We start from the raw sequence: 144,179 nt of genomic DNA, 5'->3' as shown, positions 1-144,179 counted from the left end.
CAATAGTAACATTTTATTAAAAGCCTGAAATATTTCTTCTTAGTATTGTGTATTAGTCCTTTAATGCCACATACCTTATTTACACTGACTATGTTGCGAAGTTAACAGTCGTGTGTTCAAAACATTTACAAAGGATGAATACAAGTCATGGACACCAGTAGGAAAACGACTATGCCCTGAAAGAGTGCCATCAATCTTTGATTGGAACAGTGAAAAAATACCAATGAGACCCTTAAAAAAGAAAGGTACTTCTGAAGAACCACTTGCAATTTCTAGAAGGTAATTAAGATTATTTTTTGTAAAATGAGAGGGAAATAACAAGAAAATATTTGTTAAGTCATTGATACAATAATACAAAAAAGTTGATTGCAACATTTAAATGAAATAGTTCTTTAAAAACCACATTGTAGCCAGGTAATTTAAAAGAGGCATTAGTACATCATAAGTAATTGTAGATACAGCAGATTCCCAAAAAACGGGTGAAATATGTTAGTGTTTGGCTAACATTACAATGATATAAAATTGTTGGGTTGTACAAGGATGCTTATTTTCATTTAGCAGAATAGATAATGATGTAACTGGGACAGATCTGTTTGCTGACACAGAAGCCAAACCCAGTAATGACGATCAAGGACAATCCTTAAATCTGCGAAGGATAAAAGAGTTGGAGGAGAAACTTCGGCATAAATCGGAAGAATGCGAAAGACTGAAAAACCAGTTGCAAATAGAACGTTTTGGCTTAAATAGGTTTTCAATTGACAACTCTCATATATTTTTCTATACAAGGGTTTCCTCTTATGACACCTTTACTACTTTGTTTATTTGTATTCAGCCATCAGCTCAAACCATGCAGAATAACTACTATAAAAGTAGTGAAAATTTTAGTCTGGCAGGTAGAAAACGTTGTATGCTCATTATAGATGACTTTGTTCATGTTTCTTTGTCGTGTGAAAGCTGGTCTTCTTGAGAAGGATCTCAGTGTTAGATTCAACTGTTCTTTGGCAACCGTAAGCCGTAAAATAGTCACTTGAGATAACTTTATATAATGTGTTCTTGGTGTCATTCCTATTTGGTTACCAAAAGAGATTGTTCTAACATTAATGCCTGAAAGTTTCAGAGCTTTGTATCCATCCACCTGAGTCATAATTGATTCATACCGAGATAAGAACTCGAGAACCTTTGTCCCTTGTACTTAACTCACAATCATTTTCGAATTACAAAAAATACCAACACATTTAAATGTCGTTTGGGTATTGCACCTCATGGAGCAATAACTTTCATATCTTCACTTTATACCGGTTGCATGTCTGATGTGGAATTTGCAAAATTTTCTGGTTTACTTGATTATCTAGAGACAGGGGATGATGTCATGGCAGACAAATGTTTCACTCTGCGTAAATGTCTGGCTGAAAAGGATATTACACTGAATATACCTGATTTGATTTTCTAAGCAGTAAAAGGCAGCTCAGTATCGGCGAAATTGAGAAAACAGAGCAAATTGCGAAATTTAGGATTCACATTGAACGTACAAACAGATGCATTAAAAAAATTATTTATTTGATTCTCCTTGTCCCCTTTCACCAACTGGTTCAATAAATCAACTATGGTATGAGGCCTGTTTGCTTGCAAATGTTAGAGGTCCCATTGTGCAATCATAGTCTAATGTTGGATCTTAAAGATCATTGTTACAGATAGTAGTTGAAATAAAAGTCATCTACTTTGTTTTTTACTTGCTGCCAGACAGCTTAGTTGAAATATATGGTTTTTAAATGCTGATCTTTTTTACACCAAATCAAAAGATCACGCCACTGTAATCCGGTAACTGCAAGCTGTATCAAAATGTGATAATTGTACTTGTTATTTTTGTCAGCTTCAAAACTCAATTTTGTTTTTTAGCCAGATATTTGACCTCTATGACACTCCCTACTTGAGGACACTTAATTTCTAATCATCAAAGGATATAGGTTAAATTGGTTTTCTTTGTGTATTGTACTGGCTATTGCTGCTTCAGGTTCTGTTGTCAACCCTTGGCGTATAGCTGCAGTTGTAATATCTCTTGCTGAATTTGACCTTCTCACCAAGATGGTGGGAACCTTGCGGTGTCTGTAAATCTCTCCAACATTGGATGCAGTAATTATATTTCTTCTGATCCTGTGCCATAATGAAGTCTGGTTTTGGAGCCTTGTTTGCTTTTCAAATTTCTTGATTTCACCCATGGTCATTTTTAAACCTTCTTATTTTATACTTTGCGGATTTGTTAGTGCTATCTGAAGATGTTTCATCATATAATTAGGGCAGAGCAGGTCTGGAAATGATGTATCCTCATACATATGTATAATACAGTGACTCTCTAGCTTTTGTTGGTAGCTGAGGACAGAACCACGCGGTACCAAACCAAATATTGTTTGAGCCAATGTGGCTGAAGGTAATTGCAAAACAGGTAAGATTAACATGGAACTGTCAGACTTTTGTAGGATGGACATATTGTGTTCCCAGTCCACATTATCCCCGCGAATAGGGTTGTAGAGTGTAGATTTTATCCCATGCGGTGACGTATCACCGCTGACTAAGTCCGTTGTATTAGCATATCCTCTAATTTCAATATTTGGCACTGCTTTCCCTTTTTGAAGTTTTTCCCCTCTTGGAGCATGCCAGGTTTGAGGCTGGGATGTTTTTGCTATATCTTCTGGAAGTGCCCTTTGTCCCAGCATTTTGCATTTGGCATGCTGATAAAGTAGACCAACAATATGTCCACATGATCCTGCTAGTCACATAGGGCAAGTGCAGAATGCAGATGTTGATGTAGCCTCCGATATTTCTTTAAATGTGACCTGCAACGATTAAAATGCAATTTTATCAAAGGTCCAATTTTAGTTCTTTTTTTTTCTTTCTGTTAAATATTAGCTTGTAAATTGTATGCTTCAAATAACATGCATAATCAGACAACCTTCGTGCTTAAACATTAAAATAAATTACTTTAATTTTATGTGGTGTTTCATTTTTCCTCTGAGATCAATAACACCTGCCCGTCACCTCAGATCCATTATCAACAGGTCTTACTAAAATAATAATAATAATAATAATAATAATAATAGCTACTCTACACTCATTTTGCCTACAAATCTTTGATTTGAACTATTTTATTATGGTAAATTGGGTATCACAAAACAGAGCAGTTCAACATGTTGAGCAGTTCAACATGTTGAAGTCATCAATGTCACACATATTCTAGCCTTGAGTTTGCTTGGAGATCTGAAACTTATCAAGTTACATGGATTATATTAAACTGCTAATTATCTTTGTGGAAAATTATACCCTATGGAGAGATATAATCTGGTACAGATTGGTCAGGATATAAACTAATGTAGGAAATCTCTCATCTCATCACATTTTGTTTAGGGAGGAGTGCTAATAGCTTTAACAGAGGGAAAGAGAATGAGTGTAAACCAAACGTGCCAATGAAACAATTATTTCCAACATAGTGTAGATGATAAGGAAAACAACACTTACCTCTTAGATCTTGGATGTATCCTTTACTAAAATAATTGACTTCTTATTTAACTTGACATAATCTTCAACAAATGAAAAGGTAAGTGGCGGCACTAAATTTAAATCCTTGTCACTGTAGGAAGTATCCATTATATCACTATAGACGCTTTAGAGGCTAAGGCAGCTATGCGCAGTAAGCCTCGTTTTGAATTAGGCATTAATATTCATGAGATAATATTAAGAGGGGTCTGTAAACCATTCTTAGAATGCATTCATATATTCATGTGACCCTCGGTCAACGAATCCAAAATGAGGTTAAGCTAGGCACCAGCTTCATTTTACCTCGCAACCATTGCTGCTACATTTGATGTTGGCAAGGAGAAAAATCGTGACGAATATTGTTCTTTTCCTTTGCGCAGTGGCAATGCTAGAGTTCACATAGATTTAAGCTTCCACCATGTTCTATCAGTGAAGAAGATGGAGCTTCGTAGAAAATGGATTGTTACAATACGTCGTGATGAGGGGCTGAATTTTAAGGTAAGAAACTGGATGATTGTTGGTGTATTTGTTCTTTCTTACAACTGAATGATGTAATAAAAAGAAATTCAAACTCAAAATAGGTTTTGTCCATGAAGCAAATGAGTGTATGTATGTGTGTTTTATAATGGTAGTACTCTAAAAATGTTATTCCTAGTCCCATTCAACAAAACGGGGTCATCGAAAATTCGGCGTACCTCCACCCAGAGATTATGAATTGATGTATGTATATTAATTATAATCAATGAAGAAGTTCACATAAATAAGGGACCAATTTGTGTGTATGGGGACAGGGTGCTTTGAATATATATTGTGAAGTGGCAAATTTTATGTCGATCTAACAAGAATACATTAGTTGAGACCAGACAACCATTAATTGGATTTACTGAGACAGGCGCGTATCATATCGCCATACTACCGTGTACGGTAATGTCCTTTAGAGGGAGAATTCTGTTCCTAATTAAACATTTGTTTATACAGCAGCCAGGCGGACAATTTAGGACAAGGAAAACTTCATTTTCATGGTAAAGTTGTCACAATTGAGAGAACGCAGAAACTCCGTTACTCAAACTACTAGGGTCAAGTTGACCCTGACTTTGGCGCCTCTGGAAAAAGGCGGCAGAGATATTTGATTCTGATTGGTACGTTAACTGAGAGGGCGTGTTCCAACACAAAATTTCATAGGTTTTAATATCGCCCGCATCGAATTTTAATCAGTCTAAGCTTTTCCTACAAGGGAAGACCCAAAGGTTACGACTCCGAGAATTTGCAAGAAATTCTCGTTAAAAGGAACTGTTGTCCAAAAAGGGGACGATTGTCGAAAGGAACCGACGAACTAATTTACCGATTAGAGGGAGGAACGCTGAAAGCAAAGGTAGTGTGACAATTCCATGTAATTTGTTGATGCCATATATAATGCTTTGCTGAAGTTATTTATTTGTATCTGCATGAATCTTTTTTCTACATTCGTGTAATAATTTGCTTTATGAAGTATAACTGTGTTGAGTTTATGCATAGGAAGTTGTACATTAATCTTCTTTAGATAAGTTTGACGAATTGTTCGAATTTGTCGTCTTGTTTGCATAAGAATTATGTACTAAGAATTTAATGCATTACATTAGTTAATATGATTACAAGAATCCGTGTGAATTCGCCGAATTTAGAAGATTTCACGTATGATTAAGAATAAGTGTGTATTGACGGAAATGATCTAGTAATTGATTGACGTGATGTATCCTATTTATTCACTGTGTAAATTGAAGCTGGCTCAGAACCCCAGGCCTCGCGTATGTGTTAATGTGTAAGGTCAAGGCGTAACGAATTAGCCATTTGACTAACTAGGGTCATTATAGGACATGTGGAGTCGATTGATAGCCTTAGCGTCTATTTAGCACTGATAGTGAAATCTGATAACGAGGGAGATTAATGAAGAATTAACCGTTTCATAAATAACGGGAAATTTAGGTTGTCTCTATTTATATTTATCTAAAAGGGAGAAAACAGCTCCAGAGACGTATGGAACGAATGAGGTTGTGTTATTCTGAGACCTATACGGAGAAGTATAGAGAAGAGTGCAGTGAGACGTATAATCCTGTGACGCAACCCTGCGACGTATTAATTTCTGAAGAAGTATTTTGAGAATATCCTGAGACGGGTGGTAGAAAGTATCATCCTGAGATCCAAGGGTCGGAACAGCGACAGAGGAAGCAAAAACAGACTGAGGACGAGCAGGTTATGAAATCGTACAAGACGTTGACTTCGATTGTCCACTCGATCCTATGATGAACTAAATCTATCAGTAACAGATCGGCTATCTTATTTAGATCTATTTGCGTTTTCTTTGTATTTCGGTGAAAGTTAAATTTCTAAAAGCAGAGTACATTCCTGATGTAATGAATTTTCACAGTGTTTGTATGTAATTGATTAAATTGTTTGTTTACATGTACGGTGGCTCGTGTTGGTTTGTTCTATATACCTGCTCAGATCTCTATCTATTCCACCTATAAGTTTCACCACTTATATTTATATTTACTCGAACCGGGCAATAACATCGAGGGCGGTCAACCCCTAGATAACGAAAACCAAATACGGAGGGACATTCACTCCCCCCCCCCCCCGTGTAACATATATATATATATATATATATATATATATATATATATATATATATATATATATATATATATATATATATATATATATATATGAATGGCTTTCAAACAGCTTTGAACAAATAATCCTACTGTTTTGTGGGTAAATATATAACAGCCAGTCTGTTAATGAAACAAAAATATGTGTTCGTATGAATAAAATCGTATATCCATATTGTCAGTTGACTAATGATATTGTATTGATTTCAGAAAAGAAAAAATATGTCATTTAAATGGAAAATCCCAGAGTCTCCCAATCAAAGGCACTAAAAGCAGCAAGCACCATAACAACAACCAGGTTGTGCACTTCTGATACAAATTGAAATGGAAGCATACCGACATGTACCCAAAACTATTTAAAGCACACCACAAAGTCTCTACTGGTTTGGGGCATGGTTGGTTAAAAGGGCAGTTTGTTTCACTATGCACATTTTGTAAATGTTTTATTCTGACCGCGTGTTTTGACTACAGTATCGAATGATCATAGCTGTATATTTAAATCATACCTATTCAGAAACAAGATTCATGCTTTAAGTAGTTTCATTTCTCTATCGTTAACTTGTATATTGTGTGTTGTAGAGAAAAAGGACACTCAAGATACAACGTAAATCAACTTAAGCTTAAGAGAATGGACATATTCACTGTAATACTTGAATCCTTTTGTCATCTGTGCCTTCCCTGAACTGCTGTATACAGCCGTAGTGAAATTCTCAGCGAATGCAAAATAAATATGTGACTAACAGCTCAGATGGTTACTCGATGTACAGTAGGACACCATATTGTTTCTCGATCTGCCAAGCGTATCCTCGTTTTAGCAACACATTAATATTCATGGGGATCTCATTAAGACTTGTCAATGAATACAAAAATATCACATTTCTTCTCATGACTTCATTCCTTCGAACCAGCAAGCCGTGATTATAAATAATTAATTATGAATAAGTTTTTATTATCAAGCTTTAGTTATCGTGTGCCTTTGTTATGCGCTTGTTGTTTAACGGTAATGAATGAAATATAATTACCATGTCTTTATTATCTTTACCCTTGTTTATTTAAACACCTGCCATTGTCTACCTGACTTTCCTGACGACTATATATGACGTCACGCACGGGGGTGGGTCAGATTTGTGTTATAATGGGGAGTGGGGGTGTTGGAAAAATGTGACGTTATTAAAACAACACCAGCGCCATGGGAGAAAGAAAAAATAGAGAAATAAATTCATGAGATGATATGTCTGAAAATTTATTCATTGGATTTTAAGTCTTGTAATAACAATTACTTTTCTCTTTATGCTGCCAGATGACTAATCCAGATTGATCAAGATATCTTTTAAGTATTAAATAATGTTAAACACTGTTTTTTCTATCACAATGTCATTTCAAATCAAATTTATTTTAGAAATTTTTATTTGAGTGTTCTAAGGTTTGTGACATCATATTTGACGGGGTCTGAGATTATGTGATGAGGGGGAAAGGGGGTATACAAAATCTACTAAAAATTGTTTGACTTCATATATGAATGGTCCCTTTGGTTTATCCGGTAAAACAAACACGTTATAAACGGAGCTCATTATCTCTAATGTATAAAATAAATCAAAACGCTGTAACCAATTAAACAGTGTAAGAAAGGAATGTTATAACACAGCCTATGCAATATACGGTGACATTTTAATAGAGATAACGTTTTGACCAAGAATAAACAGGCTTTACTTCTATATAACTTTGTAGTGACGCTAAATGAACAATAGGAATACTATTTTTAACTTTTTGCAGTTATGACATTTCTCAACCACTGTTGCACATAGATCCATATGGCTTATGTAAATGCTTTCACAAACATCATCAAAACTAGATTACTGTGATCTGTATTTAATGGTTTGCAATCTGACCATATCGATAGTTATGGTTTATTTATTTTCCTCTTGAAAAAAAGGTAAATGATCTCGACTATATGAACTTTTGTTTTGAAAGCCGCAGTTACTGCTGAAGATTTTGTAGCAATTTCTGTTTGGTCACTGTTTAAATATTTCGTACAAACGAATTATATGAATCCAAGTGTTTCATGAAGAAGTGATGGATTTATGTCCTGGAAATTAATTTGTTTGGAAATGTGAATAAAATAAACAGTTATAACTTGTTGTTTCTTCCAGACTTCATTTGCATTTGTTTGCATAAATTCATAATGCCCATAATTTAATAAAATAATGTTCGTGCATTGCATATTTGTGTATAATTTTATTCACGTGGTTGTCTATAAGATAACGATTTCTTCATTCTTTGTCAATAATTGTTTATGACGTGTGCACTGCTTACACCAATGGTTGACATTTACAGCAGATCACTGTTTGATAATAACAAACTAGCCATGCATATAATTGAAACTTGCAATGTATTCTCTGCATTTCGTTTACAGATGTTTTGAAACTATATTAGTACCGAGGAATCAATAGTGTTTTTACTCTGTGTGTGTGTGTGTGTGAATATGCATGTTTATATATGTCTCAGCTAATTAAGGTCTATTCAAATATTTACGTGATTTCACATTACACTTGTATTGAAAGTCTTGTTAAAATATTAAATTATCAACGATCAGATTAAATTTTATTAATAAATATAAGGGTTCTGTACAGTTGTAGCTTAAAAGCGAGATATCGTTACATTGGGTTAAATAAAAATATGCATCCATGTTTACAAGAAACACGGTTCAGCTGATATTGAAAAATATTGAGAGGTAAAATGAGATTTTGAGTGTTTTGTAGTAATAAGTCTAGTAATAGTGTCGATATTGCCATTTTTATTTTTTTAAATAATTTAGCATTTTTTCATTAAAAGAATAGATATGCTGTTAGATATACTTTATTAGAAATATCGAATGATGGTGATATAAAAAAAATTGGTCAATCATTATAGCGATGATGATGACTCTCCTGACTTTTTAAGAATCTGAAACAAGAAATTGGAAGTTTTCAGAATTAAGCTATTATCATTGCAAGTGACTAGGATGTTGTTTAGGACATGGAACTTCATACATATAACATTATTCATTTTATAAATTCTGAATAAATGTTTTAGGTCAATCAATCCAACTGCTAGATTATTTGCTTGGAGGCGGCCCAGTCCTATAAAATAAAACAGATTATAGTATTTCTTTATCTCTGAGTATATGTTTTCATTTTTATGAATTGACAGTAAGCTATTGTTCAGGTTTACAAAACATATCAATCTGCTGTAACTTTAACTGATCATTATCTGCACTACCTAGAGGTTATGGTTATTGGAAATTCAATATAAAAACGTCAAGGGAAAAGGAAAACACTGATTCAGTTTAAAAATGCATCGCAATCATAGTTCAAGAACCTTGTCTTCAGGATGGTAAAAATGATTCAATACAAGTAAATCTAACATCTAATATCAGCTCTTTTTTTTGAAATTCTTAAAATGAAAATTAGAAGTGAAACAACTGAACATTCACTGGCAATGGAAAAACAAGAAAAACACAATAGTAAATGAAATGAAGCTGAAATTTTAAGCTTAAACGAATAACTTAATACAAAATTATAGAAAAGAAACTGCAGCACAAATCACTAAAAAAACACGAGAATTAGAAGAAGAAAACAAAAATGGGAAATAGGAGGAGTAATATTAACATGGAAAAGAAAAATTATACTAACAAAGTAATAAAAGAATTAATTTTGGATGAATGGAAAGAGATTACAGTTCAAAATAAGATACTGATTTTTTTTTAAAAAAAAAACACTTTATCAAAGCAAAACTAATAGCAATCAACAAACGAATAAACACTTCATACACGATATAATAAAGCAACTTTCAGTTGCTGAGAAAGCATGTGTAGGGTTAAGCTGACCTTCCATATGTGTGGTGATGCACTTAATACAGGAAAAAAGTGAATTTTATAAGTTGCTTAGAAACTATTTGGGTTGATTTTTGTATAGATTACTCAATTTTGGATATGAAAGCAAACTTTTTTCCTAATATGTTTCCGAAAAATCGTCACGTGTTATCCAACAAAATATAAAGACAGATGTATATAAAAAAAATACAATTGAGAGGAATTTCATTGCGATATATGGACTATACAAAAGCATCAGATTCGATAGCAAACAGGTTAAAGAGGGCACTTCCCTCTAATTGTAAGTGATGCTCAAGAATGTTTTATGAAAGGGTATTCTATTATGGTGACTTTGGGATTTTATGGGATTTAATGAACAGCCTCGGTGAAACAGATCAATCAGCCCTTCTTTTATTAATTGATTATCTAAAAATATTTGAATGTCCAATGGGACGTTGTGAAGAATGCTAAGAAATATTTTAATTTTTGGTAATTCTGTTTGTCAGCGGCAATAAATCTAAAAGAACTGACATCAACAATGGTTATCTCCCTTGTTTCATTAACCGAGAGGGTGTCCTCAAGAACACTCATCAAGTCCGTAAAGATTGTGGACCAGTCTCTGTTTACTTTGCAATGTATCAAAATCTAAAGCTATCTGGATAGGACGAAAAAAAATTTCAGGAGAAAAAGAAATGTCAAGATACTGAAATAAATTGGTCTGCGTTGTACTTTCGATTTTAAAGAATGTAGTTTCATTTGATCTGTGATGATAAGTTATATGCAAAGAAGTTAAAAAAAGCAACAAAAAGCATGGGCTGTTTCATGAGAAAATTGTCCCCTATTGTAAAAATAACTTTGATCAAATCATTAGTTTTGTCAAAATGTATTCTCAGCATTGCCTAATCCTACATCATACAAACAAAATGAATTGAACGCACCATATTTGACTTTATTTGGAGCGGTAAAACCGAAAGGGTAAAACGAGATATGCTATATTCCCATTTTATATTATTTCATTTTATCAATACACGAGCATCACTTGGAATTTAACACCTGATTGCAAATGAAAGACTTTGGCAGAATATGGTTACAGAATTAAACATATGTGAATTTGGAGCGTTCAGATATTGAAATTGAGGAAGAGAAAATGAACATAAACTGGTACATGTATTTGTAATACATTTCGGCAAGATGTTATCCATCGTTTATATATATATATATATATATATATATATATATATATATATATATATATATATATATATATATATATATATATATATATATATATATATATATATATATATATATATATATATATATATATATATATATATATATATATATATATATATATATATATATATATATGTAAGCAATCTCACCTATGACCGCGTGGTAATTTAGATTTTCATATTTTCATTCATTGTTGATGTACTAGACTGCATGGCAAATGCGATCAATTTTCGATGACAGCATCTGATGTTATTAATCTGTACCGCACATAGTAACGCCCATCCGTGGAATACCAGTTAAACGTAGAGAAGGCCCAGACATAATTTATAACACAATAAAAATCATACTAGGAAGCCACCGTCATAAAATAAACTTGGAAAAATATTTTATTATTTAAGAAACCGGCGCCACCTTTTCATAAAGGCAGGCTTGCCCATCGTTGAATTCCACTGAACTGAGAAAGAAAGCAATGGAAATGAATAACCGTGGGTTTTCATTGATGCGACTTGCCATACATTGTGGAACTGTGAAAAGTATTGCATAAGGGTGATTGCATCATAAACTACCAAACAGATTATCGCACGGCTTTTCGTCATTTTGTAAAATAAACCTCAAGTGTAATTTGAAAGCCCTTCATTATTTTTTTAAGTTTTTCTTCATTTGGCACAATATGACTGCTTAAGGAGACGAAAATTACAATTGAAACAACACGTGGTCCAGTCAGCCAGAAAAGGATCGCCCAAACCCCATCAAATTTATATAGTTCTCAACAAAGTTTTCTTTTAACAGAACATTCTGTATGTATTAGGAATTTAAACCGTCAATACAATTTGGACTTTTCCTGTCTTAGGCCGATAAATCAACCCCCTCACCTATAATACTAATGACTGGTGGTTTAGGAGTTGATACCAACTATTCATTAAAATCTGCACAAATCTGTTGCCACTTTTGTATGCACACATCGGTGTATATTTTATAAATTTACCGGTATTCCTTGCAGGTGTTGAACTACCGTCGACTGAAGGGTTCTTTTGGCGATATGTACATACTATTTCTGGATCAAATCCTGTGAATCCACGTGGAATAACACAACCCTGTGTTCTGTGTCCATTTTGAATTTCGCACTAGATACGGCTGTTACCAAATACCGGTAAGAGCCTAAACTATAAGCAGGAGTGTTCCAGAAAGATTCTGCATGCAGCAAAATTTAATAAACAGGTGACATCAGATCCAGATATCGTCCACCAGTATCAACACAGGGACTGATTTATCGGACTAATCCTGTCTTATCCCTTAAGGCCATTTTGAGGATTTCTTCAAATGCTATATGTTTTATTTTGCTTAGCACTTTCATAATATTGGTTTACCCTCCCGTTTGTTTGCACCCCGACCCACCACCGATTTTAAAAAGCTACAAGCACCAAGGATATAAAACGTGAACAGAACTTGGTCATTTCATTCGTCAATGCATAATTTCTAACCGACTGTCGCGAGGTGATCCCTAGCACTGTCAACTGCGTCGATCAGTCTAATTTTTCAGACAACATATGTATAATTCACCGTCTTCGATAACCTTGGAATAATCTCGTATTTTTTTTTTTTTTTTTACAGATTTGCGTCGCTTAAACGCATGCATCCAAGAGCTGTACGTTTCTATTTGTTAATTCGTGTAAGAAATATTAAAACTAGAAATTCCAAGAAATTGGATGCAGACGACACAGTTGTACTGAAAATGAACTGTTCTAAAAACCGGAAAAGGACAACGAGACCCGTCTTGTAGCTGACATCAGCAGCGTCCGTTTCTTTTTGTTTGTTGTTGTTGTTTTGGGTTTTTTGGGGGGGTGGGGGTATTTTTTTTGTAATGTGAACAATATGACAATGTAAGCGACCCACTGACAACTATCAGGTTATAAATTATCAATTTAAAACTTCGACGGAGGGGTAAAAGCAGAGTGGCGTTGAGTAATCGCGAATGCTGTAATATTATTTGCTATATCAAGCTGAGGAAATAGAAACAATTGTAATATTTTTGTATGTCGTGCTTCGAGTTTGAGGTCAAATTTGTGTTGAGTGCTGCTAATATAATGTCATGGACCGTGACTCCAAAACGCTCAAACTCATTCTAGACTCAAAAGTATAATGCGTGATTAATTAGGTAACTGGAATGATGACTAACCTGACATCAGAATTATTCGTTGAATCCAAGTTCGTAAAAAAAAAAAAACAAGCAAAATTCTGCATTGTCTGAATCTGAAATATTTGTAATCTTGGCGGCGCGTGTGATGCTACCATCAGCTCTGACGATTTGACAGACTGGCTCCCTCTTATTTATTCTGCCAAAGCTATGCATGGGCCGTGGTGTAGGCTAACAATGTATTCACTTATTTGGTATAACTATTACATGCATTATTTTAGAGAGTTAAGAACGAAAACCTTTTAATTGTAAAGACGAGTGTGTAGAAACCATTCGGTAGGTCGATCACTTTATAACCATAAAAATATTGCTTATTCAAAGAGTGCACGATTATGGTCGCAGTATAATTTCTGAACAATAGGTCCAAGTGCAAAATACCCTGCTTAACCGTCCTCATCACAAAAACAACATGGACAAATAAAATTGTCTATTACAGACAGAATATTTTATTTTTTTGTAATATCGTCGTTAAAAGTACTGGCAAATATATATAACATTGGTACATACTGATCAACATGCAGCTGAATCAAATTAATAAATACCAAGAATGAATAAACACAACACTTATTTTCCATATATATATATATATATATATATATATATATATATATATATATATATATATATATATATATATATATATATATATATATATATAGTGTAACTTTCAAATACAGAAAACGAAACCTCCTAATTCGTAATGCCATTCATTCCCAAATTATATTTGAAGTTAAACCTCTGACTACAGAAATCATTCAAAAACTGAGCATTGCAATGGGTGTATGTTTTCCTGAAGTTCCAATGAATATCTACCATTTCTTTCTCTCTACATGTATCTGAAAAATCAATTAGTAATGTAGTAAACAGAATCGATACAGTAGTACAATACTATTAATGAACAAATACACTGAGAACTGAGGTAGCATTTTATAATAAAAAAAAGGTTCCTAAAACCAATGTGCTCATGCACACAACATTACACTCTCGAGCTGTTAAAGTAATAAAATATAAATTCGGTTCTTAAGATTAAGATATGTGGAAAATACTACTAAGAAAAAAAGAAGACCAAGAAAAAAAACATTCACTAACATTGTAATGGTTTCATGGTCGAGAACTGATTTTTTGTATAGAATCAATTTTCTTGACCTTGACCTTTAACCTCTGTATCCCAAAGTCTACAGGCTCCTGTCTTACTTCAAGTGCAAGCCATCCACAAAGTTTGGTCCAGGTATATGATGCAGAGTTAACGATATTACAGAACAAACTTCTTATTTAAGTAATAATGACCTTGCCTTTTGACATCTGGGCACAACAGCTGTATACGTCTTCCTTACGTTAAGTGCAACTTCTTTCTCATCCGAAGTATGATCCAAAAAATGAAATATTTGTATTTATACCATTTTCATTTTTTAGTGCCCTTGAGCTCTAGCCTCCAAATCAAAGGGTTTCTTTCTCACTACAAGTGCAAGCCATCCTGAAAGTTCATCCAGGTGATACCAAATTGAAGTTACTGTATGGGAACCATGTTTCTTTTTTTCTTTTTCTTTTTCCTGAGTCACACTGACCTTTCAAACACAACTCTGATAGGTTTCTCCCATACCTGTTATGTAGAACAAATGCTATGTGTGCACATATTTTGTTCCTGTTCAGTCAGTGACCTTAATCTTTGACCTTTAGTCATTCGACCCCAAGATCGATTAGCTTCTTTCTTACCCCATGAGCAATGCAAAAACAAACTTTGAAATAAGTACAAGGTGTAACACTTATTTTACTAAACGGAAATGAAAAAGATGATGGTCTGATTGATGGATACATAAATTTTAAAACAGTTGATAAAATGTTATGTAACATGCCTGAGAGTTATTAAAAACTGCAACTGCTATTTAACTGTGATAAAACGTTTTGTTTTCTCATCAAAACGTTCATGCATATTTTAGATTAATTATTCTAAGAAAGCTTTTTGCTTATATGTCAAAAGAAATAATTTATAGAATAAGGTGATAGGTTATTGAGGAAGTTATATTACCTTTTAACTAGAGTAGCTTGATAAACGTAGTAAATGTACACATTTGGCACAAACATCTCAAGTTTGCAACATCCGAGTGACAATTTATGCTATTCTGGTCTGTTACTCTTCTCAAAAACATCTTTTGTTCTCTATAATCTGATCAAAACCAATATCTAGCTATAAACTACACCCGTACGGTCCACGCTATTGTGTCTATATTTCTCCAAAGTCTATATGACCTGTTTGTTTGGCGTGTGATTGTGCCTGGATATGTCCTTTAAGAAATATATGACAGATATTACATCTAAGACTGAAGTTTGCAGTATCAGTATACTGTCTAGTGGCCTTAGCTTCAGATGCAATTTCCATCGCTTGCATTAATATATTTTCATCTTTTGTCGAGAAAATAGTCTGCACGGGTTCTCCTGGTATCAGTGGTTCCATTATTAGAGGGTCGTAATGGACGCCATCATATATTAGCAATACCCGTTTGCTATAGTTCATATCTTCCCCAAATCTATCTATGCGTCCCGACTGTGTATCTACCACGTCGATTTCTACTTCATAATACTTAGAAAGAATGGATATTTCAATGCCACCTCCCCAGCTATCCTCTTTCATTATCCAGGAACAATAGTCCGAGTTCGACTTCTCTAAGAAGGCTGAACTGAACTGCTCAGGGTCACTAAGGACAATCCCAGCAATCAACTGACGCATTTGCTGGGCACTTGACAGGTCTACATCACCTTTGGTCATTACGGCATTGATGCTTGTGAAGAGGCATGAATTATTGGCGGGAACCGTTTTCCGCATGAGTACACCACGCACAAATAGTTCTTGAATCTGAACTTGGAGATCAGTGTCCAAGCGTTCCTTCTGACGCTGTCTTAAAGATGGATCTTCATCCACGTAAAGCGTGTCCCCTGATTGGAAGGGGAGGGAAGACATAGTTTTGGTATTATCAGTGAGATCTATCTCTTTTGGGGGATAACCCTGCCGAACCCTGATATATGCCATTGGAATCTTGGTCACCTCCGATATCACTTCCTTGAGTTGCCCAACGCTTGAGTCCGAGCTGAGCTGCGACAGGTAGTGCTGACCCGCCTTGGACTGGCAACGAAGACGCAGAACAGACGAATTCATCTTGTAAGAGATACCTTAAAGAAGAAATGACATGATGATGTAAAGTTTAATTAAAACACCTTGAAAACTGTCAGCATAAAATATAATGTATGCTATTTCTGTGTTTACAAAGTTTAATTAAAACACCTTGAAAACTGTCAGCATAAAATATAATGTATGCTATTTCTGTGTTTACACAGACATAAGGGGTCAAATGTTTAGATATAAAGATGTAATAAGTTTATCCTTTCATCTGCACGTTTGTACACCTACTCTGTGCTTAAGTAAATTTGTCTTGTACATCATCTAACTGTACACATGTACAAATAATTGTTCCCTTTTTTTTTGTTGATAGTTTGCAAATCCAGCTTGTATTTATGACTAATTCTACAAGCCAAGAACTATAATTAAATTGTCTATGCACATGTCTACCAAATGTTATTCTTACCGTTGTTGTTAATGATCATGAAACTTAACCTTTTTCATAAAACATAATGAAAATAAACACGCGTAAACAAACACACACACACACACACACACACGGATAACCATCATTAGATAGTAGTGAAAGGGGTGAGATTAGCGTCAATGGGAATTAGCATTACAAACACCCCCTGGGCGAGATTAGCGTCAATGGAAATTTAACATTAACCACCCTGGGCGAGATTAGCGTCAATGGAAATTTAACATGGACAAAAAACCCTGGGTAAGATTAGCGTCAATGGAATTTAACATTGGAGAAAGGAAAAAAAAAGGAAATATTGAGATTAGCGTCAAAGGCATTCGAACAATGGAAAAAAAAATATCGATTCTAGGGACAAAGGCAATTGAACATGGGGAATAGAAATTGGGTCTGTCTAGGGACAAGGGGAATTGAACATGGGAATAAAGTGTGGGTTTGTCTAGGGACAAAGGGGAATTGAACATGTTAGAAAAAAAAACTACTTTAGGGACAAGGGGAATTGAACATGGGATTTTTTTTTTTAAAAAAAAATTTTTATAAAGGGGTAGGCAATTGAAAAGTCATTCTCTTTTCGAGAAATATGGCTGGCCCTGAAAAGGGCCTTTGGGTTTATGTTAATATTAATATTCACATAGACGGCATCTGTCACATCTTCTTCTTCTTAAACTCCTTCTAACTTCAGGTCCATACACAAGTACCCTCTTGAGGCATCCTTGTCTTTCTATGTAAACTCTTCTCATCCATAGACTAGTATCTGTCCTATCAACAACAGTCCACTTGGACCGGACATACATGAGCATGTCCGTCCTAAACATCATGGAAGACACAAGGGTGGATGATTCAACTGTGGTCCACATCGTGAGGCGACGAGAACAGGTGAATCAATGCAGTGAACTGCGCTTATTTATAGGTAGAGGAAGGATTGAAACGGATTGAGTCCATTCACCAATCCGAACACGCGTTACAAAATTCAGTCAGTCCGCATCCAATCCGAAGAGAGCAGTCTGTGAAGTCATGTGGTCTATATAGATTCGCTAGCGCCTGTGTGCTGTCAATCTATGCGACAGTGATTCAACATGACGGAAACTCAGAAAACGATCCATTGGGGTGCAACAGCAGTGGAGACCGCCCAAGGGAACCCGGACTTACTTTCAGAAGAGGTACATTGGGATTTTGTGGATTTTCTTACCTCGCAAGAATTTGTTCCGGAACCTTAGTCTCATTCTTCATTACAGCAAGTGGAGAATTTTAGACAGAGACAGAAAGAAAAATTGGAGAAATTTATGCAACGACAAAAGGAAGCGGAACAAGCTTTTCTCCTACAGCAACAGCAACAGCAACAAGAAGAGGTAAGAAAAAACATCAAGAAGAAGTAACAGCAAAGAAACAAGAGGGTGAAAATCAAACGGCTACGGTACTGTTGGACATTTTAGCGGAGTTAAGAAGTCTGAAACAAATGTATCAGACTTCTTTATCACGACCGAAGAGAATTCGACCTTCCCGAACTAAACACGCCAACCCTGTGACTAAGCCTATCGTACCACCCTTAGTGATTTCAACCCAATCATCATCATCAGAAGTAGGCCTCGGCCGTGGCAAAGGCTTAAGGCAGTTAAAGTTGATTGCTTAAACTCACCCCTACACCAAAAAAAGGCCCTTTTCAGGGCCACCCACTTCTCTCGAAAAGAGATAGCCTTTCAATTTGCCAATAACTTAAAAATCAACAAAAAAAAAAAACATTTTACCCTTATAGTACATGTCTGTGTATGAGTGCGTGAGTGTAGCTTCTTATTTTAAAATCAAAACTCAAAGACACTTACCTTATATAATTAATTGATTCTTTTCTCCATAGTTACAATCCAATTCACAATTCACAACAGAACGCTTTATAAATTACATTCACTTCTTCTGTTTCTTCTTTTACTCTCTCTTTTTTTCAATTTCTTCACCGTCACAGTCTTTTCCTCCTCTTCCTCCTCACTTTCTTCCCTTCTTCTTTTCTTCTCCTGTTTCTTTTTCTTCACCTGGCTGCTTTCTTCCTCTGAAGAATCTCTCTCTTCTTCTGAAGAATCCCTCTTTTCTTCCGACTCCTCTTGTTTCTTTTTTGGGCAATCTGGAGACCAATGTCCTTTTTCTTGACAATAATAACAGGTATCTTGACTTTTGTCTTTTCTAGCCCCGGTTTTTGTTCTTTTTTGACGGTCTGGACACTCTGAAGACCAATGCCCTTTCTTCTGACAGATATAGCAAGTATCTTGACTTTTATCTCGAAAGGAAGGAGAGTAGTCCGTCGGCTGGTCTGAAGAGAATTTTCTAATGACCCCTCGCAAAGCTCTGATGAAACGTTCCATCTGGGTAGTCTCTTCCATCGTTGTGCTCGGTTTGAGAGTGAAATGAATAGTGAAAGGACAAGACACACACCCTTTTTATATACGCTGGTTTGTCATGACTATAAATTAGTCTGTGGTGTTTAAACTTGAGTCATTTGACGTTTTGCACTCAAGATGAAACGATCCTATTCATTCATGAAGAAAGAAGAAGAAGAAAGTAAGAGGCAGAAACGTGATCTATCGCCTCGTACCAGAGCTGAAGTCTTGGCACAAATTCATGCCAGTGATTTTGAAGAGGACATGAGTGAACCAGAATCCGAACCCTCTAAACAAAGTTCACCACCCTTAGTTAACCCTGAAAAGTACTATTCCATTCGAGAGACCGAAAAGCGCTCCTCTAGAAAATTTAGAACCACGGCTTACACCTACACAGTGATGTTTAAAGATTTCAAGTCCGACGTACCACTGGAGGAAGCAGAAGGGTTTATCACCGAGATGTGGGATTCTTTGCTCACCGCACTCAAGCGACAATGTCAACCCAAAGAAGACGATCGCTTGACACTATCCATAGATCACGACAGCTTGAAATCCCTTGTTTGGATCGAGTTTAGCAGACCCGCAGAACTAACTCCTTCCAAAGTCATGGACAAGATTCAACACGTACAACAATCTAATGACCAGTTTGACATCACCGATGGTAAAGCCACACTGAAAATGGCCCACGTCTCTCCTCCTCAAGGGACCGGACAACGCAATAAGGTGTTATTGGTGAACGACCTTCGCAGCACCAAAAAGAGTCTCGACCAAATTAACAACCCTCAAGACCAGATGTGCTTAGCCCGAGCCATCGTGGTGGGACGAACCTATGCCAACAAGAACGACACGGCACAATGGAAAAGAACCTGGAAAACTATTCAACAATCGGACCGAGCCAAACAACGAAACGAAGCAGAACTCCTGTTGAAACAAGCTGGCCTGTCCAAAGACACACCCTGTGGCATTCCTGAAATGCAAAAATTGCAAGATGTCCTAGCTCCACGCTACACCTTGAAAGTGCACCCTCAAGAAGTGCGTGGGCCTCTGTTGTTTCGAGGGAAAGACTTTAAGGACGGAAAATACATTCATGTCTATTATCACGATGACCATTTCGACACCATTACCACTATCACTGGATTCCTGGGATACAGTTATTACTGTGAGAAATGTGACTATGGCTATAACAATCGAGAGCAACACAAACATTGTGGATCGAAATGCCCAGGATGTTTGGCCTCTCCACCCTGTCTGAGCGAAGGACAAGAAAGAGTACATTGTCCTGCTTGTCTGCGCACGTTTGTCAGGCCTGCCTGTTACCAACAACATCTGAAGACGCAAGGTTCACAGCAGAAATGTGCTTGTCAACTGCTGAGACTGTGCCCTACGTGTCGACAAGGCATACGTACCAATAATGCCAAGGCACACGTATGTTCAGGAAAGAAAAAATGTCACATTTGTCACCACATCGTGGACTTGAAACACGAATGCTACGTGCAAAATACCATCCCCCATCCAGAGAAATAAAACGGTCACAAGAAGAAAGGCAATTTCATCTTTTTCGATTTCGAATGCATGCAAGAGACTGGCATTCACATTCCTAATTTCTGCGTGGCTCATCGAGCGTGCGAGAAGTGCATTCAAGAACCTATCTTCAGTCATTGCCCTCACTGCAGCAAGATTCTCGGAGGGCGTGAAAAAATCTTTCGAGGACCGAACACGTTAGCCGATTTTGCCCAATGGGTTTTAGATCCCATCGACAAGACGTGGAGCCAAGAGGACATCGAACGTTACGGAGATTGTCATCGTCATGCCACAGTGATGGCTCACAATTTCTCCGGATACGATGGATAGTTTCTTCTCAGATACTATACGGAACAAGGCACCGAACGTCCTAAAGTCACTTTGAACGGAGCCAAAATCATTTTCATGCAAGTGGGACAAGTGCAGTTTAAAGATTCGATGAGCTATTTGGCCATGCCTTCGAGTCGAATGCCTAAAACGTTTGGAATGACAGAAATGGCTAAAGGGTACTTTCCACACTTTTTCAATACGGAAGCCAATCAACACGCCGTTCTACCCCATTTACCTGAGGCTCACTATTACGACCCCGACAACATGCGTACCGAACAACAAGAAGCTTTCTACGCTTGGTACCAGACTCACGCCTCCGACCCTTTCGACTTTCAGGAAGAAATGCTAAAGTATTGTCGTTCCGACGTGGACATTTTACGAAGTTGCTGTGGAAAATTTCGAGAACTGTTCATGGAACACGGAGGGGTCGATCCTTTGAAAGAAGCTTGCACCATTGCCAAAGCGTGTTCCTTAGTGTATCGACAACGATTCATGCCTGAAAACACCGTGGCTGTCATCAGTCCTCAAACGACCCACTATGTCAAACGTCAATACTCGGTCAAAGCCCTACGTTGGTTACATTACTTGTGCGACAAGGAAGACAAATGGATTCAGCATGCCCGCAACGGAGGAGGCGAAAAGACCATCGGAACGTATTCGGTCGATGGCTGGGACTTAGAAAACCCCAAGATCGTGTACGAGTTTAACGGTTGCTTATTTCACGGATGTCCCGTCTGTTACCCTGATCGTAGCACTAAAAATCAGTTTTTACAACGAACCATGGAAGACTTGTACCAGGACACTTGTCAGCGACGCCTAAGGTTAGAACAGCAAGGATACCAAGTGGTGGAAATGTGGGAACACGAGTACGATCACCGTATGAAAACCGATCCCGAGTTTAAACGTGCCGTGGAAAGTTACAAGCTGATGGACCCCCTAAACCCGAGGGATAGTTTGTACGGAGGAAGGACCAATGCCACCTCTTTGCTGTACCAAGCCGACGAAGAGAAAGGAGAAGAAATCAAATACTTGGACGTGTGTTCGTTGTATCCTTACGTGTGCAAATATTGTCCCTTTCCTGCAGGGCACCCACAATTGTTCACGGAACACATCGACCTGAAAAACATTCGACAATACGAAGGCTTGATCAAGTGTAAAGTTTTGCCTCCCACGAACCTATACCATCCCGTCTTACCTCACCATTGTCAAGGCAAACTAATGTTTCCATTGTGTCGTACTTGTGCCGAAACGTGCAACCAAGACCAACCTTGTCAGCACACCCAGGAAGAACGGGCCTTGACGGGAACCTGGGTCAGCGTAGAATTGTTCAAAGCTCTGGACATGGGATACCAACTGTTAGAAGTGTACGAAATTTGCCACTTTCCCAAGACACAACAATACCACAAGGGTGACCCCAGTCAGAAAGGCATTTTCGCCGACTACGTGGATGCCTTTTTGAAACTGAAGCAAGAAGCCAGCGGCTATCCTTCCTGGTGTCACACTTCCGAAGACGAAAAGACATTCAAAGAGAAATACTATGAACAAGAAGGCATCTCTTTAGACCACATCGAGAAAAACGAAGGCAGGCGGTCGTTTGCCAAAGTGATGTTAAATTGCTTTTGGGGTAAAATGGCACAACGACCGTGTTTACCCAAGACGGAATATTTGACAGAACCTTCCCGCTACTTTCAGATGATTCACGACAAAACCAAATACATGAAACACGTGGACGTCGTTCGCGAGGATTTGATCTTGGTCAATTACGAAGAAGATCTGGACTTTGTACAAGACGACCCCTTTGGAAATGTCATCATTGCGGCTTACGTGACAGCTCATGCTCGCTTAAAATTGTACGAAGCTTTAGAACTGTTAGGGGAACGTGTCCTGTACTTTGACACGGACAGTTGCATTTACATCCATCACCCGAGTCAACAGCACCCTGACATCGAAGGAGACCGTTTAGGAGCCTGGACAGACGAACATCCCGACTACAAGATTCTAAGTTTCGTCAGTGGTGGTCCCAAAAATTACGGCTACGAATACCGGGACCCACAAGGAGAATTGCACACGACGTGTAAAGTGAAAGGATTGACTCTGAATTATCGTACCAGTCGTGTGGTGAACTTTGGGGTATTGAAAGAAGCCTTGCAATCGGGAGAGGATGCAAACTTTAAAGTGACCACCTATCAACCGAACAAAATTGTACGTTTACCCACTCACCACATCGTCAGTCGACCCTTGCAAAAAGTCTATCAAATCGTGTACCAGAAGCGAGTGCGACTTCCCAATCATTTCACCTTACCGTATGGACACGTCGGTATTGGTCTGTATATAAAAAGGAACCCTAGGCAAGATCGATAGTTCATTGTGACTACCAAGACCGAGCGAACAAGATGAATACTTTCAGAGAGACACAAAACAAGTTTAAACAGGCACAATTCAAGTGTGGGGCTTCTGAAGTGGAATGCGATTGTGAGCCTTGCGACTTTTCAACCTGTGTTAGTGACGGTGCCAGAAGAACCCGTCACCCAGGACGGGACTGTCGTGGACAGGCCTCAAAGACCCTTTCGGGAGGACACTTGTGTGACCTTACCCCCTACTACAGAACTGGTTAGAACATTACCCAAAACATGTTGTACAGACACTTGTGTTTATTCCACGTTAATGGTTATCATGTGCCTTTTACCCTTATCCTTAAGCCTTTGGCTTTTATGTATTTTTGTCTTTCGTATTCATGTTTGAAACATTCAATAAACGTGTTCTGAAAAAAAGTATATAAACTCTTGTCTTGTTTGTTTTCGTGCCACAAGTGACATTTCTCACACTATGGCTACCTCTGCTGTCTCTGCTCCCTCTTCCTCCACTGTCAAAGTCATCGACGAACACTTAGATCGTGCCAGTTGGGAGGCTTTGTATCTTCGCCATCCCTTTAACATGCTCAATGCTGGACCTAGCGGTTCAGGCAAAACCGAATTTGTCAAACGTTTGATCGAACATAAACATCATTTGATCGATCGACCACCTCAGCGGATCGTGTGGTGTTACAAAGAGTGGCAATCGGCGTACAGCCTCTTGCGAGAAAGTCAAGGCGATTCCATCGTGTTTGTGGAAGGCATTCCTAAAGAAGACAACGGCATCGTCTCTGACTCCCGTCAAACCCATTTGGTCATTTTCGACGACATGTTAGGAGAAGACGAAGAAGAAATTAAACTGTGATTTACGCGCAAAGGGCATCAACGTAATGCCAGTGTCGTTTACATCACCCAAAATTTGTTTCAACAAAATAAACCCCATCGCACCATCAGTCTCAATGCGCATTACGTGGTCTTGTTTAAAAGCCCTCGAGATAAATCGCAAGTGCAAGTCTTAGCCAAACAGTTAGGAACGCCTTGGCTGACTCAGGCGTACGACGATGCCACTCAAACTCCACACGCCTATTTACTCGTCGATTTGAAACCTACGACCCCCGAGGATTTGCGATTTCGTACCCACTTGTTTCACCACTGGTGCCAAGACGGAGGGCCTGTCCTGTACACGTCTCCGTCCTCGACTTCATTTCACTCCACATAAAAAAATCTATAAAAACCTCAGACCCTTTTTCGTCTGTCTCACTCACAGTGCGAACATGACGTCCCTTCAGTCGCATCTTCCCGTCAAATTGATTCGTGCCTTGTATGGCATCAGTCGAGAAAAAAATCCACAAATACGAGCTCGTGTCTTAGAAGCTAGTCTCAAAGAAGTCTTACGATGTTTCACGGTGACGGCACGTCAAATACTCCAAGGAATCATTCAGATTCCTCATCAAACCAAACGCTTTTTCGATCGAAACAAAGTCGCTTTGGTCCAACTGGCCGATCCCCGCATCGACACTCAAACCAAAAAACAAATCATTTTGAAACCTGGAGGGAGTGGTACTCTAGGAGGGGTCATCATTCGCTCACTCTTAAGATGGGATCCTAATGCCCCCAAAGTTATCCCCAAGAAAAAAGTCCAACGAAGCCCCAAGAAGAAAAAGAAAAAAACCAGGTCCCCAAGAAGAACTTCTCCAGTGGCGGGACCCTCCTCTGACCAGACACCACCCCGGGAAAAGAAAAGAAGCCTCCAGAAAAATAAAAGTCCACAGAAGAAAACTAGTCGCAAGAGAGGCACTTCGGCCAGGACGCAACCTTACACCCGCAAACCACGACCTGACACGGCGGTGACCGCATCTCCGGCAGCCTCACGTTCATCCACTTCTTAATTGATGACACCAAGAACTGAAGAGTACTTGGAGACGTTGATCACACCAAGAACTTCTCCGTTGATGACCCCAAAAAGAACTTCCCCAGTGGCAGGACCCTCCAATTTAGTGGCAGTGGCTGCTGCTCACAAAGTACCTTCTCCCAAAATCAAAGTCCATGAAAGACCGGGTATGTTACAAAGTTTACTGGATTTGTCCAAGCAAGAACTGGCTCGATTTAGTCCGTTGCGTACCCCTCCACGACGTGTCATGCCTGTCCTCAAACTGATACGCCGTAAAGACAATCAGTGGCGACGCGTTCCAGTATAAAAAAGACCTGTGACCAAGTCGGGGGTATCAGTGTTTTTTTGGTGCTCCTGAAGACTCAAAGATGTCACCCTCCAGAAAACCCCAAGGAAAGAAAAGAAAAGGACTACCACCACGTTTAGTCAAACATGGGGACATGTTATCTGTCCTGTCCAAAGCTTCTTCACCTCTACGAAAAAAACTCATTCAATCGGCCTCCAAAGAGGTCATCGATACCGTGTGCGAATGTTGTTTGAACGATTTGAAAGGCACGATCCCTTTGTCCAAACACCAGAAACAATGCTTAAGCAAACATCGTCACGTTCTTCGCCAAATGGTTCGAAAGAAAATTCCCATTCGTCAAAAGAAGAAGATGTTGGTCCAACGTGGAGGCATTTTGCCTCTCTTGTTAGGCCCCATACTGAAAGGAGTCTTGGGAACCATGTTGGGAGGACTGGTGGGAGCAAGATAAAAAGGCCCTCGGAAGTCCCAAGATCTCAGAATTGACCCCTGACAACCCTATGGAAGGACGAAAACTAGCTTTAGTGCCTTACAAACGATGGATGGAATACCATCGGTGGCAAGAACAACGCACCCCGCATTTACCTCCCAATCCCCATTTGAGCGAGATGTCCCAGTTACAACATGAATTGAAGTCCTTAATGGATCGCCAAGATTTGTCCGAAACAGAAAAATCGCAAAAGTACGGTCAACTCTTGCAACGACTGCAACTCTTTCACCAGAAAGCTTTAGACGAAACAGCTCTACCCACTCTGAAAGATTTTAAGACCTTGATGAAAAGTCCAGCACCATCACCAGTACCAGTACCAGTACCAGTACCACCACTACCAGTGACCAAGACAGAAAAAGGAGAAGAAGAAGAAGAAGAAGGGTTTCAAACTCCACCAGAAAAAGGACGCAAGTTAACAACACCAACTACCTCCAGAATTGGATGGATTAAAAAGATGATGGCCACCCCTTCTTCATCACAAGAGAAAAAGAAAGTGAAGACAGAAGTGAAACAAGAACCGATATCCCCCGCTCAGATATCCTCCTCTTCAACACCTATTGCTGGTCGCACACGCAAAGCATTGCAATCCAAGAAAGTACCCCAAGAGAAAAAGAGTAGCATCTTCCAAGAGTGGGTGCCTTATTAACACACCAACCAACACAAAAAATGGAAAAAGTCTTAGCCAGCATTTACTACGATCCCTCGCATCCTGCAGGTTACGCAGGAGTTCAAAAATTGTATCGTGTTGCCAAAACGCGACTGAAAAGTCTCCGTTTACCTCAAGTGCAACGATGGTTACAAGAACAAGCTACCTACACTTTACACAAACCCATTCGACGCAAGTTTGCCAGAAGTCGCACCCGAGTGGAAGGCATCGATCATCAATGGCAAGCCGATTTAGCCGATGTCTCTCATTTGGCCAGCTACAATCGTGGCTACAAATATTTGTTTTGTGTCATCGACGTCTTTTCCAAATTTGCCTGGGTCGTGCCCTTGACTTCCAAATCGAGCAGCGAGTTAGTGCGAGCCCTGCAACGGGTGTTGAAACAAAGCGGTCGTCACCCTCTTCGATGGCAAACGGACAAAGGCACCGAATTTCTGAACCAAGCTTTCCAAAAAGAATTAAAGAAACGTGACATTCATTTTTTTACCACCGAGAATCCCGAAACCAAAGCCAGCATCGTGGAACGTTTTCAACGCACTTTGAAAGAACGCATGTGGAAATATTTTACGCATCACCACACTCTGAAGTACATCGACATCTTACCGCACCTGGTGCAAGCGTACAACCAATCTTACCATCGAAGCATCGGACGTGCCCCGCAAGACGTGACTCCCGACAACGAAGTGTTGGTGTTTGAGCGTGTGTTTGGTACGTCCCCGACGAGGGTTGTCCCCAAGAAAAGTGGAGAGTTGGCCGTAGGAGATTGGGTGCGCATTGGCAAAACCAAACGCACTTTCGACAAAGGTTACTTACCTAACTGGACGACCGAATTGTTTCGCGTCACTGGACGAGTGCATGGCCGTCAACCTGCCGTCTATAAATTGGAAGACATGAACGGAGAAGTGCTCAAAGGAACGTTTTATTTGCCCGAGTTACAACGTGTGACCAAAAAAGAAGACGACGTGTACGACATCGAAAGCATTCTCGAACGCAGAACCCGTAAAGTGGGCAAACGACGTGTCAAAGAAGTCAAAGTACGTTGGAAAGGATATCCGCCCAGTTTTGATTCTTGGATCGACGCTTCGCAAGTCATCGACTATAAAAAGAAGTGACCATCATGCCCTTTCACACAGACGCAGCTACGTCGACCAATCCTCCTTCACCTAGTTCTTCTGTGCAAGATTTACAAAAACAACCCTTGTGGGTGTGGTGTGGAGAACGTGTGCCTAACACGCAAATCGTCTTTTTCTGCCAAATCTTCGTGGTGTATTGTGTCATCAGGGCAGCCATTGCCAATTTGAGTTTGCAACAAGGAGACAAACAATTGTGGACCATTTTATTGAGCAGTTGCATCGGTTACCTGCTTCCCAATCCCTCCCTGAAATTCTCCTCGAACGGGAACCACGGGAACCTTGTGTCCAGTGCCAGTGTCAGTCACCACTCCAACAACAACCACAACCAGAACCCCATTTTGGGCGGAGACACGCCTCTGACATCCACTAACCCCTCGGACAGCCACAGAACTCTGGAATTATGAGTCACGAAAACCAATTTTACTTAACCTTACCCAGTGACAGTTCCATGGAGGTGTTTCCCAACAACACGTTGTGCTGTTACACGGCTAAATTACCTCAAGCCATCCCGTTAGATCACGAAGCCCATTGGGAAGTGGCTTTAGTAGAAATGATTCACCCTACACAAATCCAAAACATCACCGAAAAGCAAAACACTTTTGAGGTCGAAATCATGAACCAACAATTACAAGAAGCCATGAATGACATCGGATTTTCAGGGGACACAAGACCATCCAACAATTCACCCTTCAATATCTACACCTTGAAAATTCCGGCAGGGTTTTATTTTAGTGGCCAACATTTGGTAGACACCATTACTTCCAGGTTCGAGTTCGCCTTTGGCAAAGCGCTGAACAGAGTCAAAAAAAGTGTCACCCTGGAGTACCATAAAGTGGCTCGTCGCTTACTGATGAAATTTCAGGATACCCAAACGTTGTCCATCAGTTTTAATCGTGACTTGTTTGATATTTTAGGTGGAGACACAAAAATGGCTCCAAATTTTAAACCGAAGATCAACAGCAATACGGAATTTTACAAGTTTTTTCGATTCCCTGTAGAACTGAACCAAGGACTGAATTTGATGTTCGTGTACTCCGATGTGGTGGAGTATAACGTGGTGGGACACACCTCTGTACCGTTACTGCATGTCATTCCTTTTAAAGTGGATAGTACCACGACCAGTGACCAGGAAGGTGGAAACACCTATCACGTTCACCGGGAATTTGTGCATCCTCATTATTTGCCTGTCAGCAAGTCGTATTTGGACACGGTCAACATTGCTATAAAAGGAGATTTGGGACAAAATATTCCATTCACCAAAGGAAAAGTCACGGTGAAACTCCATTTTCGAAAACGGTTCTCTCACGACTCGTAAGTCATGTATCCAGTGTATCTAGGGGTTGCACGACAGCGAGGACACGGTTTAGGAGATATGTTAAAATCGGCCTTTCGTTCGGTGGCCCCGGTGTTGAAACCGATGGTGACACGCGGATTGCACGCCTTGAAAGATGCGGTACTGACACAACGCAAAGAATTTCTCCAAAATGTCATCATCGGCAACCAAAACCCTAAAGAAGCCTTCATGAGGGCAGGCAAAAATGTCTTGCTGCAAACGGGCAAAGACCTTTTGGGCCGACAAGACACACCTATAAATGCCCTGCACGCTACCGAGTCAAGCATTCAGCAAGGACAAGGCAGAAAGAGACGACGAAGAAAACACCCTTTCACCAGACTTCAAGCTAGAAAGGCCAAGAAAAGAAGAACCGTTCGAGACTTAGACGTTTTCGATTATTGAGACACTGCAACAAAAAAATGATGCACCGAGAGTCTTGCGCCTGTTCCAAGACGGAACTGGATCTGTTTGCCATGCCCCCCACCATGATGACCATGCAAGAATCCCAATGGGTGGAATTTCATCCCGTCTCCTCATTGACCGATTCCGCTCCCATCGAGTTTGAAATCAAGGGACAGCCCGAAGATTACATCGATCTGAATAGCAGTTACTTGTACCTGAAAGTCAAAGTTCTAGATAAGGATGGAAATGCTATAGACACCGAGCCAGTAGCTCCCGTCAACAATTTCATGCATTGCTTGTTCAGCTCAGTGGACTTGTACTTGAACAACAAACTGGTTAGCAGCAGCATGGATACTTACCCTTACCGTGTCTACCTGGAAAATCTCTTGACGTACGGAATAGACGCCAAGAACACTCATCTCAATGCCTGCGTGCTATGGGAACCTGACGAAGCGGGCGAATTTGATAAAACAGGTCTTGAAGCTGACCCCAAATCAAAAACAACCACCAATGAGGGATTTGTAGAACGAAGAAAGAGAATCATAGGACCCAACCAAAGTTTAGAACTGATGGATCGTTTGCATTTGGACATGTGGTTGCAAGAAAAATATTTGCTGAACGGGGTGGATGTCCGCCTGAGACTGAATCGGAGCAGTACCGCTTTCCATTTATTGGCTGATGCTGGCGAGTACAAAACCAAAATCCAAGAAGCCAGAGTCTACGTACGTCGTGTGGAAGTGTTACCTAAAGTAGGTAACGACATCAGTCAGACGTTGAGCAGAACGACCGCCAAGTATCCGATCCGACGCGTAGAAGTGAAAACTTTCACCATTCCTAGGGGACAACGATCCATGAACGAAGATCATCTGTTCCAAGGACAGCTACCCAAACGTTTGATCCTTGGTATGGTCTCGAATGAAGCCTTCAACGGAGCTATCACTAAAAATCCTTTCAACTTTCATCACTTCAACGTGTCCAAGATTGAAGTCAGTCGCGATGGCAAGACCTTGTGTACCCGACCTTTCGAACCTGACTTTGAGAAGAAGAATTACTTGAGATCGTACTTGTCCTTGTACGAAGCCACGGGACAGTTAGGAACCAACACCAGTCACGGCATTACGTACGACGATTATGACGGAGGCTATGCTTTGTGGGCTTTTGATTTCACTCCAGACCATGGCAGCGAAGAGGGACATTTCCACCCTATAAAATCCGGCCAGATTCGTGTGGAAATTCAGTTCGGAAACAGAATCGGTGATGATGATGTAACGTTGAACGTCATCCTGTATGCAGAATTCGATAATACCATAGAAATCAATAGTTTGAGAGAAGTCATTCTAGATTACTAGAAGCCATGGAAGACTGTTATCCCTCTTTACCTAGTGGAGAAGCTTTGAAGATGGAATGTGAGGAGACCGTGGAAGGAGAATCCCAACACAAAGACGAAAAGGACATCGTGATCAAGTCGAGATGGCCAGAACAAGAACAGCAATTGGTCTCCTACTGTGCTACATACCTGGCAGACACAATTACGACATGGATGAAGCATGATTACTATGGATGTCAAAACATCAGTCAAGAAGAAAAATTCAACGAATATCTGGACGAAGCTTGGAGTCTGTTTAAAAAAGACGTGTTACGTTGGTGGTATAAAGACTTGCGTGAACATTTCTGTCCTCCATTAACGACTCGAGACATCCATTACATCAAAACCCTCTTTGACAAATTCAAAGAGAAAGTCGAGATCGAAATTGATCACTTATTATCAGCAAAAGAACATTTAGTGACTTATTTTGATCGTGATTTTTCTAGAAACGATGAGAAAGTAAATCGTTGACTTTTTGACTAGTATGCTTATTTTGTTGTCTTAAGCTAGGAAACGTAGTGTCCATCCATGACTCAATGACTTGCAACAGTGGAAATCACAATTTCATTCACAACTTTGCCAACCCTGTTTAAAGTAGAGTGTAAATTGAAACAAATGTTTGATGTTATATTGTTGGATTATTGTTAAAAAATGTTAGAGTTGTTGGTCAGTGTTAAGTGATTTTTGAATAAAAAATGATGTGTTTTGAAAAAAATGCCTTTGTGATTTGTTTGGCTATAATAATGTTTTCCTTCACGTCCGCGCTTTGACTTTAAGAACCGGGTTGTTTCCAGTCTAACCATCCATTGTCGACTCATCCTCCTACGAAGATGTGCTCCAAACTAGCTAAGCTAAACGAAGCCTACGTGAATTTGCATAGGGTCAGACACAGTCTGATACCGAAGCCAGAAGAGATAGAGAATGTGAGAATGCTAAAAGTCACTGAAGACTTGATAGAAGAACTCTTCAGAGAAGAAGTGAACAGGGAGAAAGAAGAATGGACAGAGAAGTACAGACTTCAGAGACAGCAGCAACAACAGCAGCAGGAACCTGAACCTGAGAGAGGCTTTGTCGATTGTCGTATCGACACCAAAGAGTTCTTCTTCTCTTTCCGAAGAAGCAGACCTATCGCCAGAAAGTCTATCCTCAGAGGACATCGCATTCTTAGAAACTAAAAGATTGCCATAGCAAACAAAAAAAAAAAAAAACAGCCTTTTTCAGGGCTACCCCAATACTCTAGAAAAGAAATAACAATCAATTTGCCAATGTGTGTAGGTAGAGTAGTGTGAATATAAACACTAACTCTTTTTTATAGTGTGAGGGTATGTGTTTGTGTGTTTGTGTTTGTAACATCTCACGTACGTTGGTGTGGATAGTAGATTAAGATCATGGTTTTTTTGGCTGTTTGAGGTGTGGGGAGAGTAGATTTGGGGGGTTTGACTGAATTGCTTTGCGTATGTGAATAGTATATTGGAATGATTAATGAAAAAAATTTTTAGAATAGGAATGGGTAGTATAAAAAAGTGAGTGAGTGTTTCTTTTAGGTCCGCGCGTTGTTGTTTGGTCATGATCTAGGTAAGATCAATTTTATGTTTTTTGGGGGATGTTTTCCTTCACGTCCGCAGTTTTAGTATAAATTGAAACTCGTTCGGCAGTCCAGCTACCCTTGTTGATTGATCAACACCAGAATGAACACGAGACTGGCGAAACTGTTGGAACTTCATGTTCATCTGGAATATGCCAGGCGCCTGTTGAACGAACTGGCCGCGGAGGCCATTGTGGAAGAAGGAAGGATGAGAGAGGAGGAGGAAAGAAGAAATAAAAAAGAGGAGGAGAGAAGATACAAAGAAGAGGAGGAAAGAAGATACAAAGAAGAGGAGAGAAGATACAAAGAAGAGGAGGAGGAAAAGGAGAAAAGAAGAAGAAATTTCAGAATCCCAGAAACCGAAAATTGGGATTCTGAAGCCACATATCCTGCCTCTGCTCTCTCCCCCCAAAAAGTAAAAAGCAACTGGGGAACAAGATGTGTATGTGGCGCCAGGCCTGGAAGGTGCCACCATTAACCAGGTGTCCATGAAGTTAAAAAAAACCCAGCCCTTTTCAGGGCTACCCAATACTCTAGAAAAGAAATAACCATCAATTTGCCAATGTGTGTGTGTGTGTGTGTGTGTGTGTGTAGGTAGAGTAGTGTGAATATAAACACTAACTCTTTTTTCATAGTGCGAGTGTATGTGTTTGTGTGTTTGTGTTTGTAACTGCTCACGTAAGTTTGTGTGAATGGTAGATTATGGGTTTCTTTATTGTTTCTTAGCGTATGTGAAGAGTATCGTTTGGGTTTTGTAACCGCTCACGTACGATTGTGTGGATAGTAGATTATGGATTTTGTTTATTGTTTCTTAGCGTATGTGGAGAGTATAGTTTGGGTTTTGTAACCGCTCACGTACGATTGTGTGGATAGTAGATTATGGATTTTGTTTATTGTTTCTTAGCGTATGTGGAGAGTATAGTTTGGGTTTTGTAACCGCTCACGTACGATTGTGTGGATAGTAGATTATGGATTTTGTTTATTGTTTCTTAGCGTATGTGGAGAGTATAGTTTGGGTTTTGTAACCGCTCACGTACGATTGTGTGGATAGTAGATTATGGATTTTGTTTTAATGATTTGCGTGTGTAAATAGTAGATTTGGGGTTTCTTTATTGTTGCTTCACTTATGTGGATAGGATATTATATGAAATGAGAAAAGTAGGGGATGTTTTCTTTCACGTCCGCACGATGTTAGGTCATGATCTAGGTAATATCAATTTTATGTTTTAGGGGGATGTTTTCCTTCACGTCCACGCTTTTCGTATAAGAACCCACAGTATTCGTCGTTCAAACCATTCTACAGAGAAGATGGTTTCGAACCACCTCGATAAATTTCAAACATTGCAAGACGTCCTTGACAATTTGGGCATGATAGAACAAATGCTAGTACGACTCAATGAAGACCACTATTCTTATAGTCCGCATAGAGTAAAAATGGAGATTAACGACTTAAGAAAAGCAAAGGACATGATAAGTGGTGTGATGAAGGAAATAAAGGAGGAGAAGGAGGATGAAGAGGAAAGGATAAGAATAAGAAAATGGAATGAAAAAATTGAAAAAGAAGAAAATGAGAAGAGGAAGAAAGAAGAGGAGAAGGAAGAGAAGAAAGAAGAGGAGGAGAAAAAAAAGAAGAAAAAGAGTGTAGGTGAGAAAATAAGAAGTTGGTGGAGAAAAAGAAGAAATTAGAAACAGAAGAAGAAGAAACCAAAGGCCCTTTTCTGGGCCAGTCATATTTCTCGAAAAGAGAATGACTTTTCAATTGCCTACCCCTTTATAAAAAATTTTAAAGAAAAAAAAAATCCCATGTTCAATTCCCCTTGTCCCTAAAGTAGTTTTTTTTTTCTAACATGTTCAATTCCCCTTTGTCCCTAGACAAACCCACACTTTATTCCCATGTTCAATTCCCCTTGTCCCTAGACAGACCCAAACTCTATTCCCCATGTTCAATTGCCTTTGTCCCTAGAATCGATATTTTTTTTTTCCATTGTTCGAATGCCTTTGACGCTAATCTCAATATTTCCTTTTTTCTCCTTTCTCCAATGTTAAATTCCATTGACGCTATTCTTATCCGGGGTTTTTTGCCCATGTTAAATTTCCATTGACGCTAATCTCGCCCAGGGTGGTTAATGTTAAATTTCCATTGACGCTAATCTCGCCCAGGGGGTGTTTGTAATGCTAATTCCCATTGACGCTAATCTCACCCCTTTCACTACTTTAGATATAAGGTGCTGATGAACTTCGCTTCTTTATATTTATGTAATGGACATAATAATCGGATTTACTCTGTCTAGATTAGTCTTCTAGTAAATTTGGCTATGTGCACTCAAACTTGAGAAATTATGTGCGCTAACCTGGCAACATGTGCTGCACAAGATCTGAATATTTTATACTTGTTAAAATGTACCAAAATAATATAAGCTTGTCATTTGTCCTCAGTCTGAATGTAACAGTAAACAGACTTACCTATGCTAAAGTGTTCTTTAATTTAATGAAATACGAAAAGATCTAGCGCAAATCGAAAGAAATTCGTCGGCAAAAATTAAGTGACGATCGGGCTTAGTGATCTAAAGCTTTTTATACCTTACCAGAAATCATATATTTTTCATAACACCCCCAGTCCACACACACACACACACACACCCCACCGAACAACTTTGTAACAAGAGATCCAACTGTGTCTGCTCACCTCGCTTACAAAACGTAACTGCTGACCATTTCACTAAGGAGGCATGTACTATTTTTATCGTAAGGAAACATCTTAATAAAGCATATCTCAAACTTTATAACATATTGATCTGACCTATTTTACGATATACTCCTAAAAAATTTTCCTAAAGATAATGGCATAATTAATATGCACAGTCTCTTGCTCACAATCAAAGGCATACAAATCAGCTAATAATAAACCCAACCGATAAAGATATGTATTCAAAAGTCGTAACAAGCCCGTACAATTAGATGAAAGATCACCTAATTAACATGCATGGACTTTGATTAATTTCCAAATTGCTTAAAATCATGATGATAAATGCTAATATTCCAATTTTGAACAACATCAGATCAGAATTATGGCTTCAGTCATGGTATAACAACAGAAACGTATCATATGCAAGATAACCTCAAAAATATGCATGGATCTAGCTCATTGATGAGAAAGAGTTGATGATATAATCATGTATTCCAGTCCTGATGAAAAATCGGATCTAAATAAAGGGCTATTTAGGCTGGGAACACGTTCAGACACTCGAATGCAAAATTACATCATTAATATGCGTGGATATCGCTCATTATCGAAATCATCCAAGACCCCGATGATATATACCCATATGTCATGCTCTGTCAAAATCAGATTAGAAATATGCCTTAAAAAGTGGCAGCATGCTCAGTAGTAGTGAATAGGGATAGTATAGCGTCAATGGGACTTATCATTAAAAAGACCCTTGGGAACATATAGCGTCAAGGGAAATTTAACATGGAGAAAAATCGTGGGAACATATAGCGTCAAGGGAAATTAACATGGAGAAAAATCGTGGGACTGTTGAGCGTCAAGGGGAATTTAAACAGGGTGGGACTGTATAGCGTCAAGGGAAATGGAACATGGGATTTTTTTTTTTAAATTTTTTTTAAAAAGGGGTAGGCAATGGAAAGGCTATCTCTTTTCGAGAAATATGACTGGCCCTGAAAAGGGCCTTTGGGTTTTTTCTTCTTCTTCTTTTAACTTCTTAACTTCTTCCACCATCCTCTTATTTTGTCCATCATTCCTTTCTTCTTTTTCTTTTCTGTTTCCGGCAACCAGTCCGGGTGGCCCATGGCCCGGAACTTCTCTTGGATTTTCATCCAGTTTGTGTTCAGTTTTTCGAATTCATCCCTTTTTTTTCTATTTTCTTCTTCTTTTCTTTCCTTGGACCACTTTTCTTTGATCTTCTTGACCTCTTTGGTCAGCACATTCCTCATTAGTTCTTCAGCTTTCTTAAGTTTTTCTAACCCCCATTTCGCGAAACACCAATCTGTCCATTCTACAATGTCTTCTAGAAAGCACCTTGCACTCGTCACATGATCTATCGCTTCTTTTAACTTACCCACTTTGACATACGGTGGGTTAATTAAACCTCTGATTCTCTTCTCCTCAACCTCTATCATTTCTTTTACAATATTTACGGATAAGTGGAGGCTGGTTACTTGTCTTGAGACGAAGTCTTTTGTCACTGCATACCTCCATTCCTGTTCAACCCTTTCTACTACACTCAATCCATCCACCATCCAATACCAACTTCCCATAAGATCATTGTATAAAGCTGAAGCTGCTGGCATCTTCTTGTTTACTTATTCCGTAGAATGGGTTCCAATGGCCAACACTGTTAGTTTTATACTGAAAGCGCGTACGTGAAGGAAAACATCCCCTAAAAACATAAAATTGATCTTACCTAGATCATAACCAAAGAAACAACAACGCGCGGACGTGAAGGAAAACATCCCCCTACTTTTCTCGTTTCATATAATATAACCCTAACTATACTCTTCACATACGCTAAGAAACCCATAATCTACTATTCACACAAACATACCTGAGCTCTTACAAACACAAACACACAAACACACAAACGCATACCCTCACACTATCTTAAAAAAGAGTTAGTGTTTATATACACACTACTCTACCTACACACACATTGGCAAATTGATCGTTATTTCTTTTCTAGAGTATTGGGTAGCCCTGAAAAGGGCTGTTTTTTGAACTCCTGATGCACCTATCTAATGGTTGCACCGTCCTGGCCTGGCGCCACACACGCATCTTCTTCCCCAGTCTTCTTTCACCTTTCTTCTGGGGAGCGCAGAGGGAGGATGATTCGCTTCAACACCCCAATCCTCTGTCTCGGGAATATTGAACGACATCCTCTCTTCTCTTTTCTTTTCCTCTTCTTCCCTCCTCCTCTTCCTTCTTTACTCTTGCTTCTTCTACTATAGCCTCCGCTGATAGTTCGTTTACTATGCGCCTGGCATATTCCAGGTGCATCTGGAGTTCTAACAGTTTCACTATTCTGCTAGTCATTCTTCTGGCTGTGTTGATCAATCAACAAGGGTAGCTAGACTGCCCAGCGAGTTTCAATTTATAGTGAAAGCGCGGACGTGATGGAAAACATCCCCTAATAACATAAAATTGATCTTACCTAGATCGTGACCCCAAAAAAAAACAGCAACGCGCGGACCTAAAAGAAACACTCACTCACTTTTTATGCTACCCATCACTATTTTAAAATTTTTTATAAATCACTCCAATAGACTATCCACATACGCAAAGCAATCCAATCTAACTCCAAATATACACCTCTAACAGCCAAAAAAACAAACATCATTTTAATCTACTATCCACACCAACCTACTTGATCACTTACAAACACACAAACACACAATCCTATACACAAACACATACCCTCACATTTTTTTGAAAAAGAGTTAGTGTTTATTTTCACACTACTCTACCTACACACATTGGCAAATTGATGGTTATTTCTTTTCTAGAGTATTGGGTAGCCCTGAAAAGGGCTGTTTTTTTGTTTTGCTATGGCATTCTTTTTAGTTTCTAAGAATGCGATGTCCTCTGAGGATAGACTTTCTGGCGATAGGTCTGCTTCTTCGAAAAGAGAAGAAGAACTCTTTCGTGTCGATACGGCAATCAACAAAGCCTCTGTCAGCTTCAGGTTGTTGCTGCTGTTGCTGTTGCTGCTGCTGTTGCTGCTGTCTCTGAAGTCTGTACTTCTCTGTCCATTCTTCTTTTTCCCTGTTCATTTCTTCTCTGAAGAGCTCTTCTATCAGGTCTTCAGTGATTTTTAACATTCTCACATTCTCTATTTCTTCTGGCTTCGGTATCAGACTGTGTCTGACCCTATGCAAATTCACGTAGGCTTCGTTGAGCTTAGCTAGTTTGGAGCACATCTTCGTAGGAGGATGAGTCGACAATGGATGGTTAGACTGGAAACAACCCCGGTTCTTAAAGTCAAAGCGCGGACGTGAAGGAAAACATCCCCCACACGGTTTTCGAGCCGCAACGTTCATGAAAGGGATAGTAAGAAATGAAAGAGCATCAATCCAACATTCTTATAGCTAAACAAAAGATAAAGGCATTTTTTTCTAAACACAACATTTTTTATTCAAAAATCACTTAACACTAAACAACAACAACAACAACTCTAACATTTTTTAACAATAATATAACACTATAACATCAAACATTTTTTCTAATCACAAACATTTTTTTCTCAATTCACAATCTACTTAGAACAGGGCTGACAACGTTGTGAATGAAATTGTGATTTCCACTGTTGGAAATCATTAGGCCATTGATGGACACTACGTTTCCTAGCTTGAGACAAAAGATAAGCATAATGGTCACAAACCATCGATCTACTTTCACATCATTTCTAGCAGAAGAACGAGGATCGAAATGAGTCACTAAATGTTCTAAGGAATAGCCCAGGCTGCGATGATGCAGAAAATACACACAGTACTGTCCACACACCAAGGAATCTGTGCCTTGTAATTTCACGTTATTGAATCGGGTGGTTTGAGCATTTCTTCTCATAAAGTCGATGATATCGTCTTCCAAAGGGGGCAATCCGTACGAATCGAAATATTCCACACATCCTTCTTGAGGAAAGTAGACGGCTACCCAGTGGGTTCCTGGGAGATGACTGTCGTCCGTGTTGATCACGTAAGCTTGATGGTCTTTAGGTTCGCGATGAGGGAGTTCATCTTTAGCACAGACGACAGGATTCCAAGAAGCCGTATACGAACTGTGGTTCAAAAGGTAATAAAGTTCCCAGGTATCCATTTGTGTTTGTTTTCTTCTTCTTCTTCTTCTTCACAGGCAATAATAAGTCGTCAATTCGATCCTGACTTTTTGCTTGAAAATGTCTGACGAATAAACGGTTATTCGTTCTGTTTCCTCACTCTGATTCAGGAGAGCTTCGATACGATGGATCTCTTGAGTGGTTAATGGTGGACAAGAATGTTCACGCAAGTCTTTATACCACTGGTGCAACACGTCTTTGTTCGAGATGAGACTCTAAGCTTCGTCCAGATACTCGTCCAATTTTTCTTCTTGACTTAACATCAGGCATTTATCGTGTTGAATTTGACTGGGATGATCGTTTTGACATCCATAGCAGTTTTTCTTGATCAATTCTGTTATTTTGTCGACCAAGTGTTTGGTAAAACAGGAGACTAAATGGGCTTCTTGTTCTGGCCATCTCGATTTCATCATGATCACTTCTTCTTCCACAGTCTCCTCACATTTCATGTCCAAAGTTTCTTCACTAGGTAAAGAGGGATAACAGTCTTCCATGACTTCTAATAATCTAGAATGACTTCTCTCAAACTGTTGATTTCTATGGTATTATCGAATTCTGCATACAGGATGACGTTCACTGTCTGTTTCAGTGCTTCTGCAAACTGAAGTTCCACACGAATCTGGCCAGATTTTATAGGGTGGAAATGTCCCTCGTCGCTGCCTTGGTCTGGAGTGAAATCGAAAGCCCACAAAGCATAGCCTCCTGCATAATCGTCGTACTCAATGCCGTGACTGGTGTTGGTTCCTAACTGACCGGTGGCTTCGTACAGGGACAAGTACGATCTCAAGTAATTCATCTTTGTGGGATCAAATTTAGGTTCGAAAGGTCGGGTACACAAGGTCTTGCCATCGCGACTGACTTCGACTTTCTTCACTAAAAAGTGTTGAAAGTTGAAAGGATTTTCTTTGAAGGCTCCGTTGAAGGCTGAATTCAGGACCATACCAAGGATTAAACGCTTGGGTAGCTGTCCTTGAAACAGATGATCTTCGATCATAGAATGCTGTCCAGCAGGAATGCTGAACGTTTTCACTTCCACACGTCGTATGGGATACTTGGCGGTCGTTCTGCTCAACGTTTGACTGATGTCGTTACCCACTTTGGGTAACACTTCCACGCGTCGTACGTAGAGTTTGGCCTCCTGGATTATGCTTTTAGGAGCCTTAGCAGGATCAGCAGCTATCAAATGGAAAGCGGCACTGCTGCGATTCAGTCTCAAGCGGACATTCACCCCGTTCAGCAAATATTTCTCTTGCAACCACATGTCCAAATGCAAACGATCCATCAGTTCTAAACTCTTTTTACCTAGGATTTTCTCTTCTCTTGCCTCAAAGCCGGAATTGCTTCCATCTGTTTTGTCGAACTTGTTCGCTTCGTCAGCTACCCACAGCACGCAGGCATTGAGATGACTATCCTTGGCATCTATTCCGTACGTCAAGAGATTTTCCAAGTAGGCACGGTAAGGGTATGTATCCATGCTGCTGCTGACTAGTTTGTTATTCAAGTACAAATCCACTGAGCTGAACAAGGAATGCATGAAATTGTTGACGGGAGCTATTTCGTCAGTGTCATCTACTCCACTATCATCTTTTTCTAGAACTTGGACTTTCAAGTACAAGTAACTGCTATTCAGATCGATGTAATCTTCGGGCTGTCCCTTGATTTCAAACTCGATGGGAGCGGAATCGGTCAGTGAGGAGACGGGATGAAATTCCACCCACTGAGATTCTTGCATCGTCATCATGGTGGGGGGCATGGCAAACAGATCCAGTTCCGTCTTGGAACAAGCGCAAGACTCTCGGTGCATCATTTTGTTCTGTGTTTCAATAATCGAAAACGTCTAAGTCTCGAACGGTTCTTCTTTTCTTGGCCTTTCTAGCTTGAAGTCTGGTGAAAGGGTGTTTTCTTCGTCGTCTCTTTCTGCCTTGTCCTTGCTGAATGCTTGACTCGGTAGCGTGCAGGGCATTTATAGGTGTGTCTCGTCGGCCTAAAATGTCTTTACCCGTTTGCAGCATGACATTTTTGCCTGCCCTCATGAAGGCTTCTTTAGGGTTTTGTTTGTCGATGATGACATTTTGGAGAAATTCTTTGCCTTGCGTCAGTGCCGCATCTTTCAAGGCGTGCAATCCGCGTGTCACCATCGGTTTCAACACCGGAACCACCGAACGAAAGGCCGATTTTAACATGTCTCCTAAACCGTGTCCTCGCTGTCGAACCACCCCTCGGTACACTGGATACATGACTTACTTACGAGTCGTGAGAGAACCGTTTTCGAAAATGGAGTTTCACCGTGACTTTTCCTTTGGTGAATGGAATATTTTGTCCCAAATCTCCTTTTATAGTAATGTTGACCGTGTCCAAATACGACTTGCTGACAGGTAAATAGTGAGGATGGACAAATTCGCGGTGGACGTGATAAGTGTTTCCACCTTCCTCGTCAGCGTTCGTGGCAGAATTCACTTTGAAAGGAATGACACGCAGTAACGGCACGGAGGTGTGTCCCACCACGTTGTATTCCACCACATCGGAGTACACGAAGATCAAATTCAGTCCTTGGTTCAGTTCTACCGGGAAACGAAAATACTTGGCAAAAGAGTCGTTGTCATAAATGACTGGTAATTCGGGGTTTTTTTTTTTGTTCTCCTATCTTCCTCATCTCCGTGTCACCGCCCAATATGTCAAACAATTCAGGACAAAATAAGAAAGACATGAATTTTTTGGACCCCTCAGAAAATTTCATCAGAAAGCGACGAGCTATTTTGTGGTATTCCAGGGTGACACTTTTTTGGACATTCCCCAAAGCTTTATGGAACACGCCATTAAACTTGGAGGCTATGGCGCTGACCAAATGATGACCACTGAAATAATAGCCTGGGAGAATGGACAAGTTGTAGGTCCACGTTTTAGTTTTGTCATCATAGGTTCTATTGCTATATGTGCCAATCTTATCCAACTCATCTTGCAATTGTTTGTCATGAACTTCTACCTTAAAATAATTTTGATTGGGAAGGACATTGTGGACTTGGGTTGGGTGAATCATTTCCACTAAAGCCACTTCCCAATGGGCTTCGTGATCTAAGGGGATGGCTTGAGGTAATTTGGCCGTGTAACAGCACAACGTGTTGTTGGGAAACACCTCCATGGAACTGTCACTGGGTAAGGTTAAGTAAAATTGGTTTTGGTGACTCATACTTCCAGAGTTCTGTGGCTGTCCGAGGGAATATTAGTGGATGTCAGAGGTGTGTCTCCGCCCAAAATGGGGTTCTGGTTGTGGTTGTTGTTGGAGTGGTGACTGGCACTGGCACTGGACACAACGTTCCCGTTCGAGGAGAATTTCAGGGAGGGATTGGGAAGCAGGTAACCGATGCAACTGCTCAATAAAATGATCCACAATTGTTTGTCTCCTTGTTGCAAACTCAAATTGGCAATGGCTGCCCCGATGACACAATACACCACGAAGATTTGGCAGAAAAAGACGATTTGCGTTTTAGGCACACGTTCTCCGCACCACACCCACAAGGGTTGTTTTTGTAAATCTTGCACAGAAGAACTAGGGGAAGAAGGAGTGGTCGACGTAGCTGCGTCTGATGTGTGAAAGGGCATGATGGTCACTTCTTCTTTTTATAGTCGATGACTTGCGAAGCGTCGATCCAAGAATCGAAACTGGGTGGATATCCTTTCCAACGTACTTTGACTTCTTTGACACGTCGTTTGCCCACTTTACGGGTTCTGCGTTCGAGAATGCTTTCGATGTCGTACACGTCGTCTTCTTTTTTGGTGACACGTTGTAACTCGGGCAAATAAAACGTTCCTTTGAGCACTTCTCCGTTCATGTCTTCCAATTTATAGACGGCAGGATGACGGCCATGCACTCGTCCAGTGACGCGAAACAATTCGGTCGTCCAGTTAGGTAAGTAACCTTTGTCGAAAGTGCGTTTGGTTTTGCCAATGCGCACCCAATCTCCTACGGCCAACTCTCCACTTTTCTTGGGGACAGCCCTCGTCGGGGACGTACCGAACAGGCGCTCAAACACCAGCACTTCGTTGTCGGGAGTCACGTCTTGCGGGGCACGTCCGATGCTTCGATGGTAAGATTGGTTGTACGCTTGCACCAGGTGCGGTAAGATGTCGATGTACTTCAGAGTGTGGTGATGCGTAAAATATTTCCACATGCGTTCTTTCAAAGTGCGTTGAAAACGTTCCACGATGCTGGCTTTGGTTTCGGGATTCTCGGTGGTAAAAAAATGAATGTCACGTTTCTTTAATTCTTTTTGGAAAGCTTGGTTCAGAAATTCGGTGCCTTTGTCCGTTTGCCATCGAAGAGGGTGACGACCGCTTTGTTTCAACACCCGTTGCAGGGCTCGCACTAACTCGCTGCTCGATTTGGAAGTCAAGGGCACGACCCAGGCAAATTTGGAAAAGACGTCGATGACACAAAACAAATATTTGTAGCCACGATTGTAGCTGGCCAAATGAGAGACATCGGCTAAATCGGCTTGCCATTGATGATCGATGCCTTCCACTCGGGTGCGACTTCTGGCAAACTTGAACTCCTGCGTAACCTGCAGGATGCGAGGGATCGTAGTAAATGCTGGCTAAGACTTTTTCCATTTTTTTTGTGTTGGTTGGTGTGTTAATAAGGCATCCACTCTTGGAAGAGGCTACTCTTTTTCTCTTGGGGTATTTTCTTGGATTGCAAGGCTTTGCGTGTGCGGCCAGCAATAGGTGTCGAAGAGGACAAGGATGTTTGAGCGGGGGATATCGGTTCTTGTTTCACTTCTGTCTTCACTTCTGTCTTCACTTTCTTTTTCTCTTGTGATGAAGAAGGGGTGGCCATCATCTTTTTAATCCATCCAATTCTGGAGGTAGGTGGTGTTGTTAACTTGCGTACTTTTTCTGGTGGAGTTTGAAACCCTTCTTCTTCTTCTTCTTTTCCTTTTTCTGTCTTGACCACTGGTACCGGTACTGGTACTGGTGATGGTGTTGGACTTTTCATCAAGGTCTTAAAATCTTTCAAAGTGGGTAGAGCTGTTTCGTCTAAAGCTTTCTGGTGAAAGAGTTGCAGTCGTTGCAAGAGTTGACCGTACTTTTGCGATTTTTCTGTTTCGGACAAATCTTGGCGATCCATCAAGGACTGCAATTCGTGTTGTAACTGGGACATCTCGCTCAAATTGGGATTGGGAGGTAAATGCGGGGTGCGTTGTTCTTGCCACCGATGGTATTCCATCCATCGTTTGTAAGGCACTAAAGCTAGTTTTCGTCCTTCCATGGGGTTGTCAGGGGTCGATTCTGAGATCTTGGGACTTCCGAAGGCCTTTTTATCTTGCTCCCACCAGTCCTCCCAACATGGTTCCCAAGACTCCTTTCAGTATGGGGCCTAACAAGAGAGGTAAAATGCCTCCACGTTGGACCAACATCTTCTTTTTTTGACGAATGGGAATTTTCTTTTGAACCATTTTCCGAAGAACGTGACGATGTTTGCCTAAGCATTGTTTCTGATGTTTGGACAAAGGGATCGTGCCTTTCAAAACGTTCAAACAACATTCGCACACGGTATCGATGACCTCTTTGGAGGCCGTTTGAATGAGTTTTTTTCGTAGGGGTGGAGAAGCTTTGGACAGGACAGATAACATGTCCCCATGTTTGGCTAAACGTGGTGGCAGTCCTTTCCTTTTCTTTCCTTGGGGTTTTCTGGAGGGTGACATCTTTGAGTCTTTAGGAGCACCTAAAAACACTGATACCCTACTCGGTCACAGGCCTTTTTTATACTGGAACACGTCGCCACTGATTGTCTTTACGGCGTATCAGTTTGAGGACAGGCATGACACGTCGTGCAGGGGTACGTAACGGACTAAATCGAGCCAGTTCTTGCTTGGACAAATCCAGTAAACTTTGCAACATGCCCGATCTTTCATGGACTTTGATTTTGGGAGAAGGTACTTTGTGAGCAGCAGCCACTGCCGCTAAATTGGAAGGTCCTGCCACTGGGGAAGTTCTTTTGGGGGTCATCAACGGAGAAGTTCTTGGTGTGATCAACGTCTCCAAGTACTCTTCAGTTCCTGGTGACATCAACGGAGAAGTGGACAAACGTGAGGCTGCCGGAGACGCAGTCACCGCTGTGGGCGGTCGTGGTTTGCGAGTGTAAGGTTGCGTCCTGGCCGAAGTGCCTCTCTTGCGACTAGTTTTCTTCTGTGGACTTTTCTTTTTCTGAGGACTTTTTCTCTGTTTCTTTTTTTGGGGACTTTTTTTCTTTTTCCGGGGTGATGTTTGGTAAGAGGAGGGTCCTGCCACTGGAGAAGTTATTCTTCTTGGGGACCTGGTCTTTTTCTTTTTCTTCTTGGGGCTTCGTTGGACTTTTGTCTTGGGGATAACTTTGGGGGCATTAGGATCCCATCTTAAGAGTGAGCGAATAATGACCCCTCCTAGAGTACCGCTCCCTCCAGGTTTCAAAATGATTTGTTTTTTGGTTTGAGTGTCGATGCGGGGATCGGCCAGTTGGACCAAAGCGACTTTGTTTCGATCGAAAAAGCGTTTGGTTTGATGAGGAATCTGAATGATTCCTTGGAGTAATTGACGTGCCGTCACCGTGAACCATCGTAAGACTTCTTTGAGACTAGCTTCTAAGACACGAGCTCGTGTTTGTGGATCTTTTTCTCGACTGATGCCATACAAGGCACGAATCAATTTGACGGGAAGATGCGACTGAAGGGACGTCATGTTCACACTGTGTGAGACAGACGAAAAAGGGTCTGAGGTTTTTATAGATTTTTTTCATGGGGAGTGAAATGAAGTCGAGGACGGAGACGTGTACAGGACAGGTCCTCCGTCTTGGCACCAGTGGTGAAACAAGTGGGTACGAAATCGCAAATCCTCGGGAGTCGTAGGTTTCAAATCGACGAGTAAATAGGCGTGTGGCGTTTGAGTGGCATCGTCGTACGCCTGAGTCAGCCAAGGCGTTCCTAACTGTTTGGCTAAGACTTGCACTTGCGATTTATCTCGAGGGCTTTTAAACAAGACCACGTAATGTGCATTGAGACTGATGGTGCGATGGGCTTTACTTTGTTGAAACAAATTTTGGGTGATGTAAACGACACTGGCATTACGGTGATGCCCTTTGCGCGTGAACCACAATTTAATTTCTTCTTCGTCTTCTCCTAACATGTCGTCGAAAATGACCAAATGGGTTTGACGGGAGTCAGAGACGATGCCGTCGTCTTCTTTAGGAATGCCTTCCACAAACACGATGGAATCGCCTTGACTTTCTCGCAAAAGGCTGTACGCCGATTGCCACTCTTTGTAACACCACACGATCCGTTGAGGTGGCCGATCGATCAAATGATGTTTATGTTCGATCAAACGTTTGACGAATTCGGTTTTGCCTGAACCGCTAGGTCCAGCAATGAGCATGTTAAAGGGATGGCGAAGATACAAAGCCTCCCAACTGGCACGATCTAAGTGTTCGTCGATGACTTTGACAGTAGAGGAAGAGGGAGCAGAGACAGCAGAGGTAGCCATGGTGTGAGAAATGTCACTTGTGACACGAAAAACAAACAAGACAAGAGTTTATATACTTTTTTCAGAACACGTTTATTGAATGTTTCAAATATGAACACGAAAGACAAAAATACATACAACCCAAATAGTGATGTACAGGAATATAAAACACAGCAAAGCGATCAAAGTGGAATATAAACAAGTGTCTGTACAACATGTTTTAGGTAACGAAGATGTCCTAGGGACAGTGTGTAATGTTCTTACAGTCTCTACATGAGGTATTGTCACACAAGTGTCCTCCCGGAATGACCTTTCAGGAATGTCCATGACAGTCCTGTCCTGAAGCGAGTGGTTGTTCTCGGTGACGGGTTCTTCTGGCACCGTCACTAACACAGGTTGAAAAGTAACTTTTTTCCTTGAACAACTCTTGTGCATACTGGGCCACTTCTTGGGTCCAAGCCTCAAAACCCCCCTTTTTCCAGTCACGAACATCTGTCCAATGAGGGTGTAAGTCACAAGCTACACACACATCGTCATACACGTCTTGGGTAGCTAAAAGTTGACGAATCTTTTTTTCCTGTTGAGGTCGAGAAGTATCCAGATGAAACCGCAAGGCTTTGAGCAAAAGGAGTTTTTCGTGACCATTTAAGGCCATGGAGGTGGTAAGTACTGATCGTAAAGAGTCCACAAAGAATCGGCTGGTAAACGAAATCCCAGAAAACAAGTCACTAAGACACACACCACTTGTCGTCCCAAATTGAATGGATACAGTTCTTGTAATAATTGATGGTAATGATCCACGGTTGGATATGGTCATTGAGTTCCTTCCACGGAATCTGTTGGATGACATGTGACATAAACCGTGGCATGGCAGCCTGTTTTTATATTCTCTTTTTTTTGGATGCAATACACGTACTTTCTAGCCAGAGATCTTCGTTCTCCAGTAGGGAATCTAAATCTTGCATACTGTAACCGAAACGTCAGAGTTCGTTTAGGTGTTTCCTCTTCCGCTAAGCAGATTCCACGTAAAATATGTTTGTAATCCTTTAACTTGTCTTCCTCAATGCGTTGCACTAGGTGAATCTCGAAGTAACCATAATCATGAACATGTCGATCATTAGCGACCTCAAAGTTTTGAACAATGTCTGACCATTGAAAGAATTTCTGACGAATCAGTTCTCTTATACCATTCAGGTACCAATGGTTAAAGATCTGGTGACGTATCGGATGCAATTGTTCTTTACGTTTGACTTGTATTTTGACCAGCTCTCGGTAAATGCATTCTCTCAATTCCACAGGCAAGGCACGAATGTTCTCTAGCAAAGTATCCATGAATAGGTCATACTAAATCCTCCTTGGTCTGACACAAGAAATGTACTGTTTGCACAAACATGGTTTTAATTCACTGTCGAATCTAAATCGTTTCACCACTAATCTACACATTACAATTCGTTCAGAAGTTTCCTCTTTCACTAAGTTGACATTGCGTGAAAGATGTTGGTAATTCGTTAACTCTTCCTCTGGAATTCGATGCAGTACGTTTACAATGTAGTAGATAGAATCGTCAATACCAAACCATTCCTTTTTATAACCAGGAGGTCGTTGATCAATGTCTGTCCAATGGAACACTTTCAACTCAATCAGTCCTTGTATAGCCTGAAGGTACCAGTGGTTCAAACACCGGTGACGTAACGGATGCAATTGTTCTTTACGTTTCACTTGTATTTTGACCAGCTCTCGGTAAATGCGTTCTCTCAACTCCACAGGCAAAGCACGAATGTTCTCTTGTAAAGTATTCATGAACAGATTATTATGGTAAGAAGTTACTTCAATGTCTCGGTCCCACTAAAGGTAAGTAATGACAATTCGGTGACCATCGAGCATGTTCAACGTAGGCCGAATCTTGCGGTTCCCAGTGGTGAAGTGACACACCGCAACTGAAGCACTTGACTTTATCTCCTTCGCCCAAGTAGAAAAATCCGGCTCTGGCTAATTCTTCGGGGGTCGGTCCTCCCAGATACTTAGGCCATTTTCCTTTGAACGATTGAAGACGATTTTCAAAGTCGCAGTATTCCGACAAACGCACAGGGAACGAATATTCGTCTTTCACAGGTTCGTTTCGATGAGGGTTGAGTGACATGGGTAGGAGTTTGCTCAGGGCTGGATGACATCCGTAGGGGGGTAGACGTGAAGGTGAACATTCCCCTTTAAAACGAAACCCAGTAAAATGTCCAAGAGGACGAGCGGCATCACTTTCGCATCCCACAGGTCTGACACGCACAGCATCGCTTTCCATGATAGGGGTAGGGGCACTAAAGTTCCCATGATGCTTTACGGCATCGCTCAGGTCACAACGTACAGCATCGGTCCCATCGCAAGGCTCACAATCGCACTCGTCTGCAAACTCCGTTACGCAATTACAATGGTAACCACATGGACAATCGCAGTTTCCTTCCGGACATTTTCCGTCGCAATGCATGGGTCTTATCCATCCAGTATTAGTCACACTAGAGGAAGATACAACTTTTTTACAATCCCCAAACTGGAACGATGCCTCTTTCAAAGTATTCATCTTGTTCGCTCGGTCTTGGTAGTCACAATGAACTATCGATCTTCCCTAGGGTTCCTTTTTTATATACAGACCAATACCGACGTGACCGTACGGCAACGTAAAGTGATTGCGAAGTCGAACTCGCTTCTGGTACACGATTTGATAGACTTTTTCCAAGGGTCGACTGACGATGTGGTGAGTGGGTAAACGTACAATCTTGTTCGGTTGATAGGTGGTCACTTTAAAGTTTCCATCCTCTCCCGATTGCAAGGCTTCTTTCAATACCCCAAAGTTGACCACTCGACTGGTACGATAATTCAGAGTCAGTCCTTTCACTTTGCACGTCGTGTGCACTTCTCCTTGTTTGTCCCGGTATTCGTAGCCGTAATTTTTGGGACCGCCACTGACGAAACTTAGAATCTTGTCGTCGGGATGCTCGTCTGTCCAGGCTCCTAAACGGTCTCCTTCGATGTTAGGGTGATGTTGAATCGGGTGATGGATGTAAATGCAACTGTCCGTGTCAAAGTACAGGACACGTTCTTCTAACAGTTCTAAAGCTTCGTACAATTTTAAGCGAGCATGGGCTGTCACGTAAGCCGCAATGATGACATTTCCAAAAGGGTCGTCTTGTACAAAGTCCAGATCTTCTTCGTAATTGACCAAGATCAAATTCTCTCGAACGACGTCCACGTGTTTCATGTATTTGGTTTTGTCGTGAATCATCTGGAAGTAGCGGGAAGGTTCTGTCAAATATTCCGTCTTGGGTAAACACGGTCGTTGTGCCATTTTACCCCACAAGCAATTTAACATCACTTTGGCAAACGATCGCCTGCCTTCGTTTTTCTCGATGTGGTCTAAAGTGATGCCTTCTTGTTCGTAGTATTTCTCTTTGAATTGTATTTGGTCTTCGGGAGTGTGACACCAGGAAGGATAGCCGCTGGCTTCTTGCTTCAGTTTCAAAAAGGCATCCACGTAGTCTGCGAAAATGCCTTTCTGAGTAGGGTCACCCTTGCGGTACTGTTGTGTCTTGGGAAAGTGGCAAATTTCGTACACTTCTAACAGTTGGTATCCCATGTCCATAGCTTTGAACAATTCTACGCTGACCCAGGTTCCCGTCAAGGCCCGTTCTTCCTGGCTGTGCTGACAAGGCTGATCTTGGTTGCACGTTTCGGCACAAGTACGGCACAAGGGAAACATCAGTTTGCCTTGACAATGGTGAGGTAAGACGGGATGGTATAGGTTCGTGGGAGGCAAAACTTTGCACTTGATCAAGCCTTCGTATTGTCGAATGTTGACCAGGTCGATGTGTTCCGTTAACAATTGCGGGTGCCCTACAGGAAAGCGACAATATTTGCACACGTAGGGATACAGCGAACACACGTCCAAGTATTTGATTTCTTCTCCTTTCTCTTCGTCGGCTTGGTACAGCAAACAGGTGGCATTGGTCCTTCCTCCGTACAAACTATCCCTCGGGTTCAGCTGGTCCATGAACTGGTAACTTTCCACCAGGCGTTTAAACTCGGGATCGGTTTTCATACGGTGATCGTACTCGTGTTCCCACATTTCCACCACTTGGTATCCTTCCTGTTCTAACTTTAGGCGTCGCTGACAAGTGTCCTGGTACAAGTCTTCCATGGTTCGTTGCAAAAACTGATTTTTAGTGCCACGGTCAGGGTAACAGACGGGACATCCGTGAAATAAGCAACCGTTAAACTCGTACACGATCTTGGGGTTTTCTAAGTCCCAGCCATCGACCGAATACGTTCCGATGGTCTTTTCGCCCCCTCCGTTGCGGGCATGCTGAATCCACTTGTCTTCCTTGTCGCACAAGTAATGTAACCAGCGTAGGGCTTTGACCGAGTATTGACGTTTGACATAGTGGGTCGTTTGAGGGCTGATGACAGCCACGGTCTTTTCAGGCATGAATCGTTGTCGATACACTAAGGAACACGCTTTGGCAATGGTGCAAGCTTCTTTCAAAGGATCGACCCCTCCGTGTTCCATGAACAGTTCTCGAAATTTTCCACAGCAACGCCGTAAAATGTCCACGTCGGAACGACAATACTTTAGCATTTCTTCCTGAAAGTCGAAAGGGTCCGAGGCGTGAGCCTGGTACCAAGCGTAGAAAGCTTCTCGTTGTTCGGTACGCATGTTGTCGGGGTCGTAATAGTGAGCCTCAGGTAAATGGGGTAGAACGGCGTGTTGATTGGCTTCCGTATTGAAAAAGTGTGGAAAGTACCCTTTAGCCATTTCTGTCATTCCAAACGTTTTAGGCATTCGACTCAAAGGCATGGCCAAATAGCTCATCGAATCTTTAAACTGCACTTGTCCCACTTGCATGAAAATGATTTTGGCTCCGTTCAAAGTCACTTTAGGACGCTCGGTGGCTTGTTCCGTATAGTACCTCAAAAGAAACTGTCCATCGTATCCGGAGAAATTGTGAGCCATCACCGTGGCATGACGATGACAATCTCCGTAACGTTCGATGTCCTCATGGCTCCACGTCTTGTCGATGGGGTCTAAGAGCCATTGGGCAAAATCGGCTAACGTGTTCGGTCCCCGAAAGATTTTTTCACGCCCTCCGGGAATCTTGCTGCAGTGAGGGCAATGACTGAAGATAGGTTCTTGAATGCACTTCTCGCACGCTCGATGAGCCACGCAAAAATTAGGAATGTGAATGCCGGTTTCTTGCATGCATTCGAAATCGAAAAAGATGAAATTGCCTTTCTTCTTGTGACCATCCTCTTTCTCTGGTGGGGGTTGGTATTTTTGCACGTAACATTGGTGTTCCAAGTCCACGATGTGGTGACAAATGTGACATTTTTTCTTTCCTCGACATACGTGTGCCTTGGCAGCATTGGTACATATGACTTGTTCACACGTAGGGCACAATCTCAGGAGTTGACAAGCACATTTCTTCTGTGAACCTTGCGTTTTCAGATGTTGTTGGTAACAGGTAGGGCTGACAAACGTGCGCAGACAAGTTGAACAAGGCACTGGTTCTTCGCTCAGACAGGGTGAAGAGGCCAAACATCCTGAGCATTTCAATCCACAATGCTTGTGTTGCTCTCGATTATTATAACCATAGTCACATTTCTCACAGTAATAACCGTATCCCAGGAATCCGGTGATACTGGTAATCGTATCGAAATGGTCATCGTGATGATAAACATGAATGTATTTTCCGTCCTTAAAATCTTGCCCTCGAAACAACAGAGGCCCGCGCACTTCTTGAGGGTGCACTTTCAAGGTGTATCGTGGAGCTAGGGCATCTTGCAATTTTTGCATCTCAGGAATGCCACAGGGTGTATCTTTGGACAGGCCAGCTTGTTGCAACAGGAGTTCTGCTTCATTTCGTTGTTTGGCTCGGTCCGATTGTTGAATAGTTTTCCAGGTTCTTTTCCATTCTAGCGTGTCGTTCTTGTTGGCATAGGTTCGTCCCACCACGATGGCACGGGCTAAACACATCTGGTCATGAGGATTGTGAATTTGGACAAGGCTACGCTTAATGCTGCGAAGGTCGTTCACCAATAACATCTTTTTGCGTCCGGTCCCTTGAGGAGGAGAGACGTGGGTCGTGTCCAATGTGGCTTTTCCATCGGTGATGTCAAACTGGTCATTAGATTGTTGCACATGTTGAATCTTGTCCATGACTTTGGAAGCGGTCAATTCTGCAGGGGTGCTAAACTCGATCCAAACAGGGGATTTCAAACCGTCGTGTTGTATGGAAAGTCTCAAGCGATCGTCTTCTTTGGGTTGACATTGTTGCTTGAGTGCAGTGAGCAAAGAATCCCACACCTCAGTGATGAACCCTTCTGCTTTCTCTAACGGTACTTCAGCCTTGAAATCTTTAAACTTCACCGTGTATTTGTAAGCCGTGGTTCTAAATTTTCTAGAGGAGCGCTTTTCCGTCTCTCGAATGGAATAGTACTTTTCAGGGTTGACAAAGGGTGGTGAACTTGGTTTAGAGGGTTCGGATTCTGGTTCACTCATGTCCTCTTCAAAATCACTGGCATGAATTTGTGCCAAGATTTCAGCCCTGGTACGAGGCGATAGATCACGTTTCTGCCTCTTACTTCTTTCTTCTTCTTTCTTCTCGAATGAATGGGATCGTTTCATCTTGAAAGCAAAAAGTCAAATGACTCAAGTTCAAACACCATGAGCTACTTTATAGTCATGGCAGACCAGCATATATAAAAGGGTGTGTGTCTTATCCTTTCACTATTCATTTCACTCTCAAGCCGAGTACAACGATGGAAGAGACTAACCAGATGGAACGTTTCGTCAGAGCTTTGCGAGGGGTCATTAGAAAATTCTCTTCAGACCAGCCTACGGACTACTCTCCTTCCTTTAGAGATAAAAGTCAAGATACTTGCTATATCTGTCAGAAGAAAGGGCATTGGTCTTCAGAGTGTCCAGACCGTCAAAAAAGAACAAAAACAGGGAGTAAAAAAGACAAAAGTCAAGATACCTGTTATTATTGTAAAGAAAAAGGACATTGGTCTCCAGATTGCCCAAAAAAGAAACAAGAGGAGTCAGAAGAAAAGAAGGATTCTTCAGAAGAAGAGAGGGATTCTTCGAAAGAAGAGAGGGATTCTTTAGAGGAAGAAGAGGAAGAAAAAAGACAATTCTATTTACAAGAGGCAAAGAAACAGGAGAAGAAGAAAAGAAGAAGGGAAGAAAATGAGGAAAAGACGGTGAAGAAATTCAAAAACCAGAGAGACTAAACAAGGAGAAAGAAGAAGTCAATGAACTTTTTATTAAAGTGATGTGTTGTGAATTGGATTGTAAAAAATGGAGAAAAGAATAAATGAATGATATAAGGTAAGTGTCTTTGAGTTGTGATTTTAAAATAAGAACGTACTCACGCACTCATACACAGACACGTACTATAAGGGTAAAATGGGTGGGGTTTATTTTTTTTTTTGAGTTATTGGCAAATTGAAATTGTATTTCTTTTCGAGAAATGTGGGTGGCCCTGAAAAGGGCCTTTTTTCTTCATGGTGAAAGGGTGAGTTTAAGCAATCAACTTTAACTGCCTTATGCCTTTGCCACGGCCATGGCCTACTTCTGGACTGCGTAATGTTGATAATGATTGGGTTGAAATCACTAAGGGTGGTACGGTAGGCTTAGTCCCAGGGTTGACGTGTTTAGCTCGGGAAGGTCGTATTCTCTTCGGTCGTGATAAAGAAGTCTGATACATTTGTTTCAGACTTCTTAACTCCGCTAAAATGTCCAACAGTACCGTGACCGTTTGATTTTCACCCTCTTGTTTCTTTGCTGCTACTTCTTCTTGCTGTTGCTGCTGTTGTTTTTTTCTTACCTCTTCTTCTTGTTGCTGTTGCTGTAGGAGAAAAGCCTGTTCCGCTTCCTTTTGTCGTTGTATAAATTTCTCCAATTCTTCTTTCTGTCTCTGTCTAAAATTTTCCACTTGCGGTAATGAAGAAGGTAACGAAGGTTCCGGAACAAATTCTTGCGAGGAGAGAAAATCCACAAAATCCCAATTCACCTCTTCTGAAAGTAAGTCCGAGTTCCCTTGGGCAGTCTCCCCTGCTGGTGCACCCCAATGGATCGTTTTCTGAGTTTCCGTCATGTTGAATCACTGTCGCATAGATTGACTGCACACAAGCGCTAGCGAATCTATATAGACTACGTGACGTCACAGACTACTCTCTTCGGATTGGATGCGGGCTGACTGAATTCTGTAACGCGTGTTCGGATTGGTGAATGAACTCAATCCGTTTCAATCCTTCCTGTCCCTATAAATAAGCGCCGTTCACTGCATTGATTCACCTATTCTCGGAGCCTCAACATGTGGACAGACGTTGAATCTTCAACCCTTGTGTCAACAATGATGTTCAGGACGGACATGCTCATGTATGTCCGATCCAAGTGGACCGTTGTCCACAGGACCAACAGCAGCCTGTGGATAAGAAGAGTCTATATAGAGAGACAAGGTTGCCTCAAGAGGACTCTGATGTATGGCCCTGCTGTAAGACGAAGTTTGAGGAAAAGAAGATGTCGCAAATGCCCTTTATTTTAAGGGCATATTAACATAAACCAAAGGCCCTTTTCAGGGCCAGTCATATTTCTCGAAAAGAGATAGCCTTTCCATTGCCTACCCCTTTTTTTAAATTTTTTTTATAAAAAAATCCCATGACGCTATACAGTCCCACCCTGTTTAAATTCCCCTTGACGCTCAACAGTCCCACGATTTTTCTCCATGTTAATTTCCCTTGACGCTATATGTTCCCACGATTTTTCTCCATGTTAAATTTCCCTTGACGCTATATGTTCCCAAGGGTCTTTTTAATGATAAGTCCCATTGACGCTATACTATCCCTATTCACTACTCTCAGTCAACCGGATGCACGATTAACTCAGTACAATTGCCCACTGAACTTAGACACAAAGACACAGTAATCACATTCAAGAGGGCTCTCAAAACTCACTTATTTCGACTGCAAGAACAAACTCTTAGACCTAATAATGTTTCCTACCTGAAATATTCTCAGCATATTTTTTTATTTTTTATTTTTTAATGTTTTTCTAATTTCATGGTGTTTGTTTTTGTAATAATATTATTATATTTTTTTTATCTTATAGGTGTTGTCTAGTGTTGTAAAGCGCTTAGAGCTTCTAAAGATTAGGCGCTATACAAAGTCCTCATTATTATTATTATTATTATTATTAATGAATCTGTAAAAGATGACGGTGATATTACATATATATATATTCGAAGTCTGATCAAAATCGGATCAGAAATATGGCATCCAAAGTGGTAAAAAGATCAGCAAGATAACGAAACCGCACAAAACCACCTATTAAATGAATAGAACTCTGACATGCAGCATCTTTACAGAAAAAGACTGCCACTAAAAAAGAACGGTAGCCGGAAGTTTCGTGAAATAATTCATAGGAAAAAGCGGCAAAATCATGGTATCAAACAGATCTATATCGGACACTTAATGAAAAGCTATTTAAATATATTGTTTGCATTGGTATCCATAAATGAAGGCAGACTGGTATCACGTTTACAAATCTGAAATCCATTCACGCAATTATGCATACTGTCACATCTGGACCAATTTTGTTGAGAAAATCTAGAGAATCTATATTAAACAAATTTCTATTTTTAGTACTGTCACCCATATTTGAAGGAGGAAGTGCATCATTTGTACAAGACTAAAACCCAGGCCAGTATGATTTATATCCAATCTGACTAAATTATGTTGAGTGCGTTTTGAATGAAGTGGCTTCAAGGTTTTGCTATTTTAAAAATAAAAAAAACACCAAAAAAAAAAAGTAATAACTGCTAAAAGCCATATGTGATGTTGGATTAGAAACATTTGTACACATCAGAATGTCCTTCGTCATAGTACTATATCCGTCAAATCTGGAATAATGTTTAACGCTGTTTGAAAAGAAGTAATTTAAAGGCTTTATCTATTGTTAATACTGGCAATCTTGTTTTATGGTAGATCGCCAACATTTGAACAAATTGGAATGTCCTTTATATCAGGGTATTTTCTTTCAAATTCGGTAAAATTCTGTTAATTGGCTTTTGAAAAAACGTAGTTTCAAGCTTTTTACATTTTTAGTAACTTTGGCCATAATAGATGACGGACTGTTATTAATCATCTTAACAAAATTTTAAGGCCTTTATGACAAAATGATCACAGATAATATGCTAATGTCTGATACCGATATCCAGGATGAATGTCCATGGCCGCTAGATAGTGATTACATCCATGAGGCACTGAATAGTACCGGTTTCCTGCTTTCTGTAAACGTACTAATGATCAATGTACTGAATAAACCGACGATTTTCTACACCTGTTCTGCTACATCCATTTAGTCAGGAACGAAAGATTATGACAATAATATATTAATTTGCTTATATTATTTTTAAAGACGCCATTGCGAGGCGCAAGAATGGTTTGGAAAAAAAGACAACGTCGTCTACTATAATTTGTATGAAATACCATTAAGACCATTAAATATGTAAATAAATTTTAGAAACTGCACCTGTACTTATTTTCTCCACAGTTTTAAGCAGAATCCCACAAATTTAGGAAATGACTCGGTAGGAAACATATTAACTGTTATACAATACTAAACAAGCAGTTTAGTGATAACCGGTATAAGTGTTACTCCCGTTCGAGATATGACAGTTGAAGGGAAGAGAAAAAACTATGCACTGAGCTCATGGTAGGACAGCTAGGATAAACGCGTGTCATACTTCATAAAGTATGTCCACTTTGCATCTTAAATCGTGAAAAAGGGTTGCCTCCTTGTCTGAACGACCCCGTTGGAAACCTTTCACGAAACATGGTACAGGTGGATTGACACCTGGTGATGAGACAAGCGTGAAGGTGAAAAATATGTGAGCTGTTGTTGAATCGAGCACACCTGCACTGCGAGATTAAGTTCCTCCTCTGTCATAATCTCCTGGGGTCGGCTACAAACAGGTCAAGTAGGTCACTGAACCGCGACTGAAGGGGGCGGGGGGGGGCTACAATGATGAGTCAAACAGTGGGGATCATGACTTACTGGAGCACCTGCTGAATTATTTTGAAAGGTAGGAAGGCGCACGCATACAGACAATCACACTTTAATCTGACGCTCTTTAATTTGGCACTGGTGAGATATAAAAAGGGAAGCTTGTTGTTCAATCTCGTAGCAAACAAGCCTACCAAAAGGCTGTCACACGGTTGGTAAAGTGCGTGCTACCAACTGGCTGTTTCTTCTGCAACTCTTTCTTCGATTTGTTGCAGGTATATCTCGATGAAAGGTCATTTTAGTTTGCTAGGCCGGCTAGTACGAGGCTACCCTATGCCGACACCAAATGGTGTCGGGGAATTCCAACTTTTCGATAGAGAATTGACTCTGACCCTACACCCCAACATAAACGTCCAAATATCAAAAATGGGGTGGCAAGGGTCAGAGGAAACTCGGACTAGATACATTTATGGGTGAATAAAAGTTTTTACAAGGTTTCAATAGCAATATCGTCTGCATGGATCGGAGGCCCCATATCCAATTGTTTGTAAAAGAGGTTACATACAAACGGAAGTGACATTTATCGAATAAGGTAAGCCCCCCTCCCCACGATGTTGACATAATCGAATATAAGTCACTTGATTTCACCAGTAATATTTTTCTTACCTTTATAACTGGAAATTATTTTTCTCCACTAGTTTGAATCAAACTGGTCTTGCAAAATTATCTTATGCAGAAACGTAAAAAGAACGCATGTGAGCGCGAGAAATATGACGCTGTCGGTAAGTGGTAGCTGCTGTATCAAGTCCTTTGCATTTCACCTATTAGCATAGTCCTACATGTAAGACCTGACGCTGATATTTATGTTGTAGGCGTCAAGCACCTAAACAAAATCAACATGTGTTATGTCTTACATGTAGGACTACTATTAGCAATATAATCTACGTTCAACCAGCTGTAAAAATTAATTATAATATATAGTTCTGTTGTGCTCTAATACATGCCATATGGACAAAAAACATGATGCAATGACCGATTGTGGACAAAACCCTTAAGTTATGAAGTCAAGGGTGGTCGGATATAATCTACCCGTGACGAAAATGTATATGCCTGCAGCCTTGCTACACGCTTGCATACACAAATGCATCAAGATCATTGTATTATCTGTGTTTGAGAGAGAGAGAGAGAGAGAGAGAGAGAGGTAATACTAAATAAATATTTGGGGACTAAAGTACGGCGTTTCTTCGTAAGATAAATAAGACTTTGCACCGGTGTCTATGCTGCCAAGGATGCGTAGAGAGAGTTTCTTTACAGTCAAGTCATTGTACTTGTAATGTTTAAATTTTATAGCAGTTTGAAATTATTGCAGTATGTTACACGAAAATAGAGACAAATAAGAAGACTTCGCACACCTGTTAGTATAAATAACAGTGGAACATCTAAAATATTTAAGGCTTGAAGTCTATAACGGGACGCTATTCGTCTTGAAATAACCACTGGCATTGTAGGCCTATCAGCTTGTGCTCAAAAGTCTTCGGTATCAATTCGATACTCAGCTATCTCTGAAAGCAGAATTCTACCTGTCATATATATTCACTATGGCAGAAAAAATATATAAATAACGACTTACTTTCTGTAAACACAATCCACGGGACAATGTTGGGACCTGAAATCTTAAAGGGACACTATTCCGAAATAATAATTCAAAAATTGTGATCATATAAAATTATACTATTAAACATTACATCCTATGTTCATGGTGTATATGGTTGATATGGACATTCAATTTCTTGTTTAATATATATGTTCTCATTGATTTAGTTAGAATGATGGAACGTAAGTCTCTCTCTCTCTCTCTCTCTCTCTCTCTCTCTCTCTCTCTCTCTCTCTCTCAATGTTTTGAACGAATGCTGCCTGTTCCGGACCAAATTACGAAACATTCCGACCATGTGAAATATAATATTATAAGAAACCTAATGGAACTCACATGTATCAATACTTTTGTAGCTATTACTGTTTTTGCAAACATAATAAGTAAATGTAAAAGGTTGATGTCCAGGTCTTAAATTTACGTCACATAGTTGGTCATAAATTTCTAGCGAAAATCACAACTATATAGACATGATATATTGCATTTAAATCTTTTTTCTTTAAAATAAATATCCACTGTTACAATAAAAACAAACAGAACAACAAAACAAGCCAGAAGAAGACGCAAAAGCATATAATTATTCTTTAAGTTATTATCTTTGAAAAATATTTTGAAACTTGCATGAATGAAACCAATATTGCTCAACTTTCGAATCTATCAAAAGTAAGGTACATAATTTTCACCTTGACATTATGGTTTTATTCGCATTATATTTATCAAATAAATTGTGTCTAAAGAGTTATTGGTGAGTAACACAATATTAAAACTCTCCTTATTGCTATTGTTGAATTTTTCTATTGAGAGTAAAATCTCGAACCAGTCAACCAATTTATTTTATGTTCATTCCAACCTTTGAACTTTTGCAGATATTAAGAATGTAAATATTTCATTTAAAGCACTATTAACTCTATTAAATACTTGATTTCTTAATATAAATGTTATTATATTAACACATTTATAATATCATAACACTTCCACGTAACCAAATATCACAAAGTTTTTTTTTTAATGTCAACATAGTCAAGAAAGGCATTAAAGTCAGTAAACTTGAAAATGACAACAAAACTACATTAATTATAGCGGTATTGATTAAAGAGGTTTGGCAATTGGATGGTCCGATTTCTCGCTATTATTGTTTTCATTTAAATTAACTGAGGGAATGTCTATCAAACTATGTATTAAACAGACAGTTACAACGGCATTGATCAAACGGTCATTCCTTTAAACATGGGGAAGAAAACTTACATCATCATTCTCTAAATCTTTTAACAAAGATAACAATACGATTTTCGTGACGTTATATTTTTTTTAATTTAATGAAGACGAGGTCAGCAAGATTAGCTGAAGACAGACCTATGATATGGACATATTGTAATGAACTATGTCAAAATTATGATAAGACGCCAATTTCATTTAATTTAACAAAGATTTTTAAAAAAAGATTAGAAAAATATGTATCATCTTTAAACAGATATATCATTGCCATCATCGTTATGTTATAAGTTTCTTTATTATAATTAATACGAGGTCAGCAAGATTTGCCGAATATTCGTATATAATATTGCACATGCAACGATTTTTTTACTGTTTGCAATTGCTTTATTTCTCAATAAAATAAAGTAAAACATTTATATTTTGCACAGACATGAATGCACTGTTTCTAAATTGGTATTTCCAGATTTTACAATATTACAGTTGTTTTATTTGGGTTGTATACAGAACAACGCCACTTTCTCACGTGAAATTGGAATTTTATTTGCTTATAAGAAGATTTGAACTGCTCAACCTACCTGGAAAATAATGAAAAATAACGTATCTTAAACAACTGTAGTAACTGTCACATTTAAATCTAAGACGAAACTTAAAATTATTTCACATTATCTGAATAAGCTCGTAATATCGTCGCTGAAAAGTAATCTTCAGTGAAGAACAAATGCGTTTCAGTCCCTGATATTAAGAAATTGTCATTGTACAAACATATGTTCACAAGTTTTACAATTTATTGTTTGATATTATTTTAGTGTAAAAAGGAAAGAAATTATGATTAAAGAGTATGCGATTTGTTGCCGTACCTATAAGAGAAACATTGGTTTATCATGCTGCTTGGAAAGATTATCGAAAATGTTTCTGAAAATGTATTCATAACCTACACTGTTGAAATAAAATGCTTTTTGGGAATACATTTGCGCATTATATTAAACATAACACCAAATGTGCCGTTAAAAGTAAGCAGAGTACGTTTCACGTGCAAAAGTCAGTAACAAATAATACAGCACTTGTATATATTATTTATTCTGTAGTACTCTTAATGCTCACAAAGCTGTGGCGACTTTTCATGACTTGGTGTGCGCGCGTTTTTTGGCTCTGTGTGCGCACGCGAGAGAGAGAGAGAGAGAGAGAGAGAGAGAGAGAGAAGAGGGGGGAGGTGATGTTCTTGCACTTTGATGTGACGAGCAGGTAGTTAAACTAAAGGCTAGCCGAACATTGTTAATTGTTAAATGCATTGTCAGCAGATTTTTAATCATTCTCTGTTTTGTCCAGTGGACCAAAGTGGAAATGATAACGAAATAGTTCTAATAAAAAGAAGCAGTCCTTTAACATAAATATGTAATTGCTGCCAAATCCATGAGAGAAACAAATCAAAATTTTGTGATTACCTTATATAAGATAAGGAAACAAATATGTATATGAGAGATTACAAAGCAAGTTACATAGATTTTCACGAGAAACTCCCAGAAAGAAACAATAAATAAAGCACAAAATCCATAGAAAAATGTATGTGTATGTACCATAATGCCGTTAGTTTCTTTAGTATTGAAATAGTAGTATGTCATTGCCTCTCATCTGAGTAAAACAGTTTTAAAGCATAGCTTTAATATGGCGTTGTGCAGAAATTCTGCACAGTTCCTCTCTCCCGCAAAGCTTATAATAAAAGAAAGTTGATTCATGGGAATTTCGGGTACCCAGTGGCAGTGGCAGTACGATGGGTGGTAGGTTGGGGGAAGGCAATCGCCCAAAAGGCACTTGGCGCAAGGGGCGGAGTCGGAAGATTTTAATGCAGTTGAAACTTCATAGAATTTCACCTTCACCATGGTGTTACGGCGAAATTCTTTATAAAGCATATATTTAAGAGGGGGTTGGATGGCAGCTGACCAAAAACTGTTCACTGTAGCCAAGTAGGAACACTATTAAAGAACACTGCCCTCTGGCACATCCAACTCTCGTGCCGCCAACGCTATGGAGAGTGATTACCGCCATAATTATATGCGTATATTTCCTAATCTTCCTGGATGCATTATACATGCATAGAATTATAGCGGTAATCCCCCTCCATACACTACACACTAGGTTCGACCACCTCCCCTCATATCGATTACTTAGACGGTTGCTACGCCACTGTTGGTAGTAAGTAATAAAAATTGGACGGGTATACTTTTTTTATCAGATGGCATAAGACTCAGAGAGAAGGAAATAACTAGAATGACTCTAAATATCAGAGTTATGTGATCTCTGTTTTGGTTGTTTAGATACATAATGGAACAAGCCATATACGCAGTTTGTATCAACGGATCACACACTTATTTACGCGATTAATTAGGTTGAAAATATCATTATTGTTAGAGTCAAATATGAATTGGTTATGACAACATATTTTTATTACCTAGTGAGATAGTGATGACAACAGTTAGCATTGTTCGTTACAACACAGTTTGAAAAAGTCATCAGACAGCTTCAAACCAGGACTGAACACTCCTATCAACATCGACGTAGTGAACAGTATGTTACCGATGGCTAATAAGCAGACTGTACAAATTCTACTTATCAATAAGAACTATGCAGACAAGAATTACAAAAATATGGTGACACTAATTTAATCACATCTGTCCATAATTTAATGATCATAACACAATCATTTATAATCGTGACGTCGGTTGCATGGGCAGGCTTAATTTACATCTGAAAATAGGCTGATATACTATGCTTAATATCATGATCAGTAAAGAAAGATACAATTTGTTCAGCTGTATACTATTGCTAACCTGCCGATAATACCAGCAAATACGGATATTTCCTTGTTGGATAGCTTAAACAAATAGCTGGCAAATATTTTTAATGTCTTGCTGGACAACGTCTACTAATGACTCATATATGCTTTCCACCAACACTGCCGCAAGTGCGTGCTGATCCGCCGCCTTCTGTCAAAACGTTTTGCAAATTTTGCTAAAGACAAGAGCTGATACATCATGTTGATTGTCACACAGTCTCTTTTGAATAACATTTCTTGCCTACAACCCAAAGATACCGTTTCTCTAACTTATGAAATTATTTTTAATTATGTCTATGAAGTTCCATATCTGCTAAATGTCGGGCCATTTACGTGTAGCATTTTGCATATGTTATTTCAATTTAACGTTTCCCCTTTTATCATTGTTATCTTTCTGATATACTTTTAAGAGCGGTGTGTGTGTGTGTGTGTGTGTGTGTGTGTGTGATTCAGTAACCTGTTTTATCACTTATTGTACTGGAAGTCAAAAATCTGTGATTTGCTTAGTTCTAACGAAGAAAGGCCACTATAAATGGGCTTAGACAATCCAATTTTCTGGTTCTGTAAACTGATCGACGCGAATATGTATATGTGATCGTTCTCTTTGCAGATGATAAATCGTCCTGGTATCTAAAACTTTTCTTGTCATCAGCCCATATTTTTACACTATATCTATTGTGGAGAGTTCAGTCTGTTTTCCGAACGTTGAATTATTGTTGGGCTGTAAAAGTGCTTTAATAAAATCTCTGAAGGCTTTTATTATAGTTTCAAACATAAGTGAATATGCAGGTTTAAAGTACGTTGATAATCTGTCTTTGTTCTTTAACGTGCACAATTGCTTGGGTAGTAACGGTTTTGCACCATGTACCCTTCTTCTCCTTTATTAATTTCTTTTGAAATTGGGATAAATCATATTCTTTTGGTTTCTGGCGCTAATTGATGGTCCATGGTAACTCTAAATATATTTCTAAAATCACACGCAAACTATGTCTTTCCAAAAAAAAAGAGACTTTTTATGAGTTAAAATTTTTCTTGGATTCTGTGGATTTTTTATATATAAAAGATACCGTGTCGTCAGATCATACTTGACTTTGTTACTGTGCACTATTGAGATGAAATTAGTACACTGCAGATAAAACTGTAAATGTCATATAGTTTGTTGTGAAAAATAGAAGTTATTGGATTTGTAATTATTCACATGTGAATAATGTACAGTGTAATTCGATTTCGCTATTGAGCGCCAATTTGGCTTGAGAAACAGCATCGGTTGAATCTGTTAGTTTAAATTATACGTCACTACTGTGCTTATCTGACTGGTAAATAATATGAAGCAGCGTAAATTTTTTCCATCCTTTTTATTTATTTTGTATTCTTTTGTTATTTTGACTGTAATTGGAGCAAATATTAAATCCTTTCTTCTTCCTCTTTAAGCAAACGCATATTTTCGGTATATTTTCAGCTTTACCGGATTCTAATAACGTTGTATGGATTCATAAACTTATTTTAATTTTTCCATCCGGCCTGTTTTAATCAAGCAGGACAAAGCAAAATAATACAAATTATAAATCGTCTTCGTTTCCATTTGTTTGAGCGGAGTATTTGTATTTTAATTTTTTTATTTTATTTTATTTTATTGAGAAAATTATAAGTAGTGAAAGGGGTGAGATTAGCGTCAATGGGAATTAGCATTACAAACACCCCCTGGGCGAGATTAGCGTCAACGGAAATTTAACATTAACCACCCTGGGCTAGATTAGCGTCAATGGAAATTTAACATGGGCAAAAAACCCTGGGTAAGATTAGCGTCAATGGAATTTAACATTGGAGAAAGGAAAAAAAAGGAAATATTGAGATTAGCGTCAAAGCCATTCGAACAATGGAAAAAAAAATATCGATTCTTGGGACAAAGGCAATTGAACATGGGGAATAGAGTTTGGGTCTGTCTAGGGACAAGGGGAATTGAACATGGGAATAAAGTGTGGGTTTGTCTAGGGACAAAGGGGAATTGAACATGTTAGAAAAAAAAATACTTTAGGGACAAGGGGAATTGAACATCGGATTTTTTTTTTTTTAAAAAATTTGATAAAGGGGTAGGCAATTGAAAAGTCATTCTCTTTTCGAGAAATATGGCTGGCCCTGAAAAGGGCCTTTGGTTTCTTCTTCTTCTTCTTCTTCTGCTTCTAATTTCTTCTTTTTCTCCACCAACTTCTTATTTTCTCACCTACACTCTTTTTTTTCTTTTTTTTTTCTCCTCCTCTTCTTTCCTCTCTTCCTCCTCCTCTTCTTTCTTCCTCTTCTCATTTTCTTCTTCTTTTTCAATTTTTTCATTCCATTTTCGTATTCTTATCCTTTCCTCTTCATCCTCCTTCTCCTCCTTTATTTCCTTCATCACACCACTTATCATGTCCGTTGCTTTTCTTAAGTTGGTAATCTCCATTTTTACTCTATGCGGACTATAAGAATAGTGGTCTTCATTGAGTCGTACTAGCATTTGTTCTATCATGCCCAAATTGTCAAGGACGTCTTGCAATGTTTGAAATTTATCGAGGTGGTTCGAAGCCATCTTCTCTGTAGAATGGTTTGAACGACGAATACTGTGGGTTCTTATACGAAAAGCGTGGACGTGAAGGAAAACATCCCCTTAAAACATAAAATTGATATTACCTAGATCATGACCTAACATCGTGCGGACGTGAAAGAAAACATCCCCTACTTTTCTCATTTCATATAATATACTATCCACATAAGTGAAGCAACAATAAACAAACCCCAAATCTACTATTTACACACGCAAATCATTAAAACAAAATCCATAATCTACTATCCACACAATCGTACGTGAGCGGTTACAAAACCCAAACTATACTCTCCACATACGCTAAGAAACAATAAACAAAATCCATAATCTACTATCCACACAATCGTACGTGAGCGGTTACAAAACCCAAACTATACTCTTCACATACGCTAAGAAACAATAAAGAAACCCATAATCTATCATTCACACAAACTTACGTGAGCAGTTACAAACGCAAACACACAAACACATACCCTCGCACTATGAAAAAAGAGTTAGTGTTTATATTCACACTACTCTACCTACACACACACACACACACACACACACACACACACACACACACACACACACATTGGCAAATTGATGGTTATTTCTTTTTTAGAGTATTGGGTAGCCCTGAAAAGGGCTGTTTTTTTTGGAACTTCATGGACACCTGGTTAATGGTGGCACCTTCCAGGCCTGGCGCCACATACACATCTTGTTCCCCAGTTGCTTTTTACTTTTTGGGGGGCAGAGAGCAGAGGCAGGATATGTGGCTTCAGAATCCCAATTTTCGGTTTCTGGGATTCTGAAATTTCTTCTTCTTTTCTCCTTTTCCTCCTCCTCTTCTTTGTATCTTCTCTCCTCCTCTTCTTTGTATCTTCTCTCCTCTTCTTTGTATCTTCTTTCCTCCTCTTCTTTGTATCTTCTCTCCTCCTCTTTTTTATTTCTTCTTTCCTCCTCCTCTCTCATCCTTCCTTCTTCCACAATGGCCTCCGCGGCCAGTTCGTTCAACAGGCGCCTGGCATATTCCAGATGAACATGAAGTTCCAACAGTTTCGCCAGTCTCGTGTTCATTCTGGTGTTGATCAATCAACAAGGGTAGCTGGACTGCCGAACGAGTTTCAATTTATACTAAAACTGCGGACGTGAAGGAAAACATCCCCCTAAAAAACATAAAATTGATCTTACCTAGATCATGACCAAAAAACAACGCGCGGACCTAAAAGAAACACTCACTCACTTTTTTATACTACCCATTCCTATTCTAAAAATTTTTTTCATTAATCATTCCAATATACTATTCACATACGCAAAGCAATTCAATCAAACCCCCCCAAATCTACTCTCCCCACACCTCAAACAGCCAAAAAAAAAACATGATCTTAATCTACTATCCACACCAACGTACGTGAGATGTTACAAACACAAACACACAAACACATACCCTCACACTATAAAAAAGAGTTAGTGTTTATATTCACACTACTCTACCTACACACATTGGCAAATTGATTGTTATTTCTTTTCTAGAGTATTGGGGTAGCCCTGAAAAAGGCTGTTTTTTTTTTTGTTTGCTATGGCAATCTTTTAGTTTCTAAGAATGCGATGTCCTCTGAGGATAGACTTTCTGGCGATAGGTCTGCTTCTTCGGAAAGAGAAGAAGAACTCTTTGGTGTCGATACGACAATCGACAAAGCCTCTCTCAGGTTCAGGTTCCTGCTGCTGTTGCTGCTGCTGTTGTTGTTGTTGCTGCTGTCTCTGAAGTCTGTACTTCTCTGTCCATTCTTCTTTCTCCCTGTTCACTTCTTCTCTGAAGAGTTCTTCTATCAAGTCTTCAGTGACTTTTAGCATTCTCACATTCTCTATCTCTTCTGGCTTCGGTATCAGACTGTGTCTGACCCTATGCAAATTCACGTAGGCTTCGTTTAGCTTAGCTAGTTTGGAGCACATCTTCGTAGGAGGATGAGTCGACAATGGATGGTTAGACTGGAAACAACCCGGGTCTTAAAGTCAAAGCGCGGACGTGAAGGAAAACATTCTTATAGCCAAACAAATCACAATGGCATTTTTTTCAAAACACATCATTTTTTATTCAAAAATCACTTAACACTGACCAACAACTCTAACATTTTTTAACAATAATCCAACAATATAACATCAAACATTTGTTTCAATTTACACTCTACTTTAAACAGGGTTGGCAAAGTTGTGAATGAAATTGTGATTTCCACTGTTGCAAGTCATTGAGTCATGGATGGACACTACGTTTCCTAGCTTAAGACAACAAAATAAGCACACTAGTCAAAAAATCAACGATTTACTTTCTCATCGTTTCTAGAAAAATCACGATCAAAATAAGTCACTAAATGTTCTTTTGCTGATAATAAGTGATCAATTTCGATCTCGACTTTCTCTTTGAATTTGTCAAAGAGGGTTTTGATGTAATGGATGTCTCGAGTCGTTAATGGAGGACAGAAATGTTCACGCAAGTCTTTATACCACCAACGTAACACGTCTTTTTTAAACAGACTCCAAGCTTCGTCCAGATATTCGTTGAATTTTTCTTCTTGACTGATGTTTTGACATCCATAGTAATCATGCTTCATCCATGTCGTAAATGTGTCTGCCAGGTATGTAGCACAGTAGGAGACCAATTGCTGTTCTTGTTCTGGCCATCTCGACTTGATCACGATGTCCTTTTCGTCTTTGTGTTGGGATTCTCCTTCCACGGTCTCTTCACATTCCATCTTCAAAGCTTCTCCACTAGGTAAAGAGGGATAACAGTATTCCATGGTTTCTAGTAATCTAGAATGACTTCTCTCAAACTGTTGATTTCTATGGTATTATCGAATTCTGCATACAGGATGACGTTCAACGTTACATCATCATCACCGATTCTGTTTACGAACTGAATTTCCACACGAATCTGGCCGGATTTTATAGGGTGGAAATGTCCCTCGTCGCTGCCATGGTCTGGAGTGAAATCAAAAGCCCACAAAGCATAGCCTCCGTCATAATCGTCGTACGTAATGCCGTGACTGGTGTTGGTTCCTAACTGTCCCGTGGCTTCGTACAAGGACAAGTACGATCTCAAGTAATTCTTCTTCTCAAAGTCAGGTTCGAAAGGTCGGGTACACAAGGTCTTGCCATCGCGACTGACTTCAATCTTGGACACGTTGAAGTGATGAAAGTTGAAAGGATTTTTAGTGATAGCTCCGTTGAAGGCTTCATTCGGAGACCATACCAAGGATCAAACGTTTGGGTAGCTGTCCTTGGAACAGATGATCTTCGATCATGGATCGCTGTCCCCTAGGAATGGTGAAAGTTTTCACTTCTACGCGTCGTTACCTACTTTAGGTAACACTTCCACACGACGTACTTAGAGTCTGGCTTCTTGGATTTTGGTTTTGTACTCGCCAGCATCAGCCAATAAATGGAAAGCGGTACTGCTCCGATTCAGTCTCAGGCGGACATCCACCCCGTTCAGCAAATATTTTTCTTGCAACCACATGTCCAAATGCAAACGATTCATCAGTTCTAAACTTTGGTTGGGTCCAATGATTCTCTTTCTTCGTTCTACAAATCCCTCATTGGTGGTTGTTTTTGATTTGGGGTCAGCTTCAAGACCTGTTTTATCAAATTCGCCCGCTTCGTCAGGTTCCCATAGCACGCAGGCATTGAGATGAGTGTTCTTGGCGTCTATTCCGTACGTCAAGAGATTTTCCAGGTAGACACGGTAAGGGTAAGTATCCATGCTGCTGCTAACCAGTTTGTTGTTCAAGTACAAGTCCACTGAGCTGAACAAGGAATGCATGAAATTGTTGACGGGAGCTACTGGCTCAGTGTCTATAGCATTTCCATCCTTATCTAGAACTTTGACTTTCAGGTACAAGTAACTGCTATTCAGATCGATGTAATCTTCGGGCTGTCCCTTGATTTCAAACTCGATGGGAGCGGAATCGGTCAATGAGGAGACGGGATGAAATTCCACCCATTGGGATTCTTGCATGGTCATCATGGTGGGGGGCATGGCAAACAGATCCAGTTCCGTCTTGGAACAGGCGCAAGACTCTCGGTGCATCATTTTTTTGTTGCAGTGTCTCAATAATCGAAAACGTCTAAGTCTCGAACGGTTCTTCTTTTCTTGGCCTTTCTAGCTTGAAGTCTGGTGAAAGGGTGTTTTCTTCGTCGTCTCTTTCTGCCTTGTCCTTGCTGAATGCTTGACTCGGTAGCGTGCAGGGCATTTATAGGTGTGTCTTGTCGGCCCAAAAGGTCTTTACCCGTTTGTAGCAAGACATTTTTGCCTGCCCTCATGAAGGCTTCTTTAGGGTTTTGTTTGTCGATGATGACATTTTGGAGAAATTCTTTGCCTTGTGTCAGTGCCGCATCTTTCAAGGCGTGCAATCCGCGTGTCACCATCGGTTTCAACACCGGGGCCACCGAACGAAAGGCCGATTTTAACATATCTCCTAAACCGTGTCCTCGCTGTCGTGCAACCCCTAGATACACTGGATACATGACTTACGAGTCGTGAGAGAACCGTTTTCGAAAATGGAGTTTCACCGTGACTTTTCCTTTGGTGAATGGAATATTTTGTCCCAAATCTCCTTTTATAGCAATGTTGACCGTGTCCAAATACGACTTGCTGACAGGCAAATAATGAGGATGCACAAATTCCCGGTGAACGTGATAGGTGTTTCCACCTTCCTGGTCACTGGTCGTGGTACTATCCACTTTGAAAGGAATGACATGCAGTAACGGTACAGAGGTGTGTCCCACCACGTTATACTCCACCACATCGGAGTACACGAACATCAAATTCAGTCCTTGGTTCAGTTCTACAGGGAATCGAAAAAACTTGTAAAATTCCGTATTGCTGTTGATCTTCGGTTTAAAATTTGGAACCATTTTTGTGTCTCCACCTAAAATATCAAACAAGTCACGATTAAAACTGATGGACAACGTTTGGGTATCCTGAAATTTCATCAGTAAGCGACGAGCCACTTTATGGTACTCCAGGGTGACACTTTTTTTGACTCTGTTCAGCGCTTTGCCAAAGGCGAACTCGAACCTGGAAGTAATGGTGTCCACCAAATGTTGGCCACTAAAATAAAACCCTGCCGGAATTGTCAAGGTGTAGATATTGAAGGGTGAATTGTTGGATGGTCTTGTGTCCCCTGAAAACCCGATGTCATTCATGGCTTCTTGTAATTGTTGGTTCATGATTTCGACCTCAAAAGTGTTTTGCTTTTCGGTGATGTTTTGGATTTGTGTAGGGTGAATCATTTCTACTAAAGCCACTTCCCAATGGGCTTCGTGATCTAACTGGATGGCTTGGGGTAATTTAGCCGTGTAACAGCACAACGTGTTGTGGGGAAACACCTCCATGGAACTGTCGCTGGGTAAGGTTAAGTAAAATTGGTTTTCGTGACTCATAATTCCAGAGTTCTGTGGCTGTCCGAGGGGTTAGTGGATATCAGAGGCGTGTCTCCGCCCAAGATGGGGTTCTGGTTGTGCTTGTTGTTGGAATGGTGACTGGCACTGGCACTGGACACAAGGTTCCCGTGGTTCCCGTTCGAGGAGAATTTCAGGGAGGGATTGGGAAGCAGGTAACCGATGCAACTGCTCAATAAAATGGTCCACAATTGTTTGTCTCCTTGTTGCAAACTCAAATTGGCGATGGCTGCCCCGATGACACAATACACCACGAAGATTTGGCAGAAAAAGACGATTTGCGTTTTAGGCACACGTTCTCCACACCACACCCACAAGGGTTGTTTTTGTAAATCTTGCACAGAAGAACTAGGTGAAGGAGGAGTGGTCGACGTAGCTGCGTCTGTGTGAAAGGGCATGATGGTCACTTCTTTTTATAGTCGATGGCTTGCGAAGCGTCGATCCAAGAATCAAAACTGGGCGGATATCCTTTCCAACGTACTTTGACTTCTTTGACACGTCGTTTGCCCACTTTACGGGTTCTGCGTTCGAGAATGCTTTCGATGTCGTACACGTCGTCTTCTTTTTTGGTGACACGTTGTAACTCGGGCAAATAAAACGTTCCTTTGAGCACTTGTCCGTTCATGTCTTCCAATTTATAGACGGCAGGTTGACGGCCATGCACTCGTCCAGTGACGCGAAACAATTCGGTCGTCCAGTTAGGTAAGTAACCTTTGTCGAAAGTGCGTTTGGTTTTGCCAATGCGCACCCAATCTCCTACGGCCAACTCTCCACTTTTCTTGGGGACAGCCCTCGTCGGGGACGTACCGAACAGACGCTCAAACACCAACACTTCGTTGTCGGGAGTCACGTCTTGCGGGGCACGTCCGATGCTTCGATGGTAAGATTGGTTGTACGCTTGCACCAGGTGCGGTAAGATGTCGATGTACTTCAGAGTGTGGTGATGCGTAAACTATTTCCACATGTGTTCTTTCAAAGTGCGTTGAAAACGTTCCACGATGCTGGCTTTGGTTTCGGGATTCTCGGTGGTAAAAAAAATGAATGTCACGTTTCTTGAATTCTTTTTGGAAAGCTTGGTTCAGAAATTCGGTGCCTTTGTCCGTTTGCCATCGAAGAGGGTGACGACCGCTTTGTTTCAACACCCGTTGCAGGGCTCGCACTAACTCGCTGCTCGATTTGGAAGTCAAGGGCACGACCCAGGCAAATTTGGAAAAGACGTCGATGACACAAAACAAATATTTGTAGCCACGATTGTAGCTGGCCAAATGAGAGACATCGGCTAAATCGGCTTGCCATTGATGATCGATGCCTTCCACTCGGGTGCGACTTCTGGCAAACTTGCGTCGAATGGGTTTGTGTAAAGTGTAGGTAGCTTGTTCTTGTAACCATCGTTGCACTTGAGGTAAACGGAGACTTTTCAGTCGCGTTTTGGCAGCACGATACAATTTTTGAACTCCTGCGTAACCTGCAGGATGCGAGGGATCGTAGTAAATGCTGGCTAAGACTTTTTCCATTTTTTGTGTTGGTTGGTGTGTTAATAAGGCACCCACTCTTGGAAGATGCTACTCTTTTTCTCTTGGGGAACTTTCTTGGATTGCAATGCTTTGCGTGTGCGACCAGCAATAGGTGTTGAAGAGGAGGATATCTGAGCGGGGGATATCGGTTCTTGTTTCACTTCTGTCTTCACTTCTGTCTTCACTTTCTTTTTCTCTTGTGATGAAGAAGGGGTGGCCATCATCTTTTTAATCCATCCAATTCTGGAGGTAGGTGGTGTTGTTAACTTGCGTACTTTTTCTGGTGGAGTTTGAAACCCTTCTTCTTCTTCTTCTTCTCCTTTTTCTGTCTTGGTCACTGGTAGTGGTGGTACTGGAACTGGTACTGGTGATGGTGCTGGACTTTTCATCAAGGTCTTAAAATCTTTCAGAGTGGGTAGAGCTGTTTCGTCTAAAGCTTTCTGGTGAAAGAGTTGCAGTCGTTGCAAGAGTTGACCGTACTTTTGCGATTTTTCTGTTTCGGACAAATCTTGGCGATCCATCAAGGACTGCAATTCGTGTTGTAACTGGGACATCTCGCTCAAATGGGGATTGGGAGGTAAATGCGGGGTGCGTTGTTCTTGCCACCGATGGTATTCCATCCATCGTTTGTAAGGCACTAAAGCTAGTTTTCGTCCTTCCATAGGGTTGTCAGGGGTCAATTCTGAGATCTTGGGACTTCCGAGGGCCTTTTTATCTTGCTCCCACCAGTCCTCCCAACATGGTTCCCAAGACTCCTTTCAGTATGGGGCCTAACAAGAGAGGCAAAATGCCTCCACGTTGGACCAACATCTTCTTCTTTTGACGAATGGGAATTTTCTTTCGAACCATTTGGCGAAGAACGTGACAATGTTTGCTTAAGCATTGTTTCTGGTGTTTGGACAAAGGGATCGTGCCTTTCAAAACGTTCAAACAACATTCGCACACGGTATCGATGACCTCTTTGGAGGCCGATTTAATGAGTTTTTTTCGTAGTGGTGAAGAAGCTTTGGACAGGACAGATAACATGTCCCCATGTTTGACTAAACGTGGTGGTAGTCCTTTTCTTTTCTTTCCTTGGGGTTTTCTGGAGGGTGACATATTTGAGTCTTCAGGAGCACCAAAAAAACACTGATACCCCCGACTTGGTCACAGGTCTTTTTTATACTGGAACGCGTCTCCACTGATTGTCTTTACGGCGTATCAGTTTGAGGATATTCATGACACGTCGTGGAGGGGTACGCAACGGACTAAATCGAGCCAGTTCTTGGACAAATCCAGTAAACTTTGTAACATACCCGATCTTTCATGGACTTTGATTTTGGGAGAAGGTACTTTGTGAGCAGCAGCCACTGCCACTAAATTGGAGGGTCCTGCCACTGGGGAAGTTCTTTTTGGGGTCATCAACGGAGAAGTTCTTGGTGTGATCAACGTCTCCAAGTACTCTTCAGTTCTTGGTGTCATCAACTGAGAAATGGATGAACGTGAGGCTGCCGGAGATGCGGTCACCACCGTGGCAGGTCGTGGTTTGCGGGTGTAAGGTTGCGTCCTGGCCGAAGTGCCTCTCTTGCGACTAGTTTTCTTCTGTGGACTTTTCTTTTTCTGGAGCTTCTTTTCTTTTCCCGGGGTGGTGTCTGGTAAGAGGAGGGTCCCGCCACTGGATAAGTTCTTCTTGGGGACCTGGTCTTTTTCTTTTTCTTCTTGGGGCTTCGTTGGACTTTTTTCTTGGGGATAACTTTGGGGGCATTAGGATCCCATCTTAAGAGTGAGCGAATGATGACCACTCCTAGAGTACCACTCCCTCCAGGTTTCAAAATGATTTGTTTTTTGGTTTGAGTGTCGATGCGGGGATCGGCCAGTTGGACCAAAGCGACTTTGTTTCGATCGAAAAAGCGTTTGGTTTGATGAGGAATCTGAATGATTCCTTGGAGTATTTGACGTGCCGTCACCGTGAACCATCGTAAGACTTCTTTGAGACTAGCTTCTAAGACACGAGCTCGTATTTGTGGATTTTTTTCTCGACTGATGCCATACAAGGCACGAATCAATTTGACGGGAAGATGCGACTGAAGGGACGTCATGTTCGCACTGTGAGTGAGACAGACGAAAAAGAGTCTGAGGTTTTTATAGATTTTTTTATGTGGAGTGAAATGAAGTCGAGGACGGAGACGTGTACAGGACAGGCCCTCCGTCTTGGCACCAGTGGTGAAACACGTGGGTACGAAATCGCAAATCCTCGGGGGTCGTAGGTTTCAAATCGACGAGTGAATAGGCGTGTGGAGTTTGAGTGGCATCGTCGTACGCCTGAGTCAGCCAAGGCGTTCCTAACTGTTTGGCTAAGACTTGCACTTGCGATTTATCTCGAGGGCTTTTAAACAAGACCACGTAATGCGCATTGAGACTGATGGTGCGATGGGCTTTACTTTGTTGAAACAAATTTTGGGTGATGTAAACGACACTGGCATTACGTTGATGCCCTTTGCGCGTGAAACACAGTTTAATTTCTTCTTCGTCTTCTCCTAACATGTCGTCGAAAATGACCAAATGGGTTTGACGGGAGTCAGAGACGATGCCGTCGTCTTCTTTAGGAATGCCTTCCACAAACACGATGGAATCGCCTTGACTTTCTCGCAAGAGGCTGTACGCCGATTGCCACTCTTTGTAACACCACACGATCCGCTGAGGTGGTCGATCGATCAAATGATGTTTATGTTCGATCAAACGTTTAACAAATTCGGTTTTGCCTGAACCGCTAGGTCCAGCAATGAGCATGTTAAAGGGATGGCGAAGATACAAAGCCTCCCAACTGGCACGATCTAAGTGTTCGTCGATGACTTTGACAGTAGAGGAAGAGGGAGCAGAGACAGCAGAGGTAGCCATAGTGTGAGAAATGTCACTTGTGACACGAAAACAAACAAGACAAGAGTTTATATACTTTTTTTCAGAACACGTTTATTGAATGTTTCAAACATGAATACGAAAGACAAAAATACATAAAAGTCAAAGGCTTAAGTATTTGGATAAAAGGCACATGATAACCATCAACGTGGAATAAACACAAGTGTCTGTACAACATGTTTTGGGTAATGTTCTAACCAGTTCTATAGTAGGGGGTAAGGTCACACAAGTGTCCTCCCGAAAGGGTCTTTCAGGCCTGTCCACGACAGTCCCGTCCTGGGTGACGGGTTCTTCCTGCACCGTAACTAACACAGGTTGAAAAGTCGCAAGGCTCACAATCGCATTCCACTTCAGAAGCCCCACACTTGAATTATGCCTGTCTAAACTTGTTTTGTGTCTCTCTGAAAGTATTCATCTTGTTCGCTTGGTCTTGGTAGTCACAATGAACTATCGATCTTGCCTAGGGTTCCTTTTTATATACAGACCAATACCGACGTGTCCATACGGTAAGGTGAAATGATTGGGAAGTCGCACTCGCTTCTGGTACACGATTTGATAGACTTTTTGCAAGGGTCGACTGACGATGTGGTGAGTGGGTAAACGTACAACTTTGTTCGTTTGATAGGTGGTCACTTTAAGGTTTGCATCCTCTCCCGATTGCAAGGCTTCTTTCAATACCCCAAAGTTCACCACACGACTGGTACGATAATTCAGAGTCAATCCTTTCACTTTACACGTCGTGTGCAATTCTCCTTGTTGGTCCCGGTATTCGTTGCCGTAATTTTTGGGACCACCACTGACGAAACTTAGAATCGTGTCGTCGGGATGTTCGTCTGTCCAGGCTCCTAAACGGTCTCCTTCGATGTCAGGGTGCTGTTGACTCGGGTGATGGATGTAAATGCAACTGTCCGTGTCAAAGTACAGGACACGTTCCCGTAACAGTTCTAAAGCTTCGTACAATTTTAAGCAAGCATGAGCTGTCACGTAAGCCGCAATGATGACATTTCCAAAGGGGTCGTCTTGTACAAAGTCCAGATCTTCTTCGTAATTGACCAAGATCAAATCCTCGCGAACGACGTCCACGTGTTTCATGTATTTGGTTTTGTCGTGAATCATCTGAAAGTAGCGGGAAGGTTCTGTCAAATATTCCGTCTTGGGTAAACACGGTCGTTGTGCCATTTTACCCCACAAACAATTTAACATCACTTTGGCAAACGACCGCCTGCCTTCGTTTTTCTCGATGTGGTCTAAAGAGATGCCTTCTTGTTCATAGTATTTCTCTTTGAATGTCTTTTCGTCTTCGGAAGTGTGACACCAGGAAGGATAGCCGCTGGCTTCTTGCTTCAGTTTCAAAAAGGCATCCACGTAGTCGGCGAAAATGCCTTTCTGACTGGGGTCACCCTTGTGGTATTGTTGTGTCTTGGGAAAGTGGCAAATTTCGTACACTTCTAACAGTTGGTATCCCATGTCCAGAGCTTTGAACAATTCTACGCTGACCCAGGTTCCCGTCAAGGCCCGTTCTTCTTGGGTGTGCTGACAAGGCTGGTCTTGGTTGCACGTTTCGGCACAAGTACGACACAATGGAAACATCAGTTTGCCTTGACAATGGTGAGGTAAGACGGGATGGTATAGGTTCGTGGGAGGCAAAACTTTACACTTGATCAAGCCTTCGTATTGTCGAATGTTTTTCAGGTCGATGTGTTCCGTGAACAATTGTGGGTGCCCTGCAGGAAAGGGACAATATTTGCACACGTAAGGATACAACGAACACACGTCCAAGTATTTGATTTCTTCTCCTTTCTCTTCGTCGGCTTGGTACAGCAAACAGGTGGCATTGGTCCTTCCTCCGTACAAACTCTCCCTCGGGTTTAGGGGGTCCATCAGCTTGTAACTTTCCACGGCACGTTTAAACTCGGGATCGGTTTTCATACGGTGATCGTACTCGTGTTCCCACATTTCCACCACTTGGTATCCTTGCTGTTCTAACTTTAGGCGTCGCTGACAAGTGTCCTGGTACAAGTCTTCCATGGTTCGTTGTAAAAACTGATTTTTAGTGCTACGATCAGGGTAACAGACGGGACATCCGTGAAATAAGCAACCGTTAAACTCGTACACGATCTTGGGGTTTTCTAAGTCCCAGCCATCGACCGAATACGTTCCGATGGTCTTTTTGCCTCCTCCGTTGCGGGCATGCTGAATCCATTTGTCTTCCTTGTCGCACAAGTAATGTAACCAACGTAGGGCTTTGACCGAGTATTGACGTTTGACATAGTGGGTCGTTTGAGGACTGATGACAGCCACGGTGTTTTCAGGCATGAATCGTTGTCGATACACTAAGGAACACGCTTTGGCAATGGTGCAAGCTTCTTTCAAAGGATCGACCCCTCCGTGTTCCATGAACAGTTCTCGAAATTTTCCACAGCAACGCCGTAAAATGTCCACGTCGGAACGACAATACTTTAGCATTTCTTCCTGAAAGTCGAAAGGGTCGGAGGCGTGAGTCTGGTACCAAGCGTAGAAAGCTTCTCGTTGTTCGGTACGCATGTTGTCGGGGTCGTAATAGTGAGCCTCAGGCAAATGGGGTAGAACGGCGTGTTGATTGGCTTCCGTATTGAAAAAGTGTGGAAAGTACCCTTTAGCCATTTCTGTCATTCCAAACGTTTTAGGCATTCGACTCAAAGGCATGGCCAAATAGCTCATCGAATCTTTAAACTGCACTTGTCCCACTTGCATGAAAATGATTTTGGCTCCGTTCAAAGTCACTTTAGGACGTTCGGTGCCTTGTTCCGTATAGTATCTGAGAAGAAACTGTCCATCGTATCCGGAGAAATTGTGAGCCATCACTGTGGCATGACGAAGACAATCTCCGTAACGTTCGATGTCCTCTTGGCTCCACGTCTTGGCAATGGGATCTAAGACCCATTGGGCAAAATCGGCTAACGTGTTCGGTCCTCGAAAGAATTTTTCACGCCCTCCGGGAATCTTGCTGCAGTGAGGGCAATGACTGAAGATAGGTTCTTGAATGCACTTCTCGCACGCTCGATGAGCCACGCAGAAATTAGGAATGTGAATGCCAGTCTCTTGCATGCATTCGAAATCGAAAATGATGAAATTGCCTTTCTTCTTGTGACCATCCTCTTTCTCTGGTGGGGGTTGGTATTTTTGCACGTAGCATTCGTGTTTCAAGTCCACGATGTGGTGACAGATGTGACATTTTTTCTTTCCTGAACATACGTGTGCCTTGGCATTATTGGTACGTATGCCTTGTCGACACGTAGAGCACAGTCTCAGCAGTTGACAAACACGTTTCTGCTGTGAACCTTGCGTCTTCAGATGTTGTTGGTAACAGGCAGGGCTGGCAAACGTGCGCAGACAAGCAGGACAATATACTCTTTCTTGTCCTTCGCTCAGACAGGGTGGAGAGGCCAAACATCCTGGGCATTTCCATCCGCAATGTTTGTGTTGCTCTCGATTGTTATAGCCATAGTCACATTTCTCACAGTAATAACTGTATCCCAGGAATCCAGTGATAGTGGTAATGGTGTCGAAATGGTCATCGTGATAATAGACATGAATGTATTTTCCGTCCTTAAAGTCTTCCCCTCGAAACAACAGAGGCCCACGCACTTCTTGAGGGTGCACTTTCAAGGTGTAGCGTGGAGCTAGGACATCTTGCAATTTTTGCATTTCAGGAATGCCACAGGGTGTGTCTTTGGACAGGCCAGCTTGTTTCAACAGGAGTTCTGCTTCGTTTCGTTGTTTGGCTCGGTCCGATTGTTGAATAGTTTTCCAGGTTCTTTTCCATTCTAGCGTGTCGTTCTTGTTGGCATAGGTTCGTCCCACCACGATGGCTCGGGCTAAGCACATCTGGTCTTGATGGTTGTTAATTTGGACGAGACTCTTTTTGGTGCTGCGAAGGTGGTTCACCAATAACACCTTATTGCGTTGTCCGGTCCCTTGAGGAGGAGAGACGTGGGCCATTTTCAGTGTGGCTTTACCATCGGTGATGTCAAACTGGTCATTAGATTGTTGTACGTGTTGAATCTTGTCCATGACTTTGGAAGGGGTTAGTTCTGCGGGTCTGCTAAACTCGATCCAAACAAGGGATTTCAAGCTGTCGTGATCTATGGATAGTGTCAAGCGATCGTCTTCTTTGGGTTGACATTGTCGCTTGAGTGCGGTGAGCAAAGAATCCCACATCTTGGTGATAAACCCTTCTGCTTTCTCCAATGGTACGTCGGACTTGAAATCTTTAAACTTCACTGTGTAGGTGTAAGCCGTGGTTCTAAATTTTCTAGAGGAGCGCTTTTCGGTCTCTCGAATGGAATAGTACTTTTCAGGGTTAACTAAGGGTGGTGAACTTTGTTTAGAGGGTTGGGATTCTGGTTCACTCATGTCCTCTTCAAAATCACTGGTATGAATTTGTGCCAAGACTTCAGCTCTGGTACGAGGCGATAGATCACGTTTCTGCCTCTTACTTTCTTCTTCTTCTTTCTTCTCGAATGAATAGGATCGTTTCATCTTGAGTGCAAAACGTCAAATGACTCAAGTTTAAACACCATAGACTAATTTATAGTCATGACAAACCAGCGTATATAAAAAGGGTGTGTGTCTTGTCCTTTCACTATTCATTTCACTCTCAAACCGAGCACAACGATGGAAGAGACTACCCAGATGGAACGTTTCATCAGAGCTTTGCGAGGGGTCATTAGAAAATTCTCTTCAGACCAGCCGACGGACTACTCTCCTTCCTTTCGAGATAAAAGTCAAGATACTTGCTATATCTGTCAGAAGAAAGGGCATTGGTCTTCAGAGTGTCCAGACCGTCAAAAAAGAAAAAAAGGGGCTAGAAAAGACAAAAGTCAAGATACCTGTTATTATTGTCAAGAAAAAGGACATTGGTCTCAAGATTGCCCAAAAAAGAAACAAGAGGAGTCGGAAGAAAAGAGGGATTCTTCAGAAGAAGAGAGAGATTCTTCAGAGGAAGAAAGCAGCCAGGTGAAGAAAAAGAAACAGGAGAAGAAAAGAAGAAGGGAAGAAAGTGAGGAGGAAGAGGAGGAAAAGACTGTGACAGTGAAGAAATTGAAAAAAAAGAGAGAGTAAAAAAGAAAGAAACAGAAGAAGTGAATGCAATTTATAAAGTGTTCTGTTGTGAATTGTGAATTGGATTGTAACTATGGAGAAAAGAATACATTAATTATATAAGGTAAGTGTCTTTGAGTTTTGATTTTAAAATAAGAAGCTACACTCACGAACTCATACACAGACATGTACTATAAGGGTAAAATGTTGGTTTTTTTTGTTGTTGATTTTTGAGTTATTGGCAAATTGAAAGGCTATCTCTTTTCGAGAGAAGTGGGTGGCCCTGAAAAGGGCCTTTTTATTTTGGTGTAGGGGGTGAGTTTAAGCAATCAACTTTAACTGCCTTAAGCCACGCCAGCGGCCGAGGCCTACTTCTGATGATTGGGTTGAAATCACTAAGGGTGGTACGATAGGCTTAGTCACAGGGTTGGCATGTTTAGCTCGGGAAGGTCGTATTCTCTTCGGTCGTGATAAAGAAGTCTGATACATTTGTTTCAGACTTCTTAACTCCGCTAAAATGTCCAACAGTACCGTAGCCGTTTGATTTTCACCCTCTTGTTTCTTTGCTGGTACTTCTTCTTGTTGTTGTTTTTTTCTTACCTCTTCTTGTTGCTGTTGCTGTTGCTGTAGGAGAAAAGCTTGTTCCGCTTCCTTTTGTCGTTGCATAAATTTCTCAAATTCTTCTTTCTGTCTCTGTCTAAAATTCTCCACTTGCGGTAATGAAGAATGAGACGAAGGTTCCGGAACAAATTCTTGCGAGGTAAGAAAATCCACAAAATCCCATTGTACCTCTTCTGAAAGTAAGTCCGGGTTCCCTTGGGTGGTCTCCACTGCTGGTGCACCCCAATGGATCGTTTTCTGAGTTTCCGTCATGTTGAATCACTGTCGCATAGATTGACAGCACACAGGCGCTAGCGAATCTATATAGACCACATGACGTCACAGACTGCTCTCTTCGGATTGGATGCGGACTGACTGAATTTTGTAACGCGTGTTCGGATTGGTGAATGGACTCAATCCGTTTCAATCCTTCCTCTACCTATAAATAAGCGCAGTTCACTGCATTGATTCACCTGTTCTCGTCGCCTCACGATGTGGACCACAGTTGAATCATCCACCCTTGTGTCTTCCATGATGTTTAGGACGGACATGCTCATGTATGTCCGGTCCAAGTGGACTGTTGTTGATAGGACAGATACTAGTCTATGGATGAGAAGAGTTTACATAGAAAGACAAGGATGCCTCAAGAGGGTACTTGTGTATGGACCTGCAGGTAGAAGGAGTTTAAGAAGAAGAAGATGTGACAGATGCCGTCTATGTTAATATTAATATTAACATAAACCCAAAGGCCCTTTTCAGGGCCACCCACATTTCTCGAAAAGAGATAGCCTTTCGATTGCCTACCTCTTGATAAAAAGTTAAAAAAAAAAAAATCCCATGTTCAATTCCCCTTGTCCCTAAAGTAGTTTTTTTTTTGTAACATGTTCAATTCCCCTTTGTCCCTAGACAAACCCAGACTCTATTCCCATGTTCAATTCCCCTTGTCCCTAGACAGACCCAAACTCTATTCCCCATGTTCAATTGCCTTTGTCCCAAGAATCGATATTTTTTTTTCCATTGTTCGAATGCCTTTGACGCTAATCTCAATATTTCCTTTTGTTTTCCTTTCTCCAGTGTTAAATTCCATTGACGCTAATCTTACCCAGGGTTTTTTGCCCATGTTAAATTTCCATTGACGCTAATCTCGCCCAGGGTGGTTAATGTTAAATTTCCATTGACGCTAATCTCGCCCAGGGGGTGTTTGTAATGCTAATTCCCATTGACGCTAATCTCACCCCTTTCACTACTATTATATATGGCAAGCAAACAACGGTTAATTTACACAGATTGCGTAATATCCTCGCGGTATCAGTTTCCCATAAGTATAGAATTTCTTCATTTCAAAATGGCATAGTATGTTAAATTAGGCGATAGTTATTAAAAAAAGATTTCTTCGTAATGTTGAATAAAAATAAAAGTATCCAGAAATTGGCCTAAGTTGAAGATTGGATCGCAGTTAGTTTGTCAAAAGGAAAAATAAGTGGAAGTCACTGGTACTAGCTAGATTTCACAGGAGAAGAACTCAAAACTTGTTTTCTTAAAATGATGGATTGTGTCCCTGCTTTAAAGTAAACAATAAATCTAGACTGTGGTGTTAGCTAACAGTATTTCCTTAGACCAACAGATGTCAATGGAGGGAGTTAACTGAGATATTGAAGGAGTTGTTTCCCCTATCTATCTACTCTCTGAGTGACATCACAGTATGCAAATCGTCTATATCCATTCGCCATGATAAAATGAGTTCACGCAACTTTTAAGAACAAACATATCAATAAAAGTGCTATGCTATTCCAATTCTTATAACCGATAACATGTTTAGTTCTGGTTTACACATTTTAGCTGCTTCAATATTTTAAAGATAGGTACAATACATATCAAACCTAATATTCAAAAGTTAAGGCGCAATGATTTGTAACTACTTCCGGCGGTGATTTGTCCCTGTCAGTAAAAGGAGGAGTGACAAGTCATTACAAACAGAAAGATAATATAAAACATATTTGAAATGACTTCACGAACTGAAAAAGACAAACAGAAGGCCCAGCAGGAGAAATTTCAGGCAGTTCTTTCCAGCCTACTCAAAGACGACGACAACAAATACTGTGTTGATTGCGATGCCAAGGGTAACAATATATATATATATATATATATGTTATACCATATCGATCTTTCTTTGGTCCCATTGATCTGATCGGTGTTGATGCGCTTGGTGATGTGGAGGTGGATACACTATATTATTTCGTTAAGGGACATGTATTCCAGGGTTCCATAAAAGATATCCAGACATGTATTACAGTAAATTTAAATTCACATACGTTTTCATGTACTATTCGGGAAGCTATGCACGGAATCGGATATATTAACTTGCAATAGCAAGTCTTGATGTCAGTATGCCCCTCTCAGAACGGATGTGCAAACTCTAACTTTGCACACAGAGCAGAATTAGATTTAGATATCCATTAGAGCTCTCGGGGACCTAAACTTCCTGGTCAAATACACGCTAAATTCTCAAAGGGTGCACCCTTTCTATAACGTGAACCTGTGATGTACCTCATATTACTCTGGTATGCTCTCCCTGTTTATATTTTGGTCAGTCATAGTTAGTCTGCAGAATAGGTAAATGCTAGACCTAAGTATACAGGCATGAAGCCATTGTGACTAAGTAACAGCAGATCCTTTCCTCTGTAATTATCTCGTGAAAAGAACTGTGATTGTTTAGTTTGTTTTAACGGTGGTTAAATTGGTGTTGATGTGATTATAAATAGTGAAAGTAATCAAAGGTTTCCCAGAGTTCGAGTTTACAGTATTGTCAAATCATCGGCTGTATAGATACAATTTAATCCTAATATCAGTTAAAATAATGATTATATCATTATTCATTTTCCTTTCTAACCTTCTGAAAGTGAAGGACTCTTGAGTTTATGCCAGGGTTCTCAGAAATAAGCTTAGGAGTCCAGATATCCATGAGTGTAGAGTCCAGTGCTCCTCATCCTAAAACTCTGGAGAACTTAGTCCTACATGTAAGACTTTGATGCTGATATTTAAGTTTTGGGTGTCAGCCCCTTCCTGCTTAACTAACAGTGCTGTGTAGTGTGTTTTGATGTCAACTAACATCATAACGAAAGTCAAATTTTCAGGAACATCTCACACAACTGGCAACTAAAAAAATGGCACATTTCTACAAGGTAAAGTCATAATGTTTTAGTCAGACTTTACTTACTCTGATGCCTTTTCTCTAATAAATTCAAATTCTCACAAAAGAAATGGACCTGTTTTCAAGTTTTGTTGGCCTACATTTCATTTGACTGGAAAGCGATGAAAGCCGGGAATGCCGAAATTGGGTTAAGTTGAAATATTGTTCTTTAACGAAATGAATAAAACTATATTATGCCTATTGGAACTGTAATGCAACATTTCGTTTCGTTCAAGAAGCATATCACCACATGAACCTACTTAAACATACTTTGGCATACTTTGACTACTGTCGCATTGCAACAAAATCATATGTATGTCAACGGAACATGAAAAAGCGTTCATTTGCTAGTGTCGTATTTCATTCCACCAGGATAAATACAGCACAGTAAGTATATTAATTACACATAAATTAATGGAAGAGTGTCGATATATGTTGCCAAATGTGTGAAATATTCCTGAAATTTTGACTACTCGTTCCGATGTCAGTGACATCCGAACATGCTATACAAGGCTGTTATTTGGATAGTAAGACATAGCACTAAAACAAAACTAACATGTGCTATGTCTTACATTGTAGGACTATGGAGAACTCGGCCATTGTAGCAGTAGTTCTCTGTGCTACATTTCACTGTCGGACTCTAGTCCAACATACCTATCCAACCTCACCCATGTGTACACAATAGCAAGATACTTATGCTCCTCTTCTGACATCGTATATGTCTTATGGACAGCGTTCTTTTGCATACCAGGGCCCAGCAACGTGGAATGAATTGCCCACTGAACTTAGACACAAAGACACAGTGACCCCATTCAAGAGCGCTCTCAAAACTCACTTATTTTGACTGCAAGAACAAACTTAAAGACCTAATAATGTTTTCTAATTTCATGGTGTTTGTTTTTGTAATCATATCATTATATGTTTTTTATCTTATAGGTGTTGTCTAATGGGTTAAAACGCTTAGAGCTACTAAATATTAGGCGCTATGCAAAGTCCTCATTATTATTTATTATTATTATTATATACCAACACCAAAGATTCCTAACTATGCACTTCATGTAATGAGAAGTAATGATAGGGATGCATTCATGTGCATTGAATTTAATATAAAGACTCCTCACTATGGGCATGCCTCTAGATAACACCTTACACAGCACATTGTTGGTACTGAGATATGCTAAAATATTGAATACTTTTTTAAACAGAAACTTTAATTTGTACATTGTACTCTTCCATGGTTACTTCTTTATTAACTAGTGAAGAATATGGAAGTAGATTGTTCATATAATTTTGTTTGAGTATCTCAACATCATATCCTGAAATTCTTGCTGCCACGTCACAATCTTCAGTTTGCTGTTAGTGTTTATCAATGATCAATAAGATGTTTCTGTAATTGTTTATAATTTTGTCCAGCAAATCAATGTCAGATGCCAGGGATTTTGGGACCAACATTTTGACCCATTTGCTGTGTCCATTTTGTTCCAATTTAAACATAACAAATTCACAATCAGAACTTTGATGCACTTTTGCCAGTAAATACACCTTGCATATGATTTAGACTGCTTAATATTTCTGTGACTATCTGTTTTGAATTACGTATTTTTTGCAATGGTCGTTGAATTAGCCTCTTTCACTTTTACATTCTTTAGGACCAAGATGGGCTTCATGGAACTTGGGAGTATTTCTTTGTATTCGATGTGCTGGTATCCACAGGAATCTTGGGGTTCACATTTCTAAGGTGAAGTCAGTCAACCTAGATACATGGACACCAGAGCAAGTTGCAGTAAGTAGTACAGTAAGACCTGTCAGACAAGCACAAAATGATTCTATACATTGCTTTTAACATGCTGTACTCTTGTATCTCATGGGATATCAGAAGAAGAAGAAGCAAGTAATGTAATTTTCTTGAATCACTTATTCAATTGTTTTGAGGAAACACAGTTTTTAGTAATCTTCGATGCAGAAAAAAAAAACACAATAAAAAACAAAAACAAAAAAACCCCATCAATTGCAGTATATGCCTGTTACATGTTGCATGTGTAAATGGTAAACAGTCATGATTGGAGCTGATGGGCAGTTTAACTAGTGGCGATTAAAGTCAAGGAGATCAGGTGTAAACCACCATTTCACACATTGTGATTAATGCTATATATATAATGATGTATATCTGGAATTGCTCATATTCACATTAAGTAGTATTTGTATGTGGAGTATTACACCTTTCACTGTTTATTTTCACAAACCTCTGGGACCACTAAAATCAGTGCTGAAAAAAATCAGATAGCTCAACACCTGGGGCCCCTCAATTTATAGATTCGACATGTCCTGTATTCTAAGTGATGTGCCCGTCAGGGCTTGTCGAACAAAATTCTAATTTGCCTGAGGAAACTTAGTTGTGCTGATAAATGTGTAAATGTATTTTCAAAATGTTGACATATCGGTCATAAAATGCGCAAATGATCCACTGTTCTTTGTGAAAATGAGATCTAATTTTATTCAGATTGAAGCATGGTGTGTCATGCTAAACATATGATTTTGTACTCCCAAATCCCCTGACAAGGTCATTGTTTTGAGGAAACACAATTTTTAGTAATCTTCAATGTAGAAGAAAAAAAAACAATAAAAAACAAAAACAAAGAAACCCCATCACTTGCAATATATGTCTGTTGCATGTGTAAAAGGTAAACAGTCATGATTGGAGCTGATGGGCAGTTTAACTAGTGGCAATTAAAGTCAAGGAGATCAGGTGTAAACCACCATTTCACATAGTAATTGGCAGACAATGGCTAGTGAGATGTTTTTGAAGCTTACAGCGGGTGAGTCCATTGTGATATTTTGCATAAGTAGGATTAGGACATAGAACAGCCCATTATTGGTAAATCAAAGTGATGCTAGATGTATGTACAGGAATTAAAGTTATTACATAGTCTTGAATGAGAATGTTTAAGCCTTATCTATTATAGTTTTGACAAGTTTGTGAACAGTGGCAGCGTTTCTTTAAAGTTGTATTTCACTGTATTTATAGAATGAACTCTTGGCTAATGAAGTATTATATTGTGAAGCATGCCAGCAAAAAAAAGATAAGGGGTTGGGGGTTAGGCCTTTAATTTTTTGCATATACTTGCACATACTGCAAACAACACATCGACATACATCAACTCTGTTCTGCCCAGGATTCACTCAGAGAATCCAGCAGAGAAGTTTGAATACCAGTCCCAAGCAAGTGTAGTGATAAACACTAATGACACTTGCATTACCTTCAAACCCCATTGAACCCTGTTGAATTTATATTCAAACTGTAGCTATTGCAACAATATGTGACAATATTAAAAAAGGGGAAAATTTGGGCTTGTGGAATTTCAGTAAGGGCTCATGAGTTTATTTAAGTTGCCAGCCCTGGGCCTGTGTTTAAAAAAAATTCTTTGAGTGCTGCTAAAATAAATTTTTTTGTTACTGTTCCTGCCAAAATTTCACAGATCCTATTCAAATCAAACAGATGCTGGTTAAATTTTTAATTCATTATTTATTATTCATTAACATTGACTCGAAACATTAACAACCGCATTTCACCAACAAGTCTCTCAGAAGGTTGAAAGTTCATCATCAGAACTAGGTCCATCAGGTATAATTTCTGGGTGTATGTTTCGTGTTCCAGCAGTATGCCATGGCTCAATGGCATTTCACGGATCATAAACCTTGTAGTTTGGGAAGTTAAGGAGCACCATTAAATCCATTTTCGTGGCAGCTGTGCATTATGCAAATATGTCCTCATGTTGACAATTATCACTGTACAATACAATTAATGATAATCAGTAATAATATGATATTAACGCACATTGTTTGGTATAATTCTGGATTATTTGTTGAGTTGGAGAATGCGACCTTTTCTAATTGGTCATTGCTAGCCAACCCTTCACTTTTTGTTATCATCATTAATGAAATCATGTTTGGGGTCTGGACAGTAATTACGCTAATTTACTTCATGAGTGGGTGAGTGGTTTTAATGCCTTTCCAAGTGTGCCATGAATATTTATTGTATCTCGTCAAGTGCATGAAGTTTGATAGGTTTCTGGGTGGACACAGTATACAGACAAGTTAGCCATTAGATGGAATGCCAATGCTTGACCAGCTCATAAGTGTTTTTATAGTGACTGATGGTTATATGCACAGTTCCAGTGGATTAGTGATTGCTGTTTTTTTTCGGTCCGTCTGCAAAGTCACTAACTGTGGGTTATCAGATTTGTTATTTCGAGTCCTGCTTACAATGAATATTAGGTTTCTGTGACATGTATTTCATGTTTCAGTGATTTTACTTAACCTTTGTGGTTAGCTGATTTTCTCAGGCACTGTTGCCTATGGAGTTACCTAATTTTGTGTGTAAGATCATGAAGGATTCTATATTCATCATTATTCCGACCTATATTTCAAATTTTTTTGCTTAGTTTCTTTAGGCAGGGGTTTGTTTCTTAGACACAGTTGCTGGGACAGCCACATAAGTCAGTGTATAGAAGTGTCATCTGGCATTAAACACCCTTCAGTGAAACTTAGGTCACTGACCTGTATTGCATGGTTCAGTATTTTTGGTTAACATTTGTGTTTGGCTTGTCTTCTCATGCACTGTTGAGTGTGGCACCACTTAACTGTGTGTAATTGCATCATGAGTAAGTACTATGGCCATCAGGGAAAACTAGGTCACCGTTACCTTTATTTTATGTTTTTGTTTGCCTTTGCATTGAACATTGGTTAGAGTTTGCATTTATGTTACTTTCTTAGGCATTATTACTTAGGGTCACATAGGTTAATGTTTTAACAGTAATGTCATATGGAGTACTACACCTTTTAGTGAAAATTAGGTCTTTGTTGTCTAAAATAAACCATGTTCTAAATAATAACTCATTTCATGTATCTATACTATGTTCAGTAAAGATGTTTAGAAAAAGAGAGAAAGGAAAGAACAGGGCTCTTTTGTTTCTTTCTGGAAATTGAGACTTATAATTGAATTTTGCATTGATATAAGCACAGTTTGTTTTGCAGCATGAACTAGCTTTTATGTCTTAAAGTTTATTTACATATTTTATATGATAATAATAAATATTTTATCAGAAAGACTTGTCTTGATGCAGTTCTAAACAGTTGGGATTCCTGTGTAGAAAGTATAAGGATAATTGGTAGAGAATAACTTTCCTATTGTTCATAAAGATTCAGTACGATCTGTGCTATTGTGTTAATAGAGAGTAGGAGGGATGTCCTTTATAAGTTCATAAGAACCTTTCTCTTTTTGCTTGCTTATCATTGCCAGTATTACCAGGGTTTTCTAGTTCCTAATTTTGCCCATTTATTTTTATTAAACTTTATGTAGGTGCACACCTTATTATACAGTAGTCAAATCTGTACCTCACTGTCAAAGGTTTTTAGTAGGGAAATGTCATGAGTTGGCATATGTGTCTATATCTGGTGGTCTTTTTTTGTGTAGATGATGATGGAGATGGGAAACAGTCGAGCCAGGGCAGTGTATGAGGCTAATATGCCAGACAATCAAAGGAGACCACAGACAGATTCGTATCCTTTAACATATGTGACACAATCACATAATGTTTGTTAAAATTGTAAATTATTTTGCCAGATTGATTTATAATTTGTTTATGGAAAAATTACTATAATAGCTTGACAAATTCACTCTTCAGAATGCATGGTAAGGTTTGGTTTGCCTTGAAGTTTTTATTAAGTTTGCCTGTGCAGAAGTTCATCATAAATAAGAATAAGGTCAGTGTTGAGGTTTTTTACTCTTGTGGTAAAGAAAAGGAAGGTTGGCCAAAAAAAGTGTGATTCATGTCGTGGTACATTCCAACATTAATTTACAGTGCTTAACGCAGTACAGAAATGATGATAAACCCTGAAACAAAAATGCTGAAAACAATCAGTACTATGCTTGATTATAAGCCCCATCTTACTGCAAAGAATATAGGCCCTGATTTACCATTGCCTAATCTGCCTGTAGATCAGGGTCTCTTGTTCTACTGATTACTCCTAACAAACTGCACATACCAACAGTATGAGATGGCAGATTGGGGTCTATGCACTTGGACTAAACTTGTAGGCAAGTATGTATGTTATTGGCTTATGCACACTGATGGGAGAGAGTACATTTACTCTCTCTGGCTCAGTGTGGGTGTTTGTTATATTGATGAATTATGGTAAAGTTTGTCATGGTACAGGTTTGCTATATATTGATTGTTCAAGGAAGCCTAGAAACTTTTTCATATAAGTCTGACACAGAACTTAGGGACTTTAACAGTTTCAGTTTAATGAGTGTACACTAATTACATGGTGGTCAGAAATTTTATTTAATTTAGTATAGTGCTTTTACAATAATTTTTACCATGTTATGTATTAGAATGACTTAAGGGGCCCTGAGTGGCCGAGTGGTCTAAAGCGTTCGCCGTTACGGATCACTGCCATCTCACCTCTGTCTGCGCCGGTTCAAGTCTCAGATTCAGCCAATATAGATATGTGAGAAAGCATGCCAGTAGCTTCTCGTGGGTCGGTGGTTCTTTCCGGGGTTTTCCCGGGTTCTTCCTCCACCATTAATACTGGCCGCCATATATAGCCTATCGTGTGCTGAAAAATGGCGTTAAACCCCACAACAACAACAACAACAAGAAGATTGATTTAAATCAGCATAAAGTTATTACAGTAATAACTTTACAGTAGTTATATACAAATACTATTGAATTTAGCATAAAGTTATTACAGTACTAACTTTACAGTAGTTATGTACAAGTACTATTGAATTTAGCATTACTAGATCTTTATGTATGAGCTCTATTTAATTTAGCATAAAGCTATTAGAATAAAATCTTACAGTGGTTACGTGCAATGTGTATTCTTCATGGGTAGTTCAACAAGAATGACGTGAAAAGCTTTGCGTTATTTTCATACATGATACACATATTTCCTTGACCATTCGTTCAGAGCACTTGAAGCATTTATTCGTTCAAAATATGAGCAGAAAAAATTCATTGCTCGGGAATGGGTTCCTCCAAAACCAGTGATACCTAAAGATGTAAGTAGAGCTGAGTTGTGATGTAGCTATAATTACAAATATCTTGACCGGGATCTTCTTTGAAAGTAAGATATGGACATTGATACATAACCAAACTTCATGACTGCTCTGCTGGCCTAGTGGTTAGAGTGTCCACATCGCAGGAGGTCGCAGGTTTGAACCCCTGCTAAGTCATACCAAAGACTTTGAAAAAATGGTACTAACAGCTACCTTATTAGGCGCTCACCATTAAGAGGTTAGTGTTAGGACTGGTCAGCCTGGTGTCAGGATAATGTGACTGGGTGGGACATCATGCAACAAGTCTGCGGCATGATGCCCCAGTGTTAGACATCACTATAAACTGCCACACTGCAATCATCATAGCAGTATGACTGAAAAATCATTAAAGCTAAGATAAAACTCGAAATCACACAGAGAACACACACACACCAAGCTTCACCTTTCAACCCCGGTCAGAATATCCTTGTGCAGTGTTTTCAGTACAAGCCAAATAACTTTGACTTTCTGAAAGAAACTTAGATGTGATTCTTTCCAGATTGGCTAAGTTTTTATTGGATGAATGTCTGGATAGATGTGTTTAGAGTGGATTCTCATAAAAACTTGTGTACTGAAAATAAAGTTGATGACATTTTAACCAAAAATTACCAGCACCTACAATTTTACGTTATTGCAGCAACTGCTCGGGTGGCCTAGTGGTTAGAGCAGGTGTGGACAAACTAGGGCCAGCGGGCTGCATGCGGCCCACCAAGGGTTTTCATGTGGCCTAGAAACAAGTCCTCATTCTAACTGACTCTGTTTATGTTACTCTGTTTATCAAATAAATGTGCTTCTTTTGAAGTTTAAGTTTTCACATATTAACAACACATTAACAACTGAAAATGAATTAGATGTTATTTATATAAACCTTTTGTTTTTGCTATTTCAAATATTAATTATTTTACTTATTGAACTATGCGGCCCGCGACAAGGTGTAAATTTGTGTATGCGGCACTTGCACTGGAAAGTTTGCCCACCTCGGCGTTGGAGCATCCGTCCCTGATGCGGGAGGTCATGGGTTCGAACCCCAGCAGAGTCATACCAAAGACTTGTAAAAATGGTACTAACAGCTGCCTTGCAAGTCACTTAGCATTAAGAGGTTAGTGTTAGGACTTGTCGGCCTGGTGTCAGGATAATGTGACTGGGTGGGACATCATGCTACATATCTGCGGCATGATGTCCCAGTGCTGGACATCGCTTTAAACTGCCACACTGCAGACATGATAGCAATATGGCTGGAAAATTGTTAAAGCTATGTTAAAAATCTAAATCACACACATGTTATTCCAGCAACATTGAAATAAAATACATGTAGTTTGAAATAAGCCCCAAGTGTTACTTACCTTGTTGTAGATGATGATGTGTACTTAAGTTGTTGTGATGTTAATATCATTATGTTGTGGAAACAGTCATGGTCTTGAGGACAGCTCAAAATGGTCAATGTTTACATCTGATTGTTTTTCAAATGTGGGACAGAAACGGCCCAATGTATTCCAATTACTATCAACCATTTAGCTGCGAGTCAGTCATTGTTTGTCATAATTCTTATAAACCTTGGAAAAATATCAAGTCATGTTAAGTGTGGATCATAATAGAGCTAGAATAATTTTAAAATGTTCTACTTACCTGTGATCTTACGTTCACATTATATATGATTTAAATTTTTGACTGACAGAAAATTTAACTGTCAAGCAAAATTTTCAGCTTCTGATCCAACTAGATTGTGCAGTCACACTTGCTGTGTTAGGCTTGTTTTACTCTGATGCAACCTGGTAATAATAAATAGAGAGACAATTGGTTTTAACTATCTTCTGTAAATCTTTATTTAAAAAATTATATATTTATTGGTATTTAAAATTGTGGAATGTTGAATGAGACATGTTTACACAAATGGGTATGTATTTGTACACACAATAATTGCTGTGAAGTGCCAATCGAATGAACATCTAAATTTGTAAATATAAAGAATTACACAAAAAGCTTAAAAGGATGAGCCCTTCCAAATCAACATAAACATTGAGTTCTGCAAGGTAAAAGAAAATGGCAGAGAAGTTAAATACATGTTACTTTTTTAAAGAAAATGTAAACTTTTTGAGAAGAAAATGTTTAGTTTATCTAAAATTGAGTTCAGATAAGTATGTGTGGCCATCTTGGATTTGGCGATTCCTTCATTTTCTTTCACCACTGTAACTTCAAACTTAAGTACATTTAATGATTTATTATGTCATTTGTGTGACCCTGCTTTTGTCCAGGATTGTGTAAGTGATTAAATTCTTTATATGGGTCATAATTATGCTGGAGCTTAGGATCAATATTCATGTCTTTCACCATCTTATGGGTCATTCTGAAACCTTGGGAAATATTTTTATGTAGACTGTTGTTTGATTTTCTTTTATACAGTTAGAGAACCTTTTAAAATTTAAGATGGAAAATCAGACATAAAGTGCCAAAAGGCACTGTACATTTGCTTAACTAATTAGGGTCTGAAGAATTCAATAATTTGAAGATAGCCCATTGAGTTGCCAGGAAAAGAACCTGGTATCCCACTGTAGATCAGAAGAGAATTTAATATGAAACTGTTAATTTTATGACACCGTTTCCTTGTTATGGGCAGTTTATAATTTCTGTCTATACTTATAAGTTGTGTCCAACTGCAGTCAGTATGCTGTCACATAATGCATTGGCAGATCAATGTTTATTTGTTTGTTTTTTTGTGTACTGATTACTGCTAATAAACTGCATTGACTCGGGTGTTCTGGTGCATGATGCTTTGGCTGATCTGGGTCTGCATGGTTGGGCGTGACTTAAAATGTGTATGTATGGTATTCTTGTTTCATAATGATGTTTGTGGTTGATTTTGAGAAAAGGAAATTGCCAGAAAGTCATCATGTAATGTAAAAGCCCCTGGGCTCTGGCACAATATTTGTCAGACCCTAACGATGATAGTCTTGCCCTTTTACAGCAATATATTTCTTATGTGTGCATTATACAGACATAATTTGTGTGGCATACATCAGTTGATTTTTTCATACATATTAACTTGCATATAAACTTTTGTATATCCTTAAGAAGTTGACATATTATTGTTGATATATATTTAAATTTCTTATAATTTAATCTTGTTTTCCATCAAAGCTTAATATTGAGGTAAGGATTTAACATTTTCACCCAGTTTTACTTTTGAAAAAGGTGGTTGGGAACTTTGAACTATAATTTAGTCATTACTTAGAACATTTGCATCAATCTGCATGCCTTTGATGCATATAAGCAGGTTGTTGTTGTAGAGTCTGCTGTTCAGGATAGCAATCATTTCGGTATCCCTTGTGTGTCCAGACATCTAATCATGCCCTCTGTTAACCTCATTGTTGATGTTCTTAGTTAACCTGGTCATAAGGCTGAGTGAGTTTATGGTATAATACATGTTTTCATTGTGCATCCATCAACAGATGCTATTTCCCTTTCCCTCAAAAAATAGTAAATTAAACCAATTTCCATCAAACATGGCAGGTAACATACTTGTATGAAGGCCTTTCTTGTTTGTAAAAATGTTGATGATTCACCATATACTATGGACCGCTGCCATTATTAAATCTTTAAAATCCATAAAAACTAATTTGCAGCTTCTCTGCAAATCTCCTTGACAAAAGTTTAAATAATTTGGCTGAAAACATTGTACAGTTTCAAGTTTGTACAAATGATGCTGATCTACGATCAAATATGGGCACTGTAACAAAACCAGAAAGTTCATTAAATGACTTCTTGAAAGCCACTCACAAGAATAAGACAAAATCTGACAGCATTCTGCACAAAGGCTTTCAAATTTGAACAAATTAAGTCTGTCAGTTATGAAGTGTGGTCCTTAGTACTAAATATTGAAATGAGAGAATTTCTAAAAACTACTTTGCAGCATTTGACACAAATATGTGTTGTATAAAGGGCTTTCAGAGTTTGCACAGGTTCATTCATCATGAAATAGGCTGCTGCTACTAAAAATAGACAACTCTAAACAACTTAAGAAAATTTTGATCAAATTTGACAGCATTGAAACATGAATGACTTTCAGATTTATACAAATGTAGAACTGGCATCAGATATGCCACTATTACCGTAAATAAACACATCTTTAAATGACTTCATCTCTGAAGAATTTATACAGAATTTTGCATGAAACATCCTTGTATAAAGACTTCAAAATCTGTGACAATGATGCCAATTTACTTAAAATTTGACTGCCATTACAAAAAAAGTAAAAACAATTTAATAACTTATCAAAGAAACTGCTGAATAAAAATTGATCAAATTGGACCGGAAGCATCCTGGCATGAAATGCTTTCAGGTTTATTTAAATGATGTTGATCTGATATCATATATGACACTATAATTTACAATAACTACACCTTCAAATTACCTTTTTCTGTAAAAGTTACTTTGTCCAAATTTCACAGATAGCATTTTTACATCAAAGGGCTTTAAATTTTATAGCTGAAATGATAATTCACTTTCAAATATGAATGCCATTACTTAAATATGAAAAATTTTCAGTGGATTTTGACTGAAACTGCTCATTAAATTTGGACCTAACTTTGCAGAAAGAACTTCAGAATGGTTTACCAATGATGCCTACTTGCCATCAAATTTTGCTACTGTTATGGAAAATGTTTTTTAAAAAAAAAATTGAAATAACTTCTGAAAACCTCAACATAATTTGACCATATTTGGTAGAAAGAATCCTGGCATGAAGAGGTTTCAGAAGTGTTCTGATGATGCAGATTAACTTTTGATAATTGGCCACTTTACTAATAAAAAGATTTAACCAAGATCTCAAAAACCCCTTAGAAATTGTTCATATTTTATTGAAAGTATCATGTCATAAAGGATTTTCAAGTTTATCTTATGAAGCAGATTAGCTGTCAAACATGGTACCATTACTAAAAAAAATAGAAAAGACTGAAACAGATTTATCAGTACAGAAAAGCAAAACAGGTAAACTCAAATATGTATGAAGACATTAAAAGTAGAGGAACCTTGGAACAACTGGTTTCATAGCTTTTGCATTAGGATTTTATTATGTGGATACCATACAATTTGTTCATTTCAAGCCCACTGTTTTATTCCTGGCCATGACCAGTATCTTGTATTTATTGTACATTTTTCATATTATTGAATTTAAGCAAATCTCCATTTCTGTACAAATATATTTAGGGCTTCTCAAAAGTGAAGCATTGTGTTTGGTCAGATTGCAAAGCCATTCTGGCTTAACAGATTGTTGATATCCATACATCCATCTGGTGGCAGTAACAAGGTTTGAGTTTGTTGTTCAGTTGCTTTATCAAAGAATATTGCTTGTAGAGCCATGTAATTTAATATGAAATGTCAAATATGGTCACCATTACAGTCCTCAGTGAATACTTGGTCACTGTGACTTGTAGTTCATGGTTCAGTGATTTATGCATACCTTTGCTTTCAGCTTGTTTCTTTAGGTAGGCTTTACGTTTAACTCATTTTCTCTTGACACTGTTGCTTGTAGCATTGTGTAACATGGAATAGAGTTGCAGTATGAGGCGTACAACACCTGTTGATCAAAATTAGGTTAATATAGCCTATTTTTCCTGCTGCTGTGACCTGTATTATCCTTTGCTTTTAGCTTACTTTTTCTGACAGCATTGCCTTCAGTCATTTAACTGTATGAGGATGTGTTATGAAGAGTACAGTAACACCCTCAAATTAAAGCTAGATCAGTGTGAACTATATATTCTATGGCACTTTTAAAATGATTTTCCTGAATGCTGACACCCAGTTAAAAGTATGCATACGTTTCATTTGTCAGTGAAATTTCTCTTTATTTGATCTGTTTCTTCAAAGCAAGTATCAGTCTTTCAGTTGTTGTTGTTGTTGTTGTGGGGTTTAACGCCATTTTTCAGCACACAATAGGCTATACATGGCAGCCAGTATTAGTCGTGGAGGAAGAACCTGGGAAAACCCTGGAAAGAACCACCGACCCGCGAGAAGCTACTGGCAAGTTTTCTCACATACCCACATTGGCTGAATCTGAGACTCAAACCCACGCAGACAGAGGTGAGATGGCAGTGATCCGTAACGGAGAGCACTTTAGACCACTTGGGCACTCGGGGCCCCCAGTCTTTTAGTGTGTGAGCTATGAAACAGAGTTAAGGGATTTGAATGAGATAGGTGAATCCACACAAGTTAGATCATAGTAGACAAGTGGGTCACAATGCCAGTTAATTGTTTGCTGGTGCCTAATCATTCTGATCAAAGGACTAATTATGCTTTTTGATAAGCATTACTCAGCAGTTTTAATCCATCATATTAAAAGCTCCTTTGCAATGTCTTAAACATGTTATCATATACCATATTTAGAAAAATAATGGAATTATATTGGGATTTTTTTGCTATGTTACAGGAATATTAACTCCCATGTAAGTCATCATAAATGTTCATGAAGTTAGCTGTGTTTCAGTGTCCATTAAAGATATACCTTCATTTTCAATTGATTATCATACAGTGGTCCCCCTCTTACATGGCCAACCCTTCTGCACTGGGAAAGTGGTCTTATAAGACAGGTGACCTTTCCAGAGGGGGACTATATTTTCGAGATGTGTTATATATTAGGAAAGCTACATATAACTAAAAGCAGTTAATATCTTCATTTAAGAATAGCACTAATTATTAAAATGTTCTTTTTGTCTTAAAAACAGAGTTATTTCAAAGTAACATAAATTAATCTTATTCTCAGGTGCGAACTGCAAGTGGGGTATTGCTGTCATGCACATTACAAAACCATTCAAAAACATTATTGAAATCTTGGTGCATATGTTGTTTTGTATTTAAAATAATTCTCTTTCCATTTATACCTTGATCCCACTGCTACAGAATATTCTCCTTATCTTTTATGATCTGCATTATTTGAGTCTTCCCAATATAAAATGTTCTTGGCAAGTGAACTCTCCCAATTGTCTTCAAGTCAAATAACTTTTACTTTTTCATTTAAAGTATTATTTCTTTGTTTAAGTGATGACATGTTAAAGTTTTGTAATGATTTATTCCTGTGTTGCTACTTCAGTGCTGCAATTTAATTTTGCAGATGAAACTTTTGTAAACAAAATGCCTTGTGATAAAGGAAGTGTTGCATGTACTGTCACATGATTTTTCAGTCTTTGTCTGGTACCCTGTTTGTTCAGGTGTAATTGTGTGTGTGTTAATCCACAAAATCTTTTTTAGCCTATCTGACCATGTTATAATCTTGACAATTACATCGGTCATAATCATGTATTAAAAAAACAATCAGCAGTGTGAAGCCCAGAGCTCTTTCAAAACATTGCTGACCCCATTTCTATCTCACCATGTTATGACATTGACAACTATGTCTGGTTGTAATCCTCAATTAAATTTTATTTTTAAAATCCTCTGTGTGAAGCCCAAAGATCTATCAAAACATTGCTGACCCCCATTTCCTGCAAACATCAGCGTTAATGATATAATAATAACCTAAGTGGTACATGTACTTTAGCAAACACTTTTTTCAACAACAAAACCTGACATCTGGAAACAGACATTGTTAAAGATAATCGGATTACTTTCCTTAGTGTAATTAAACATTGGTTGTGGACACGTACTAATAAAATGTGGCCACTTGTGAGGGGTAAATTTTACATTTGTGCACAAATAAGTTGGCTGCTGATCACGTTGGGGCGGGGGTCTGAGTGAGTGGCCGAGTGGTCTAAAGCACTCTCTGTTATGGATCACTGCCATCTCACCTCTGTCTGCATGGGTTCGAGTCTAGGATTCAGCCAATGTGGGTATGTGAGAAAGCTTGCCAGTAGCTTCTCGTGGGTAGTTTTTTCTTACCGGGGTTTTTCCGGGTTCTTCCTCCACCATTAATACTGGATGCCATGCATAGCCTATTGTGTGCTGAAAAATGGCGTTAAACCCCACAACAACAACAACGTTAGAGGGGTGGCCTTTCTTGATGGGTACTTTTGAACACAAACTTGTCTGTGCCATGGGATTCTGGCTGTAAAGTGTGGGTGGCCACTGGTAGGGGGGCCATTCATGAGGGGGACCACTGTATATAGTTGTCTATAGCAGTAGCTGCCAATAAAAGACTGTCCAAATTTAGATTATCATGTATGTGATATTCCGATGACATTTTTACGTGAATAAGCACAATTCAGCAAGACTGTCCAACAGAAACTAGTAGATGCATCTAGTTTTGATAAAGACCGCAGAATGCCAAAGAGACTGAGAGATTTATGGAAAGAGTCATCGAATTGAACATTCCGTAAGATAAAAGTGAATGTAGTCTGCTGAGCTGCTCAAAGATGAAATAAAACAAGTGACTGCAATATGGTCATTGATTTTTTCTTCCAGTTTATTAGATAATTGATTTCACTGGTCAACAGTGAAATCATTACTGACTTGAAAAGGCCCTAATCTGTAGTATTTTGGTGTGCCGAACACGAATATAACCGTGAAAAATTTGTATTGGCTCTCGTTTTGAAGATATTCATATACCTTATTTTCTATGTTTCACTGTGTAAATTTCTCCAGTAGGACTGCAGCAACATCCGGAATAATGATGTAACATTGCATAATACCATCATGCTCACATCATCCACAGTTGATTGCATCATTTTCTGATGCAATGCAATACTAATGCCATGCGGCTGCTGAAGTAAGTTGACGTCAGCAGTGTACTATACATGTGTAGGCCTATTATACTAATGCCAGGCGGCTGCTGAAGCTGACGTAAGCAGTGTACTATATAAAGCCCAATCAGATAGGTTCAGCATTTAAAATATTTTAGACGTTGTGCGAGACAGTTCAAGCTACTGTTACATAAAACTTATTATTTTATCCATTTACGTACAATAAAGAACAGTAATGCCTCGAAAGTGTGTTAATACCGCGGACAATTTTTGCTATATTTGTGGGGAAGTGACATTTGCCAACCAGAAGAAAAGTATCAATTCTCAAGTGAAGAAGGCATATCATCTTTACTTCGGATGCAAGGTTGGTGACCAAGACAAGCCTTGGGCTCCGCATATATGCTGTGCTACATGTACAACACAGCTTTCACAGTGGTTGAATTGCAAAAGGTCATCAATGCCGTTTGCAGTCCCAATGGTGTGGAGAGAGCCAAGCAACCACCTAAATGACTGTTACTTCTGCTTGGTTCCTCCTCTTTCCGGCGGAATAACGAAGCGAAAGAAGTCGAGAATAGTCTACCCAAACATTCCGTCTGCATTGAGACCAGTTCCACATGGTGAGGGACTTCCTATTCCAGAACCTCCAGCAGAATATTCTCTTGATTCATCTGACGAAGACAAACGTGAGTCGACCTGTTCTTCTCCTGGTCCATCAGCATGCAGTGATCCAGATTTTCACTGTGGTGCATCATCAACCCCACACAGAATAACACAGGAAGAACTAAATGACCTGATTCGTGATTTGGACTTATCAAAGAACAAGGCAGAATTGCTAGGATCAAGACTCCAACAATGGAATCTTCTAGAAGAAGATGTCACAATTACTGCATATCGAAAGCGCCACCAGCAATTGGAGCCTTTCTTCAGAAAGGAAAGTAATCTGATATTCTGTTCCGATATTGAGGGCCTCATGAATGCTTTAAAAATCACTCATGACCCACAAGAATGGAGACTATTTGTGGACTCTTCGAAACTGAGTCTCAAGGCTGTGCTTTTGCACAATGGAAACATTCTTCCATCTATTCCAGTAGCGTATGCTGTCCACATGAAAGAGACATACGATAACTTAAGGCAGCTACTGAATTCCATTGAGTATAACAAGTACAGCTGGCACCTCTGTGGTGATTTGAAGGTAGTTGCCCTTTTAATGGGACTGCAGCAAGGATATACAAAATACATGTGTTTCTTATGCGAGTGGGATAGCCGAGCAAGGGAAATGCACTACATGAGGAAGGAATTGACTCACAGGCAGAATGTAGCCATTGGAGAGAAGAATATCCAACACCCAGCTCTGGTTGAGGCTCAGAAAATCTTGCTACCACCCCTTCGCATCAAACTAGGTTTGATGAAGAACTTCGTGAAAGCCATTGACCGGACTTTGCCAGCATTCCGATACCTGCATGAAAAATTCCCTCGACTCAGCGAAGCAAAGATTAAAGAGGGAGTTTTTGTGGGTCCTCAGATTCGAGAGCTTTTCAAAGATGACCGGTTCAACAACTTGCTGGAAGGTGACGCGAAACAAGCATGGAATGCTTTTCGCCTAGTTTCTACAAACTTCCTCGGAAATGTTAGGGCAGAAAACTATAAGGAACTAGTAGAAGACATGTTGATGAAGTATAAGAAACTTGGCTGCAATATGTCTCTAAAGATTCACTTCCTTCATTCCCATTTGGATTTCTTTCCTAGCAACTGTGGTATTGTTAGTGATGAACACGGCGAACGTTTTCATCAAGATATCGCAACAATGGAACAAAGATACCAGGGAAAATGGTCCACTACAATGCTGGCTGACTACTGCTGGACACTCCTCAGAGATGCTCCCGAACAGCTGTACAAGAGACAGGCGAAGAAATCTAAGATGTAGTCAATGACTTGATTTTTTATAGGTAGGCTATTACAGTTGACCTTTTACTATTGGAATGCATTTCGTTATGTAAACATTAATTTCTTGCAGATTACAAAAAAACTAGAGCCAATTTTGCAATTTGACTGTCATATTCGTGTTCAGCACATAAAAATTGATAAGAATTGACTAATTTTATTTCAGTAACATGACTTTTGTAAAAATTTGTTGTCCAGTGTTTCAAATGGACTTACACCACTTAAATAAATTAATATAGAAAAGGTGTAATCACTTCCTTGATTCCTTTTAGCTGCACACAAAAATGAAGAATGTCATGGTAAAGGCATTGAGAATGGTTGTAGTTGCAAAATCACAATTAGTCACAATTACCATTGTTATCAAATGTCTTAATTTTACTTTAGTTTATTATAATACTAAATTGTTCACAATGAGCATTAGCAATCTGATGACATATAATGGTGATGCAACAATAAACTCATAATGTTCTTAAGTACTGGCAAAAAGATACAGTATCCATAGTGCACTATCATAATAATTGAATTATTCCATAGAATTGTGGACTGATTCTGCTGTTTAGTGTCTTCACTAGCAGCATATTCAATTATAATCATTTGTTTGCTGTACTTAGAATGTTTCACTGTGTCTGAAAGTTGAAGCAATCTGCACCAATGAACCCCAAGCATCAAACAGTGTTTTGAACCATTTACCAACTAGATATCTGTAGAAATCCTGTCACCTTTATTATTCAAACTTTTCACAGATAAACTTATTAAAATAATTATAAAGAGAAATGAAACCCATAATATTAATTGTAAAAAAAAAAAAAAAACCATCCTGCAATAGATTTGATAGTCTATCCAGGCTGATCATATGTCAGGGCTTGAACCAGCAACCTACTGGTAACATATCCACATTAAGCGCAGAACAAAGCCTACCCCCATTAGGTGCAGGTCTTAGTTGGTAAATGCATATATGTTAGGAGTGGGACTTGAACAGTGTCTACATCTAAGGGCCATGTTCAGAGGGGATGCAAAAAAACCAGTGGAAACTTATGTAACTTGTCCTTTTTATGTGCAGTAAGTGATTGTATGCACACACACATGTATATGGTCTAGGAAAGAACATAAATGATACCAATTAATCGACAATATAGTGTGTAATTTTGATTCACAGTTGAGATATGCATACTTGAGTACACTGATGAGTGGCATTGAGTTGGCTCCTTGTTATCCACAGGCTGCATAAATTTTAATTGCTGAGGAACAAAACCAATCTGCCCAGTAGATAAAAAGAACCTGTTTGTATACATTAGGTCTTTTTAAAAACCATTAAACATATATTGCACCTTGTTTTAAATGTCAGTTTAAAACTTCGAAGTGCTTTTCCTGGTTTTCTTTTGGGAGCCATTGATTTCACAAGATTTCAGTGTAAGATTCTTCAAAAGTGTGTTTTTAGGTGTAATTACAAGAGGACTTTATGCTTTGCATATTATTTTGGTTTTAATCGTATAAAACCATGTAATGATTACCCCCTGATCTTAATACCTTTGTTGATGTCATTATTGTTATTATTATTATTATTGCGGTGTGTTGCAGCTAATAAGTAACTTTTGGCTCCATCTTAAAATTGTTTATGCTTCTAAACAACAGAAATAGCACCAATGAGGTAAAATGAAAACCATCTGCTGATGACTTAAGTGGGAAAGGTCTATTTTAAATCTAGACAATACATTCTTCATTAATAGTTTTTAAAAAAAAATAAAGCAAAGAATTAGCTCTGCTTTAATTTAATGATAATTCAAATTATTCTTGCTTTGTCATTCATTGATTCTGTCATTAAGTTTGGATCATCAGTATTCGTTGAGTTTTTTTTCTTCTTCCATTTCTGTGTGCTTTCACAGAAAGTACATATTTTGTTTCCTCCCAAATATTGCTTAAGAAATGAATCAGTGCCTTGTTATGTCAGCCAGTACTAAAGCCAGCATTTCTGTAAACTATTTCACTCAAAGATTTGTATCTTGATACCTAGAGTGTTAACAGTATGTAAAGTAAAGATAAAATAAGTGTCTATTTCTTGGTTGTCATTTATCCAATATAAGCTTAGACAGGTAATTGAACCACTTGAGAGACAATATGATAGTTCGTTTTCACAACTGAAATATTTTTTTGGCCATACAAAAAAATCATTTATTCATAAAAATGTCTTCTATGATGCATACTATAGTGTAAATATGTGTACGACAGGAGGTTTTGCTTCAGTTTTATCAATGTGATACAAAGTGAAATTTTTGGTACTCCCAATTCTCAGCAAGTCTGACTTGTGTAATGAACACATGCTTTTCAATTATAACAATAACTAAGATGAAAAATCTGATTGCAATCCTGAAAACACTGTTGCTGAAAGTGGCAGATGGCAAGAAAGCAAGCACATTACCCATTTTTTCAGATTTTCAACTGATTTTGCCCGGTTAGATCTTTTTACTTATTGTGAGTTAAACTTGGCCACTATATTTTTCAGTACTTCAGGGATACAGGCAGTGGATTTGGCAGTAGTGCATGATGGGGATAACCCATCACAAATATACTTACCCCCACTTTCTTCTGTCCCACTCCCTCACCCCCAATTCTGCACTTTGGATATGAATATGTTGTATTAATAATGATAATAATAATAATAGTAATGTCTTTTTTTAAGACAGGTAAGTCAGTTTAGTATAACTAATCTCTTATCCTTATATACTTACTTTACAAAGTATAATTTTACATTGGTATAAGTGCAAAGTATTTGCGTGCCTTCTCTATTTCTCTCTGGAACAGAAAATGTAAGTATTAACAAGTTAACACACTAACATAGACATCACTGCAATCAATTATGAAAGAAGGAGGATGTAAGAAAATATATTGTGTATTTATTATTATTGTTTCTTGTGTTTGATAACTTTTGAAATGGCTAAACAATCCTTAAGATCTACTAAGAAGTTGATGACCATTTCTACATGTACATGGTATAACTTTAAGTTTTCTTTTGCAAAAAATGTGGCATGTAGTGGGACATAAAAAGGGTCATACATCAAGTTTCACTGCCTTAGGATTTGCTTTATCCAAAGCATTTTATTCTTACTTTTCTTTAAAAAGTTAAAATATAAGATGCAAACAAGCAGATAATTAATTCCTAGCTGCAGTATTATAAGAAATTCCAGATCTAATTAATAAAATAATTAATAAAAAGTAATTAATAAAAATAAATTCATCAAATGAATTTAAAACTACCATACAGTACTGAGGTTATATTCTGTATCGTTGGTTAACATGTATGATTCATTAATTGCATACATTTTCTTTAAGGATTTCACTGATTCAGCTGACTGGATGAAAGTAGGAAGTGTGTTCCATATTATGGCCCTCAAATGCTATAGAATTCCCTTTAATGCAAGGTTTAGGGTAATTTAAAAAAAAAACATTCAGTCCTCCTGAAACATCATATCAATGGAGACACATGCATGGACATACTTTAAGCATACTTACAAGTTGGGTTCATTAGCGGGCTGCCTAGACCCAGATCTGACATTGTATAATGCGCTGGCAGATCTAGGTCTGTGCAGTTTGTTAGAAGTAGGAGAAACAACATTAACCCTATCCTACTGATGATGCGACAACAGTTCAGTGTCTGTGTTAGCAGTTGGACATGACTTAAACATGAGTATGTGTGGTAAATGCCCTACAGTAGTACATTATCGAAAGTGTGAATATAAAAAAAATTATTTTTTTAACAGAACTTGGTTGTCTGCATTTGGGTTTAGATATTCTTGAGAGTGGCCACATAAGTAAGAGAGCCACTGTATTTGACCGGGTTAAGCATAAGATAAATAGTCCGTATAAAGTGCCAGCTGGTTGTTGTTCTTGTAGGGTTTAATGCCAGTTTTCAGCACAAGATAGGCTAACATGGCTGCCAGTATAACTGTGGGGGAAAACCCTGGGAAGACCCACCGACCCACGAGAAGCTACTGCAAGCTTTCTCATTTACCAATGCTATCTGAGCCTGAGACTCGAACCTACGCAGACAGAGATGTCAGTCATTCAGAGCAGTGAGCGCTTTAGACCACTTGGCCACTCGGGACCCCTGCTGGCTGGTCATAAAGGCTAGCATCCACAAGGCCAATAATTAATCATTCTATGCAATTGTTGTTTAGATATTAATAATATAATTGGTATAAGTTCTTGAAATTGAGCATATTCCTTCCCAGTTTATATTTCCTGTATGATCTCTTAGACTCGTATATTTGTATGAGTTACTCTTTTTTTAAACTGGATTTTATTCATTTTTCTTCAACTGTTTTGCTATGTTTGCATGTTTAATATTTTTCATATGTTTATTCTAAATAATGCCAGAATTTGTTCATTGTATATGTACATTTATTCATGCACAGTGGAAATATGCATTTTACTCTACAGAATGAACTATTTATTTATTTACATTCTGTGTTCTTTCCAGCTTTTGGAGGATGAGAAGGATAAGAAGAAATCCAAGGTAGCTCAACCATCTGGCCCTGTTAGGTTCAATTCTGTAAGTAAAAAATCTGTAAAATTCATTGTATACTTGTAGCTAGTCTGTTGCAGGAATTCTTGTGTAGTGCTGTCCATCCCTCCATTTGGCATACAGTGAAATATGGCCATCATGACTTAAAATAGAAAAACCATTAAACAACTTCTTAAATACAGCTTCTCAAAAGAATTTCACTAAATTTGACCTCCACACCAGATCCTGGCAAGAATATTTTGTCAGCTTCTACAAAAAGCCAGCTGCCCATCTATTTAGCTTTTAGGTACATGTTATCCAGGTATGTGTGTGTGTGGGAGAGAGAGAGAGAGAGATATATGGAAGGGTTTTGTACTACCTAGACTCTCACCCCCACCCCCACCCCTGCAATAATAAAATACTTTAAAACACACTTTAAAAAAATTCTGAGAGAATGGGTGGTAAAACCAGGAAAAGGGATGGGAAAACATAACCTTTTTCCCCCACCCTGGTAAAAACTAACCCTACATCCTAATATGGATGTTGATTGCTTTGTCCATTTGACTCATTTGCCACTTATTGCTATGAATTGTGACTGACTGTCTTCTTCCTCGCCAGCTGGTAACTAGCTGTCATAACTAATCCAGTCTGCCAATAGCCAATACAATCTTCCCATAACCTATTTATAATATCGTGAGCATGCCTAATAACTTGCTTATTTATGTGTATGAGTGTTGAGAGTGCTTTTCTCTGTGTGTGTGTGTGTATGCGAGAGAGAGATTTCCTCTCAGTCTTGCATTCTCTGTCTCCGTCTACAGAAAAACCCCATATTAAATGCAGCTTTTAAGGCATGATTAACAGCTTAAATATTTGTCAAGGTGGTGAACATAATTCTCTCTCTTTCACACAAATAAAAGTATAAGATTCTTCACACTTTTCAAGTAGGCATATTTACTGACCTTACATAAAATATTAAGTATTTTCTAAACTTAAAACTTTGTTTTACCAAAGTGTCTTCATTCCTGAATGTCATCACAAAACTTGCATATGAAAATTTTCTATCGCAGGTTTCAGGTCTAATCATGAAGAGTGTATTTCTACATGATGGTCACTGCCAGACTTAATTTCTGATGAATGTATCAAGTTCCATAATTATTATTGTTATTAGTATTATAATTTTTGTTATTTGCAGGCTCCAGTTGTCAGTACTCCTTCACACAGCAAAGCTGAAAACAAACCTGTTACTTCTAGTCCACCTAAAGTCACTGAAGCAAAGTCCCAATCTACCAAGCCACAGGGTTCAAATATGGTAGATTTAATAGGCCTAGGTAGGTCACCTAGACTTTGTCTGGAAACGGTTGCTGGGAATTGGTTAAAATGACTTAGTTATGGTTATCAATTAATTTGTCTATAAAGCATGCTGTCAGTACCAGGGATTGTCACAGAGTTCTTATGGAATTGATAACGGATCCCATTTCAAACAGATTCTAAATGAAAAGCAATCATTGCCTGGCAGGTTTATTTACATTTAAGTTCTCCTTTTAAGCATAGTTTAGTCTGTGTTGGTGGGAACAGTATTTGACTGAATTTCAGCAAAACATCTGCCCTATAATGTAATTGATAACTTGCTCGTGTCACTTGGAGCACTATTACTGGCAATATAAATATTTTATAAGATTTGTTTGGGTAATTTATACATCTATACATTGTGACTTTACTTTGGGTCATTATCCAGTACTTTGCCTAATAATGATGGTACAGATCTTAAGAGAAAAGAAATGCATTTCTCAGCATAAAATAGTCCTGCAAGCTTGTGGTCACTGATGATATTGATTACATTGACTTCCAGATGTGGGCAAATTCTTCAGGATAATTTTTTCCTTTGTCATATACTATTGTTTATAAATGTTTATTTATCTTTAATTGCTTCAATCACATGTAATTTTATAAAATGCATATTAAGTTAATGTTTCCCAATATTTTTAATTATAACTCTTATCTATTTTGTAAAGAGATGCACTTCAGTAAGTATAGTTCAGATTTTTGTCAGTATGTGGATAAAGGGATTCAGATGCATGCAGCAGAGGTCATACTTCCTTCAACTATCATGACAGTTGATTAGTTAGCCCTGTTGAAACTAGTGTTGCTTGGAAACAATAGAATCAAGTATATATCCTGCTTAGGTTAGAATCACAAATACATTGACATAAAAGATGGATGGTACAGCATAATAGATGCTATTATGAGAAACTCTGATTCCAGAACTAGAGGTGTTATCAATGTGTCATTTATACTTTATATGTGAAATAATGTGGTTGGGTATTGGTACCTAGAAAGCCTCAGTTTTGCAGGGAAATTTTTGGAGTTTCATAAATGTATGGGTTTGGTCTCTTCTGTTAGCATCTGTCTTATAACTTCCTTATCCTTATAATATATTGGTTATGGTATAAATATGTGGTGGTAGAATATGTCCAAGAACCTTTTTTTTATTTTATTAGCTCACCTGTCATTAGGCCAGGTCAGGTGAGCTTGTGGTATGTTCCTTAATCCATCATTCATCATCCATTTTCTGTTCACAATAGCTGTTTACAACTTCTTTTTAAAAAAATGCTCAGCAGAATTTAGCTAAAATTGAAAGAAAACATCCTTCAGGAACATAATTTACCTAAAATTGAAAGAAAACGTCGTTCAGGAACCATTTTTGGCTTTGTTCAGCTGATACTCATTCACCATCCGATAATGTAACCATTACAAAGAAATAGAACAAACATTTCAATTTCTTAAAAACTGCAGAAATGGAATCAGCTAAATTGCTTAGAAGCATCCTGGCATGAAGGGCCGTCATGTTTGTTAAAATGACATTGATCAACAATCAGACACTTAAACGATTCTGTAAACAACAATTTCTGAAAAAAGTGCTAAACGAATTTGACAGTAAGCATCCTGGCATGAAGGTCAAGTTCATTAGAATGATGCTGACACAGCCAGATATTGCTGCTTTTACTAAAAATACAACAATTTTCAAAGGATTTCTCCAAAGCAAGAATTGGATCCAACATAATAGAAAGTGTGAAGACCTTTCAGATTTATGCATACCATGATGATATACCATAAGATATGACCACCATTTCTATAAAATGTACGACGATTCTAAAAAAATTGATAGAAAACCTTTTGTATTGCCAAGCTAATGTATATACTTTATGGCTGGTGCTATGAACAGTTTATAATTTCTAAGTTTTAAGTTTGGGCCAAGTAGCCTGGGTGACAGATAAAGGGGATGATGGTGGTTATATTAACAACTTGTCCTTTTTATGCTGAGAGAGTGATCATATATATTGGTTTCAGATGAAATATAAATCACGCCATCATTGTAGCAACTATTTTCTCCAGCCTTTTCTTTGCCCCGAACAGTTTCAGTATGCATGTGAATTTGCTATTTACAAGCTGACATGTCATTGTCAGTTACACAAGTGAGCAATATCAGGCCAATTTTGCCTTCATGAACACGTTTAATCTCTTCATAAGCTCTTGGTTCTGTTGCATGTTGGTTGCTGCCAATTTTCCAGACTAAGTGCATTTTTTGACAGAACATTTGTATTTAAATACTACTCTTGGATAGATTGTTGGAAAAAAATTGTAAAAGAAAGCTTAACTTGAGTGCATAAGCTTGTGAAGTGGAAGGTGTACAGTATTTTTAAGGACCTCTTGCAGAAAAGACTTATTGTGCATGCTTGGTGACTGGTACAGTTATATATAGCTTCTTTCATGTTTCAGATCATAGCCAAATTTCTTTTAGAATAATAGAAATTTTCATTAATTTTGGAGAGTACTTCGACTTAAAATAAGTGTATTATTTTATTTGCATTAGTTTGTGAAACTGTTTGGTGTTTAAAATTGTCCATCTGTCTGTCTGCTGTCTTTTTGGTTTCCCCAGAGTAATATGAGTTGCCATCCACCAGGTTTTCAAACACTGGGGAAGGCTTGCACTTGGGTTAGGAAAAACCTTGTTGATTATTTCAAAATCTCAACTATCATGGTCACTGTAACTGCAAGAACAAAAATAACTTGAATTGTCCATCTTATGTAGCTATCAGTCCTTGTGGAGGATTTGCAAATGCAGTAAATAAGAATCCATTCGATTTTGGGGTCAAAAAGTCATGGGTCATCTCAGTTTTGGAGATTAAAAATGGTTATTACATAAAATATTGAGTTCTCTATCATCAGTATTTACCAGACTTTGTGGATTGCCTACACTTGCAGGGTTCTTACGGTCTTTGAAGGTCTTTGACAGTTTGGGTAAAATGAGGTAGCATTTTCATAGCCTTGAAAGTTTGGGAAAATCGAGCAGATTACCCTGAGGTCTTTAAAAGTCTCTGAAAATTGAAATAAACCCAAACATTTTAATTTCTTTCCATAATCACAAATAAAATTGTCCAAGGTTGTTAGATTTGGATGTAGTCGTGTTTTCCTTGTTTCTTTCTTTTGATTAATTATTGTTTGAATTTCATCATTAAACAATATTGTAGTAGTTTGCTTTATTTGTTTTCTCATATAACATAACTTGTATTCTAAATGTTAATGAAAAGATGTCTTGGAAATCTATGTTTGTGGTGTTGAAAGTTTAGGAGAAGTCTTTGAATTTATAATTTAGAATTCTGTATGAACCCTGACTTGGTGTTAGGAAGAATCCTATCAGTTTGGGGTCAAAAGGTTAATGGTCATGGTCATCACTGACTGAAAGAAAGAAAATTAATTCTCTTCACTATAATATTAGTTCTAAATCACATATCTGGCCCAAACTTTGTGGCTGTGTTACATTTGGGTTAATGAAGTTGCTGACTGAGTGAAGAGAAATGGTTTTTGCACACTAATTTGAGTTCTGCTTAAGATACAAGCACCAGACTTTGTGAATAACTTGCATGTGAGATAAGGAAGAACCTTATTGGTTTTGGGTGTGTAAAAGGTCAGTGGTCAAGGTCAGTGACTGGAACTTGTACTGTGCAGAAACATTTGTTCTACATCACAGACCTAGACTAAATGTTGTGGATGGCTTGTGTTTGGAGTAAGGAAGAAGCCATTTTATTTTGGAGTCAAAAGGTCAATGTCAATGTAACTGAAAGAAGAAAATTGGTTTTTGCTTAATAATTTCAGTTCTAGACCATGTTACCTTGATCAGAGTTTATTGAGGGTTTGCACTTAAGTTATATCAGATGCTTGTAGTTTTGTTTTCAAAGGTCAAGGTCATTGTCACTTAAAAATGTGGATTTGCAAGTAATTTTTGTTCTTAGAGTGGGTTACTTGATCAGACTTTGTGGATGGCTTGGGTAATTTATGGAATAAAAAAACTTCTAGAGATTCTGGAGTGTAAAGGCTGTAGGTCATGGTCATAGTAAGTTGTAGGTGTTGGTTTTGGTAAGTCTAACAAGGCCATAATGTGGATATAATGTGCTTACGCATTGAAAAATACTGAAATTTCTGTTTTTACCAGTTCTGCAAATGGTTACAGATTTTGCTAGCCTAAGACCAAACCAATACTTGTAAGTACATGAATTATAGTTGATGATCTTAACACAAGTTACTGCACTTGGAATTATTTGGTTATTTGATTTGTGCATTTTTATATAGATTTTAATTTAGAAATAGTGTTGTTTTCTAATCTGTGTGATCAAAAGACATTAGAAAATTTCACTTCATTTTAAGGGCTGTAGTAAAATAGTTGTTATATTTCCTCTCTTTCGTACTCATTTGTTTTTTTTTATGCCCTATCTTTGTAACTTTTACAATTGCTGTTTTTCTTTCTCAGCAAAATTATTTCATAGTTAATACTAATTTTCTTCTACATATTTCACAGATTCTACAATTCCAGTATCACAGCCTAGCTCATCAGGAAACCTTCTAGATCTCAATGAATTTATGGGTCCTTCCGCACACAGTACATCCACGTTACCCCCTAGAAGCCAATCCACACCTCAGTTACAACAGGTAGTGTGCCATTAGCAATGTTGCATCATTCATTTGAAATTAACTTGTGGTAGGATTCTGTATATGTTGTATATTGTGTGTCATGCGTTATCCTTTTACAATATCTACTTACAACTTCTATTTAAAAGAACAAACTGTTCAAGATAATTTGACCGAATTTGTATGAAAGCATCTTGGAATGAAGCTCTTTTAAATTGATTCCAATGATTCTAATCCACCACCAGATATGGCCACCATTATTTAGAATTGAATATTTTTTAAAGAGCTTCTAAAAACTACACAGAATTTGAGCAAACTTGAAGAAAAGCAACATAGTCTGAAGGCCTTTTAAATTTACACAAATGCTGCTGCTCTGTCATTGAATGTGTCTGCCATTACTAAAAATGGAAAAACTTTTAATGGCTTCTCAGAAACTGCCGAGCACAAATTGACAAAATTTGACAGCATTCAGGTAGTAGACCCTTGGAAATTTACACAAATGATTTGCCACCAGATAATCTCCCCATGCTAAACAATTTCTCAAAATCCACTCAACAGAATTGAACCAAATTTTACACAAAGCGTTTTGGCATGAATTTCACCTAAGGCTTTTAAATCTGTTCAGATCATGCTAGTATGCCATCAAATAAGGCTACCATTACTGAAAATAAAATATCTTTTAAATGACTAAATCCACAACAGAATTTGACCAGATGTTACAGAAAGCATTGTGGCATGAAGGGCTTTTAAGTTGGTTCAAAAGTTGCCTATCTGTCATCAGATATGGCTGCCATCGCTAAAAATGGAAAAGGCTTGAGCAACTTCTGCAACTCTGATTAACAGATTGACAGAATGTACCCTAACTAATTAAACAATTTGTGCCAATGTAGAAAAGCATGTACTCAATTGTATCTCCCCCCCCCCCCAATACTGAACAGAATTTTACAAACTTGTACACAAAGCATCCAGGTATAAGGACCTCAGTATTGGACAAATGATTCTGATGTGCAATGAAATATAGATTAAGATACAAAATGAAATGGGGCTTTGGTGGCTGAGAGGTCTAAAGCACTCGCCTTTACAAATCACTGCTGTCTTACCTCTGTCCATGTGCTTTCGAGTCTTGAGATTGGCCAGTTTGGGTACGTGAGAAAGCTTACCTGTAGTTTCTTGTGGGTCAGTGGTTCTTCCTGGGTTTTCCAGGTTCTTCCTTTACCATTTATACTAACCATCATGTATTGCCTATCATGTGCTGAAAAATGATGATAAATCCAGCTCAGCAAAAAATAAACTAAAGAAACATACACAATCAACAGCATTGGAAGAGACTCAAACAGAAAGCATCTTGCTGATCCAAATTTCTTGACTCACTGCTTGTAATTGGCCACTAGGCAGATGCTAGTCAGATTAGCAATATCAAACCCTTTTGGGTCTCTGGATTAGATGATCAACATGTATCAACAGAGAATTACATATATGTATAACTTGTTTTTGCATCAATGACTTGGTCCTTTTGGTAAATTTTTTGAATGTTTTAAGTTGTTAACATTGTGGAATCATGCCTTTGTATTATAAGGAAGTCCTGTGTTTTTATTTCTTCCCATTTGAGAGTATATATTAAGTGAAGCCTCACTTCAGAGTGTTGGAACCTATAGTAATCGCCTTCTTGTAGCCAGAAAGGTATTCACAGTAATCTAGTAACTTTCCAGGAAATAGTCCTAAGATGAATGCAGCTGTTGATCGACCAGTTATCACTATAATATCAGGTGTGTTTTGTTGATAGTATTCTCTCTGACCATACAGGTCATGTTAAAATTTCAATACGAAGGAATTTGCTTAAACTTATTATCAAATTAAAATAAATTCTTCCATTTTAAATGGATATGTATATTTACGGTCTCGCAGCATGCTTACAGATGTGGTTGTTAACATATCAACTGCATCATTATTTACAATGCAAGGAATTGGTTATAAAAACTATGAATTAAATGATATATCTCATTCTGTACATGCTAAAAAATAGTGGCCTTTGTACATATAGTCTGTCTTTATGGTCCTGGAGTTATGGGAGAGTCCATTTTTGATACAGGACTGAACAGTGATGTGAGCCCTTGCATGCTGTAGGTAGAATAACATAGTTTACACATTAGATAAATTATATCATAAACACCCATGAAGTAAAATGTTGAAACCCTTTAAAGAAACCTAGATCATGCAGATGATGTTTGTTTACCAGTGGTACATAATGTCTCCCATAACTGCACAGTGTTGTATTGAAAATGGACACTTCCATAAATACAGAACCAACGTAGTGGATTATATGTACACATGCCACTCTTATTCAGCATGTATCAAATGAGTGGTGTTGTGTTGCATATTGACACAAGATCTGTAAACCATTCCTGAGCTCGACAAATTAGGCAGTTGTATCTATCTTTTGAGATGCTTGTGTGAAAATTCATTGAGCTTAATACACAATGCATGAAGTATAGTATTAATATAATTTTTTGGGTTTTATTCCAGAATGGAAATTTAGAAGCAAACCTGTTTGATGATTCAGGCAGTACATCAGCCAAACAGCCCAAGTCTGCCAAAGACTCAATTTTAGCATTGTATGGTTCTAACAGTCAGCAGCCACAGCATTTTGGAGTGCCAGGTACTCATCTAATATGATAATTACAAATCTCAAACTTTATGTGTTGGTCAGTTTTGGAAATGATTACTGTAAATCATGCACATCTGTTTGAGCAAAATCCATGCAAAATTAGTCAGTTAAATTCTATATCTTGTAGACAGTAACAATGCATGCATGCACTATATAACTTGTCAATGAGCAAATCGTATAAACTTTGTGTTACAGTATGCTGAATATATTGAAATTGCACAGATCTAATAATGTAATAATGTTTGAATTGCAGTAATTGTTTCTACAAGAGTTTTTGTGTAGAAATTTTGTTTTTACCCTGATACTGTTTTGATACAAATACTTGCATATGTTCATGATAAACTGCTCAAAAGCATTTTACAGCAAATTAATTAGATCTTCATACATTGTAAATTCTGTAGTTTTACTTGTATCAGATAGTGAGCAAGCTCAAAGAACACCATTTCTAACCCAATTTCTACGAAGATTATAGTCATGTTTGGTCACCAGTTCAGCTTGGTTGTAAAATTGTCATATGATATTGATTTCCTGAAATAAGGCAACAGTTTTTGTAAAATTTATCAAAATGCTGTTGCAGCTTGATTGAGATCATAATTGTTTGGTCAGGATTTACAGTTTTGTTAAATATGCAATAAAGCAGAATAAAGTTTGATATATTTGGGTCCATCAGTGGGATAGATGTGTCAGGTTAGGTTATTTCTCCGTCATATTATATTTTTTAAGCAAAGATTCATAATAAATGAATATTCTGAGGCTATTATATACATGTAAGTAGTAAGAAGAAGAGACTAAGGGGACAAATTTTATTTTCCATACATTCCCTGTGATCACTCATGTACTGATCAGTTTTATCTGGCTGTTAGAACCAATTTATACTGTATCCAGGATTTGATCAATTAAAAGTCTTATGTTGAAATGGAATATTTGACTTAGATCAGGCATGCACAACTTCCTTGATAAGCTATTTAATAAAGACATGCCCTATGATGTAAATAAGTGGATAAACTGGGTCAAGGGCTGAATCTGTGCTGTAGGCCATAGGTTGTACATACCTGACTTAGATGTACAGATGCATCAGACATTAGTTTCTGCTTGTTTGTTTCAAAAAGATTATTTCAGGAAACTTTTAGAGGAAATCACACATGATCATAGTTCAGGTATAAAATTACTGATTGGGGCATAAGAGGTCACGTGATGATGATGTATAACTGCATCAGATGATTATGTAATCAGTTACAAGATCTTGGGGTGAGATGATTGCACAGTTGGATGCACAACTGGTGGGCAGGGATATGCAAATGGTATTGAATACAGAAGTAATTACTTTCATTTGTCAAGAAACAATTGTTATATTTGCCAGATGGACATATTGAATCGGGCTATTTTTGGTAAATATTTTGGTATTACCGTATTTCATGTATTTTTCGTACCCTTTAATTTTTCATACACAATTCAGTTATCAAATCATAATTATTTAAATGTATCATAATTTTGCATACATATCGCTTTGTAGTTTTTGAAAAATCCATTAAATCATCGGACATAAAATTTCTACTAAGAAGATTTACGTTTGCAAAAAAGATCGAAAAACCCTTATTGCCATTTTCTTTTTTTACAAAAATTGATAATTAATTGTTGGTGAGAAAATACAATGATTGATTCATAATCTCTCTTACTGTCATTACAATATCTACTTGTGTTTGTTAACAAATGGACAAAGGATTTCACAGACCATACCTTTAAATAGTATCGTTAATCATTTCTCCTTATTAAGTCCGTCACCGTAACAAAACACCACGTGCATTCTAAAATGAGTTCGGAAGCCCTTTGATGTTTTCTTATCCAACAAAAATTACATCTCAGTACATGCCAAAGTGAAGACCATAGACTATTGGTCGACTAGTCCTATTGTTTCATCATATTCATACAAACAATATAAAAACCGTCATTTTCTGTTGTAAATTTGAAAGTCACAGACTCCATTAAATCAATTCGTATATATACATATACTATCTTTTAAGTGCTTGTTCTGTTTTGACTTGGATGTAATTAACATTTTATTGCAAATCTATTTTATGATATGCTCCTCTATTATCCTTATTTGCGAGTTCGAATAACAAGTAATGTATATGATCGCTTGTCCTTGTAACAAATTTTGTATGGATAATGGCTTCAATAGCACATTGACAGATTTTCATTTCCCTAAAGAGAGTCTCATTTCCCAACTGGCAGCCTCACTGATTTGACCTATTCTGTTGATTTTTGCCCTCAGTCTAGTTTCAGCTGGAATAACCAAAGCGTTAAGCACATTTAAGTATCGTGTAAATAGCACTGCATAGCCATGGCATTGTTGTGATAATGTACATCGTAATTAAAACAATAATGAATTGTCGATTTAGCTATGTTTATTGATAATGGAATATAGTATGGTCGTAATAGGTGATGATTATCACAATCGTCAGGTAACTCAAAATACAAAATATTTGCAAAATCTACAAATAAAACCCGCCCTGAATAAATATGGTCTTGTACACTGACAAAATTTTGTTTCATCTCTCTCACACAACACACACATGCTCACTTATGGGATTTCAAGTTCTTTAATTTTTTTTTTTAAATGGCAATTTGATAATGTGATTATTGCTACTGTAAAAATAGAAGTTGCACTTAATTTCTTCACAATGTGGACTTGTATAGTTGTGTACATTTTACCAATAAATAATACCCATAACTAATACATGTTCAGGCCATCTTAATCATTTTGCCAACATTACACAACAGTTACATATGCTCTAAATGCAGACGAGCTTTCAGGCTGAGACATAATCCTCTTCTCTCTTCTCTCTCTCTCTTGTTCACTAATAACAACAACAATCATTTTGAGTATTTTTTTTACTATTGTAATTAGATTCTTGAGTTGAGAGCAGAATGAGACAGAAAATATACATTTACATTGTACCGTTAGGTTGTCGAGTAGCGTGTATTCCGTAGAACTTGTTCTGGTACAATCCCTTTATTTTTCATACATGGTCAGTACCACAAAATGATTATTTGTTTTATATGTAATTTTTTGTACACTGAAATTAATAACATGAAATACGGTATTGATTGAAACTTTTCAATAATTGTAAAATTGGTTTGCATTATATTTCACCAATGAAATCAGATCATGGTGCTTCAGCATGGAGGTACTGTGGTATCATTTGTTTGCAAGCACGATTACATAAAGCCTATAGGAAAATCAATAGTATGTTTAGCATTATGTTTAATGACTCGGGTAGAAAGGATGACGGCATATTTTTTCCTGTTCATATGGGTTTAAATGTGGAACTGAAAGTTTTGCTTTTGCTATGGATGATACATACTTTGAGTGATTCGGTATTTTTGCACCAGACTTTCTTTCTCATTGTGACCATTGCTCAGACTGAAGAAGAATGTATTGTAATTTTAGAGGATAAGTTTTCATTTGTTCAGTATTAATGCGCACAATAAGTGAGTACCTTGTATGCATACTTACAAGATTGGATCCAACTACAAACAACATAAACCCTGATCTGTCATCACATCAGAATCTTTGTTGTTTGTTTTTACTGATTACTTCTAACAAACTGCACAAACCCAGAGCTGATATCTTATTATGTAATGGCAGATCTGAGTCTATGCGGTCGGATCCGACTTATATATGAATGTATACAGTAATTGAAATTAATTTATATGTATTTCTTTGATATAGGTATTTATAAAGTGTAATCACACAAGTTTATGGTCTATAAATGATCCGTCAATTCTCCAGAAGCAAATTGTCTCAGCAAATATTGATAGGATAAGAGTTTAAACCTGTAGCTGTAACCAGATATTTTTAACTGAAATTGTTCAGTTTTTTGCATTAAATGAAGAGTCAATATATAATTGTTTAGAGAAAATGAACTCTTGTACACATTTTCTAGTGAGCGCCAAAAGAGATAGTGTCACAGAACTATTTGATGGTGAGGTGCTCAATATTTGTGAAGGGAATTATTTAATTTCAAGCTTGTTTGCATTTTTTTTATGACCTTGGGCTACATAATTCATGCAGGATGAACATCCTCTTTTGGCCTTTGAATAGTGCCATATTACCTTTCATTTTTTGTACACTTTTTATGAATTATTTTTTCAGGTGTACCTAAAACTAAAGGTAAAAATATTAAAGACAATTTAATTTGAGGTAAACATCCTAATGACTATTGGTGAAACGATACACTTCTGTCATTTATTGAAGCAATTCATGATACACAAGCCGCAATAAGATATGTTGTACATATACATATCAGCTTGATGGTCTTTTCATCATTAGAAGATATGGGATGAATTTGATTAAATTATTAACTGAAAACAAACTAAACCTGTGAAAAGTATTTCAAAATGGCATTGTAGCTCATTAAATGAAGTGCTTTCCCACATAAATTATTGTAACTTATTTAATAAGTGAAAAAATGAATCTGTCATCTAAAATAGACAAACTGTACCGAGCCATTGACCTTTCATATTATAAAAAATAATTCCTTCAGTTGAGTTTACTTAGCTGCACATGAAAACCTTTTTTAGTGAGTGTACACTGCTGCAAGCAGTTCAGTTACAATAAACAAAGACCTTTTTAATGCATCACTGCATGGTGTTAATTAGCAGTGACCTGTATCTGATAGTATTATGTAAGCATTCAGTACATATATAGTGCCACATATGATAACAAATATTGAAATTAAATTGAGTACATAAGTGACTTTTTACATCCAGTACAAATGAAAAGGGACATTTTTTTAAAAGATAGAGGTGTTGGCGGGGAAAAAGGTCTTGCACTTTGTAAAGATCAGGCTGGTGCAAGAGAATAATGACCTAATGCAGGGAAAGAGCATATTGGCATTATGCCACTGTAAATGACCTGGGAGAAACACTGAGTGGACACACCCTGTGAATAGTTCATTTAAACAAAGACCACCTTTATGCATCAACGTGTCGTGTTAATGAATATAAGGAATAGCCTAAGCTTTGGGTACAGATGTAATGCCACACATTAGTGAGATAGGAAAAGGTCAAGTTGTTGGAAGAAAGGACTGCTAAGATGTATATAATGGTATGATGCAGGAATAAAACAGTATGATGCTATGCCATCCTAAAATGGCTTATTGGGAATGCTAGATTTCTTGTATAAGTAGATTTGGGTTGAATATATTGTGCATAATAGACAGTATTTTCAGATATATATGAAAAATTTATTCTTGTTATTGTTCCAAGAGTGGTTACCAAACAAATACATTAAAATATATTCAGATTTGCACACATTAATGTATATGTAAACACAACCTCAAGCCTAATACATGCCACTAGTGCCTATTAAATACCTTGCTTTTGTCTGTATATGGCATCTGATATTTTGTATGTGGCAGTGGCACATTTCTAGTGTGCTTGACCTTCATTCCAGCTTCCATTAATGATTGTTATGGAGGCTTTTTAAGAGACAGATTGCCACCTAGAGGCTTTTTAAGAGACAGATTGCCACCTACCTACCTCTAGCTGTTAGTCAATTATCCCTTAGTTGAAATTCATTGGACTCCCAGTCTATCAAAATCACAGGCCATATGTGCAGGATTAAAGTTAAAGCTTGAATGATAAAGACTGTTTTGTTGACAACTTGATTCACTGATGGTCAGATATCGAGGTAGTTGCATGTACAAGTTTGAATATTTAGAACTTTATCATTCATTTCAGTTTTCTTTTTCAGATTCATTATCTGATTACATCATATTATGAGAACCAACTTGAAAATCCAGCCCTCCCAAGCTAAGAAAGATATTTAACAAATATCTTGGCTTGTTTTACCTGCCACATTGCACTTGGTACCCTGTGAAGGCAGTTTAAAAAAAATATATGCCAGGGTACTTCGATTTCACAGAGTTCATGTTACAATGATAAGAAAATTCTAAATTGCATCTATGGGAGAGTACCCCACTGTAAAAGTGCCTTCCCTGGGTTCCAGGTATGTTTTTCTGGAACAGCCCTCAGTTGTCTAACTTCATCTTAAGATAAACAAATTGATGCCATCCTAATTGCCTAAATTACAGTTTGTATCAGTACTTGACCTGCATCCAATTTTCTTTAGGTTCAGCTGCTTGATAGATTTAGACTGTACATGCTGTTTTTTGTAATTAAATTGCTGATGCCAGCAACTAGGGGCAAGGTTAAATGTTGGGTCTATAAGAGATTTCACTCCTCACTAGACTGAACAGCCTATATGCAGATAGACTGGGAGCCTGATCAGTTAGTGTATGATGGCACATAGACTGTGTCTGTGCCCTTTGCAGTTCAGTGTCCATCATACATAAGCATATATGTGCCATTATTGCTTTCATAAAAGTTATTTCGAGTTTTAATTGCCTGAACAGTTTGTAATCCTGAACTGTAATACATCATTGATTTCAGCTCTGCAAAGAAACATATAGTTTTGGATAATGGTATGAAAGTAGTACTACTTGCCTGTCAGCAGTAGTAGTAAAACAATTATAAATTTTTTGCTGTGTACATTATTTTATTTAACTATGAACTACAGATATTGGCATATTTAATGCATTGATTGGTATCATATTTTACAGCTGAATAAAACAAATGTATTAACTTAACAAAAGACCATAATTGTATAATATTGTATACTCTGATTTTAACCCATAGACTTGATATGGGAGGTAACTGGACATTATTTTCTAATGTATATCATTGTCAAGCTATAGATGTCATCAGTAAGGATGTGTTACATAATTATTACATCAGCCAACTCTTTAACATTATAATGTCATCCAACTGACTTGATATATTCATTTGCTCATGAATGAAATTATCAATGAAGTAAAAAAAAAAAAATATGAAAGGAGCATATTTATTTAAATATTTGTAATTTCTTGCTTATATTGATGCTTAGAAACCTTACTGTTGCTGATTGTAACTTAGAGTACATAATAAACAGGTTATTATGTATGTACTGCTGATATCTATTACATAATAAATAACCTCCTAGTACATAATAAGGAGGTTATTTATATATGTACTTTCAGATATCTCTGGTGGATTCGTTGCGTTGTTGTATGTCTGACTTGCAGGCTCATCAGCCACTGCCAGAACAACTCCAACTGAAATACCACTTAGTACACATACAGTAATGTAAAATATCAATATTTTTCCATTTTTTTTCAAGGACTTGTGGCCCCCACATATACATTTTTGGATACAGGTAGATTCCTTTTCTAATTACTTATTCCACTGAGCACTATCATGATGCCACTTTGCTCAACAACCTGAGTTTTATTGATTCCCTGCATGTCATTCGGCGGACATGGGATCTATACCTTTCTTATATTTTCTTTATTTCAAGCTAACATTATTTTTCACTTATCGTTTTCTTCTGCATTCATGGTCAGAGCATTAAAAGAAGGTGGCATGCTTTGTCAGTGTAATAATATTTTTGATTAGGGAATTCCAATTTATCATTATGTGTTTGCCTTTTTATGTTGGTGAAATCAATTTTTGAAATGCAGTTGGGATTTCCAAGTGTATTATTTCTTTTAGAAATTGGTCATATGCACCAGAAAAAGCTGCTTTAAAGTTAAAATAAAGCTGTTGTAATATCTTACTTAATCATCACTGTTTGTAACACATACAGTCTAACCTTGTTGATCCATGCCCAAAAATCAATGATAAACCTGCCTGTTAGATATATAGAATATTATACAAGCGTTCATTTCAATGACTTCAAGTTTATTAAATGAGTTAAACATTTTCTATCTTTTGCAAGTCTTATCAAGCTCAAGTCAAATTAATTTATTGAGTTTCATAAAATAGTTAATGATATGAACACAAAATTTTGGATTCTCTTTATCTCATCATGAAAAAGCTTCCTTAAAATAAACCTTTTAGGAATTCTTAAGGTTAGTGATTTGGTTGAATGCAGTTAACATTGCAGGTTTGCTATCATGATATGAGATTACAATGATCATGAGTTGGACACTTTTGACTTTGCTTTTCAATAGCAAAAATGATATGCCTGCCACTTAGTGAATAATAAAGATAAACTATGGGTAACAAAATTCTTAATACATTTTTTTCATGTTTTAGATGCTCTTTATTCATACCACAATCTTCATATAGCATGAAATAGCAACTATCAGAAACTGTAGTACAAGGAAAACATTATGTATGCAGCAGATTACGGTGCCAGTTTCATTTATATCATCAGTTAGTACTTTCCTCTGGAAAACATTTAAAAAATTTAGAGTCAGGGTAGATTGATCTTCACAGTTTTTAATTGAATCTGATATTGAGTTGGAAAGAAAGGTCACTATTTCACATTTAAGTAACTTTATCTATATCTATTCACAGTTGTGGTTCCTGAATGTTTGTATGCATAGATTAAATATTGATGTTGGCATAAGAGGTATCCAACTCATTTTCATGTTGACTTAAGATTAGTTTACCTTATGTATTTACCAGTATATCATGACACAATAATATAATTTTAAAAAATCATTAATGCTGAATTGGTTAAAGCAGTGTCATATCAGTGATATGTGATAACATTGGATGTGACAGTCAACATTTATTATAATTTTCTCTTTTGAAATCATTTTCTTTTAAAACAAATTTGGATATAACTTAAAAAATAGATTAGCAGGGCTAGACTGTGATAATAATTTCGGTACTGGTACTTTTCCTCTAGACTTGTTAATGTCTTTGCTTGCTTTTGTGACCAGATAAACTGTGCATAATAATTATTTACTGTCAGTGCAAATGAATAGTGGAATCTTGGAAGAATTGTATATTAAAGTAGCCCTCAACATAAGTTATAGGTTTTGGATTTTTTACTTTTTTGCTGGATCTGTTGGTTTAGTCCAAGTACAAGTGCATTATCAAAAGTTTTATAAATGTATGGCCTGGCTATTTGAGTTGTTCTGTGTTAGCATAAATTTCTGTTTGTTTTCTTTAATGGTGCTGAAGGCAGGACATATTGGTTTTGATGTTTATGTGTCAAGTTTTGGTTTTACACGTCCGTGTTTTGGAGATGTGTATTATGTTTTGATCCTGTCTGTTCATATGTCTCTTTTTAATCTGTTAGCTTTCAAATTTTTTTGTGCGCAAAAGCTTCAGTTCTTCATTACGGTTCATACCTTTGCCAGATTTTGTGATGGCTCACATATGGGATAAGGAAGAAACCTGTCAGTTTCAGGGTCAAAAGGTCATAGGTCACAGTCACTGAGATGGACAAGAATAAAGCGCTTCTGCTTGATTAAATTTGTTCTACATCACATACATGGACCAAACTTTGATGATAGCCTGCACTTGGTTTAAATGTCAATTTTTAGATCATAAGGTAGGAGGTTATGGCCACAGAAATTAAAAAAATGGTTTCTGCACAGTAATATTTTACATTACGGACAGGAACCAATCTTTATGGATAGCTTGAATTTGGGTTAAGGAAGAAGCCTATCATTATTGGGGTCAAACGCCAAAAGACGAAAATGGTTTTTGCATAGAAATGGTGTTCCAACCAGGAATTTCTTATAGAGGTTAGGGAAATAGAGGCAGATTTAGCAAAAGAAGCAGTTTTGTTGAAAGGGCACATTATGTAACAAAGAGCACTTTTGGGTGATAAAAAGATGATATTAGTAATGAAATTGGTAGTAGAAACAGGCCTAAGCATATATTTAAGTTTGTCCTACAAAGTAACATGAAATAAATGGAGAAATAAGAGAAATAGAAAACAACAGATCTAAGGTGTTTTTGATGGTCTCTGGAGAGAGATGCAGAGAGGAGGTCCCTAGAGGGCATAAGATGGATGGCTAGAAGAGCACTGAGGGCAGAGGGGAGGTGGAACAATTCAGATTTATGGTGGGGGAGATTGGAAGGGCACTGAGGGTACTTGGAGAGCTTTAAAATTGGTGGGTGGGCAGGGGGAACACCCCTTATTTTCTCTCTAATTGGATCACTGACATTAGTTCTACATCAAACTCTGTACCAGATTTTGTGGATCGCTTGCACATGGGTGTATGAATAGTCCCTTTTAATTCTGGGTCAGATTGTCAAAGGTCATACATATTAACTGAAGGAATAAAAATGGTTTCTGCACAATAACATTAGATCTGATATTTGCACTTTGAGGTAATGAAAAGGCCTATTAATTTAGGTATTAAAATTTCAAAAGTCAGTATCAATTTATCTTCATCAAAGTTTGTGGATGGCTTGCACATTGGTTAAGAAAGAAGCCTGTTGATTTGGCGGTCAAAAGGTTATCGTAATTATGACTGAAAAAAATAATTCTTTGTATAATAACTTTAGTTTTTGGACCATGTACATTGAATAAAGTTTATGAAAAGATGTGTAAAGTATGGAATAGGCCTATTGATATATGGTTTACATGTTCAAATGTCATGGTCATGGTGTATGTGTGTGTGTGTGTGTGTGTGCGTGTTTTGCAGAATTATTTTTATTTTAGAGAGTAAGTTCCTTGATCAAACTTTGTGGATGACTTGCACTTGGGGTGATAAAGAAATCTATAGATTCTGGGATCTGATCTCTCATTCATGATAAATACAGTAAGAATGTAATGACTTGTGTGCAGTAAATTTAGTGCATATGTATAATTGTTTAATGGTGTGTCAGCTTAATAGTGCTGATTAAAGATAAAGTTCTAAAAATGTAAATATGAATTATCGCAAAGAACATTTCTTACAAAATAAATATAAACATGAAGTATTGCAAAATAAAAGGTAAATATAAAATTTAGTAAAATGTTTATAAAATAAATATATAAATCAGATTTATTTGGTCCTTAAAATGTAGTCAAAATCTATTGTATAAATTGCATTCACACAAAAAAAATCACAATTTGTTTGGGGTGGTGGTGGTGGTATATTATCAGAAAGGTTTCTTAATTTAGTTCACATTACCCCCCCCAAAAAAATTTTTTTATATTGGGTGGAATTATACACTTGACAAAACTGTTTTGCACCGTCACAGCAAGTTTAGTTTAGACTGCATACCATAACCAAAGGTCTAGTTCATCAAGACCCATTGGTCAATAGGTGGTCATGGTTCAACCATGTCCTACGTAAAGGACTGTTCAAACATGGGGCAGATTATTATGCGTCATTGATTATACTTATATTTTAAATTGAAAATATCTCCTCTTGGCATCATTGGATTATCATATCACTGTATATCCATAATGCAACTGTATTGCTAGAAAGAAGGAACAACTTTAGAGATTGAAGGCCAGATAGCTCGGACAGGATCACATGATGCATTTTTAGCTCACTTGGCCATGAGACCAGGTTAGCTTATGGCATGTCTCTGTATCCATCTTTCTGCATGTCTGCCAGTAATTGCTACTTTAAACTTCTCCAAAACCACTTGATCAGTTTTGTCCAAATTTGATAGAAAGCATCATGGCCTGAAGTCCTTTAATGGGGCCCATCCACCATCAAATATGGCTGCTGTTATTAACAATAGAAAAATGTTTTTAAATGGTTTCAAAATATGCTGAACAAAATATGATCAGTTTTACAGAAAGCATCTCAACAGGAAGACCTTTCTAAAGTTTGTGCAAAAAATACCAATCCACTTTTAATAGCAGCCATTGCAGCAAAACAGAAAAGCAGTGTTACAAAAACAATAAACCTAACAACGTGTTTTCCAAAATTGCTGAATACATGTAGTATTTGACCAACTTTGATATAAACCATTGTCTCATAAAGATGTTTCAGTTTTATACCAATGAATCTGATCTGCTGTCAAATATGGCTGCCATTACTAAAAAATGACGTCTCTAAAACTGCAAATTAATATTTGACCAAACTTGACAGAAAGCATCTTGGTATGAAGACCTTTTAAAGTGTTACTCATGGTGCCAGTCTGCTATCTGCTGTTGTATATAACTGTCATTACTAAATATAAAAACTTCTTAAACAACTTCAGAATAACTGCTGGGAAGAATTTTACCAAATTTAACAAGCATCCTGTTACAGAGGGGTTTCAGCTTTGTGCAACTGGTGCTGATCTGTTGTCAGATATGGCCATCTTTGCAGCACAGAATTTACTCATATTTAACTAAAAGAACTTTGGCTTGACTTTACACATCTATATAAATGATGCTGATCAGCAGTATAAAAAGATAAAAACCTTTCAGTGGCTTTACTCAACAGAATTTTACCAAGTTTGATAGAAGGTGTCATGAATTTTCACAAATGATGCTGTTTTGCTATTTAATAAATGACCACCATTTCTAAAACTGGAAAATGCTTTGAACAACAACTTTTCAAAAACCACTTGACCAAATTGTTCAGAAAGCATTCTGGTATGTAGAGTTGATTGGAAGCGAAGGAACCAATCTGCCTTCATATATGACTGCTGTAACTAAAAACAGAAAAATCTTTAATACATTTTTCTGAAGATTTCACTTCACAGACTTGAATTAAATTTGACAGTAATTGTCCTTGCATACATATTGGATTTATATAGATCGTGCAGTTTCATCATTTAAAGATGCCTACTGTTAGCAAAAGTGGAAAAACATTTACATAATGAATAAAAGAAAATTACTAAACAGACTGATCAACTTTGCCACAAAGCCTCTTTGCAATGGGGTCCTTTAATATGTTGGACAAATGGTGCTGATATGCCATCAGGTATGGACAAATATACAGACATTGTAACATGTTTTCATTACATGTGCAATCAATAGCATTAGAAGAAATTTCAACAGCAAGCATGCTATTGGCCCAGATTTCATGGCTGCATCTTATGGCTGTTAGGCAGATGTTACCCAAATTAATGGTCTTAGCCACACTTGGGGGTTTTGTTTAAAAGTTTAGGTTGTTGGTCAATGGTAAAATTACTGAACATGGCAGTATATTCTATTTTTTCTTGATAAAATGTCACTAGACATTACAAATAAGTTTACCATGAGATATAGAAAATCTGTATGGATTTGTTGGTCTAAAGGTTAATGGTCATGGTTATAGTTAATTGTTTAAAACTGTTTTTATGGGCATCAGATGTTGGAACAGATATTCTCTGTCTTATAGAATATACTTGGCAGTGTCAGTAATAATAGAATATCCTTGGTAATGGTAATAAAGTTTTATGAATGTTTTATATTATCTATTTCCAAAATTTGGCACACAAGTTGAACAGGTGACAAAGCAACTCTAGCAGTATGTGCAGTAAAGGTCAGAGGTAAAGGTCACAGGAGGTTATTTAGTATTGTGCTCCTAAAGCTGCAGCAACATCATCTTTAGGCAAGTCATGTACATTTATTATTATTATTATTATCGCAGTGATTTTCAAGCTGATATTTTGGTATCCGTTATATTCAGTCTCATTATTCTTCTGCTGTCTTTTAAGATATTTTGGTATCTCTTTCATTCTGTCTCAATATTATATTCTTTTAAATGCTTCCATATATGTTCAAGTCCATGCATGATCATGTTAATGTTATGTGAAAGCTTGATAATATATTTTTTAAAATTCAGTCAGTGAAGGCCATGTGCAGTGTAATTATGTACTGCCATGCAGTATGCTGCATTATTGGTCCTTGGCATTTTCACCCTAATAAGTTTTAAATTTGTGTTGTTTTTTATTCAGATGTTGGCTTGAAAATATATATTAATGGTATTTGAATATGAAGTTTCTTGTTTAGAAAGACTCGGCTGTATTATTAAAATATCATTTATGGATTTTAGAGTTATCATTTGCACTTGCAAGTGCATTTACTGTATTTACTCACTTGTAAGTTGGGTCCAACTGCTAGCAACAAAGACCCTTACCTGCCATTGTATAATGTGTTGGCAGATCAGGGTCTTTGTTGTTTGTTCTGTAGAGTGCATAGACCCAGATCTTGCATCACATTGTGCTATGGGAGATGTGGATCTGAGAAGTTTGTATTTGGACCTGACATTAGTATTTGCAATAATTTAAATGTACACATGCAATGCACAGTATAATTTAGATTTTACAGTCTTATTTAATTGATATGTGAAAAACATTTGTGTCTGTTACATACATCCAGTTAGTACACATTTGAAATATAAATGCATGGGAGCATTCATTAGTTTTTAAAAGAAAATTCCTTCATTTAGTTTTGAATATGCTTTGACATTTTAGGTCAGTATACATAAACATGTACTTGACCATTAACAAGAAACACATGTACTGTAAATATCAGTTCTTACATAGTTAATACACTAATGTACAGTGATAGTTATGGTGTGTATACAATACAGATCATGTAGTGTGATAGGTATAGTGTGTATATAATACAGATCCATGTGCTTTGGATTTTAATATTTTCACAAAATATATTTGAATGTTTTGGACTGAGTGTTAATTTTGTTATTTACTAGGTGGTTTATATATGCCTCAGCAGAACATGGGAATGGGCATGTACAATCCAGCTGTTGTCAGTATGCCTCAACAGATGATGGGCAACCCCATGGCAGTGCAACAGGTAACAAAAATACTCTTCTAGTTAGAAGTATTGTTACTTTTGTTCATTTTTGCGTAAAACTCTGTTTCTCTTGAAGTACCAAACAGCTACTGTAAAATCTCATGAATCAGATATAATTTATATTTTGAATCTCCCTGCATTTTTATGAGTGGCAGTTCAGAATGGGTTTCAGTAGAAGTTGCTAGCCAATGTTTGTTTGCCATATATTTATACAGGAATCAATGCCTGCAATTCCAGAAAAGTTCATCTTAAACATTTTTTAATTCATCGGTGTATTCCAGTGGAGATGATTCATCCAATTAAGATGATCACCTTCCATTCAATACAGATGGTTTAAGAATAGAAGACACTTGCTTTTTCTGATTTGCTATTGCTGAGAGAGATTGCATGACATGCAGTTCAGTCTAAGTCAGAGAGAACCATTAATAATCAGGCTCTTTCATGTCCAGTTGTTCATAAACATCCTCTTCTTGAGTATTTTGGGGTGATTTTATTTGGTGTATCATTATAAAATATATTTTGATTAGTTTCCTTGTTATTCTGTGAACTGGCAGTTTTTTCCCCATGCTTCTTTTTCAACTGTTTTATATAAAAATAGTTATCAGCTAAGTAATAAAGAGGTATTAATTTTATTCAAAGAACTATGAACATGCTTAATTGGTTCAAGATCATTATCAATGAATTATGATTTTACATAATTCTTTTTCCCTCATTAATAGGATAGAACCAGGAAGAAATACCCAAGATATGGATTATCAATATTTATTTTATACCAAATTCTGTAACACAGAAAAAATAAATTTTGGATTTTTCCATCAGGGAAAGAATTTTCATACCAACACTGTATCAGCTTATTAGGGAAGGGGGAAGACAAAGCCCAACATACCCCCACCCCCAAGCACATTCCCCCAGGAACTGAGATAGGTTTATTCCCTCCTTGACCACCTCCTTCTATTTTTCCACATTCTTCAGCTACTTGTTATTTATTGAAACCTCCTGTTTAGGATGGTGATTTGGTGGTTTTTGTGTGAGTATTTACTAGACTTATTAAAATACAGCTGTTTACATTTTTGAGTACATGTATAGTCGGCTACTATAAAGTGTATAACATTTTTTTCCTGAATGTTTCTTAGAAGTATGACTATCACTGAACATGCATAATTTTACACATGACTGTTGTTTGAGTGGTCCATCATCAGGGCATTGTCAATATATATCCTACCCCTTCCTTCACTTGACAATTTCATTTTAAGTATGGGCCATACCCAGACTATTTTTGCCATAATCTTCTTCATCAAGGATGTGACCCATTATTTCCCTTTTTTGTCACATTTTCCTAGTAGATGTTATTTTCACTCTCTTAACATTATACATCTTGATAAGTGTCTTCCTGAATTAGTAAGTTAAATTTTACATTTTTTTTGCATATCAGCCTCCCATGTATGGTGGTGGAGGTATGATGGGAATGCAGCAACCAGCAATGATGGGAATGCAGCCAGGCATTATGGGAATACCTCAGGGCAATTTGGGAATGTACAATGCCAGTCCTCAAATGCAGCAGATACAGTTCCAACAGGTGGGTTTTAAATTAAGTTTCAAATTTATAACATTGTTGCATCCAGACTGCATAATCACGGAATTCCCTCCATTCTGCAAGGAACTCTGTAAAAATGCAGATTAAAAAGGGAGAAGTCATGCAAAAGAAATAAAATTCCATCATGTTTGATAAAATAGAGCCCAATAATTATAATATAAATTAACTGAATTCATATAGTTGTCTTTTGCATAAAATGTACCAAGTCTACTTTCTTTAAGTCGGTACAATTCAGCAATGTTGAGATTTAGAACTGGAATTTTCCAGAAATTAGCTGGTGTGTTTGCAATTTGTAACTGTGCCTAGAGAGGTATTGAAATTGCTACTACGTGGTGGCACATATTGGATGTTGGTGTAGCTGGCGTATATGAAAATGTTGTAATGTATTAAATGAAGCAGATGACTGATTTTTTTTCCTGTGGCATATTGACATTGAGGAGGATATGTCAGCATGTGGTGCAAATGGAATATCCGGAAGTGCTCTTGTTTAATTTGAAACAACTGTGGTGGTGACTGTTGCCTAAGCAGACAAACATAGCAGATGGTGTGAGTATCTTGTTCATGTTACTTCGGAAACTGAGGATGATTTCCAAGCAACTCAATTAGCATGGACCAAAACATTTTCATGGTTGAAATTTTGGTAGATAAAAGTGGCGTGATGTTCTATCTAAGAGATCATGGCCAGGGAGGGTGGAATAAATTTCAGGACATCTGTATTGATGTGCTTTAAAAGGAGAATAGAAAGGTGACTGTTCAGTCCAATGTGGTATTCCCTCATCCTTTGGGAAGGGGGTGCATAGGGGAGTATATCCTTTGAGTTCTGGATGCAGCACTGATATATTGAAATGTTCAATGTCAGTCCTCAAGTGCAGAAACTATACTTCTAACAGGTGCGTTTTGAATTGAATTTCAATATAGAAATGAGTTTTTAGAGAGATATTGCTTATCTTTGAGCAAAAAGGATTAGTGGTCATTTTTTTATATTTGAATGTTTGTTATGTTATGATAATGACTCAGTGTATGCCTGTCTGTACATCTGTTTGCAATGTCATCAGCACAAAACGTTGTTTACCATTACCACACTTTGTAAGTAACTTGTGTTTGGGACAGGGTAGAAACGTATTGATTTTGGGTGCAAAGAGTTAAAGGTCAGGGTCAAAGGAATGTTTCCACACACAATCACTTTTATATATATATATATATATATATATATATATATATACGTATGTGTGTGTGTGTTTGTTTTAATTACCTACTTTGACCAGGTTTTGCAGATGGCTTGCATTTAAGACATGGGAGAAAAGTCAAGGACACAGACTAAAAGAAGGAAAAATATAATATACCTCCATTTGTTTTTAACCCCCTACTGATTTAAAAAGTGAATAGATGAGATAAAAATGCATAGAACATAGTCTGTTCATTCATCGAATTATAATTTCAAACCTGATTGTGACCAGGGGAGCCCTAACACTGTTATTGTCTGCTTGTTTCACACCTAATGGATGTTTTCAGTGTAAAAGATGAACCTGCTTGTAGTTCATTTCCAGTTCCTGGAAAGTCCACTTTCACCGAAGGAGTAGATGCGTCACTTCACGTGTATGTATAGAATGTAAATACTAATTCATCTGCTTCTGATATTTACAAGGTCGAATCAAGTAAAGAAAAAGAATGACAACAACAAATTTGCCTTTCACATGGATTTAACAAGCATTGTAATTTCACATAACTCTCAACCTTATGATATTTTACATAATTATCTGGCAGTTACTGAAGAAAATGTTTATGTTATTCTGTTGTCTGAGGAAAATGGACTCACCCTTAGTGTATGCAATATTGCACCGTGTTAGTATGTAAACTCCCTTAGGTGTGAAACATGCAGACAATGACATCATTAGAGCCAGTCTGGTCCGAGTCAGGTTGAAAATTAAAAATCATTGAAGGAAAGTTCTGTACATTTTTTTCTTCACATTAATGATTTTTTTTATTGAAATTGGTAAGGGGGGTACAAATAAGGCATTTGAGGCAATGAAGACACCTGTTGATTTTGGAGACTCTTATTCATAGGGACTACAAGATGGAAAATGGTTTCCACAGAATAAATCAAGTTGTGTTTGCTACAAACCGTGACCATACCTTGTGGATGGTTTCTATTTGAGACAAGCAAGGCAGCTTTTGATTCTGGGGTCAGTCAGTAAAAGGTCAGGGTCACTGAGACTAAAAAAAAAGAAATATTTTCTGCAAAATGACTTGATATAGCAGGTTTACAATGCACCATTTCAGGTTCATATATTCCTGACTGTCAAGTAATACTAATGGTTTCATTGGATAATCAGTCATCACTTTGTATAGATTTTATAACAGGTAATTCCACTTTGCATGATTTCAATGAGATAAGTGAGATATTTTTTTCATGGCTCTGCTGATCAGGTTAAACCTATTACCATTGTTTTGGATTGAGCCTTGCAATAGTGGCCATTGTTGTACATAAATCTGAAACTGAAGGTCACTCTTACAGCACACCTGTTGAGTGTAGTAAGTTTAGAAGTGAGATAGAATGCCAGAATTCACAACTAATCACAACAAGTGACATGTGCCAGTGTTAAAAGTAAACTGAGGGTCTGCCTGCTGGAATATTACTGTTCTTGCTTAATTGCCAGTAAATGGTTCAGTCTGTTTGTTTCAGACAGCAAGCTGGCCACTCTGACGTAAAACTTAAATCCACATTTCATAAAAGAAATCTTACTTATGAATTTGAAATCTTACTTAGTATAGACAATTGCAGCCATTTGATTGGTCACCGTATTTTCAAATAAGGTTTAGAGTAGTTATTTTATGGAGGGGCTTGGGCTTACAATATTCAGGAACAGTTGGCAGGTTGTTCCTGCATTGGGAGGCAAATATTAATGCATTGCATTTGCTGTTGCTGCATTAGAAATGTAGTTTCGCTTTGATATGGCATAGGCAAATGCTACAATCAGTCTGAATCTGTGATGTATATATATTAAGTGGTTTTCAAGATGTCCTGTTATGTGTATATAAAGTTGTGGTCAAGATATCCTGTTATTTGTATATGAAGTGGTGGTCAAGAAATCCTGTTGTGTGTGTATGAAGTGATGGTCAGGATATCCTGTTATATGTATATAAAGTTGTCAAGATATCTTCTGTGTGTATGAAGTGGTGCTCAGGATATCCCGTTATGTGTATATGAAGTTGTGGTCAAGAGAGCCTCTTTTTTGTATATTAAGTGGTGGTCAAGATATCCAGGGTAATTTTCATTAACAGTGCATTTGAAATAGCATATTTATAATTTTCATCAGTCAGACTAATGTAACTTAGTTGTGAAAAATAATAGTTCATTTGCCAAATAGTCACAGTTAAGTTTCTTATGGCTTATGTCTCAAATATGTTGGAACTTGTTTCAGTTGCCATGGCATGGTTCAGTGGTGCATGCTTAATAGTGACTCTCTCAGCATGAAAGGGGAGTTCAGAAATAAGAATAACTCCTAGCTAATTCTGGTAGCCCGAATAACTTATTGAACAGAGGAACAACAACAAACACCCACTTGAAAGTGAGCTTGAACTTGTATTCTTCTGAAGCAGCTGCTTTTCTCTTTTATTTAAACTAATTCCTCATACTTAACTGATGCTCAGTGCAGAACATTATGCCAGCCCCATCATTATTGATTTTATTTCCAGATCTTTCTTTATAGGAATTAAACTTTTATTCAACATCTACAAATATTTGTGTATGTTTTAAATCACTGGTATTTGAACTTGCATGTGTATTTGATTGAACATTGTGACCAGTTTTCGTTTGTGTAACCAGACCTCCATCTTAAGTGTATGTCAGCATGGTTATGTAGGCACATTTATTCATCTTAAATATTAACTGATGTTCTGAAATTTAATACTGACATCGTTTAACCAAGGTCTGTTGAATACTGTCCACCTTAACTGTCCTCAAAAAGTTTACAGACAAAAATTATTGATCACTATGGACTTCCACAGTGGTGGCCAGGTACTAAACTGGGTCAAGAAGAGGACATTAGGTATATCATAACAATATAGTATGGTATAACAAAAATTTTCAACATATGTAGTTTCCATTGTCACATCACATTGTGTGGATTCAATCTGATTTTACTGGATCACACTTTTAGGCCGTATCAGACAATGTCCATGTATTATCATATTAATTTTGCCATATCTGTTTCTGGGGGCATGTGTATAACAACATTTGAAAGGTTATGGAAGTATGAGGATCAGAATAAAGTGAATAATTGCCATTTCAAAGTACGTGTAATCAGATTCTACAAATTTACACCCAACAGTGAAATATTTGGTAATGAACATCTGCATGACCTGTATGGCTTTTGCTATATTAGATCTGGAGAGGGTTGATCATGTTTTGTATCATGTTTCATCAGGATGAATAGATGACAAAGAAGGTTTTAGGTCCTGGATAAAGACTTGCGGTTGGATGGTTGGGAACCAGCATCAGAAAATGTGGATATTTTTTATGGCTCTATCTCTAAACAGAAAGTTTCTGTAACCAGGCAAACTATGTAATAAATTTTCTTTTTGCAAATGATATTGCTGTTATGTTTCTTTTCCAGATGCAGCAGCAAATGGCAGCCATGAGACTTGCAGGAGCTCCTATGGGTGGCATGGCTCAGACAGCACCAGGGACCCAGGGATGGGGAACCCAAAGTACTGCTGGACACACATTATCAACCAATTTGTGGCAATGATGATTGCTTTATTGTAGAAGACATTTTTTCATTATTTCTTGGTCATTCCATGCCTAACACCATTGCAACGCCTCTTTCAAGTCATTTTGGAAGGGCACGGTGTAATAATTTCCAGTTATCCAGTCATCTTGAAATAAGCAATTTAATTTTTGCCATTCATCATCCTGCTATAAATTATTGGTATATGTTTATGTTTTGTTCCTGCTACACATATACTATCGGAGAGAGTTCAAAGCAAAGAGGTCCTGGTGGCTGAGTGGTCTGAGGCACTTGCTTTTACAGATCATGCTTATCTCACTTTAATCAGTGTGGTTCTGATCTCAGTTTGACCAGCCTGTGTAAGTGGGAAAGCTTGCCAGTAGCTTTCTGTGGATCGGTCGTGTTTTCTCACTAAAAGTGCTGGCTGCCATGTATATTAGCCTATCATGTGCTGAAAGATGGCATTAAACCCCACAACTAAACTGCAGAGCAAAAGCCATCTGTTAAGTCTTACAGTAAAACCATTTGTTTTTTTGCAGTAGGATTTTAGATGTTCATCATTAATGATACACATAACGTGTATGAAAGACAAGTAATCCAATACGTTGTTTAAGTACATGGACAAAGTGTTTGTCTGCCTACACCTACTTTTTGGTGTACGTAAATCTTGGCCTCACTGTTAATCTGTAGTTTGTTATATACCAGTTTCAAAATCAGCTGGTGCATTGTGCAATGACAGATATGGATATTTTCAGTTTGCATTTGGACTTGTATGGGTATGTACAATATCTACTGGTCTTTAGTTATCTGCCTTTTGCCAGCTTCAACTTTGATTTGCAGGCAAATGTTACTCTGGTTGTAACCAAACCCAGACCTCAATTTCACCTGCATAATTTATTAATTTAATTTTGCATACTTTATCTCTATCATTTTTTTCCATGATTGCTTCATTTTGTAGCTAACTTTCCTTTCATTAGATGCAAAGTAAAGATGAGGGATATTTCCTGTAGATGTTACAGTATACCTTGGGAAGAAAGTTTGTTAAAAATATCTGCCAGGGTACTTTGATTGCTCAGAGAGCTCTAATGAAAGTGAAACAGAATTAAAAATTGCACCTGTAGGTGAATGCTCCACAATGAAAGTGACCTGGATCCCAAATATTGTAAATGTTTGCTTATGATAGATCAGGGTCTGTGTTGGACTCTCCTTGTATATGACATGTTTTACTGGAACATATTTTAACTGTTTTATGTGTAGACTAATTGTATTGCAAAGCTGGGTCTTTGTTCTGTCCCATAGCACATATTGATTGAATGTCTAGCATTTATATTTTTTAAAAAGTATTTCTGTTTCAGGATGTTTAGTTGCAACAAAGAATTTAAGATTGTGCTCCATAAGACCAAAAGAGCTGAAACGTATGTTTCTGTACGCACAATCATCACCCCACCAAAATGTTATATAGACTTAATATTTAACCATCTTTGTAAGTAGAATAACATAAATCAGTGTGTTTTCTGACAATCTTTAGTCTAACATCAGCATTCTTGTACATTAACGCTTCTGGAATATTCACAGCAATAGTACTGTTTATATTTCTTTCTCATTATTGAGAATTCTTTAAATATTTATTTGAAGTTAGTTACAGACTGAATCACAGGTTTGTACATATTGTTTCTTAGTAAAAGAACTCACAATTTAGAACAGGGCAGAAATTTCTAAGTGCATCATACAGTATTTCTCCCATGATAAGCTCAAAGGGTCTGGCATGTAATATGATAAAAAGTGATGGTTGGGCTGATTATCAGAGAAGGCTTTAATATATAAAATTGCTTAAGATTTTTTTTTTTAATTTTGATGTTCTTATCATAAAGTATAGGCTTAAAATCACATTAGCATGGTATTTATGTTGAACTGGATTTATTCACCTTTGTAAGTAAAAGTTATTTGCCTTTGCAGATGACAAATGTTGGGATTCATAGATTGTCTATAATCAAATAGAATTTGACAGTAATGTATTACCCTCTTGCACAGGTGTCTGTTTACATTTCCAGTACTTTCATTCTTATTAGTCCTAGACAAAGGTATATCATTGTTTTTGTTTTGTTTTTTTTAAATTTGTTTAATTTGCAGTTTGTAGTGATGATAGCTCAAGAAGGGAATGTTTAATTAATGGTGACAGTACAATATAACTTTTTAAAATTTTAGTCTTGCATTCTCTTGGGTAGTTATGGTAGGAATAAAATGGCCGAAATTTTTGGCTGTAAATTTTGTGATGTTTTCCAGTAAAATATTACAAAATACTGTATTCATCCATGCATAATGCACAACCAGATGTGTACAGCAGACACCCATATCTGTTGACACATAATGCAGATCAGGGTCTGTGATAGACACCCATATCTGTTGCCACCTAATGCCCATGCAGATCAGGGTCTGCGACAGAACATAATCTTCTGGCATATTATGTAACTGTTGATTTGGGTCAACACTCTTTTCAGTGAATTGTGTATCACACACAAGTACATTTAGCAAGCAAGAATTCTAAAAAGGGAATGTACATTTTTTTTTACTATGTCTAGATGTAGTCTAGTCTTTCTTTTGCCCCCACTGCCTGCAGCAAGGGCATCATGACTTATATCTGTACATTATGTTGAGTGTTATCATGATGTTGTTGCTAAATGTTTTCATTTATTGCTGAAATTGACACGTTTGAAGATATATGTATATTTAAGCAGGTACTTGAATGTTAAAACACTGAATGGCTTAACAAAATGTGACAAATGAGCAGTTACGTAAATTGTATAGAGTGTGCTGGCACCATATATGTTTTAAATTCAGTGATGTAAATCTTTTCATCAGTATGCTAAAATTAAGAACTTGATATTAGGAATGTACATATCGAATATTGAAACAACTATTATTTGATAGTACATGAACCTTGTTTAACTAATGCATGAATCTTGTTTAACTAAATGTATATGTAACCCATACCTCACAATATGATCAATAATACTTCCTGTACATGTTCCCATATATAATGTAACCATTGAAAACAGATACCATATATACTCACTTATGAGTTCAGTTACAGACTAAGACCCAAATCTGTCATCGCATAATGCAGCAGCATCTCAGGGTGTGTGCAGTTTGTTATGAGATATAAGTGGAACAAACAATATAGACCCTGATCTGCAGGTGCATTTTGCTATTGCAGATCAGGATCTTTGTTGCTTGCAGTTTGAATCAACTGATAAGCAAGTATATATGGTAAAAGGTGTATAAATATATTAAAGCAAAAAAGCATGTATGCTGTACAGTAGAATCAGCCATAAACGTGTTTTTGAAGAAAAAAATCTTACTTGGAAGTAAAGTTCATTAGATCCAATCCCTAAAATTACATTGCTTTCTAATATTGGTATATTGGTCAAAATTTTACTTTTGGAAATTAACAGACAGATAAGATTGTGCTTACAAAAATTGTTAAAAAGGAACAAGAAGTTTTTGAACAGATGATACTTATTTCATCCCCAATGTCCCTTGAAATAGGAGAAATTTTTCCTGATCTGGTCTTTGATAGTTTCACTGACCAGTATTACATGGCATTTGTGAGCATAACAAAATAGAATGGACTCGACATTGAACCACTCATGATTTTTTTAGATTTAATTCATATCCAGATATTTAATATCAAATGTCAGTTGTTTGAGCTAGCAAAACTGTTTTTGTCTAAATTGTGATTAATCAGGTGAAATTTTGCCAGGATAAAACTATTTTCTATCTTGGTAACTAGTGACTACATTTTGTAATATTTTTTTGCATTTAGGCATTGTTTTAAATTTTCAGATTTAATATCACTATAAACCCTGAAGGCAGGGTCCATGCACATTTCATGCAAACTTTTAAAATTTGCAATGAAAAATCAGTCAGTTGCACAAAATTTGTGAATCATATTTTCAACCTCTACATTGATGTCTTCATTAAAATCCCCCATATTTATAAAGTCCCATAATGTTTTCAAATAGAGGGGGAATTTTCACCCAAAATATTTTATTTCTAGAAAAGATCCTGTGAAGGATACACACCGAGCAGGATTAATGGCTCAAAATCCCATACTTTAAGACTCAATTTTGCATGAAACCATATTTTCTACAGGCTATTACATTAATTATAACCAGCTGCAAGTATCTGAATGTATGAGCAAATATGGCCCGTTATTTTTGGTCCTAAATGGCATGTTAAAACATATCTGAAATCTACAAATTTAGCCTGTAAAGAATTTTTTTAAAGGTGTAATAGTTGGCTTAGTTTGTTGTGTCTGTTAATGGTATTGTATGCTATTGTTATCATGTTTAATTTATATTGATATTCATGTTTGTGTATGTTGTAAATAAAAAATACACATCTTACCAACTTTTAATTGTAATCAAGTACCAGCTTTCATTGATAATTCTTCTGACTTGTATATAATAAAGATTTCCTCATTTGGAACAGCATTTTTTGTTTACTCATTTGAAACAAATAATCTTGTTATATCTGCAGGGTGCATTTAAACCTAGTTGGACATCAGCCAAAAGCTGCAGCTTTACCAAAGCTAGTCAAATGTGAAATGTAGGCCACAGTGACCTTCATTTATTTGGGTGTGGTATTAATAGATTCATACAGTCATATAGTTTGAAGAAATGTAAACAACAAAGGATTAGGTACTATAAGTCATTTTTGGCCCATAATCCAATCCAAATGAAATGTGTAGACAAAATATGTCCTTCTCTCTTTCATAAATATTTGATTCTTATACAGGACCACTCTTTGGAAATGAACAATTAAATTGCCCATGGATTTCTGCTCTGTTGTGGTACATATATTTATGGATTATAGATGTCGGCAAAAAAACTCTTCACATACACTTCAAAAACTGTACATCCTAAATTGTACATTTGCATGCAGTGTGCATGAATGTTGATGATAAGATTTTTTTATATAAAAAAATTTCTTTTGAAATTGTACGTTTCCATTGTGTTCGGTAGATTACCTTGTGACGCCTATTTTAATTTTAATTTAAAACATTTTGTGTGTATATATATGTATAGCACTGACTTTAGGTTGTATTCTTGTCAGAACAGCCATATCATTTAAACTCCATTTGTAAAAAAAAAAACAACGTAAGCTGCTTTTTGTAATTTTTTCTGTGGGTCAACTTCCTTCACGTGCCTCTTCTATTTTTAACTACACTCATCCAGATATTCAGAATGTTCCAAATACAAATCATATAAGGCAAAGAGCAAGAGAGAATCCAAATGAAAGGCGACATTTGAATGTCAATTATTTATTTATTTTTTTAAAAAGGAGGAGAAAAAGCATTTTTTTAAATACTTTGTACTTGAATTTCGGGTCCCATATGGCAAGGGACATAAAATGTGAGCTAAGACCATGGTTTATCTCATTTATCTTTTCATTAAGGAGGAACACGAGTGAGAATTTGTTTGAAATTTGCATGTGTGTTAGACGGTATTAGAAAATGTCTTGTGTACAAAATAAAACAGTCTCAGTTGTGCTAGTAGTTTTCTGAGGTTGTTTGAAGATGCAGAAATATGTGTTGATTGAAGCAGAAATGTCAGTTTAAATATAGTTAATACTTAAACAGTGTATTGATACAAGGTACCAATAGCTCTGATAGACTTAAATTTTATTGTTTTCCTTATGGTGCACATGCAAAATCCAAAATGATATTCTAGTAAAAGGTTATTCACACATACCATTATATTCTGTAAAAAAAAAACGAATTACTTCACCACATGCTGACCATCATAAGTTTATAAATTTTGGAGCAACTAAACCTTGGGATGAATGTGCTTATAAACTTTCATGGCATTCCTCTGTGGTCTAGGAGGAGTATGCTAATGGATGTCCGATGAAAGGCCATCCATCAGCTGTTCTGGTGTGTGGCCATTAGCACTAATTAGGAATTGCCAGATCACTTCGGGGGTGGTGGTTTGCGAATCCTTACAGAAAACTAATGTCGGAAAGACTCAGATAACAATATTGTGAAAGATAAGGAAACAATTCTGCCGAAGTGGGAAGGTGAAATGGCTGAAGAAAGGAAGATTGTTTGAGCCAGGAGATGTTTGTATCCTGATTTGAATGACAAGAAAAAGCAACAATTTTGTCAGTTGAATTGGGATATGACGACTTTACCGCATGTAATGGATGGTTGCACAGATTTCAAGTGCAACACAATATTAAGTGTTCTGTCCTTAGTGGAGAATCAGCTCATGTTAATAATGAAGACTGGAACAAAAGACTAAACGATATATGCATGGAATATGACAGCAAGGATATTTTTAATTGTGACGAGACTGGTTTGGTTTTTAGACTGTTACCAACAAAGTGACAGATGATGTGATTTGTAACAGAATTATAAAGACGTTTTAAAACTATATCAATGGTTATTCATAACATTCTTTTGAAAATGATGAAACAGTTTGTTTTACATTTATTTCACAACATGCATGTGATTTTTTAATGAAAATATTAAATGTTTTAGAATTAAACGTACTTGTGACTTCATATGTATTTACTATTCGCATTTGTCATCCCCCTCTAGAAAGGCCACCCTCATTATAAGGCCACTTCCCTGCTGCAATAGGGGTGGCCTTATAAGAGGGGGACTACTGTATTGATAATTGCTTTCTCAAAAAGGACGATAATCAATACAGAATGGACCTGATATACAAGCACTCAGAACAGACTGAATGCTTGCCTTTTACTTTTTGTGTCCCTTGTGACTGAACCAGACTTGGGCAGTGGATACATTTTAATAATGTGGGACAATCTATGGAGATACATGTATGCACTTCCTCAGATATCACTAATTAGTAAAGTTCTCACCAAAGTCTGGACAGAAAACTTAAAACAATCTTGATTGCATCATGCTAGCTGATCAACTCAGGATTCATACAGAATTTTGAACGATAAATTCAATGACTTTTCCCAAACTTTATAAGACTACAAACATAGATTTTCAAGACTTATTTTCGTTAACATTTTGTATACAAGTTATGTAATGTGAGAATACAGTGAATGCAAAATACTACAATACTGTTTAATGATGAAATTCAAATGCTCATTTGTTATTGCAGTGGCAATGAAATTGAACAGGTCAGCAAAAGAAAGAAACCAGGAAAACTACATCTGAATCTAACAACCTTGGTCAATTTTATTTGTGATTATGGAAAGAAATTAAAATGTTTGGGTTTATTTCAATTTTCAAAGACATTTATAAGCCTCAGGGTAATCTGCTCGATTTTCCAAAACTTTCAAGGCCTTGAAA

The 144,179-nt window shown here is 38.0% G+C and overlaps 2 protein-coding genes across 4 annotated transcripts; one reads left to right on the top strand and one right to left on the bottom strand.

The window, feature by feature from the left end:
* Positions 1-13,912: 13,912 nt before the first annotated feature.
* On the bottom strand, positions 13,913-59,892 carry LOC149806737 (ubiquitin thioesterase OTU1-like). Its single transcript, XM_089957024.1, has 2 exons — positions 59,808-59,892; positions 13,913-16,621 (listed from the first exon to the last, which is right to left on the bottom strand). The coding sequence occupies exon 2, from the start codon at positions 16,605-16,607 to the stop codon at positions 15,678-15,680; it is 930 nt and encodes a 309-aa protein (XP_089813150.1). The 5' UTR covers positions 16,608-16,621; positions 59,808-59,892; the 3' UTR covers positions 13,913-15,677.
* Positions 59,893-83,912: 24,020 nt separating this feature from the next.
* LOC149806736 (stromal membrane-associated protein 1-like) lies at positions 83,913-141,340 on the top strand. Of its 3 annotated transcripts, none has more exons than XM_089956997.1 (12): positions 83,913-84,101; positions 86,821-86,954; positions 90,645-90,730; positions 92,144-92,234; positions 107,352-107,423; positions 108,568-108,703; positions 113,230-113,360; positions 115,863-115,995; positions 123,227-123,262; positions 130,425-130,528; positions 131,961-132,104; positions 136,739-141,340. In XM_089956997.1, exons 1-12 carry the CDS (start codon positions 83,984-83,986, stop codon positions 136,871-136,873), a joined length of 1,320 nt encoding a protein of 439 aa, XP_089813123.1. In that variant the 5' UTR covers positions 83,913-83,983; the 3' UTR covers positions 136,874-141,340. The 3 variants fall into 3 exon arrangements, with proteins under 3 accessions (XP_089813123.1, XP_089813131.1, XP_089813135.1); XM_089957005.1 differs by lacking the exon at positions 123,227-123,262 and adding an exon at positions 120,161-120,178; XM_089957009.1 differs by lacking the exon at positions 123,227-123,262.
* The last annotated feature ends 2,839 nt before the right edge of the window (positions 141,341-144,179 follow it).

This window comes from Sinohyriopsis cumingii, chromosome 1, assembly GCF_028554795.1.
Source record: "Sinohyriopsis cumingii isolate HCF-2022 chromosome 1, ASM2855479v2, whole genome shotgun sequence".
NCBI lineage: Eukaryota > Metazoa > Mollusca > Bivalvia > Unionida > Unionidae > Sinohyriopsis > Sinohyriopsis cumingii.
The sequence above is the reverse complement of the archived record's forward strand: the minus strand, read 5'-3'. Positions and strand labels throughout refer to the sequence as shown.

Bases quoted from the DNA above. Each gene is read 5' to 3' on its own strand.
- LOC149806737 (XM_089957024.1), bottom strand. From the start codon at position 16,607: ATGAATTCGTCTGTTCTGCGTCTTCGTTGCCAGTCCAAGGCGGGTCAG.
- LOC149806736 (XM_089956997.1), top strand. From the start codon at position 83,984: ATGACTTCACGAACTGAAAAAGACAAACAGAAGGCCCAGCAGGAGAAA. The intron at 107,424-108,567 runs GTAAGTAAAAAA...TGTTATTTGCAG, and splicing joins GCCCTGTTAGGTTCAATTCT to GCTCCAGTTGTCAGTACTCC. The intron at 123,263-130,424 runs GTAGATTCCTTT...GTTATTTACTAG, and splicing joins ATATACATTTTTGGATACAG to GTGGTTTATATATGCCTCAG.